Source organism: Phyllobates terribilis, unplaced genomic scaffold, assembly GCF_046119375.1.
Source record: "Phyllobates terribilis strain yellow unplaced genomic scaffold, ASM4611937v1 Scaffold_10__3_contigs__length_209671492, whole genome shotgun sequence".
Classification (NCBI taxonomy): domain Eukaryota; kingdom Metazoa; phylum Chordata; class Amphibia; order Anura; family Dendrobatidae; genus Phyllobates; species Phyllobates terribilis.
The window spans coordinates 182,207,059-182,351,237 of NW_027362770.1; the positions used below are offsets into that span (position 1 = coordinate 182,207,059).

General features: G+C 47.1%; 8 protein-coding genes and 1 long non-coding RNA gene across 9 annotated transcripts; 4 read left to right on the top strand and 5 right to left on the bottom strand.

Annotated features, from left to right (window-relative positions):
* Positions 1-34,796: 34,796 nt before the first annotated feature.
* Positions 34,797-35,723, bottom strand: LOC141164251 (histone H4). Its single transcript, XM_073649379.1, has one exon. The coding sequence runs from the start codon at positions 35,700-35,702 to the stop codon at positions 35,391-35,393; it is 312 nt and encodes a 103-aa protein (XP_073505480.1). The 5' UTR covers positions 35,703-35,723; the 3' UTR covers positions 34,797-35,390.
* A 6,570-nt stretch (positions 35,724-42,293) lies between these two features.
* LOC141164252 (histone H2B 1.1-like) lies at positions 42,294-42,674 on the bottom strand. The gene has a single exon (XM_073649380.1). The coding sequence runs from the start codon at positions 42,672-42,674 to the stop codon at positions 42,294-42,296; it is 381 nt and encodes a 126-aa protein (XP_073505481.1).
* Positions 42,675-42,966: 292 nt separating this feature from the next.
* LOC141164253 (histone H2A.J) lies at positions 42,967-43,437 on the top strand. Its single transcript, XM_073649381.1, has one exon. The coding sequence runs from the start codon at positions 43,005-43,007 to the stop codon at positions 43,407-43,409; it is 405 nt and encodes a 134-aa protein (XP_073505482.1). The 5' UTR covers positions 42,967-43,004; the 3' UTR covers positions 43,410-43,437.
* Positions 43,438-59,594: 16,157 nt separating this feature from the next.
* Positions 59,595-77,137, top strand: LOC141164254 (uncharacterized). Its single transcript, XR_012250890.1, has 4 exons — positions 59,595-59,734; positions 75,387-75,459; positions 75,924-76,134; positions 77,100-77,137. It is a non-coding gene; the product is annotated as an uncharacterized lncRNA (long non-coding RNA).
* An 8,122-nt stretch (positions 77,138-85,259) lies between these two features.
* LOC141164256 (histone H2B 1.1) lies at positions 85,260-85,810 on the bottom strand. Its single transcript, XM_073649383.1, has one exon. The coding sequence runs from the start codon at positions 85,775-85,777 to the stop codon at positions 85,397-85,399; it is 381 nt and encodes a 126-aa protein (XP_073505484.1). The 5' UTR covers positions 85,778-85,810; the 3' UTR covers positions 85,260-85,396.
* Positions 85,811-86,081: 271 nt separating this feature from the next.
* On the top strand, positions 86,082-86,691 carry LOC141164255 (histone H2A.J-like). Its single transcript, XM_073649382.1, has one exon. The coding sequence runs from the start codon at positions 86,095-86,097 to the stop codon at positions 86,497-86,499; it is 405 nt and encodes a 134-aa protein (XP_073505483.1). The 5' UTR covers positions 86,082-86,094; the 3' UTR covers positions 86,500-86,691.
* Positions 86,692-90,729: 4,038 nt separating this feature from the next.
* On the bottom strand, positions 90,730-91,171 carry LOC141164258 (histone H4). Its single transcript, XM_073649386.1, has one exon. The coding sequence runs from the start codon at positions 91,149-91,151 to the stop codon at positions 90,840-90,842; it is 312 nt and encodes a 103-aa protein (XP_073505487.1). The 5' UTR covers positions 91,152-91,171; the 3' UTR covers positions 90,730-90,839.
* Positions 91,172-92,918: 1,747 nt separating this feature from the next.
* Positions 92,919-93,313, bottom strand: LOC141164257 (histone H2B 1.1-like). Its single transcript, XM_073649385.1, has one exon. The coding sequence runs from the start codon at positions 93,297-93,299 to the stop codon at positions 92,919-92,921; it is 381 nt and encodes a 126-aa protein (XP_073505486.1). The 5' UTR covers positions 93,300-93,313.
* A 14,296-nt stretch (positions 93,314-107,609) lies between these two features.
* On the top strand, positions 107,610-108,021 carry LOC141164259 (histone H2B 1.1-like). Its single transcript, XM_073649387.1, has one exon. It carries the CDS (start codon positions 107,641-107,643, stop codon positions 108,019-108,021), a length of 381 nt encoding a protein of 126 aa, XP_073505488.1. The 5' UTR covers positions 107,610-107,640.
* The last annotated feature ends 36,158 nt before the right edge of the window (positions 108,022-144,179 follow it).

A 144,179-nucleotide genomic window follows, 5' to 3' on the forward strand; every position in this document is an offset into this window, starting at 1 on the left:
GCCTGAGAAGTTGCCCGATCTGGTGGACCTATACAACCACATCCCGGTAGGTTCCACCAACTGTACCCCGGCTTACCTAATGAGGGCAAGACCTGGTAAGTTACCTGTTGACCTGGAAATGGGAGTCCTGACGCCCGAGGACACTTCACCAGAAACGGACTGGGACACAGAGAGGCAGCAGCAGTACCGGAAAGTACAGGAGAGCGTGGAGCGAAGTCTCTGTCAGGCTAGGGAAAGACAAGAGAAGACTTACAACCAGTATGCTCCCGCTGTTCCCCTGGTACCCGGAGAGCAGGTCTTGAAGAGGAAGAGACGGCTCCACAAGTTGGACGACCAGTGGGAGAAGGACCCGTACACCGTACTGCCCTCAAGCCACGAGAACCCGAAGGTCTGTACCATCAGTAAAGACGGAGGGGAAACCACAGCCATTGTATCCCGGGACCACCTGAAGAAGTGCCCCGAACAACTGAGGAACCCTGAGGAGGAACAGGAAGACCATCGACCCGTGGAAGAAAGGGAAGATATGGTTAGTACCGTGCTCGGGGACTTCCCTCGGTCTTGGACTCAAGTCAATGGTGCAGTTGTGGTACCCGTACTCACCTTCCTCCAACCATCATCCCAAGAACCTACGGAGCAACGGGTAGAGCTGGAAGAGCAGCCGGTCCAGGAGGCAGAAGACTCCACCCAAGCGGAACAGGAGAATCCACCCTCTGCTTATAGTGAGCCTGCCGTACCCCTAGTGAGACAAAGAGCCGGTAGACAGCTGCCCAGTTTACCCTTGACAGCTCCTACACCCTGTAGTTCAGGGCCAGACAGTCAGCTCCGTAGGTCCACTAGGGCCACTAGAGGCCAGTTACCCGCACGTTGGAGGATCTAAATGTTTAAGTTGTTTTACAATGTTTACCTGTTTATTGTTGCTTGTGTGTAATTTTGTGTTTCTAGTTGTTTTTAGGAGTCTTCGGTGGATTTACCGGGAATCCTTTGTATATAGTTGGAGCGTAACCCAGGATGGACTAGAGACTGTTAAGGACTCGGGGTAGGACAGACCCCTACCTGGTTACGTCTCCCTGTGTTGGTGAAATGGACACCTTTGCTTTTCTTCAAAGACTGCACCCGGTTGCGGACATCCGTGACCATCTTATTGTGTTTCCTTATTGTATTTTATTGTTCTTTGATATACCTTGTTATATTTTTCTAAAAAGTGTTTAGTCCCGGAGTACTAAATTTCACTAGGGGGGAGTGTGACACCCCAGGGGTCTGGTTGTCACAGTGATAGAGATATTACGTCTGAGAGCAGGTGGGAGGTCCTTTGGTCAGGGATCCTGTGCATGCCACACCTCCTGCCCAGCCTTGGGAGGGGAAGAACTTCCCCTGTATAAACCCGGGGCTGAGGCAGGGTTAGTGAGTCCAGGAAGAGTAGAGACAAGAGCAGCATAGGAAGCAGCAGAGTCACAAGGAGTCAGGGGCTGGCAGCTAAAGAGCTCGCCCTGACTAAGAAGATTCTTTACCGGACCCGGAGTCCGAGGCTGTGGGGACTAACTTCTACCCAGCAGCAGAATCCGTCAGGCAGGGGATTTCAGGTCCCCTGGCCCAGAAGCCCGAAGGCCCGGTCACACGCGTGGGACCAGCACCGCCATCGTGGAGCGGAAGCCATTAGAAGGCCCCGAGTCACCGGCCATACGGGTGAGCACCACACGGTACACTCAGGGACGTGGGCTACTTACATCAGCTTCTAGCAAGGTAGCCAGAAGAGTACAGTCAGCTTGGGAGGCCTACAACTACGCCTGGCCAGGGGAGATCCCATCTGCTCAAGGACTGACCAGGCCCCGTTCGCTAGCAAGTACTCCGGGAGGGTCTATCGTTGTTACCAGTAAAGACCCTGAACGCTACCATACCGTCTCTGAGTGGTTCCTGCTACCCCCATCATCCACGTCGGCTGCCCTGAGGCCATACCCCTCCCGTTGGGGGTTATACTATCACGCTGCACCATCCTTCCACCGGCCTCAGCGGTCTGCCCTGCAGCAGCAGCCCCCTGGCTGCATTCAACGGGTGGCGTAGTCATCAACCATTTTCTACCGCTAACAGACTGCCGTCCAGTTTGACTCCCTGGGCACGGACCGGGTCACCGCCACGAGACTACAACCCTAAACAGATCCGGCTCCGGGTAAGCTCCCGCGTGCGCAACGCAGCGCGACACAGGCCCAGGGGCGCGTCACATACAGGGTGAAGAAGCTGGAGGTCAGTTGCCCCTGAAACCTGAGCTGGTTGATCGTCTGGAAACCACTGGTGAGACAGAAACGTCTCGGTACAAGTGCCTTGTAGATGTACCCGAGGATTTGAGGGAAGAATGCACCAGTGAGTCCGTGCATGAGGAATTTAAGAAGGCCGTGGGAGCCTGTAAGGTGTACTTGACCTCAGAAGCTAAACAGCTGGTGGTCCTGTCCACGACCGAAGTCACAGTGAAGAGGGTGGCTATCCTAAGTGACATGCCCTGGCCATGTATTCGCACAAAACGGTTTCTCCGGTTGAAGACGGAACAAGCCGTTAGACGACTGGAGTTGATGAGGAAAGCTCACAGGATGCGTGAAGAGGTCATCCGGGTGCCTCATGTTCTGGTGAGAAAGCTCGTCGGGAGAAATGGTCGAGCCATGTAGATGATGGTCAAGAAGTCTGGTGTGGTGAAAGTAAGCAGTCCACGTGATCGTCAGGACTGGATACCAGATGAAGACGGCATGATATCATTCTCCGTTGTAGGAACAGAAGAAAGCCTGGGATATATGTGCATGCTGTTGGAGTACCGAGTGACCTACCTGCGAGAGGTAGAACAGTTGAATCTCGCTAGACTGCGAGTGAATAGACAGCATCATCTGAGTAGCAGAAGATAGCAGCCGTCTAGAAATGATGAGACCAGACAGAGAAAGGGACCCTTAAATAACAGAACAGCTATAGCTGGAGTTAGGGACCTTTCAAGATGTCCTGAGAGAAGTGGGCGTGGTTTTAGAGGTAGTGAGACCTCCAGTAACTCGGGTTTGAGCAGCCCATACAAACGACCCAATAGAGGACGGGACAGTAAGGAGTCGAACCGGACCTTAGATACCAGGGCGCATGTGAGTCACACCGCTGTATGACTGACCGATGGGAGCGGGGGAGACCTGACAAGGTTACGACTGACCGCTGGGAGCGGGGGAGACCTGACAAGGTTACGACCCGGAAAGGTGACCTGACGAAGTCAGTGACAGTGACAAATGGTAGGTCCCTAAGGAATGGGCTAATGTCGTTGGCTAATGTTCCAGGGGCTGAGTAGCACAATTGTAAAGTACATGGTCTCTATGTGAGCTGGGGGTTATAGTGATTGTGTATGTTATGTGTTCAACCCCACAAGTTTGAACAGAGGGGGGGATATGTAATGCAGCGACTTGCTGGCATTACGGTAATGGTCCAGGATGTGTTTTACCTGACCATGTACCTTCCCCCTCAGGTGACTGGTCACATGACTGTGACATAGCACAGGTCCTGCGCGCACAGAATGTCTGTCTGATCACATGACTGTGACATCAGCAAGGTCCAGTCAGTATGGGTGTGTGTGCACAGGATGCATATATAAACTCTGCTGGATGGGAGACAGGTGTGTTCTGTGAGAGAGGCGTAAGGCCTGTTCCCGTGTGTGTGGGACACCGACCGTGTGAGGCCTATTGAGGCCGAGTGAAGCCTGGTGCCTGAAAGGTCAAGACTGGATCCTGTGTGGATGTCAGTGGCCTTTGAGGGAACGACGGCTAGAGACCCCCACCTGGGAAGCCGCAAAGCCACAGTGGTGGCGGATTATTGGTGAAGAGTCCTGAAAGGAAGAGCCTGGATCCTGTGTGGATGTCAGTGGCCTTTGAGGGAACGATGGCTGGAGACCCCTACCTGGGAATCCGCAAAGCTACAGTGGTGGCGGAGTAATGGACTGAGACAGCTAAACCCGGCAAAGGTAATACCCTGTGTTATATGGACATTAATATGGACATTGCTATGTTATTACCTTGCTGAAGGCTGTACCTGGAGCAAGTGGGCCGGTGTGTCACTTGGCTCGTGAATATTATATATATATATGTGTGTCGGCGTGCCACTGAGTTGGACCCGGTCATATGTGGTTTATGAAGCAATAAACTGCTGAGCATTGTGAAATAACGGAAAGACATTGCACGCGTGCATTGATTGTCGCAGCGAAGCGAGTATCCCCCATTATGATGACTAGTGCTGCCTTACACAGTTTTTTTATGGTAAAAAATGCCAAAAAAAGGATAATACAGAGATTTGACCTGTGGAACTGCAAAACCATAGTTATACTTTTCTGGCCTACATCAGACTCTTTTAAACAGATATATTTGTGTCTGACCAGTCAGGGAGACACTATTACTGTTTTTTTTTACGGCAAAAAATGCCAAAAAAAGGATAATACAGAGATTTGACCCGTGGAACTGCAAAACCACAGTTATATTTTTCTGGCCTACACCAGAATCTTTCAAACAGATATATTGGTGTCTGAACAGTCACAGACACTCAATTTTTTTTTTTTGGGAGGGGGGTGGGGGAATACCAAAAGGTTAATAAGACGCGTATTTGGACAGTCTGACTGAGGAAAAAAAAATACAGGATTTAGATGAAAAAAAAAGGATTTTTCCTGGCCCCTGAGACCGGGGAATAAGTCTAGCAATTTGACTAGCAGGAGCACACAGGACTGTAATGCAGCGTTTGTTGGTATAACCTCTGTGTCTCCTGTACAGCCTGCCTGCCTGATATCTGGTATGGATATTAGTCCTAAGAAGGACTGTTTGTTTGATTTTGCAGGCTATAGAGACCCTACACTACCTATTTCACAGTATAAATCTCTCCCTAGGTCAGCAGCACTCTCCCTACACTGTCTGATCCGGAGCGACTGTGTCCAAGATGGCGGCGCCCGGTTTTAAATACTCGAGGTGACGCTGTGCGGCCAGCCAATCACTGTAATGCCCACAAACAACATGGCTGCGGCATTACAGTGACTGGCTGGCAATCCCTGCATATTCATTGGCTCTGTAAAGAGCGTCAAACATGCAGGGCGGAGACCCGAGCTCCTTCCCGAGTAACCCGGAAATGCTCGGTGCTCGCCGAACATCCCAAGTAGTGAGATGCTCGGGCGAGTACCGAGCAGTGTCGAGCATGCTCGCTCAACACTAGCTATTATATACTGGCCGCGACCAATCAGCAGTATTGGCGCCAAATTTAAACACCGCTCTGCTGATTAGTCGCAACCACCGGCCGTGACCAATCAGCGATATTGGCGCCAATTTTAAACACCGCTTCGCTGATTGGTCGTGGTGGCCGGCCGCGACCAATCAGCGATATTGGCGCCATATTTAAACACCGCTCTGCTCATTGGTCGCGGTTACCGGTCACAAATAACCAGCATTATTGGCGACAAATTTAAACACCGCTCTGCTGATTAGTCGCGGCCGTGACCAATCACCTTTATTGGCGCCAAATTTAAATAACGCTCTGCTGATTGGTCGCGACCGCCGGCCGCAAACAATCAGCATTATTGCCACCAAATTTAAACCCCGCTCTGCTTGGGGCCGCGACCAATCAGCATTATTGGCGCCAAATTTAAACCCCGCTCTGCTGATTAGTCACGACCGCCGGCCGTGACCAATCTGCGATATAGGTGCCAAATTTTAACACCGCTTTGCTAATTGGTTGCGGTTGCCGGCCTCGACCAATCAGCGATTTTGGTGCCAAATTTAAATACCGCTCTGCTGATTGTGCCCGGTCGGCCGCATACCTATTCTAGAATACCCGATGCGTTAGAATCGGGCCACCATCTAGTTATATATATATATAGACTAGATGGTGGCCCGATTCTAACTCATCGGGTATTCTAGTATAGGTATGCGGCCGACCGGGCGCAAGCAGCAGAGCGGTCTTTACATTTGGCGCCAAAATCGCTGATTGCTCGAGGCCGGCAACCGCGACCAATCAGCAAAGCGGTATTAAAATTTGGCGCCTATATCGCAGATTGGTCACGGCCGGCGGTCGCGACTAATCAGCAGAGCGGGGTTTAAATTTGGCGCCAATAATGCTGATTGGTCGTGGCCAGCAAACGCGACCCATCAGCAGAGCGGGGTTTAAATTTGGCAGCAATAATGCTGATTGTTTGCGGCCGGCGGTTGCGACCAATCAGCAGAGCGGTATTTAGATTTGGCGCCAATAATGGTGATTGGTCACGGCCGCGACCAATCAGCAGAGCGGTGTTTAAATTTGTCGCCAATAATGCTGGTTATTCGTGACAGATAACAGCGACCAATGAGCAGAGCGGTGTTTAAATATGGCGCCAATATCGCTGATTGGTCGCGATGGCCCGTCCGCGACCAATCAGCGAAGCAGTGTTTAAATTTGGCGCCAATATCGCTGATTGGTCGCGGTCTCCGACCGCGACTAATCAGCAGAGCAGGGTTTACATTTGGCGCCAAAATCGCTGATTGGTCACGCCCGGCGGTCGCGAACAATCAGCAGAGCAGGGTTTAAATTTTGCGCCAATACTGCTGATTGTTCGCGGCCTGCGACCGCGACCAATTAGCAGAGCATTGTTTAAATTTGGCGCCAATCTCGCTGATTGGTCGCGGCTGGCGTCCGCGACCAATCAGCAGAGCGTTGTTAAAATTTGGCGCCAATCTCGCTGATTGGTCGCGGCTGGCGTCCGCGACCAATCAGCAGAGCGTTGTTTAAATTTTGCGCAAAAATCGCTGATTGGTCGCGGCTGCCGGTAGCGACCAATCAGCAGAGCGGTGTTTCAATTTGCAACCAAAATCGCTGATTGGTCGGGGCCGGCCACCGCGACCAATCAGCAGAGCGGGGTTTAAATTTGCCGCCCATATCGATGATTGGTCGGGGCCGGCGGCCGCAACCAATCAGTGTCGTATTAGTGAGGACCGGGGAGCGGCGCTGCCTGTGCGGGTACTTCCGCTGCGAGCAGCTGGGAGATGAGCGGCTGCTCGCAGCAGAAGCATCCGCTCCTCTTTCCTCCGTTCACACTTGCCATCGGGAGATCATAGCGCTGTTTAAATTAGGCGCCAATCTCGCTGATTGGTCGCGGTCGGCTGGCGGCCGCAACCAATCAGCAGAGCGTTGTTTAAATTTGGCGCCAATCTCGCTGATTGGTCGCGGTCGGCTGTCATCCGCGACCAATCAGCAGAGCTTTGTTTAAATTTGGCGCCAATCTCGCTGATTGGTCGCGGACGGCAACCGCGACCAATCAGTAGAGCGCTGTTTAAATTTGGCGCCAATCTCGCTGATTGGTCGCGGCTGGAGTCCGCGACCAATCAGCAGAGCGTTGTTTAAATTTGGCGCCAAGCTCGCTGATTGGTCGCAGCTGGCGTCCGCGACCAATCAGCACAGCAGTGTTTAAATGTGGCGGCAAGATCGGTGATTGGTCGCGGCCGCTATTTAAATGTAGCGCCCAAAATGCTGATTGGTCGCGGGCGGAGAGCTCTCCGGTCCTCCCTTGACACGCTAGCCGCTGATGTCCGCACAGTATCCGCATGGTGTTAAAAAGGTACGGACATTTGTGTTAAAAATCTCTGATTGGTCGCTGGCGCTGCCCGCAACCAATCACCGATTTGGGCGGCAAATTTAAATATCGGCCGCGACCAATCACCGATTTTGGCGCCACATTTAAATAGCGGTGATTGGTCGCGGGCAGCGTCCGCGACCAATCAGCACAGTAGTGTTTAACTTTTGCGGCAAGATCAGTGATTGGTCGCGGGCCAAGACCGCGACCAATCACCGATTTTGGTGCGACATTTAAATAGCGTCCGCGACCAATCAGCACAGCGGTGTTTAAATGTGGCGCCAAGATCGGTGATTGGTCGCGTCCGATATTTAAATGTGGCGGCAAAATCGGTGATTGGTCGCGGGCAGCGCCAGCGACCAATCAGCGATTTTTAACACAAATGTCCGGACCTTTGTAACACCATGCGGATACTGTGGGGACATCAGCGGCTAGCGTGTCAAGGAAGGACCGGGGAGCGGCGCTGCGGGTCGGGATACTTCTGCTGCGAGCGCCCGCTCATGTCCCGGGTTCTCGCAGAGGAGGTATCCGCACAGGCAGCGCCGCTGACATCCATGCACCTAGTGTGTGAAGGGAGGACCGGGGAGCGGCGCTGACATCCAATTGGTCGCGGCCACTATTTAAATGTGCCGCACAAATCGGTGATTGGTCGCGGTCTTGGCCCGCGACCAATCACTGATCTTGCCGCAAAAGTTAAACACTACTGTGCTGATTGGTCGCGGACGCTATTTAAATGTGGCGCCAAAATCGGTGATTGGTCGCGCCCGGCGTCGGCGACCAATCAGCACAGCGGTGTTTAAATGTAGAGCCAAGATCGGTGATTGGTCGCGGCCGATAATTAAAGGTGGCGCCCAAATCGGTGATTGGTCGCGGGCAGCGTCCGCGACCAATCAGCACAGCGGTGTTTAACTTTTGCGGTAAGATCAGTGATTGGTCGGGTCCGAAGACCGCGACCAATCATCGAATCGTCTTGGTGTGGACCGGGGAGCGCCGCTGCCTGTGCGGGTACTTCCGCTGCGAGAACCCGGGACATGAGCGGGCGCTCGCAGCAGAAGTATCCCGATCCGCAGCGCCGCTCCCCGGTCCTCCCTTCCACATGGAGGTCAGCGACGCCGGCGGTCCTTCTGCTGCTACCGGCCGGGAGATGAGCGCCTTGCGCCGCTCATCTCCCGGCTGTATCTCCGTCCCACAGATGGGTCCGGCGGTCGAGGTCCTTCTGATGGTACCGGCCGGGAGGTGAGCGTCTCGCGCCGCTCATCTCCCGGCTGCATCTCCGTTCCGCAGATGGGTCCGGCGGTCGAGGTCGTTCTGCTGGTACCGGCCGGGAGATGAGCGCCTCGCGCCGGTCATCTTCCGGCTGCATCACCGCTGAGCTCCGTCGAGCAGATGAGCCGCTAACGGCCGCCATCTTTTTTCAGAAATCCCGCGGCGCTGATTGGCCGCTGCCAGACGAGACGAGACGATTATATATATACTGTATATAGATGTATTCTCTCCTGCTTTCCAAGATGGAGTTTCAGCCAGTATATGTGTGTGAGATAAAGAGTCTTAGGAATGTCTTTGTCTAACGGACATAGAGAAAGCATAGTGTAAGGTGGCTAATGGTTGCGTAGTGGATGGGAGGTATGTATCACAGAGATGGCTGGTTTCTGTGATGTAACCCGGAGTATTGCCTGCACTAAGAGGACTAATTGGTGCACCTGGGAGCCAGGGTATGGGATGCCAGGAGAGAATGGGCGGGTCGAGCAACACACATACCTCACCTCTGGGTGTGGTTAACAGCCTATAAAATCGAGGCTGTTGTTTGGCACATGGTCTGTATGCTTGAAGTGAGGAGTAGAGATGAGCGGTGTTCGACTAGAACTGTTCGCCAATCTCAAATTCGAGCTGTTTTGGGCGGTGTTCGAGTTGTTCGACGAACCCGAACGATTTGCAAAAAATTCGGCTGTTCAAGGTTATGTTCGATAACTGTTCGTGCACCAAAAGCGTGTCCTGCATGCCTGGCGCTATTTAGAGCACCAATCATGCAGGGATTGTCTGCCACTCACTGTAATGCCACAGCCATGGTGGTTGTGGCATTACAGTGATTGCCCAAATCGATGGGAACAGTGCTCACAGTGAAACATGAAAAGCCGGCAATTCAGCAGCGGCATACACCTGTACCCGACAATTTAGAACCGAAAGAATAGAGCTTCACACATAGATTAGATAGATATAAACATGTCAGCCACATATATACGAAGTACAGTGAAAGTGCTGCTTACTGTACTTGTCATTTAGCGTAAAGGATTTATCAAAAAAAATAATAGTGTTTTCATGCACCGTCTCTTTAAGAAAGCCGGCCGGCAATTCAGCATCTGTACCCGACAATTTATAACAGACAGAATAGAGCTTCACACATAGATTAGATAGATAGAAACATGTCAGCCACATATATACGAAGTACAGTGACAGTGTTGCTTACTGTACTTGTCATTTAGCGTAAAGGATTTATCAAAAAAAATAATAGTGTTTTCATGCACTGTCTCTTTAAAAAAGCCGGCCGGCAATTCAGCAGCGGTACCCGACAATTTATAACAGACAGAATAGAGCTTCACACATAGATTAGATAGATAGAAACATGTCAGTCACATATATATGAAGTACAGTGATAGTGTTGGTTACTGTACTTGTCATTTAGTATTAAAATAAAGGATTTATTATTAAAAAAATTGGCGTGGGGTTCCCCTTAATTTTAGGCTCTAGCGGAGGTTAAGCAGACGGCTGGGGCAGATGTTTGAAGCCTGGGAAGGGGGTAATACCCACGGAGCTTCCCAGGCTACTAATATCAGCCCCCAGCTGAATACATAGCCTTTACTAGCTATTAAAATGGGGGACCCCCCAAAAAAAATGACGTGGGGTCCCCCCTAATTTAATAGCTAGCAAAGGCTAGGCAGACAGCTGGGGGCTGATATTAATAGCCCAGGAAGGGAGCCATGAATATTGGCCCCCTCACAGGCTAGAAACACCAGCCGTCAGCCGCCCCAGAAATGGCGCATTCATAGGATGCGCCAATTCTGGCACTTAGCCTCGCTCTTCCACGCTGCCCTGGTGCGGTGGCAGGGGGTAATAGGGTTGGGGTTGATGTCAGCTTATAATGCCAGCTGACATCAAGCCCAGGTTAGTAATGGAGAGGCGTCTATAAGACACCCCCATTACTAACCCCATAGTCAAAGTTAAAAAAAACACAAACACCCAGAATAAAGTCCTTTAATTGAAATAAAGACACAATCCTTTATTGTTCTAAATTAAACCATACTTACCGTCACGCCCATTCCAGCTGAAGCCAACGATCTCCTGCAATAAAAGAAAAATAATAAAGCAACCTCATCCTTACCTTTCCATGGTTCCCACGACAGCTTCAGCTCTGCTACATCGAGATGACAGGCTGGACCGCAGCAGACCGCTGCCATCCAGCCTGTCATCCCGCAGACACTGAGAAGCGCAGGCTTGCTTGCGCTGCTCAGCGTCTCTCTGTGACGACATCCAGATGAGCCGAGTTCATGTCCAATGAACTCGGCTCACCTCATGCACGTCACTGACAGCGTGGGAAAATTCTCACGCTGAAGCGGTGAGTGCAGGAGAATTCTCCCACGCTGTCAGTGACGTGCATAAGGTGAGCTCATGTCCAATGAAGTCAGCTCACCTCCTGCACGTCACTGACAGCGTGGGAGAATTCTCCTGCACTCAGCGCTTCAGTGTGAGAATTCTCCCACGCTGAAGCGCTGAGTGCAGGAGAATTTTCCCACGCTGTCAGTGACGTGCATAAGGTGAGCCGAGTTCATTGGACATTAACTCGGCTCATCTGGATGCCCTCACAGAGAGACACTGTGGAGCGCAAGCAAGCCTGCGCTTCTCAGTGTCTGCGGGATGACAGGCTGGATGGCAGCGTTCTTTCAATTAAAGGACTTTATTCTGGGTGTTTGTGTTTTTTTTAACTTTGACTATGGGGTTAGTAATGGGGGTGTCTTATAGATGCCTCTCCATTACTAACCTGGGCTTGATGTCAGCTGGCATTATAAGCTGACATCAACCCCAACCCTATTACCCCCTGCCACCGCACCAGGGCAGCGTGGAAGAGCGAGGCTAAGTGCCAGAATTGGCGCATCCTATGAATGCGCCATTTCTGGGGCGGCTGACGGCTGGTGTTTCTAGCCTGGGAGGGGGCCAATATTCATGGCTCCCTTCCTGGGCTATTAATATCAGCCCCCAGCTGTCTGCCTAGCCTTTGCTAGCTATTAAATTAGGGGGGACCCCATGTCATTTTTTTTGGGGGGTCCCCCATTTTAATAGCTAGTAAAGGCTATGTATTCAGCTGGGGGCTGATATTAGTAGCCTGGGAAGCTCCGTGGGTATTACCCCCTTCCCAGGCTTCAAACATCTGCCCCAGCCGTCTGCTTAACCTCCGCTAGAGCCTAAAATTAAGGGGAACCCCACGCCAATTTTTTTAATAATAAATCCTTTATTTTAATACTAAATGACAAGTACAGTAACCAACACTATCACTGTACTTCATATATATGTGACTGACATGTTTCTATCTATCTAATCTATGTGTGATGCTCTATCTTTCTGTTCTAAATTGTCGGGTACCGCTGCTGAATTGCCGGCCGGCTTTTTTAAAGAGACAGTGCATGAAAACACTATTATTTTTTTAAATAAATCCTTTACACTAAATGACAAGTACAGTAAGCAACACTATCACTGTACTTATTATATATGTGACTGACATGTTTCTATCTATCTAATCTATGTGTGAAGCTCTATTCTTTCTGTTCTAAATTGTCGGGTACAGATGCTGAATTGCCGGCTGGCTTTTTTAAAGAGACGGTGCATGAAAACACTAATATTTTTTTTAATAAATCCTTTACACTAAATGACAAGTGCAGTAACCAACACTGTCACTGTGCTTCTTATATGTGTGACTGACATGTTTCTGTCTATGTGTGATGCTCTATTCCTTCTTGTCTAAATTGTCGGGTACCGGTGTATGTCGCTGCTGAATTTGCCGGCCGGCTTTTTTAAAGAGAGTGTCTTCTGAGCAGTTTGTCAGCTTTTGGACACCTTTGCAGGTGTTTTCTATGTGTTTCTATGTGTTTTTGTTTGCCTGCCATTGGTTTTAACGGTGTTCGACGGTGTTCTAAGGTGTTCGACAAACAGTTCGACGAACAGTTCCTCGAACATCCCGGTGTTCGACGAACCGAACCGAACCCGAACACTACGGGGGTGGCTCAACACTAGTGAGGAGGCCTCCTGTGTATGTTTTGCCTCCAGACCAAGCCAGGACACCGGATGCTACACCAGCCTGTGTTACCACAGCGCTGGCCATCCAGAGACTTTGATAGAAGGACTGTTATCTTTGTTTTGCCTGCACTAAAGGCTGTTTTGTTTGCATTTTCCTTTTGAACGGTTTATGAAGCAAACATTACTGACATTTAAAAGAACATGCCTCCTGTTTGCATCAAACCGCGCCTGAGTGAGTACCATCAGTACAATTGGTGTTAGACGTGCGGCAGCGTTCCCAGCAGAGACGTGTGATTGCTACAGGAAGGACTACATGTCCTGGGTCAAGTCTGTCACAAGCTAGCAAGCATCGTCAGACAAAATGGAGGACCTGCTGAAGCACCTCGTCCAGTCGCAGCAGCAGCAGCAGGAGACCAACAGGCTGTTGTTACAGCATTTCCAGCAGCATCAGCAGGAACAACGTCAGCAGATGCAGCTTCTGGCAGCCGTCATCCAGAGCAAGACGAGCGCCCCAACCCCAAGTCCGGCTAATAACACCCACGTCCGGAAGGCGGTACGAAAATGGGCTTTGCAGAAAATGACCCCGGGGGATGACGTTGAGGTCTTCCTGACCGTGTTTGAAAGGGTCGCCGAGAGGGAGAAACTTCCGCCAGAGCAGTGAGCAGAGGTACTGGCACCATACTTGACGGGAGAGCCCCAGAAGGCGTACTATGATTTAGCTTTGCAGGACGCCAATGAGTATAGCTAGCTAAAAACTGAGATTCTCGCATGCTTGGAGGTGACAATGTCTGTCAGGTCACAGCGGGTTCATCGCTGGGCATATCACCGGGACAAACTACTTCACTCCCAAATTTTTGACCTGTTGCACCTGGTCCAGAAGTGGCTGCAGCCAGAGTCCTCTACGCCTTCGCAGAGAGCAGGTGGTGATGGACCGATTTGTGCACTCCCTACTGAGGCCCATACAGACTTGGGTTACCCAGGGTGATCCCCGGAATGCGGATGAACTGATAGGACTGGTCGAGAGATACCAGGGGGTTGAAGGTTCTTTGGGAAGGCAGCCCACTCCATACTGGGGGTCCCAGCAGGGGACGGAGGCCTAAAAGGGTGTGGGGCTTCCAAGGTCCAAAGGGGCGGGGGAAGTGGTGCCCAAGGTCTCTACGGGTGATGTTGTTTGCCGGAGGTGCCACGGCCCAGGACATCTAGCCACCTGTTGTACCTTGCCCTCCGAGCCGATGGACTGCAGCATAGGACGCCGTTGTTCATGCTATGCATATACGGCCTGCAGTGTGAACTGTCCACCCAGTGAGGGGCCACAAGCGTGTCCCGTGAAGGTGAACGGGCGGCAGGTAACGGCACTGCTAGACTCTGGGAGTCTGATGACCCTTGTTAGGGTTACCCTTCCTCTCCAATTGATCCCCGGGAAAAAGTCGGCGTACCGTGCATCCATGGTGATGCTAAGGACTACCCTATGGCCAGAGTGAATATTGAAATGGCCCATGGTACTGAGTCCCACGAGGTCGGCATCGTTCAGGACTTGTTGCACCCTATTATTTTGAGATCTGTGGGGGAAGGGTTCCGGGGTCAGATAGGAAACCAGTTAACCCTGATGAGGTAGCACCACACCGAGAGTCAGACAGGTTTCCCTATTGTGTCCTTGTGGGGGATGAGGAGGTGGTGTCCCCTGAGTCTGATATCCCAGAGTTAGGGGTGACCAGTGAGAATTTTGGGTCTGCCCAACATAGGGACCTAACTCTGAAGGAAGCCTTTAATAATGTCACCGTCATAAATGGGGTTGCACAGGAGCCGGGGGCTGACACAAGGTTTCCCTATTTTATGGTGAATGGGTAGTTGTTGTACCGGGTCACGAAAGTGAGGGAAGAGACGGTGGAATAGTTAATAGTGCCGGGTCCCTATAGACGGAAGGTGTTGGACATGGCCCATTCGCATATCTTGGGGTGACATCTAGGGGTGGAAAAAACGCAGGAACGGATTATGCAAAGGTTCTATTGGCCTGTGTGTCACCGGGAAATACTAACGTATTGCAGGTCCTGCCCTACGTGTCAGCTAACTGCCCCCACCTCTCACTTTCGAAGTCCCCTTGTGCCATTTCCCATTATTGAAGTGCCGTTCGAGAGAGTTACCATGGACTTGGTCGGTCCCCTGGTTAAATCTGCTCGTGGGCATCAATATATCTTAGTCACCCTGGACTATGCCACACGTTATCCGGAAGCAATTCCTGAGAAATTCCTCCACAAAGAGTTTAGCCCACGAATTGGTCCATGTTTTCTCCCGAACAGGTTTACCAAAGGAGAACCTGACCGACCAGAGAACACCTTTTATGAGTAAGGTGATGGGGGAGTTATGCAAGGTCCTGCAAATCTCCCAACTGAGAACTTCAGTGTACAATCCTCAGACAGATGGCCTTAATAAAAACCACCATGGTTTTAATAAACCATCTAATTAAAGATGGTTTAATAAAGCGCTAAAGAGTATGCTGAGGAAGGCCATAGTAAAGGATGGTAGAGACTGGGACTGTCTCTTACCGTATCTGTTATTCTCCGTCCGAAAGGTTCCACGGTCATCTACGAAGTTCTCGCCATTTGAACTTCTCTATGGCCGACATCCGCAAGGTCTCCTGGATATAACCACGTCAACCTCATCAAGGCGTGGCAAGACAGGAAGGTTGTGGACGTTGGAAGAGTCACAATAACGGAAACGCTAACGAAGGCCCAGAAACAGCAGTGTCGGGAGTAACTGCAGAAGAACCGGGATCTGTTCTCGGAATTGCCGGGCAGCACAAGGGTCATAGAATATATATATGAGTGACCGATGATGTTATAAAGAGAGATCTACCCTGATGCTCATTGTATCAGCGTGGCTCTTCTGTGCACGTATTTGGATTTTACATTTTAATTTGGAACAGGCACAAAGTCTCAGAATGTCCCAAATTATGTGGTGACGACAGATGAAAAAAAATTCAAAACTGTGTAGAACATTAGAAGCCTGTATACAGATTCCCCTGTGAGTCCATACTATAATAATGCTTCACCAGGCACGTACGGTGATATTCTCCCATAGAAGCTTTGCTAGATTACGGCATGCGGTGGAGCACAGCATGATTGTTCTTCTGTTGGATTTTGAAGAATGAATGCAAGACCAAGAATGATCCACCATGTCCTCCATTTACTTCAGTGACAACTGATGGCGGTGTATATCCATGTCATAAATGTCAGAGACATTCCCCTTCACAGTGAACATATCACTATTTTTACTACATATGTTTTGTATGGCCACATCTGTAACTGTAATATTAAAAGTTGAAAAGGAAAACATCAAAATGGCAGAATTCCTGTTATTTGGTTGCTTCATGTCCTAAAAAAATACAATTAAAAGTAATCAAAACTTCTCATGGATTTCAGCAAGATGTCAATAAAAACTAAAGCTCAGCACCGAAAAAGCTCTCACACAGGTTCATTCATATAAAAATGTGATCTGAGTTTCATCCAGCAGACACTAGATGGTGCTGTGGTTCCCGGTGACGTCACCGCTCCTGCAGCCTCTAGTCATTAATAGCAGCAGTCAGCATTGCTGGGTGCGGTGGCGCGCGCCTGTAATCCCAGCTACTTGGGAGGCTGAGGCTGGTGGATCGCTTGAGTCCAGGAGTTCTGTGCTGCCCTGTGCTATGTCAATCGGGTGTCCGCACTAAGTTCAGCATCAATATGGTGACTCTGGGGGAGCTCAGAGCTACCAGGTTGCTCTAATGAGGGGTGAACCGGCCCAGGTCGGAAACGGAGCAGGTCAAAACCCCCGTGCCGATCAGTAGTGGGACCGCGCCTGTGAATAGCCAGTGTAGAGCAGCCTGGACAACACAGCGTGACACAGACTTTATATACAAATAGCAAATAAGAATTTTATATCGGAAGATCATTATTAACCCTTAGTCACATCTGGAAAAATATTATTAGATTGCTGGTTTGAAGGTGAAAATAATTAACTATGCAAAATATTACAATTTATATATTTATATATACATCCGTGTATTTGTACTTTCTCACTATTTCCCCAGATTCTGCTTTTCTGTCTCCTGATCTCTCTGTGACACTGAGCGCTACTGACACCTACTGGCAGAACTAAGAATAATGCTTCCATCTGTTGTGCAGTACTGGGTGTTACCAGCAGTGGCCGCTCCAGCTCTAAACCTTTAATACAGGACATGAATCACTGATACTCAGCAATTCCCGTTATAATAAGGTTACGGTGAAGCCGTCATCAGAGAATGATCTTTGTGTTTTGTTTGTTTCATGTTTTTTTCCATATAACAATCTGTATTAAAAATAAAAAGTAATATTACTATTATTATTATTTATATTTAGCGCACTATTAATTCCATGGTACTATACATGAGAAGGGGTTACATACAGGATGCAAATATTAAACACGGTGAACAAACTAACAATGACAGACTGGTACAGAAAGGAGAGGGCCCTGCCCTTGGGGGCTTACAGTATACAGGATAATGGGGAAGGAGACAGTCGTGTAGGGGGTTGCGGTAGCTGTTATGAACTGCTACAAGCACTAAGGAAAGATAGGAAAACTGTCCCTACAATAGGACTAAGCTGATTCCCTACGATGCAGCGGGCAACCTGTTCCTTGTGAACAGACCCGCCTAAGTCCTCGGCTAGTCTGAACGCAGACCTATAGATATAAGGGAGGGGTCCCTACAAGAACTAAGGACTGGGATATAGATGGACACCTCCTAGCAGAAATTGTAGCAGAGCAAAGACAAACAAACAAAAAGTACTAGTGGTCCAAGGACCAAGCAAACTACAGAGTTAGGTACAAGGCACCTGGCTAACTTAAGAGTAAATGAAACACTGAAGTCCAGCAAGGCCAGAAGGGCGGAGCTGGATTTTATAGGTAGAAAGTCATGTGACCAACAAAATAGAAAAAAGACTAACAGGAGGGTTCTAACAGTAGCTCCGGTGGTGGTGAGGTGGCAGCCGGGCCGCCTTCAGGTCATTATTGCACTTACTGCTTTATGGGGTTCGGTGAACAGCAGTAAAGAGCAAGGGCCCGGGCCAAGTTCGGGGCCCCCCTCTTGTGTTTCTACTCACCGGGCCCTGGGGTATCGCGTGCTGGCGTGTCGCCGTATATCTCGGCGCAGGGAGTTTCTTCCTTGGAGCTCTCACGGCTGAATGGCCGTGCAGCTTCGAAGAGAGTCCCTCCGCCTCTTCTGTGAAGCGCTGGAGTCGGCGCGTACACGATGACGTCATCACATACCTGCCGGCATCGAGCACCAGGATGCCAGTCCGGAAGCGGAGCTGCAGGAATCGTATGAGAGGTAAGTATGAAAACTTTTTTTTATAATAGAATTAACTAAATGATCTTGGACTGGGCAGAGCATATGATGAACTGGGACTGGGGAGTGGGCAGAGCATATGATAAACTGGGACTGGGGAGTGGGCAGAACATATGACGAACTGGGACTGGGGAGTGGGCAGAGCATATGATGAACTGGGACTGAGGAGTGGGCAGAGCATATGATGAAGTGGGACTGGGGAGTCGGCAGAGCATATGATAAACTGGGACTGGGCAGAGCATATGACGAACTGGGACTGGGGAGTGGGCAGAGCATATGACGAACTGGGACTGGGGAGTGGGCAGAGCATATGATGAACTGGGACTGGGGAGTGGGCAGAGCATATGATGAACTGGGACTGGGGAGTGGGCAGAGCACATGATGAACTGGGACTGGGGAGTGGCCAGAGCATATGATGAACTGGCACTGGCAGAGCAGATGATGAACTGGGACTAGGGGGTGGGCAGAGCATATGACGAACTGGGACTGGGGAGTGGGCAGAGCATATGATAAACTGGGACTGGGGAGTGGGCAGAACATATGACGAACTGGGACTGGGGAGTGGGCAGAGCATATGATGAACTGGGACTGAGGAGTGGGCAGAGCATATGATGAACTGGGACTGGGGAGTCGGCAGAGCATATGATAAACTGGGACTGGGCAGAGCATATGACGAACTGGGACTGGGGAGTGGGCAGAGCATATGATGAACTGGAACTGGGGAGTGGGCAGAGCATATGATGAACTGGGGCTGGGTAGTCGGCAGAGCACATGATGAAGTGTGAGTCGGGGGTGGGGAGAGTACTTGAAAATGATGAATTAGGAGTGAGGGGAGCACACGAAGAATAGGGGTGGGGAGAGCAACTGATGAATTGGGAGTGGGGAGAGCAAATTAATTGGGAGTGGGGATAGGGAGAGCAAATAATGAATTGAGGGTGGGGTAGCGCAAATAATGAATTGAGGGTGGGGGACAACAAATTATGAATTGGGATGGGTAAAAGTAAATGATGATGCAGTGGGAGTGGGAGAGAGTGAGGACATGACAAAATGAATTATAATAGGGCCTGGCCAGAAAAGTCTACCTTGTCCTGGTGGCGGCTTAAAAAATCTTTTGGCCAAAACAAAAGTTGCTGGTTATGTGATATGGTGTTTGATAGGAACTGTTAATGTGTGATTGGTGAGGACGAGGTGCAGAAGTGGAGTTTTTCCAAGAGTGGGCGGTGTGACTGTGACAGGTTTGAGGGATGGAGGTGGAGCTGGGGTGGAGGCGGAGTCTCAAGGGGGCCTGAAAATTTTGCCAGTATGGGGCCCTGAAATTCCTATTGGCAGCCCTGCATTGCAGGCAGGGCAGGCGGCAGCACTCGGTGCACTCGGGCAAGTGCCGGGGCCCTGGACCATTAGAGGGGCCCACTCACTGTCGCGGCTCGGCGAAGCTTCCCCTGCATCTGTGCAGGACCACCAGCACTGCTTGAATGCCGGCATTTCACCAGACATGGCCCCGCGCAGTGCGCTGTGCGGCTGTGTCTGGTAGTAATGACACGACAGGGGCGACACTGCATCTTTAATTGTGCTGGTGTGTCGCCCCTGCGACATCATTACTAGCAGACACAGCCACACAGCGCACTGCCATGTCTGGTGAAGTGCCGGCAATCAAGCAGCGCCGGCGGTCCTGCACAGATGCCGGGGAAGCGGCATGTGATGTCTGTGATGGCCCTGCACAGCCACATACCAGAGGAGCTGGACGGGACACAGGCAGGGGCAGGTGAGTTAGGCTTGTTGCCAGCTTCTCCAATCCCCATATTAAAAATATTTCTAATGTGTGTGTGTGCGCATGTATGATTTAAATATCTGTGTATGTCAGTGTGTATGACTGTGTGTATATACTTATGTCCGTATTATATGTGTTTTTAAGAATTTGTGTTGAAATGTGTATGCATCTGTGTATGTGCGTGTCTGCGTATTGCATGTGTGCATATCTGTGTAACATGTGCATGTGTGTACAGTGGGGGAAATAAGTATTTGTTCTCTTGCTGCTTTTGTAAGTTTGCCTACTGACAAAGACATGAAAAGTCTAATATCCAAAAAAAATCAAGAAAATCACATTGTATAAATTAGATAATCTTTTTTGCATATTACAGTGAGAAATAAGTATTTGATCCCCTACAAACCAATATGAGTTCTGGCTCCTGCAGACCAGTTAGACGCTCCTAATCAACTCGTTACCTGCATTAAAGACAGCTGTCTTACATAGTCACCTGTATAAAAGACTCCTGTCCACAGACTCAATTAATCAGTCAGACTCTAACCTCTACAACATGGGCAAGACCAAAGACAAGGTCATAGGCCTGCACAAAGCTGGAATGGGATACAAAACCATAAGTAAGACGCAGGGTGAGAAGGAGACAACTGTTGGTGCAATAGTAAGAAAATCGGAGAAATACAAAATGACTGTCAATCGACATCGATCTGGGGCACCATGAAAAATCTCACCTCGTGGAGTATCCTTGATTATGAGGAAGGTAAGAGATCAGCCTAAAACTACACGGGGGGAACTTGTTAATGATCTCAAGGCAGCTTGGACCACAGTCACCAAGAAAACCATTGGTAAACACACTACGCCTTAAAAGATTAAAATCCTGCAGTGCCCGCAAGGTCCCCCTGCTCAAGAAGGTACATGTGCAGGCCTTTTTATTTATTTATTTACAGCAGGGTTTTTGTTCATTTAGCTTCTTGTAGGTTTTTCTGATTCATGGCCATTGTGAAACATGCATTTATGTGCTGCATGTATACCAACTTAAATCAAGCTCAAATTTTGTGTTTTGTCTTTGTATTTTTTGCATTCTGTGCAATCCTGGGTGTGGCATCCCTTCCTAGAGCTGGATAATACATTTAAAGCTTCCCTAGGCTGGTGTTCACAGTTTGGGACTCAGTCCTTTGTCTGCCCTTATTCACACATTGAGGTCAACTTTGACACATGGTAAGGTTTTTAATATTAGACAGTGTAGGACCATCCGGAACGGGTTCGCCTTGTCGATCGTGGGATGGCTTATATAGTATTTTTGATCAAAAACCGTGTTACTAAGAACCCTATTTTATTTAAATTTACTTGGTTTTTATTTATTTACAGCAGGGTTTTTGTTCATTTTGCTTCTTGTAGGTTTTTACATGTGCAGGCCCGTCTGAAGTTTGCCAATGAACACCTGGATGATTCTGTGAGTTATTGGGAGAAGGTGCTGTGGTCAGATGAGACAAAAATTGAGCTCTTTGGGATTAACTCAACTCGCCATGTTTGGGGGAAGAAGAAGGATGAGTACAACCCTAAGAACATCATCCCAACCGTGAAGCATGGTGGGGGAAACATTATACTTTGGGGGTGCTTTTCTGCAAAGGGGACATGGCGACTGCACCGTACTGAAGGGAAGATGGATTGGGTCATGTATCGCGAGATTTTGACCAACAACCTCCTTCCCTCAGGAAGAGCATTGAAGATGGGTAGTGGCTGGGTCTTCCAGCAAGACAATGACCCAAAACATACAGCCAAGGCAACAAAGGAGTGGCTCAAAAAGAAGCACAGTATGGCCATGGAGTGGCTTAGCCAGTCTCCAGACCTTAATCCCATAGAAAACTTATGGAGGGAGTTGAAGCTCAGAGTTGCCAAGCGACAGCCTCAAAATCTTAATGATTTAGAGATGATCTGCAAAGAGGAGTGGACCAAAATTCCTCCTGACATGTGCGCAAACCTCATCATCAACTACAAAAAACATCTGACTGCTGTGCTTGCCAACAAGGGTTTTGCCACCAAGTATTAAAGAAGTTGTACAGTACTTTAGATTACCGCCCCCCCAATGTATCCCCCCGGGGCCCCTAAGTCTTTTTGTAATCACCTTACGTTGCTGATAATGCCTGAGAGCGGCGCTATCGGTGGCCGCTCACAGGCATCACGTGACCCCGCGCTGACGTCACGAGAAGTGAGGCGTGACTCTGCGCTGGGGTCCCCGCGGTGGCTGCTGGGTTGTGGGCGGGGTTACCCCCGCGTCACACCCAGCATCCACCGCACGCTTTCCCAATGAATGGGAAGAGGCAGAGAGCGCAAGGTGTGATGCGGGGGGGTAACCCCACCCACAGCCTGGCATCCACCTGGAACGCAGAAGACAAAGACCCCCGGCTGCTGTCAGCACTTGTCGTGACATCAGAGGATGTCAGAGCTGGCTGCAGCCAGGGGTCACGTGATGGCTGTGAGCGGCCAGGAATAGTACCGCTCACAGGCATTATCAGCAACGTAAGGTAATTACAAAAAGTCTTAGGGGCCCCGGGGGGATATATTGGGGGGTAATATAAAGTATTGGACAACCCCTTTAAGTGTTGTTTGCCAGAGGGATCAAATACTTAATTTTTTTGCATTTTGCAATGAGAAATATCTAATTTATACAATGTGATTTTCTTGATTTTTTTGGGATATTCTCTCAATGTTAAAATTAACCTACCCTTAAATTAGAGACTGTTCATGTCTTTGTCAGTGGGCAAACTTACAAAAACAGCAAGGGATCAAATACTTATTTCCCCCACTGTATGTGTGCATGTCTGCATACTGTGTGCATGTGCATGTCTGCCTACTGTGCGTGTGTGTGCATGTCTGCATATGTGAAGGATGAGGGGACAGCCTGGGCCCTGTGTTGTATACCTATATCTCTCGTCGTAAAAAGTGCATCATGAATGGTGGTATGTGTTGAAGGGGCCCACTGAGACTCTTTCGCCTGGGGCCCACAAAATCCTGGAGCCGGCCCTGGACAAGCTGTAAGCCTTCCTGAAGAGATGGGTTTTCAAGTTCCGTCTGAAGGGTCTGAGTGTGGCAGATAGTGATGTGTTGGGGCACAGAATTCCAGATGATGGGGGACACTCGGGAGACGTCTTGGAGGCGATTGGGTGAGGAACGTATGAGTGTGGAGGAGGGTTGGAGGTCTTGGGAGCAGTGGGGTAACTAGAGTCTGATGGGCCCCGGTGCAAGATTTGGACTCCCCCTCTCCACCCTGATTATATATATACTAGATGGTGGCCCGATTCGAACGGATCGGGTATTCTAGAATAGGTATGCGGCCGACGGGGCGCAATTAGCAGACGGGCGTTTAAATTTGGCGCCCAAATCACTGATTGGTCGCGTTAGGCAACCGTGACCAATCAGCAAAGCGGTGTTTAAATTTGGCGCCAATACTGCTGATTGGTCGCGGTCGGCGGCCGCGACCAATCAGCAGAGCGATACAGAGCGGTGTTTAAATTTGGCGCCAAAATCGCTGATTGGTCGAGGCCGCCGGCCGTGACCAAGCAGCGATTTTGGCGCAAAATTTAAACAACGCTCTGCTGATTGGTCGCGGCCGTCAGACGTGACTAATCAGCGACTTTGGGGCCAAATTTAAACCCCACTCTGCTGATTGGTCGCGGTCGCTGGCCGCGACCAATTAGCAGAGCGGTGTTTAAGTTTGGCGCCAAAATCGCTGATTGGTCGCGGCCGCCGCCCGCGACCAATCAACGAACCGTGTTAGTGAGGAATGGAGAGCTTGTTTAAATTTGGCACCAAAATCGCTGATTAGTCGCGACCGCGACCAATCAGCAAAGAGGTGTTTAAATTTGGCGACAATACTGCTGATTGGTCGCGGCCGGCGAACGCGACCAATCAGCAGAGCGGGGTTTAAATTTGGCGCCAAAATCGCTGATTGGTCGTGGCTGACGGCCGCGACCAATCAGCAGAGCGGTGTTTAAATTTGGCGCCAAAATCGCTGATTAGTCGCGGCTGACGGCCGCGACCAATCAGCAGAGCGTTGTTTAAATTTTGCGCCAATACGGCTGATTGGTCTCGGCCAGCGACAAGTTACAGTGGCCGGCGCTTGTTACTGCACATCTGCCTCCCATTCAATTGAATAGGAGGTGGATCTGCAGTACCCCTTGGCGGCCACTACAGCTTGACGGCCAAGCATTGCAGGTAAGGACTCCCAGCCTGCGGTAGCCGCCGGCACCGATAACAGCTGATCGGCGGGGGTGCCGCATGCGGGACCCCGGCTGATCATTCATTGATGCCCTATCCTAGGGCATCAATGTCAAAGTAGTGGACAAATTCTTTAAATACCTTTCATGGAGAAAGCCTGAATTTCCCCTATACGTCTTGCTGTTGTGATTGCTACTAGGAAGACAGTGTTGAGAAATATGGAACTTAACTCTGCTTGGTCTAAAGGTTCATTTGGGCTTTTGCTTAAGACGTTCAAGACCAGACTAAGATCCCATGGCGGTACGGAGCACCTGATTGTGGGTTTAAGCCGGTAGATACCCTTTACGGACTTTAATCAAGGAATGATTGGCCAAGGGATAATCAAAGAACGCTCCTAAGGCCACGGCCCCACTATCAGTATTTGGTCAGAATTTTTTCTGAGGAGTGGGAGCCAAAACCAGGTGAGGAACAATCAGAGAAGAGGTATAATAGAAACAAGTCACCAATTCTGCATTTATCACCCAGTCCTGGTTTTGTCTCCCACTCCTGAGAAAAAATGTTGACCAAATACTGATAGTGGGGCCGTGGCCTTAGAATCACTGTAGAATTTTTCTCCTGGATCTCCTTAATTCTTCCGGAATCAGATAGAATGATGGGAATGCATATGCTATGTCCATATTCCAGGTCTGAGATAAGGCGTCTATCCCGGTCAGATTGTCTCTGTGTTTAATGAAAAGAACTCCCTTGTTTTTGCATTTTTTTTTCTGGAGGCAAACAAATCTATTCCAGGGACGACCCAGCGCTGCGTTAACATGTGTAAAACCTCCATGTTCAAAGTCCATTCTGATGGTTGAATCATCTCCCTGCTTAGAAAGTCTGCCACCTGATTCTTTGATCCTTTCAGGTGAACCGCTGAGACTGACCAGACCTTGTTTTCTGCGTAACAAAATATTTCTTCGGATATGGACTGGAGATGATGTTGTTTCGGTTCTCCCTAATGAAGAAGGAAATAGACAGTAGTGGAGTTGTCTGAAAATATTCTAACGTGTTGGTTTTTGAGACTTGTATCTGTAGTGATGTTTACACATGGCGTGATGATCCAAGGCTTCCTTTTCTGCAGGTTTTTTAGAACCAAGTTAGAGATTCCTTCACCTCCCCTTAGGGGAATGCACACCGGGAGATTTCAAGCAGCTCCCTGCCCGTGCGTGGTTCCAGACCCGGCAGCAGGAAGCCGAGAGCCTCCTGTAGAGGGATGCGGCTACCCCAGGAGCCCACTAAAGGTATCAGCTTTTGGCTCTCCACTAGAGGAGGGAAGATATGGAACTCCTTGATGCTCCATACTCTTCCAAGTAAGAGCGTCCTCTCCTGTGTCTGTCCCTTAAATGGACAGGAAAAACACTGGTTGGTGGTTGTGGGGAGGGGCTATTTAATCTCTTCTGTGTTCCTGGCACTATCAAGTATAAGAAGGACTACCCCCTGATGGTGTTGTCATGAGGGAAGACCTTGGAAAAAAAGATTTCACTGACTCTGAAAAGTCACAAATTGTTAACAATCTTACAGAGGGTGCAGCACTCCTGAGATTAGCAAGATATTGGGGTGATCACAGAACTGGCAAAAGTTTTGACACCGAATGAGTTATTATACCGAAGGAGAGAGAACTTTGATCAAGAAGTTGATTGGAGAAGGGAAACATAAAGAAGTGCAGAAAATAATTGACTGCTTAGCTAAAAATATTTCCAATGTTTTAAAATGGCAAATAAAACCCAAAACACGTGGTAGGAAAAGAAATACTACTGTCACAGCTCTGTTGTTGGACATCAAGGGGCCGGAGGCGCCTTCCCTATCCCTAAAGCTAGGGGCACCCTAGCTATCCCTGCTCCCATGATTACTTCTAATAGTGAAGAAGCCAGGGCCACGTGCCTTGCTGAGCTCCTAAACCAGCCCTTGTTTGTCCCCTCACCCACCCAGGGAAGTGGGAAGTTGTGTAAGAATACACAAACCAGACTAACAAGTGAAGACATACAGGGATAAATGAAAATGCCAATCATACAAATATGCACTCACAAACAACAGAGTGGAACATTGGGAAGTAAGGAAGGAAAAACCAAATAGGAGAGGATGAGGATATACAAACAGACAAATCACCAAGCAACAGTCTTTAGAACAACCTCCTCAAACAACCAACACCTCCAACTCCAGAACCAGGCAGTATGAAACTAACACTGGTAACCCCTGCTTCCAGAGGCAAATATATATATATATATATATAGCAGAGGGGAGTGGCCAATACTCAGTAAGGGTAATTTTTTCCAGACCAAGTAGAGGGAAAAAATTATGGAATCACCCTGTAAATTTTAATTTCCAATACTAACACCTGCATCAAATTAGATCTGCTCGTTAGTCTGCATCTAAAAAGGAGTCCTCACACCTTGGAGAGCTGTTGCACCAAGTGGACTGACATGAATCATGGCTCCAACGCGAGAGATGTCAATTGAAACAAAGGAGAGGATTATCAAACTCTTAAAAGAAGGTAAATCATCACGCAATGTTGCAAAAGATGTTGGTTGTTCACAGTCAGCTGTGTCTAAAATCTGGACCAAATACAAACAACATGGAAAGGTGGTTAAAGGCAAACATACTTGTAGACCAAGGAAGACATCAAAGCGTCAAGACCGGAAACTTAAAGCAATATGTCTCCAAAACAGGAAATGCACAACAAAACAAATGAAGAACAAATGGGGGGAAACTGGAGTCAATGTCTGTGACCGAACTGTAAGAAACCGCCTAAAGGAAATGGGATTTACATACAGAAAATCTAAACAAAAGCCATCATTAACACCTAAACAGAAAAAAACAAGGTTACAATGGGCTAAGGAAAAGCAATCGTGGACTGTGGATGACTGGATGAAAGTCATATTCAGTGATGAATCGCGAATCTGCATCGGGCAAGGTGATGATGCTGGAACTTTTGTTTGGTGCCGTTCCAATGAGATTTATAAAGATGACGGCATGAAGAGAACATGCAAATTTCCACAGTCATTGATGATATGGGGCTGCAGGTCAGGTAAAGGCACTGGGGAGATGGCTGTCATTACATCTTCAATAAATGCCCAAGTTTACATTGATATTTTGGACAGTTTTCTTATCCCATCAATTGAAAGGATGTTTGGGGATGACGACATCATTTTGCAAGATGATAATGCATCCTGCCATAGAGCAAAAACTGTGAAAACATTCCTTGAAAGAAGACACATAAGGTCAATGTCATGGCCTGCAAATAGTCCGGATCTTAATCCAATTGAAAATCTTTGATGGTAGTTGAAGAAAATGGTCCATGACAAGGCTCCAACCTACAAAGCTGATCTGGCAACAGCAATCAGAGAAAGTTGGAGCCAGATTGATGAAGAGTACTGTTTGTCACTCATTAAGTCCATGCCTCAGAGACTGCAAGCTGTTATTAAAGCCAGAGGTGGTGCAACAAAATACTAGTGATGTATTGGAGTGTTCTTTTGTTTTTGTCTTTCATGATTCCACAATTTTTCCTCAGAATTGAGTGATTCCATAATTTTTTCCCTCTGCTTGGTCTGAAAAAAATTACCCTTACTGAGTACCACATTTTTTATCTTGATTTCTTTTAGTGTTTCTTAAAGCCATAAAGTTGTCATTTGAAATGAGTTTAGTTTTGTGCCATGTCTGTGATCTGCTTTTTTTCAACATTAAACAACTGAATGAACATCCTCCGAGCCCGGTAATTCCTGGCAAAAGTTATGGGGTTGTATAAGAGGTCCGAGAGCTGCAGCTCTGGCCGCCCTGAAGAAGGCTCTGGAATCCGGAGGATACACTGTAGAGAAGAATAACAGCGGCCTGAAGCTGGCCACAAAGGCTCAGGTCACCCAAGCTGAAGGGCAGCAACTCCCCCGAATCCTTCAAGCTGAACAAGAAACAAGGCGGCCGAAAAGAAGCCTCTGTCTGGGCTAAGTCTTAGAAACAAGCAACCAAGCAAGTAGACAAGTATCTGAAGAAGGCCAAGAAGGTTCCAACCTTGGCCTAGGAGAGCATGGAAAAAAAGGCAAAGAAAGCCACCATAAAACCAAATGCTGCTCCGAAGCCCAAGAAGGTGAAGACCAGTCCGGCTAAGAAGGCGGCTAAAGACAAGAAGCCTTAGCTAAGAAATAAACTGTAGCTGCCCCGACCTTCTCCCATAAAGGCTCTTTTCAGTCAGAGCCACACTTTGTCCCGGCAGAGCTGTGTGATCAGTGTCCGAGTGTCCCCCGCTGCTTCCGTCAGCAGCACCATTATAGCAGTGTACGGGGATATGGAAGCACAATGACATCGGAGGCCGCAACTGCAGAAGTCTCATGTAGACATGATGTGACCCTTTCATGCGTTAGCGCAGCCTGTAACCAGTGTGAACTGCGGACACCCAGCAGCACTTCATGGAGGAGTGAACCATGAGATTACTATGAGTTGTGCGGAGCTCACTTTGCTTAATGATTGGTCACAGACATCAGGGGCTGAAATAGCCAATGGAGTGTAGGGGCGTGCTTCACATGAACCAATGAGGACGAGCACACGAGTATAAATACCCTGCTCTTGTTGTTCCTCTCATTACATCTGTGTATGTCTCTACAGAGCTATGGCCAGAACTAAGCAGACCGCCCATAAATCCACTGGAGGGAAAGCTCGCCGCAAGAAGCTGACTTAAGTGGTCCGAAAGTTCCTTGAAAGTTCCTTCTGGTTGGATGGATAATTAATTCTCAACCGGTATGAGAAGGATAACCTCTGATATAGGCCTAATGAAATATTTGGGGTCACCTTGCTTCGTGACTGTCACTTCCACTTTGTGCACCTTGCCATCTTCACTTGGAAAGGTTTTTGATATACAGGTGCATCTCACTAAATTAGAATATCATCAAAAAGTTAATTTATTTCAGTTCTTCAATACAAAAAGTGAAACTCCTATATTATATAGAGTCGTTACAAACAGAGTGATCTATTTCAAGTTTTTATTTCTGTTAATGTTGATGATTATGGCTTACAGCCAATGAAAACACAAAAGTCATTATCTCATTAAATGAGAATAATTAACAAAAACCACCTGGAAATGCTTCCTAAGCGTTTAAAAAAGTCCCTTAGTCTGTTTCAGTAGGCTCCATAATCATGGGGAAGACTACTGAATCGATAGAGTCAATGACTGCCTTCTGGACATCTAAGTAAACATTCACTCTCCGGGAGATCCGCCGCTACCAGAAGTCCACCGAGCTGCTGATCCGTAAGCTTCCCTTCCAGCGCCTGGTGAGGGAGATCGCCCAGGACTTCAAGACCGATCTGCGCTTCCAGAGCTCAGCCGTCATGGCCCTGCAGGAGGCCAGCGAGGCTTATCTGGTGGGACTCTTCGAAGACACCAACCTGTGCGCCATCCATGCCAAGAGGGTCACCATCATGCCTAAAGACATCCAGCTAGCCCGCAGGATCCGTGGGGAGAGGGCTTATATCTGCCCTGGGCACCAAAGACAACACAAAGGCTCTTCTCAGAGCCACCAAATGTTCCCACTAAGGAGCCAATTCCTAAACTCCAGATCCTTATGCTGCCTGGCTCCAGTGTTCTGCTGGTAATAGGTGGAGATGGGCCATCAGCTCCTTCAGTTATATATGTTTCATTCCTAGATTTTAAACTAAATTGTGATTTACAACCATCATGCGCCTCCATTGGTTTCAGGAGTGATAATGGTTAATTGAACATCAATACAAATCAGAGAGAGTGCAGAGATGTCATTGTCTTGTATGAGACATTTTTCAGGGGATGCAGCTGCCCAGGGACTTGTTACATCCAGAGCTCCCCACTCCGTGATGGCCGGTAATGGTCACCGGTTTTGAGGCCACGTGGCACATGGATGAAGGGGTTACTGCCGATCACTAATCCTTTGCTGATTGTGGGTGGAGCCATAGACCTGGTTAGTGCTGATTGGCTGCCAATGAATATGAAATCCCCGCACAACGGCTGATGGTTTCTCTCGCTCTTTGTTCTCCGTGTAACACGTGGTGTCAGGGCGGCGGCTCTTGGGCTGTGAGTGAATATTTGATATAATATAGTCAGCGCTATGTGTAGAGTATATAATACTATTTTGAGGGTTAACCCTAGAACGCATGACCATAAAAATCTACACTTTCACATACCTGGGGCCTTTTAGGCCCGTGTGCAAATAATAAATAAATGAACAACTGGAAATGACAAACAACTATATACCTGAGGAATACCTAGAGTTTCAAAATTCTAACTAAAGTAATCTTGCAGAAAATAGAAAACAATTAACAGGGTGGGCCTGCGAGGCCCCAGGTATGCGTTCTAGGGTTAACCACATCATATTGCTGTATAGAACTCTATATGGAGGAATATAGTAATAGCAAAACGTTTTATATGGGTTGTTAATGCACTACATGGAATGAGGCATACAGCATTATTTGGTGGTGTACAGAACATTTTTGGGGAGAATACAGCTGTTTATAGAGGATATACAGCTCGAGTTACCATCACTATATGGGGGTTACACACCACTATCTGTAGAAGTACGGCAGTATACAGCACTATATGGATGTTGGGTATATAGTGCTATGCGGATGGAGGATAATGAGTTTACAGAACTATATAAGGTGCAAGCAGCACAGGAGTTTAGAGCAAAAGAGCACTATATGGAGGGTATATAGTTATACAAGTGGAATATATCGCACTATACGGAGGTATACCAAAACAGTAATTGTATATCTAACATATTAGGTGTTCTGCGCTCTGATTTTATTGGAAGTTATCAGACTTCTTTGTTCACAATGGATTACATCGGGTCCATCAGTGAAAATTATTAATTATTTATATAGCGCCTTTGATTCCATGGTGCTGTACATGAGAAGGGGTTACATACAAAATACAGATCACTTACAGTAACAATGATAGACTGGTACAGAGGGAGGAGGACCCTGCCCTTGCGGGCTTAAATTCTACAGGATGGTGGAAAAAGAGGAAGGAGACAGTAGGTTGGGGGGTTGTAGTAGCTCCGGTGTTGTATAGGAGGTAGCGCGGTCATGGCCGGCTGTAACCTTTCTCAAAGAGATGGGTTTTCAAGTTTCGTCTGAAGGATCCGAGTGTGCTGGATAGTCGGACGTGTTGGGGGCACAGAATTCCAGAGAATGGGGGGATATTCGGGAGAAGTCTTGGAGGCGATTGGGTGTGAAACGAATAAGTGTGGAGAGAAGGAGGTCTTGGGAGGACCGGAAACTACGTGAGGGAAAACATCGGGAGATTAGTTCAGAGATTTACGGAGGAGAAAGGTTATGGACGGCTTTGTAGGTCAGTGTTAGTAGTTTGAATTGGATACGCTGGAGAAATGGGAGCCAGTGAAGGGATTTGCAGATGGGAGAAGTGGGGGGAGTAACAAGGAGAGATTTGAATTAGTCGGGCAGCAGAGTTAAGAAGGTATTGGAGAGGTGCCAGAGTGTTAGCAGGTAGGTGACAGAGGAGGATGTTGCAGTAGTCCAGGTGGGAGATGATGAGGGCATGCACAAGCATTTTAGTAGATTGAGGGTTGAGGAAAAGACGGATTCTGGCAATATTTTTGAGCTGGAGGTGACAACAGGTGGAAAGAGCTTGGATGTGCGGCTTGAAGGACAGGGCAGAGTCGAGGGTTAATCCGAGGCAGCGGATGTCCGGTACAGGGGAAAGTGTGATGTTATTTATTGTGATAGATCGATCAGGTAGGGAAGCTACATGAGATGGAGGAAAGATGATGAGTTCAGTTTTGTCCACATTGAGCTTGAGGAAGCGAGAGGAGAAGGAGGATATGGCTGATACACTCTGGGACTCTGGACAGCAGAGAGGTGACGATGGGGCCATAGAGGTAGATCTGAGTGTCATCAGCATATAGGTGATACTGGAAGCCATGTGTATTGATAAATTGTCCTAGGCCAAAGCCTTGAGAGACTCCAACAGAGAGAGGGTGGGATGAGGAGGTAGCATGGGAGACGTTAAATGTGCGGTTGGAAAGGTATGAGGAGATCCAGGATAGGGAAAGGTCTTTGACGCCAAAGGAAGAGAGGATCTGTTGTAGGAGGCAGTGGTCAACTGTGTCAAAGGCAAAGGACAGGTCTAGAAGGAGTATAGAGAATTTTCTGTTAGCTTTGGCTGTAAGTAGGTCGTTCGTAATTTTGGTCAAAGCAGTTTCAGTTGAATGATGGGAAAATGATTAAGAACCAGGGAGCATCAGGTTAGAGACACGTAATGTCTCACCAACTAATCACGTTCCTGTGATCGTATTCTCTCATGTACAGGTGTGCTTGGCCAGCTCTCCGGGCAGCAGCAGGCGCACAGCGGTCTGGATCTCCTGGGAGGTGATGGTGGAGCGCTTGTTGCTGTGAACCAGGCGGGAGGCTTCCCCTGCAATGCGCTCAAAGATGTCATTGATGAAGGAGTTCATGAAGCCCACGGCCTTGGAGATGTCGAGGTGGACCTGCTTTAGAACCTTGTACACATATAAATTACAGTTTGCCAAAAAACACATTGACTGGACTAAAGAGAAGTGGCGCAACATTCTATGGACAGATGAGAGCAAGATTGTCTTGTACTGGGTCTAAAGGCCGTAGACAGTTTGAGAGATGACACAAACACTAAATTCAAGCCACGGTACACTGTGAAGACTGTAAAACATGGAGATGCAACCAGACTGGTTTGGGGATGTTTCTCATACTGTAGAGTTGGGCCCATTTATCGCATACCAGGCACCATGTACCAGTTTGAATATATCAAAATACTGGAAGAGATCATGTTGCTTTATGCTGAATGGGAAATGCCCTTGAAATGGGAGTTTCAGCAGGACAACGACCTCATGCATACCAGAAAGCGGGCAACATCCTGGTTCCACACCAACAAGATTGATGTCATGTTATGCTGTTTTTGATACAAAACCGAAGAATGCAAAAGAACTGTGGACTGTAGTGCAGTCAGCCTGGGTCAGATGTTAGTGACTCCATGCCACACAGATGTAAAGCCGTTATCAGAAATAAAGGCTATACAACTAAATAGAAGATCAGTTATTAACAGAAAAGTGAAGTCTGGAAACAAATGTAAAATATTTGAGTTTGTAAATGAGAAGGCAGGCATTATTATCATTTTCAGTTTAAAAATTGACATCTTGTTCAAGTTTCCATTTGGAATTGAGGGTATAGCTCTCAATGCCTCTGTATATGGAAAGAAATGCTACGAGGATTCAGTTTTTTCACAATTGTTTTAAACACACTGTGTATACAGTTATCTGCAAAATAGCAATGGAAATTTCTGCTTATTAACACAGGTTTATACAGACAGGTAAACTAAGGAATTGCAAGTATTCAGGGTGGTCCTGACAGCACAATGGAGATGGCCTGCAGCCATGCAGAGGACAGAACTTGTTCTTCAAGGTTGGGGGAGACATGGAGAATAATCTATGCACATGGTTAATTCAGGGAACAAGATGGAAGATTTGAAAGACAATAGTTTCCTTGGTAATGCCGCTCATCTAGTGCTGTATACCCATCTGCTTCTCACCCCCATACTGTATACCTCCAGTAGAGCCTGTATAATCCTCATATGCTGCTCTGCCCCAAACACTGCAGGACACCTCCACATACTGCTGTATACGGCCACATGATGGGCTTTACCCTCAAAATACTACTGTATACCCCAAAAAGTATCATATACCACCACATAGTGCTGAATAAATCACATCAGATATATAGTTACATAGTTAGTAAAGCCGAATAAAGACTTGCGTCCATCAAGTTCGACCTGTTAGTTCTGTAGTTGCTAAAGTTGATCCAGAGGAGGGCAAAAACCCCAAATGATTTAGCCAATCTTCACCTGAGGAAAAATTCCCTCCCGACTCTGAAACCAGCAGTCAGAATAAATCCCTGTATCAACCTACTATTTTATTCTATTTTTAAGTATATGCTGAAATCTGCCTGGTATCTAGAAATGCATCCAGTCCCCGCTTGAACTGGTGTAGTGAATCCGACATTACCGTCTTCTCACTCAGTGAATTCCATATTCTCACTGCTCTTACCGTAAAGAACCCCTTCCTATGCTGGTGCTGGAACCTTTTCTCTTCCAGTCTTAGTGAATGCCCTCTTGTTACCGTAATATCCCTCCTTTTGAACAAATCCCGGGCAAGGTCTCTATACTGTCCCCTAACATATTTGTACACATTTATTATGTCCCCCCTCAACCTTCTCTTTTCCAGGCTGAATAGTCCTAGTTTTGCCAACCTCTCTGGGTATTGCAGTCCCTCCATTCCCCTTATTAATTTTGTTGCCCTCCTTTGTACCTTTTCAAGCTCATTTATATCCTTTCTATATATTGGGGCCCATAACTGAGCACAGTATTCCAAGTGTGGTCTGACCAGTGCTTTGTACAGTGGAAGAACAATGTTCTCCTCCTTTGCAGCTATACCTCTTCTGATACATCCCATTACCCTGTTTGCCCTTACAGCAGCGGCCTGACTTTGGGCACTCCAATTTAGTTTGCTATCAATCAAGATGCCCAAGTCCTTCTCCATCTCTGAATTCCCCAATGATTTCCCATTCAGTGAGTACTGGTGACTTCCATTTTTCCTTCCCATATGTATGACCTTACATTTCTCCTCGTTAAACCTCATTTGCCATTTAATGCTCCACCTACCCAGCTTATCCAAATCCCTCTGTAGGTCTTCACTATCCTCTTTTGTATTAATTGTTTTACATAACTTTGTGTCATCTGCAAATATTGATATTTTACTATTTATCCCGTTGACTATGTCGTTAATAAAGATATTAAATAACATTGGGCCTAGTACAGACCCCATATGTAGTCACAGCTCCCAGCCCGACAAGAGCCGCCATCCTGACACCACATGTTACACCGAGAACACAGAGCAGAAGAGATCAGCCTCAGTGCAGGAATCACACACTCAGTGCTCAGCCAATCAGCGCTCAGCAGGGCTATGGCTCCGCCCACAGGCAGCTCCTCAGTGTTAACCCATTAGCGCCTGCGATGTCTCCAGCCGCCCCTGGAGCAGCAGCCTGCAGTCACCCCAGCACAGGGGGTCTCCAGCCCCTCGCCCTCCCCAGCAGCAGGAGCTCCTCCTCAGAAGATGTGGGCGGCTCTGAGAAGAGCCTTTGTGTTGTTATTAACCCCCGAAGCCGTAGAGAGTGCGGCCCTGGCGCTTGAGCGCGTACACCACGTCCATGGCGGTGACGGTCTTCCTCTTGGCGTGCTCGGTGTAGGTGACGGCGTCACGGATCACGTTCTCCAGGAAGACTTTCAGGACGCCGCGAGTCTCCTCATAGATGAGGCCGGAGATGCGTTTGACTCCTCCTCTGCGGGCGAGACGGCGGATGGCAGGCTTGGTGATGCCCTGGATGTTATCACGGAGAACCTTCCTGTGCCGCTTGGCACCGCCCTTCCCCAGACCTTTCCCTCCTTTGCCGCGACCAGACATCTTCCAAGCAGTCAGCAGAAAGCTATGACTGACAGTGCGCAGTCCTCCTTTATATAGAGCGTGAGAGGACCAGAAAGAGGACTGCAGAGGTGACGCGCTTCCAGGGCGGGGATGGAAAGAAATTTGCATTATCAGCTCCGCCCCTTCCTCTGATTGGCCGAGCACAGAGCTGTTAGTGATTTTGAATTTCCCGCTCATTGTCCTGGTATTTTCCTGCTTCTACTGTGATGGTGGAAATAGTCACAGCCCTGATTCCTCTCTGGTGACATCCTGCTCGGAGGAATTACACTGTGACACCTGGAAATAACTCACTGTGAGGTCTATAGAGTTATATACTCTCCTCCATCCAGCGATGTATAAGCTCCATATCCTGCTGTATCCCCCTATATAGCGCTGTATAAACTCCATATACAGTTTCCCCATATAGTGCTGTATACCTTTAATATACGGCTGTATTCCTCCATGAAGCGCTTTATACCCTCCATATTGTGCTCATTTATCTCAGCGGCAGGTTCTGCTGCAATAAACAAGTGATCGGCTTCTCAGTGACAGATTCAGATCTAGAAATCGATCAATCTTTAGGAGCTTATTGACCAGGTGCCTTCACCAGTCTGCAGAGCAAAAGGTGTGTAACATCAGAGGAGGATCAGCGAGAAAGTGCTGGAAACGTGCCGAGCACTGAAAGAGTTAACAGCCCATCTCCATCTATTGGCAGCAGAACAATGGAAACAGAGGGCACTAGGACCCAGTGTTCTAGGAGAGAACAGGATTCCACGAGTGAGGAGTGAACTATAGAAACAGCAATAACCCACAAGGGGCACAATGATCCCATCAAGGTAAATCACTAGCACCAGGGATCCGATATATAAAAAGTAACTTTTAATAGAGAATTTTATAACTGCAGCTAAACCAACAGATAGATATCTAAACAGATACAAAACATATAGTGCAAAAGTCAACCAGTGCAATAATAAAAATGGTACTGTCACCACTTGTAGAGTTGTGAAGAGGCCGTCCATATAATCAGGAGGGGCATGGATACGAGGGCTCCCTAATTTCCCTGTAGTGCCCCGAGCAGGTCTCCCGTCCGGACAAGGACAGAACCAAAGTGCGGTCTATCCCGCTAGTGATGTCTCGGGTTTGTATGGAGACATTACAAGCAGGATAGACCACATTTGGGTAAAGTCCTTGTCAGGACACGACAGGGTTTATATGGACAGCCTCTTCAGAAGACTACAACTGGTGAGACTGTAATATGGTTTATTATTGACTTTTGCACTTTATATGCAGGTTTTGTGTCTGTTTAGATTATTGTTGGTTTAGCTGCAGTGTTAAAATAATCGGTTAAAAGTGACTTTTTAATTCTATATCAGACCCCTGCTGCTAGTGAAGGGTGAGCGAGTATCTATGGCTGCCAGCACCTGCTCCTCTATTATCAGACATATCCCAATGTTCCACATCCCACTATAACTCATCCTCCCCATCTATCATCCTCTAATCCCTTCCTGCCCTCTATGGCTGGAAGTATTGACCCAAAATGGCCCTCCTGCTAATGACGCGCCCCCTGGGACATATTCCTTTTTGAGGGGAATACCCGGCACCGGATCAGATGGGGGGTTGTAGTCTCCGAGCGGCTGTGACCCGGTCCCGTGCCCAGGGCGTCAAGCTCAGTGTTATGTGGCAGCTTTACAGATGTTACTAAAGTTCTTTTGTTTCGACTACGCCACCCGTTGTAATGCGGTCACTGTGGCCGCCGCTGCAGCAGGGTCCGCTGAGGCTGATGGTGGATGTGCAGCTTGGTGGGATAACCCCCAACGGGAGGGGTATAGCCTCAGAGGGGACAGGCGCAGAGGATGGGGGTTGTGGTGGTGCGGTGCAGCCGGCAATGAAGACAGACTCGGGTTGTGCAGTTAAGGGGAGTTTACTTACTGCGGATGTTTCGGTCACTCCAGCTGTTAGTGACCACCCGAGCCATGCTGCGTCCACCAGGTCCTGGATCCGGCCAACCCCCAAACAAGTCCGGAGCGTGGCCCTGAGCTCTCCCTCTGTCCTTTCTTCAGCCGTCCCCACCAGTGATCCACCTAGGTCCAGCTCCCTCGGGCCTTCTGTTGGGCAACCCTTGGCCTTAGGTTCCCTGACCCTCCATGTGGTATGCCTTCAGGGTGGATGTAGTGGGTGGCCGTGGCAGATGCTGCCCACAGCCTCCGGTCTCTGGCTAGGGATGTTTTTGCCCCCACCAGCTTGGGTTCCAGTACCCTTGTGCTGACTCCTCACCCGGTGCTCTAATTTGGGTTCTTGGGTCCCTTCAGTCTTCCCCCTCTGGGTCTTTCTCTTTCTTTCTCCTCTCTCTCTCTCCAGGGCTGCTGTTTCCTTCTCTCTCCTCTCCAACTGACTTGTTCTCAGCGTCTGACCCTGATCTTAGTTGGTGCCCTCCTTATATATCCCTCTATGTGTGAGCTCAGGTGACCAGCACCCAATGAGCTCCTATCACTACCCAGACTGCTCCCCCTATCTGCCCCTACACTACATGGGATGTACCACCCCCCTCCCACTCCAGCCAGGAACAGGCTCGGTTGTACCTGCACATTTCTAAGTGGGAGTACCGTCGGCCTGCTCCTCTGGAATGGGATGTATGTAGTGCATGCAGTCTATCTGAGCTCAGTTCCACACTCCTTCCTTACCCGGGAGTGGAATATCACACCTCTGGGTTGAGGTGCAATACCCCTGTAGCAGCCGAATCCTCAGGGTGCTACATTCCCCCCTGGTAAATCACAGCACGTCCTCGGGCTGTAAGACATCAAACACCAAAACATACAAAATTTTTATATGAACATATAAAACATATAAACATTATATATAACTTTTCATATAAAACATTCTCGTAGACTTCTCTGGTTTCAGGTTCCTCCTCCGGACACTGTGCAACGTGTGTCCGGGAAAAGTGCGACAGTCTTTCTAGAAAAATGGTTTCTCCTATAAAACCGGTAGGGGGCGCTTTAGGAAGCGCAACTATATACAGGGGAATTTGGCCGTTCTCAGTCCCCGGCCAAGTAAAGGGAAAGGGATGGCTGCTCACAGTCCTCAGCCTGGTTTGGGTAGGGGACACACGGGTTAAACTGTTCACTGGTCCCAACGGGGACTAAACTTTAAAGCAGCCACGGTTACTTGGGTACCCCGACAGGTAACTATATACAGTCCTTTGTACTATCTCAGTCATAGTACCTTCTAGCCTTGAACCCGTCCGGGTCTTCTGGCTCCTCCTCCCTACACCGCAACTCCTCCTCTGTCAGGCGATGCACGTGGAGGGCGTAAGGTCCCTTGGCACACTTGTGCCGGGTGAACGTTACCTCGTCACCGACGTAGAGGTCACGGCCTTTGTGACCCTCTGGCAGGTGGGACTCGACGTCCCGTCGGGTAACGAAGACGTCACCCATGGTGTTCCGGTCCTTTATGAAGCCCCACCCATGCTGCGCATTAAACTTTATTACCGTCCCGATGGTACGGGGACGATTTGCTGCATAGGGGTCCCTTCTGGTCCGACTCTTTTGCTCCGCGCTGCGGGTCTGGGCCCATTGCTCTCTGACCCGCCTCTCCTCTCGTTCTCTCTGAAACTCTGCCAGCTGTTGACGGCAACACTCTGTGCGTTCAGCTGCAGCTGCCCGAGTCTCTCCGGTGAACCCCATCAAATCTTCTCCCGTGGGGTCCCACACGAATTGGGCTTCTTCTAGTGGAGGCGAGACCCGAGTCACGGGCTTTGGAGCCGGGATCAGGGGCTCACACAGGGGACCTAACTTCTTTTGTCGCTCCAGTTCCAAGAATTCTTCGGGCCAGATGAAAGGCCGCCCGTCCGGCCACGCCAGCTGGCTGAAGGGGTCCTCTCCCAGATATGGCACCCTTGGTGTTTCGGGTGCGGGCGCGATGGTGGGGGCGCCCAGGTTACCCAGGCCTTGCGGCCAGGCCGGGGGCATCTGGAAGGTAAATGGAACTGTTAACACGGCGGCGCCCTGGGCTACCTGGCCTTGCGACCAGGCCGGAGGCTCCGCGGAGGTAGATGGCTCTGCTGGGGATGCGGCGCCCGGAAACGCTAGGCCCTGCGACCAGGCCGGAGGCTCCTCCTCTTCCTTCGCCACGCTCCGGGTCACGACGCGTGACGTCACCGGGGTCGCGACGGCGGCTTCCGGTCGGGGCCTAGTCGGTGGCGGTGTCATGGCGGTCTCGGGTACGGCCGGGGGACCTTCGGGCTCTGCGACGGGGAGCTGGGGCAGATAAGCGGTCTTCCGGTATGGGGTATAGGCGTCCCCCTTACCTGCTGCCATGCGTCTCGCTCCCTCTTCTGCGCCGTCTCCGGCCTTGGGTCCTCCCGCGTCATCCGCAGAGGCAGTCGGTGTCTTCTTCCAAGGGAGCGGGTTCCGTGGACGGGTTCCAGCTTGCTGGGCCATCTCCCGGCCCCACTCCGCCAGGATCTCCCTCTGCACTCGGGCCATCCTTCCCGCGAGGCCCTCCAGGGCACTCCGCGCGCACTCCCGATCTCGGGGAAGCTGCGCCAGGATCTCCGCTAAGCCTAGCGGGGTTGTTGACTCCAGCAGGCTCCTGACCATCGGGTCGGTGCTGCTCTGCTCTCCTCTTTCTTCTTTTTGCAGGCTCCTGGCCAGCGGGCCGGTGCTGCGCTGCTGCCGCTCCATTCCCGGGTCTATTCTTCCTCTCCTCGACTCCGGGTGCTCTCGCTCTGGACACCTTGCCTCCGGGTGCGCTCGTTCTAGACTGCTCCAAGCGACACCCATCTTTTCTCTTCCCTTTCGTCTCCTCCCACTTCGAGGGCGGTCCCGGGGCAACTCGGTAACTGTCAGCTCCAGGGGGAGTTCTTTCACGCTGACAGACACCTCCAGCATCACAGTCTCTGTTGGTGGGGGCGGTTTCCACTTTTGGCGCCATTTTCTGTCCCGGCCCACGATGGGAGGTGGCCTCTTGCCCTCCTTTGGCACGCCCATAATGGCATCCGCTGCTCTTCCAAGGCGGGAAATCTGCGGTTTTGGCGGGAAGCGTCGCCCAGTGGCGGGAAACTCTGCAGATGGCGGGAACAAGCTGGAAATGGCGGACAATCGGCGGGAAACGACTGGTGATGGAGTCCGATGGCGTGGACCCTCCGGAACCGGCGGGAGACTTCTTTCTGAGGTAAACTTGCACTTTTCTTCAGGCACGCAGTACCCGGGTGTTGCGGGCACGTAATCCTGCCGACTACGCCAAAGTTGACGCGCCCCCTGGGACATATTCCTTTTTGAGGGGAATACCCGGCACCGGATCAGATGGGGGGTTGTAGTCTCCGAGCGGCTGTGACCCGGTCCCGTGCCCAGGGCGTCAAGCTCAGTGTTATGTGGCAGCTTTACAGATGTTACTAAAGTTCTTTTGTGTCGACTACGCCACCCATTGTAATGCGGTCACTGTGGCCGCCGCTGCAGCAGGGTCCGCTGAGGCTGATGGTGGATGTGCAGCTTGGTGGGATAACCCCCAACGGGAGGGGTATAGCCTCAGAGGGGACAGGCGCAGAGGATGGGGGTTGTGGTGGTGCGGTGCAGCCGGCAATGAAGACAGACTCGGGTTGTGCAGTTAAGGGGAGTTTACTTACTGCGGATGTTTCGGTCACTCCAGCTGTTAGTGACCACCCGAGCCGTGCTGCGTCCACCAGGTCCTGGATCCGGCCAACCCCCAAACAAGTCCGGAGCGTGGCCCTGAGCTCTCCCTCTGTCCTTTCTTCAGCCGTCCCCACCAGTGATCCACCTAGGTCCAGCTCCCTCGGGCCTTCTGTTGGGCAACCCTTGGCCTTAGGTTCCCTGACCCTCCATGTGGTATGCCTTCAGGGTGGATGTAGTGGGTGGCCGTGGCAGATGCTGCCCACAGCCTCCGGTCTCTGGCTAGGGATGTTTTTGCCCCCACCAGCTTGGGTTCCGGTACCCTTGTGCTGACTCCTCACCCGGTGCTCTAATTTGGGTTCTTGGGTCCCTTCAGTCTTCCCCCTCTGGGTCTCTCTTTCTTTCTCCTCTCTCTCTCTCCAGGGCTGCTGTTTCCTTCTCTCTCCTCTCCAACTGACTTGTTCTCAGCGTCTGACCCTGATCTTAGTTGGTGCCCTCCTTATATATCCCTCTATGTGTGAGCTCAGGTGACCAGCACCCAATGAGCTCCTATCACTACCCAGACTGCTCCCCCTATCTGCCCCTACACTACATGGGATGTACCACCCCCCTCCCACTCCAGCCAGGAACAGGCTCGGTTGTACCTGCACATTTCTAAGTGGGAGTACCGTCGGCCTGCTCCTCTGGAATGGGATGTATGTAGTGCATGCAGTCTATCTGAGCTCAGTTCCACACTCCTTCCTTACCCGGGAGTGGAATATCACACCTCTGGGTTGAGGTGCAATACCCCTGTAGCAGCCGAATCCTCAGGGTGCTACACTAACACACGAGGTACCAGTCAGTGCAGCCTCATGTTCTCCAGGGAGAGGAGCAAGACACTGACAAGCAGCCACAGCTCTGATGTAGACGGGGTGGGTGGCTCTTAGAAGAGCCTTTGGGTTGTGGGTGTAGAGCTTGGAGCAGATCACTTGGCGCTGGTGTACTTGGTGACGGCCTTGGTGCCCTCGGACACGGCATGCTTGGCCAGCTCTCCGGGCAGCAGCAGGCGCACAGCGGTCTGGATCTCCCGGGAGGTGATGGTGGAGCGCTTGTTGTAGTGAGCCAGGCGGGAGGCTTCCCCTGCAATGCGCTCAAAGATGTCATTGACAAAGGAGTTCATGATGCCCATGGCCTTGGAGGAGATGCCGGTGTCAGGGTGGACCTGCTTCAGCACCTTGTACACATAGATGGCATAGCTCTCCTTCCTGCTCTTCCTCCGCTTCTTGCCGTCCTTCTTCTGAGTCTTGGTCACAGCTTTCTTGGAGCCCTTCTTGGCTGCTGGTGCAGACTTGGCATGTTCAGGCATGATGATAGCAGAATGTTCTCTTCACTGAAGAAAGAGAATAATCCTGCTCCTCCCAGAGCGGCCATATTTATAGAACGGCCATGCAAATGAGCAATGCTGTCAGGTTGCTGTTCCATTGGATGAGAAAGTCATGTGACCAATGTAAACGTAATGATCTCCACCTACTGCAGCTGATTGGTGTTTCCACAAGTCTTGTTTCTATAGGTGACTTCAGATCCAGCCAATGGCAGGAGAGGAGGGCGGGGCAGCAGCAGCTTATAAAAGGCGCAGGAGCCATCACACTTCTCACACAAGAGAGTTCTCTGTCTGCTGATAACTGTGAGCGCAGTGATGTCTGGACGCGGCAAACAAGGAGGGAAGGTCCGTGCTAAAGCCAAGACCCGCTCATCCCGGGCAGGACTGCAGTTCCCGGTCGGTCGTGTGCACAGGCTTCTCCGCAAGGGTAACTATGCTGAGAGGGTGGGCGCTGGCGCTCCGGTCTATCTGGCTGCTGTGCTGGAGTATCTGACCGCTGAGATCCTGGAATTGGCCGGCAATGCCGCCCGGGACAACAAGAAGACCCGCATCATCCCCCGCCACCTGCAGCTGGCCGTGCGCAATGACGAGGAGCTGAACAGGCTGCTGGGTGGGGTGACCATCGCCCAGGGGGGCGTCCTGCCCAACATCCAGGCCGTGCTGCTTCCCAAGAAGACCGAGAGCAGCAAGGTGAGCAGCAAGTCAGGCAAGAGCAAGTGAGCGCCGCTGATCCTGTATCATCCACACAACCCAAAGGCTCTTCTAAGAGCCACCCACACCGTCACCACAAGAGCTGGCGCCGCTGATCTCGGGGGTGATGTTCTGTATGTACAGATCTGTGTAACATCGGAGCATACGGGGGATATAGCTGCACCAGGCAGTGGGTATAATCCTGACACTACTGGGTTGGCACAGTGGCACTAATGGTCTATGACCTGGCACTATCTGCTCCATCCTCAGCCGCCTGTAGTGTTGTGTACCCCTGTATAGTGCTACATACCGCCATATAGTACTGAAAACCCTCCATATAGTACTGTACTGATGTGTATACTATGAGTGCTGTATTCAGTGTCTAATACCCCTATATAGCGCTATATATCCTCGGAAGTGTTGTATATAATTTTATGATGCTGTATATGCTCAGAATTGTCTACAGCCATATTGTGCTCTATATTCCTATATAGCGCTAAATACCTTTCTATAGAGCTACAATTTACCGTATAGAGCAGTATACACAATATACAGTCTATAACGCCTCATACACTCAGTATAGCGCTGCATTCCTTTCTATGATTGTTTATGCCCAAATAGTGTCATATAGTCTCCATGTAGAGCTTTATTCGACCACACACCGTTATATAATACCTCCATATAGCGCTGTATACGGCCAAACGATGTTATTACCCTCCATATAGCGCTGTATACGGCCACATGATGTTATTACCCTCCATATAGCGCTGTATACGGCCACATGTTATTACCCTCCATATAGCGCTGTATACGGCCACACGATGTTATTACCCTCCATATAGCGCTGTATACGGCCACACGATGTTATTACCCTCCATATAGCGCTGTATACGGCCACATGATGTTATTACCCTCCATATAGCGCTGTATACGGCCACATGTTATTACCCTCCATATAGCGCTGTATACGGCCACATGATGTTATTGCCCTCCATATAGCGCTGTATACGGCCACATGATGTTATTACCTTCCATATAGCGCTGTATACGGCCACATGATGTTATCACCCTCCATATAGCGCTGTATACGGCGACATGATGTTATTACCCTCCATATAGCGCTGTATACGGCCACACGATGTTATCACCCTCCGTATAGCGCTGTATACGGCCACACGATGTTATCACCCTCCGTATAGCGCTGTATACGGCCACACGATGTTATCACCCTCCGTATAGCGCTGTATACGGCCACACGATGTTATCACCCTCCGTATAGCGCTGTATACGGCCACACGATGTTATTACCCTCCATATAGCACTGTATACGGCCACACGATGTTATTACCCTCCATATAGCTCTGTATACGACCACATGATGTTATTACCCTCCATATAGCGCTGTATACGGCCACATGATGTTATTACCCTCCATATAGCGCTGTATACGGCCACACGATGTTATTACCTTCCGTATAGAGCTGTATACGGCCACACGATGTTATCACCCTCCGTATAGCGCTGTATACGGCCACACGATGTTATTACCCTCCATATAGCGCTGTATACGGCCACACGATGTTATTACCCTCCATATAGCGCTGTATACGGCCACACGATGTTATTACCCTCCATATAGCGCTGTATACGGCCACACGATGTTATTACCCTCCATATAGCGCTGTATACGGCCACACGATGTTATTACCCTCCATATAGCTCTGTATACGACCACATGATGTTATTACCCTCCATATAGCGCTGTATACGGCCACATGATGTTATTACCCTCCATATAGCGCTGTATACGGCCACACGATGTTATTACCCTCCATATAGCTCTGTATACGACCACATGATGTTATTACCCTCCATATAGCGCTGTATACGGCCACATGATGTTATTACCCTCCATATAGCGCTGTATACGGCCACACGATGTTATTACCTTCCATATAGAGCTGTATACGGCCACACGATGTTATTACCCTCCATATAGCGCTGTATACGGCCACACGATGTTATTACCCTCCATATAGCTCTGTATACGACCACACGATGTTATTACCCTCCATATAGCGCTGTATACGGCCACATGATGTTATTACCCTCCATATAGCGCTGTATATGGCCACATGATGTTATTACCCTCCATATAGCGCTGTATACGGCCACACGATGTTATTACCCTCCATATAGCGCTGTATACGGCCACATGATGTTATTACCCTCCATATAACGCTGTATACGGCCACACGATGTTATTACCCTCCATATAGCTCTGTATACGACCACATGATGTTATTACCCTCCATATAGCGCTCTATACGGCCACATGATGTTATTACCCTCCATATAGCGCTGTATATGGCCACATGATGTTATTACCCTCCATATAGCGCTGTATACAGCCACACGATGTTATTACCCTCCATATAGCGCTGTATACGGCCACATGATGTTATTACCCTCCATATAGCGCTGTATACGGCCACATGATGTTATCACCCTCCATATACGGCCACATGATGTTATTACCCTCCATATAGCGCTGTATACGGCCACATGATGTTATTACCCTCCATATAGCGCTGTATACGGCCACATGATGTTATTACCCTCCATATAGCGCTGTATACGGCCACATGATGTTATTACCCTCCATATAGCGCTGTATACGGCCACACGATGTTATTACCCTCCATATAGCGCTGTATACGGCCACATGATGTTATTACCCTCCATATAGCGCTGTATACGGCCACATGATGTTATCACCCTCCATATACGGCCACATGATGTTATTACCCTCCATATAACGCTGTATACGGCCACATGATGTTATTACCCTCCATATAGCGCTGTATACGGCCACACGATGTTATTACCCTCCATATAGCGCTGTATACGGCCACATGATGTTATTACCCTCCATATAGCGCTGTATACGGCCACATGATGTTATTACCCTCCATATAACGCTGTATACGGCCACATGATGTTATTACCCTCCATATAGCGCTGTATACGGCCACACGATGTTATTACCCTCCATATCACGCTGTATACGGCCACACGATGTTATTACCCTCCATATAGCGCTGTATACGGCCACACGATGTTATTACCCTCCATATAGCGCTGTATACGGCCACACGATGTTATTACCCTCCATATAGCGCTGTATACGGCCACATGATGTTATTACCCTCCATATAGCGCTGTACACGGCCACATGATGTTATTACCCTCCATATAGCGCTGTATACGGCCACATGATGTTATTACCCTCCATATAGCGCTGTATACGGCCACATGATGTTATTACCCTCCATATAGCGCTGTATACGGCCACATGATGTTATTACCCTCTATATAGCGCTGTATATGGCCACATGATGTTATTACCCTCTATATAGCGCTGTATAAGGCCACATGATGTTATTACCCTCCATATAGCGCTGTATACGGCCACACGATGTTATTACCCTCCATATAGCGCTGTATACGGCCACACGATGTTATTACCCTCCATATAGCGCTGTATACGGCCACATGATGTTATTACCCTCCATATAGCGCTGTATACGGCCACATGATGTTATTACCCTCCATATAGCGCTGTATACGGCCACATGATGTTATTACCCTCTATATAGCGCTGTATACAGCCACATGATGTTATTACCCTCCATATAGCGCTGTATACGGCCACATGATGTTATTACCCTCCATATAGCGCTGTATACGGCCACACGATGTTATTACCCTCCATATAGCGCTGTATACGGCCACACGATGTTATTACCCTCCATATAGCGCTGTATACGGCCACATGATGTTATTACCCTCCATATAGCGCTGTATACGGCCACATGATGTTATTACCCTCCATATAGCGCTGTATACGGCCACATGATGTTATTACCCTCCATATAGCGCTGTATACGGCCACATGATGTTATTACCCTCCATATAGCGCTCTGCACCACGTGTTACACTGAGGAGAACAAAGAGCGGGAGGAACTATCAGCCGTTGTGCGGGGATTTCATATTCAGCGCTCAGCCAATCAGCGCTCAGTAGGACTATGGCTCCGCCCACAGGCAGCACAGAATCAGCTCCTCCCCGCAGACACTGGGTGTTAACCCTTTAGTGGCCGATGTTCCCAGTCCCCGCAGAGCAGACTGCAGCCATCCGGGCACAGGGCGGTCAGCAGCCCCTCCCCCAGCAGCAGGAGCTGCGGCTTCTCCTCAGATCTGGGCGGAGCACAGAACTGTTGGGGAGGTTGAATTTCCCGCCCTTTTTCCTGTCATTTTCTCGCTTTTATCGCGAGGATGTTACATCCGGTCACAGAGCTGACTCCTCCCCGGTGACTGCTGCTCGGGTCACTGACAGGTCTATAGTGCTGTATACCCCCATGTAGTGCTGCTCGGGTCTCTGACAGGTCTATAGTGCTGTATACCTCCACATACAGCTGTATACTCCCATATAGTGCTATATACCTCCATATCCTGCTGTATACCCTCATATAGCGATATATACCCTCCATATAATGCTGTATACCCCTATATAGTGCTATATACCCTCTATATTCTGCTGTATACCCCATATAGTGCTATATACCCTATATAACCTGCTGTATACCCCTATATAGTGCTATATACCCTCTATATTCTGCTGTATACCCCTATATAGTGCTGTATACCCCTGTATAGTGCTATATACCCTCTATATCCTGCTGTATACTCCCATATAGTGCTATATACCCTCTATATCCTGCTGTATACCCCTATATAGTGCTATATACCCTCTATATCCTGCTGTATACCCCTATATAGTGCTATATACCCTCTATATCCTGCTGTATATCCCTATAAAGTGATACACTGCTCAAATAAAGGGAACACTTAAACAACAGAATATAACTCCAAGTAAATCAAACTTCTGTGAAATCAAACTGTCCACTTAGGAAGCAACACTGATTGACAATCAATTTCACATGCTGTTGTGCAAATGGAATAGACAATAGATGGAAATAATTGGCAATTATCAAGACACCCTCAATAAAGGAGTGGCTCTGCAGGTGGGGACCACAGACCACATCTCACTACCAATGCTTTCTGGCTGATGTTTTGGTCACTTTTGAATGCTGGTTGTGCTTTCACACTCACGGTAGCATGAGACGGACTCTACAACCCACAGAAGTTGCTCAGGTAGTGCAGCTCATCCAGGATGGCACAGGGGCGGACACAGACTGTAGTGGGCCCCTGTGCAATAATTTTTTTGCCCCCCCTGCCCTTCATAGGGCAACAAAGTTATGTAAACATAACCCCCCATGTGCATCTCTCACCCCCCCCCATGTGCAGCTCTCATTCCCCCGTGCATCTCACCCCCCACCCCGTGCATCTCTGATCCCCCCACTCCTAGTTAATTAATTGTATTTTAAAAAAATAAAACTTGTCATACTTACCCCCGTGCGATCCCTGCAGAATCCTGACGCTCGTCCACGTCGCTGCCACCAGGTTCTCCTGACTTCCGGCCATGTGACGGCGCCGTCACATGACCGGAAGTCAGGGGAATCATGAAGGCGCTGCCACAGCAGCGCTGCACTGCTACACGGAGGAAAGCAGCTCTGAGATGTCCCGGCGCTTACATAGTTTACATAGTTTATAAGGCCGAAAAAAGACAAGCGTCCATCCAGTTCAGCCTATTTCTTGTGCACTGCAGCTATTCCGCAGCGTTGATCCAGGGGAAGGCAAAAAAAACCCATGCGGTATAGGCCAATTTACATCATTGAGGAAAAATTCACTTCCCGACTCCAATCTGGCAGTCAGATTAAATCCCTGGATTAATTAACTGTCACTAAGCATAAGATGTAATTTTATTGTTCTCAAGAAAGGCGTCCAGGCCTCTCTTGAATTCATTAAGTGAGTTGGACATCACCACTTTCTCTCCCAGAGAGTTCCAGAGTCTCACGGCTCTGACCGTAAAGAATCCCCTTCTATGCTGGTGCAGGAACCTCCTTTCCTCCAGACGCATAGTGTGCCCCCTCGTCTTTGTCACCATCCTTGGTATAAACAGGTCATGGGAGAGATCTCTGTACTGCCCCCTGATGTATTTATACATGTTTATGAGGTCTCCCCTAAGCCTTCTCTTTTCCAACGTAAATAGGCCTAATTTTGACAACCTCTCTGGGTATTCTAGTCCCTCCATTCCCTTTATTACCTTAGTCGCCCTCCTTTGTACCCTCTCTAGCTCCAATATGTCTTTCCTGAGCACCGGAGCCCAGAACTGTGCACAATATTCTAAGTGCGGCCTTACCAGCGCTAGCGCTCAGCATGGGGCCGGGGGCCCAGGGCCGGCTCCAGGTTTTTGTGGGCCCCGGGCGAAAGAGTCTCAGTGGGCCCCTTTAACACATACCACGATTCATGATGCACAGATACTGAAGAGAAATCTACTATACACTGCGTTCCAAATTTTTATGCAAATAATATTTTCTCAGATTTTCCCAAATTACCTATATGATTTGCAGTCATTGTAATTTTCCAGTCAAATAACTATTAGAGTACAATTGAAAGGTTTTTGTACAGACTGCCTATGATAACAGTATATTTTTAAAAAAATAAAAAACTCAAACTGCACTCAAAATGCATGTTCCAAATTATTATGCACAGCAGAGTTTTCAACCTTTTCATTTTAATAAAGAACAAAAAAATGGTATTTTTTGAAATTATAAGCATTAGCAGGTTATTACAAACTGAAATCAAACAGTTTTCAACTCAAAACTTTATTCTAGGTGATGTTACATTTGCACATAGGACCACTTGTTCGAAAGGAGCTTCTGAACTCTCTCGTCCATTGAATTTGTCAGGTTTTGGAGGGTTTCTGCTTCAATTGTTTTGCATGAGGACAGAATACCCTCCCAGAGCTGTTGCTTAGATGTGAACGGCCCCCCGCCATCATAGACACTCCTTTTGATGATGCTCCAGAGATTCTCAATGGGGTTGAGGTCAGGGGAGCATGGGGCCACACCATAAGTTTGTCCCCTTTTATGCCCGTAGCAGCCAGAGATGCAGATGTGTTATGTGCAGCATGAGACGGGGCATTTTCATGCATGAAATGATCTCGATGGTCCAGATGGATGGAGTGGAGGATGGCTGGTTGATGGACACCCCATGCAAACACGGCTACTTCGCTAACAAGGAGGAGGTGGAGTAATGTTTTGGGCTGGAATCATGGGGAGAGAGATTGTCAGCCCTTTTAGGATCCCTGAAGGGGTAAAGATGAACTCCATAATGTATGTTGAGTTTCTCAAACAGCACTTCCTTCCATGGTTCAAGAAGAAGAACCGTGCATTCCGCAGCAAGATCATTTTCATGCATGATAATGCCCCGTCTCATGCTGCACATAACACATCTGCATCTCTGGCTGCTATGGGCATAAAAGGGGACAAACTTATGGTGTGACCCCCATGCTCCCCTGACCTCAACCCCATTGAGAACCTCTGGAGCATCATCAAAAGGAGTGTCTATGATGGCGGGAGGCAGTTCACATCTAAGCAACAGCTCTGGGAGGGTATTCTGTCCTCATGCAAAACAATTGAAGCAGAAACCCTCCAAAACCTGACAAATTCAATGGACGAGAGAGTTCAGAAGCTCCTTTCAAACAAGCGGTCCTATGTGCAAATGTAACATCACCTAGAATAAAGTTTTGAGTTGAAAACTGTTTGATTTCAGTTTCTAATAACCTGCTAATGCTTATAATTTCAAAAATGACCATTTTTTTGTTCTTTATTAAAATGAAAAGGTTGAAAACTCTGCTGTGCATAATAATTTGGAACATGCATTTTGAGTGCAGTTTGAGTTTTTTATTTTTTTAAAAATATACTGTTATCATAGGCAGTTTGTACAAAAACCTTTCAATTGTACTCTAATAGTTATTTGACTGGAAAATTACAATGACTACAATTCATATAGGTAATTTGGGAAAATCTGAGAAAATATTATTTGCCCTTATAATTTGGAACACAGTGTATAATTGTCTTATCCCGTCTGTCTGTCTGTCTGTCTGTCTGTCTGTCCTGGAAATCACGCGTCGCTCATTGGTTCGGCAGCGGCCAATCAGCGCCGCGGGATTTCTGAAAAAAGATGGCGGCCGTTAGCGGCTCATCTGCGGGACGGAGCTCAGCGGCGATGCAGCCGGGAGATGACCGGCGCAAGGTCAACCGCGACCAGTCAGCGAATATGGCGCCAAATTTAGACCCCGCTCTGCTGATTGGTCGCGGTTGCCGGCCGCGACTAATCAGCATTGTTGGTGCCAAATTGCCGGCCGCGACTAATCAGCATTATTGCCGCCAAATTTAAACACCACTCTGCTGATTGGTCACGTTCGCTGGCCGCGACCAATCAGCATTATTGGCGCAAAATTTAAACCCCGCTCTGCTGATTAGTCGCGCCCGCCGGCCGTGACCAATCAGCGATATAGTCGCCAAATTTCAACACTGCTTTGCTGATTGGTCGCGGTTGCCGGCCGCGACCAATCAGCGATTTTGGCGCCAAATTTAAACACCGCTCTGCTGATTGCGCCCTGTCGGCCGCATACATATTCTAGAATACCCGATGCATTAGAATCGGGCCACCATCTAGTATATATATAGTGCAATGCAAAGATTTCACTTCTTACATTACATGAGTGATACCTATTGTAAATTCCACAATAGCTCAGAAACCAGCGAATCGCTCCACACAGTATACTAGCCCCCATAAAATGCTCCTTACAGGAGACTGGCCCCCATAAAATGCTTCATACAGAATACTGGCCCCCATAAAATGCTCCATACAGGATACTGGTCCCCATATAACGCTCCATACAGGATACTGGTCCCCATATAACGCTCCATACAGGATACTGGTCCTCATATAACGCTCCATACAGGATACTGGTCCCCATATAGCGCTCCATGCAGGATACTGGCCCCCATATAGCACTCCATACAGAATATTGGCTCCCATATAACACTCCATACAGGATACTGGCCCCCATATAATGTTCCATACAGAATACTGGCCCCCATATAACGCTCCATACAGAATACTGGCCCCCTTATAACGCTACATTCAAGATACTGGCCCCCATATAATGCTCCATACAGAATACTGGCCCCCATATAATGCTCCATACAGAATACTGGCCCCCATAAAATGCTCCATACAGAATACTGGCCCCCATATAATGCTCCATACGGAATTCTGGCACCCATATAACACTCCATTCAGGATACTAGCCCCTATATAACGCTCCATACAGAATACTGGCCCCCATATAACGCTCCATGCAGGATACTGGCCCACATATAACGCTCCATGCAGGATACTGGCCCCCATATAACGCTCCATACAGAATACTGGCCCCCATATAACGCTCCATGCAGGCTGTTCCCCACACATAATGACACATGCAGGCTGTTCCCCCCCATATAGGATGTCACCCCCCCTTATAATGCCCCAAGCATGATGACACCCCTTCCTTATAATGCCCCATGCAGGATGTCACACACACACCCTCCCTTATAATGCCCCATGCAGGATGTCACACCCCCCTCCCTTATAATGCCCCATGCAGGATGTCACCCCCCCTCCCTTATAATGCCCCATGCAGGATGTCACACACCCTTTCTCCCTTATAATGCCCCATGCAGGATGTCACCCCCCCCTCCCTTATAATGCCCCATGCAGGATGTCACACCCCCCCCTCCCTTATAATGCCCCATGCAGGATGTCACACCCCCCCTCCCTTATAATGCCCCATGCAGGATGTCACCCCCCCCTCCCTTATAATGCCCCATGCAGGATGTCACAAACCCCCACCTCACCCCCTCCCTTATACTGCCAGAGGCTTCCATACAATAAAAAAAAAAATCAAATACTCACCTCACGTCTCACCTGCTGCCGCTGCTCCGGACTCCAGCGTCGCCGGCCTCATCCCGCTCTGCGCTGTGACTGCTCAGGAGAGAGCGCGGTGTAAAGACGTCACCGCACCCTCTGACCTGAGACGTCACAGTCCAGCAGCCGCGGAGGATGCAGGAGCTGCTGTGGAGGCACGGGGAGGGGTAAGTATTGTGCCAGGGCCCTGAGCAAGCAGGGGCGGAGCGGGCGCTGACACCGCTCTCCTCCGTCCACGGGTTCCATAGCGCGCGGGGTGCCCGACGGTGAGGCACCGCCCCGCTTGCTCAGGGCCCCGGCATTTGCCCGGGTGCGCCAGGTGCTGACGCCGGCCCTGCGGGGGCCCCATGAGGAGACGCACAAGAGGGGGGCCCCAATGGGGCCCTGACCGGCCGGGCCCCATACTGGAGTCAGGACAGTCATGCCCTGATGGCGGCCCTGCTGGAGGCTGGAGGGGCCCCCTCTCCCTCGGGGCCTCCGTTCAATGAACGGGCTGCACGGGCGGTAGGTTCGCCCCTGGGATGGCATATCAATGCGAGCTGTGGCAAGAAGGTTTGCGGTGTCTGACGGCGTAGTGTCCAGAGGCTGGAGGCACTACCAGGAGACAGGCCAGTACACCAGGAGACGTGGAGGGGGCCGTAGGAGGGCTACAACCCAGCAGCAGGACCGCTACCTCCGCCTTTGTGCAAGGAGGAACAGGAGGAGCACTGCCAGAGCCCTGCAAAATGACCTCCAGCAGGCCACAAATGTGCATGTGTCTGCACAAACGGTTAGAAACCGAGTCCATGAGGGTGGTATGAGGGCCCGATGACCACAGATTGGGGTTGTGCTCACAGCCCAACACCGTGCAGGACGCTTGGCATTTGCCACAGAACACCAGGATTGGCAAAGTCGCCACTGGCGCCCTGTGCTCTTCACAGATGAAAGCAGGTTCACACTGAGCACATGTGACAGACGTGACAGAGTCTGGAGACGCTGTGGAGAGTGATCTGCTGCCTGCAACATCCTTCAGCAAGACCGGTTTGGCAGTGAGTCAGTAATGGTGTGGGGTGGCATTTCTTTGGAGGGCCGCACAGCCCTTCATGTGCTCGCCAGAGGTAGCCTGATGGCCATAAGGTACCGAGATGAGATTCTCAGCCCCCTTGTAAGACCATATGCTGGTGCGGTTGGCCCTGGATTCCTCCTAATGCAGGACAATGCCAGACCTCATGTGGCTGGAGTGTGTCAGCAGTTCCTGCAAGATGAAGGCATTGAAGCTATGGACTGGCCCGCCCGTTCCCCAGACCTGAATCCGATTGAGCACATCTGGGACATCATGTCTCGCTCCATCCACCAACGTCACGTTGCACCACAGACTGTCCAGGAGTTGGCGGATGCTTTAGTCCAGGTCTGGGAGGAGATCCCACAGGAGACCATCCGCAACCTCATCAGGAGCATGCCCAGGCGTTGTAGGGAGGTCATACAGGCACGTGGAGGCCACATGCAATACTCAGCCTCATCAGGAGCATGCCCAGGCGTTGTAGGGAGGTCATACAGGCACGTGGAGGCCACACACAATACTCAGCCTCATCAGGAGCATGCCCAGGCGTTGTAGGGAGGTCATACAGGCACGTGGAGGCCACACACAATACTCAGCCTCATCAGGAGCATGCCCAGGCGTTGTAGGGAGGTCATACAGGCACGTGGAGGCCACACACAATACTGAGCCTCATTTTGACTTGTTTTAAGGACATTACATCAAAGTTGGATCAGCCTGTAATGTGTTTTTCCACTTTAGTTTTGGGGGTGACTCCAAATCCAGGCCTCCATTGGTTAATAAATGTGATTTCCATTGATGATTTTTGGGTGATTTTGTTGTCAGCACATTCAGCTTTGTACAGAACAAAGTATTCAATGAGAATATTTCATTCATTCAGATCTGGGATGTGTTATTTGAGTGTTCCCTTTATTTTTTTGAGCAGTGTATATATCCTCCATCTCCTGCAGCATACCCCCATATATAGTGCTGTATACCCTCCATGTCCTGCTATATACCCCCATATACATAGTACTGTGTACCCTGAATATATCACTGTATTGCTCCATATAGTGCTGTTTAAATCCCTATAGTGCTTTATACCCGCCATATTGTGCTTTGCTCATTTATCTTGGCAGCTGTTCCCACTTCGATAAACAAGTGATTGTCTTCTCCATTAATGCAGATGTGAGATTCAGACCTAGGAATAGATCAGTCTTTGTGAGCTCATCATCGATCAGCTGCCTCCACTGGTCTGGGGAGCGACGGGTGTGTAACATCAGAGGAATATAAGCAAGAAATAATAAAAAAAACACACTACTAATATTACCATAAGTGTCATTATATACAGGAGCTCTGTAGATAGTATACAGTGTCAGTGTACAGATAATACAAGGATCACCAGTGACATTATACACAGGAGCTCTGTATATATTGTCAGTATACAGGTAATACAGGGATCACCAGTGACATTATACACAGGAGCTCTGTATATAATGTCAGTGTAGAGGTAATACAGGGATCACCAGTGACATTATACACAGGAGCTCTATATATAGTGGTCTGGGCAAAGTGCGGCACAACCGAGACAGCCATTGCCTGCTTGTCGCACTGCACACTCCCCTGCCTGTCTGTCACCGCTATGTGCATCCTCAGGATGCAGACAGCAGTGACTGCATTGGTGGAAGATGGCGCCGCTGGCCCCTTCTTCCACCAATCACCAAGTGAGACAGCTGATGCGATGACATCATGTCATTGCGTAAGCTCAGCCGAGCAGTGCACTGCGGACCGGAGACGGGAGCAGAGAATGACACAGCAACGGGAGCGTGGTGAGTATCTGGTGTTTTTTTTCATGGCTTTGGGGGTCAGTTGCAGGACATGGGGAGGCCATGGGGGTCAGTTGCAGGCCATGGGGGGTCAGTTGCTGCACATGGGGGTCAGTTGCAGGACATGGGGAGGCCATGAGGGTCAGTTACTGTACATGGGGGTCTCCTGCTGGACATGGGGAGGTGGCCATGGGGTTCTCCTGCTGGACATGGAGAGGTGGCCATGGGGGTCTCCTGCTGGACAAGGGGAGGTGGCCATGGGGGTCTCCTGCTGGACACCTGGAGGTGGCCATGGGGGTCAGTTTCTGGACACGGGGAGGTGGCCATGGGGGGTCTCCTGCTGGACATGGGGAGATGGCCATGGGGGTCTCCTGCTGGACATGGGGAGGTGGCCATGATGGTCTCCTGCTTGACATGGGGAGATGGCTATGGGGGTCCCCTGCTGGACATGGGAAGGTGGCCATTGGGTCTCCTGCTGGACATGGGAAGGTGGCCATGGGGGGTCTCTTGCTGGACATGGGGAGGCTGTGTGGAGCCTCTTACGGTATATAGGGGGCTGTGTGTGTACTCAAACGGTATATAGGTGATGTCAGCATACTTAATTCTGCTCAATATTAAGTGATACAATTAATAAAGTAATTATAATTAATATCTTACTATTAATATTGAGCAGTTAATATCAGCCTACTGGTTCGGCCTTCCAAAACAGTCACGGTCTCTCATATGGCCTCTCTGGAAAATTAATTGCCTACCCCTGGTGTACAGGGATCACCTGTGACATTATACACAGGAGCTCTGTATATAGTGTATAATGTACAGGTAATATAGTGATCACTGGTGACATTATACACAAGAGCACTATATATACTGTACTGGGATCACAAGTGACATTATACATAGGAACTCTGCATATAGCGGCAGTTTACCGGTAATTCAAGGATCAACAGCGACATTATACACAGGAGCCCTGTATATAGTGTACAGGTAATACAGTGATCACTAGTGACATTATGCACAGGCACTCTGTAAATAGTGTACAGGTAATACAGGGATCACCATTTGCATTATACATAGACGCTCTGTATATAGTGTACAGGTAATACAGTGATCACTAGTGACATTATACACAGGATCTCTGTATATAGTGTACAGGTAATACAGGGATCACCAGAGACATTATACACAGACGCTCTGTATATAGTGTACAGGTAATACAGTGATCACTAGTGACATTATACACAGGAGCTCTGTGTACCGAGCCCCTCCTCTTTGCTTCTGCTCACTGGGCCTCATGCACCAGTAAGGACAGTAATGCGCTGATGGCAGCCCTGCACTTGAACACTGCCTCAGCGTTTCATTTTATTATATTTTTTATTGGATTAATATAGAAAAAATATCAATCACACCAGTTTTTTAAACCATTTACCAATCCCCGTAAATAATCTGATCGCTGTGTTGTGTTGTTGGTCGTTAGAATTACAGAGACACCAAATATGTCTGTTATTTGCTGATTTGTGATGTTTATTACTTTTTAATAAAGCAAATTAAAACTGACATTATTGTAATTGTTTTTCATTATGTTTCAGTAATTAACAAGATCACACCATTATGGCTTAATAATCCTAATAAATTTAAACTACCACTAACTAATGATCTGAGCACAAAGTAGGAATCCGTTTACGCATAAGGATCATATGGCAGGATCAGATAAGTTATGTTAACTTAAAGATCTAATTCCCCTTCCAACCACTAGAGGTCGCTATAGGGATTCCCAATATTATTCTACTAAGCTGCCTGCTCAGTTAGAAATGACTGCGCTGAAGTCTCAGAGAGAGAGAAGAATTTGGGAATACAAACTGATAACAACCTTTGACACATTCAAAACAGGATTAAATGTATCACATGGATTCATGAGCTTTTATACAAAACAAATGGGCATTTGGGGATATCATATATTCATGTGTTGTTATACAAATTTAAAGGACAATTGGGGATATCACATCTCCAAGAGACTCCATTTTGAGGACAATGAACTTTTGACATGTATGCGAACTCTCTTGCTTTGATTTATCGCTTTCCACAGCTCACTTAAGTATTTTCAGATCTCCACAGGTTGCTAACCATATACCAATAATACAATTTGTTCCGCCTATCTTAGAATCTTGCTTTAACTTTCCCAGCTCCTCTCCCCCTCCCTAGCCTGACTCTGCTTTACGTCACCTGTCGTATTTATGACAGCACATAGCACTGATTTTTTTTCCTTTTTTTTTTTTTTTCTTTCTTTTGCCTATGTACATATGTATGTGTTTTCAGATTTGGTGTCATTATAAGCCTGAAGAAGAGACCTGAGTTGTCTCGAAGGCTTGCTATGTTTACCATCTTTTCAGTTAGCCATTAAAAGGTATCAACCACTGAGGACTCTCAGATTCCAATATTGTTCTATCTACTGGCTAACACGGTATAAATATTCTTTACCTTATGCGCTGAAGTTATCACTGAATGAAGAACTAAATGCAAGCGGCGTCTCACGTGTTAGTGGAGCCGCTGTCCTTGTGGATAGGAGCGTGTGCAGCGGTGTATTAGCACAGCTCCTACCGTGGATAACTCTGCACACAGTCAGATATCACCAGAGGGGATTATACAGGCTGTCATTGAAGCGCAATGTTAGTATGCGGCAGACCACATGAATGTTTCACAGGAGACGCTGCACTCATTGATTTACAGTGTGCATGGCGGTATTTATTCATTGCGTCTGTCGTTATTCAGATTATACGGGTAAATACAAGTTATGTCAGTGTGTGTCTGCCAAAGGGCTGTCGAGGATGAAGTTCATTCCATATCTATATTCTTGACCTAACTCAGTTTAGGCTGGCTATCCCTAAAACCTGAGACCTGTTTTCGGCTTTATCTAAGGGCCCAGCCTCCACACTCATACGTTCCTCACACAATCGCCTCCAAGACTTCTCCCGAGTGTCCCCCATCCTCTGGAATTCTGTGCCCCCACACATCACTATCTGCCACACTTAGACCCTTCAGACGGAACTTGAAATCCCACCTCGTCAGGACGGCTACAGCCTGCAATGACCCCGCTGCCACCTCACCACCACCGGAGCTGCCGCAACCCCCTACCCGACTGTCTCCTCCTCATTATCCTGTATACTGTAACCCCCCAAGGGCAGGGTCCTCTCCTTTCTGTACCAGTCTGTCATTGTTAGTTTGTTGACCGTGTTTAATACTTGCATCCTGTATGTAACCCCTTCTCATGTACCGCACCATGAAATTACTGGTGCTGCAAGCATAAATGATAATATTACTTTTTATATTTAATACAGATTGCCTCTGCTGGTAACACCCAGTACTGCACAGTAGATGGAAGCATTTTCTTAGTTATGCCAGTAGGTGTCAGTAGCGCTCAGTGTCACAGAGAGATTAGGAGACAGAAAAGCTGAATCTGGGGAAATAGTGAGAACCAGTGGCGTACCGCCAATGGCGGCAGACCACACCACTGCTATGGGGCCCGTGGCCGGAGGGGGCGGTGAGGGCCCCAAGCAGCGTGGGAACGAGGAGGATAGGTAAGAGGTTGCGGCGGCAGAGGAGCGGGTTGCGGCAGTGCAGGAGCGGGGCACACGCTGTAGCCTCTGCTGCAGCTATCACGTGTCCCCGCTGCTAAAGGGACATGAATATTCCCTCTTCTCCACTCCCATGGGCGTGGAGAAGACGGAATATTCATTCTCTTTAGTAGCGGGCACGGAGGAGAGCTGAGCCGCATCTCCTGCTGTCAGTGCAGAGGAGTGAATGTGCCGGCAGCAGCTCACCTCTGTGTCTGAGAGCGCCCGCTGCTCAGATGCCGACATGAGCTGCTGCAGACAGGACTCAGCGCTGGAGCAGGGGTGAGGAAGGAAGGTGAGTATAAGTGTTTATTGTTTTATGTGTGCAGTGATTGGGGGGGGTGAGGAAGCCACACATACCAGGAATGGGGGATTGAGGAGGCCACACGTACCAGGAATGGGGGATTGAGGAGGCCACACGTACCAGGAATGGGGGATTGAGGAGGCCACACGTACCAGGAATGGGGGATTGAGGAGGCCACACGTACCAGGAATGGGGGATTGAGGAGGCCACACGTACCAGGAATGGGGGGATTGAGGAGGCCACACGTACCAGGAATGGGGGATTGAGGAGGCCACACGTACCAGGAATGGGGGATTGAGGAGGCCACACTTACCAGGAATGGGGGATTGAGGAGGCCACACTTACCAGGAATGGGGGATTGAGGAGGCCACACGTACCAGGAATGGGGGGATTGAGGAGGCCACACGTACCAGGAATGAGGGGATTGAGGAGGCCACACGTACCAGGAATGGGGGGATTGAGGAGGCCACACGTACCAGGAATGGGGGATTGAGGAGGCCACACTTACCAGGAATGGGGGATTGAGGAGGCCACACTTACCAGGAATGGGGGATTGTGGAGGCCACACTTACCAGGAATGGGGGATTGAGGAGGCCACACGTACCAGGAATGGGGGATTGAGGAGGCCACACGTACCAGGAATGGGGGATTGAGGAGGCCACACGTACCAGGAATGGGGGATTGAGGAGGCCACACGTACCAGGAATGGGGGATTGAGGAGGCCACACGTACCAGGAATGGGGGATTGAGGAGGCCACACTTACCAGGAATGGGGGATTGTGGAGGCCACACGTACCAGGAATGGGGGATTGTGGAGGCCACACGTACCAGGAATGGGGGATTGAGGAGGCCACACGTACCAGGAATGGGGGATTGAGGAGGCCACACGTACCAGGAATGGGGGATTGTGGAGGCCACACGTACCAGGAATGGGGGATTGTGGAGGCCACACGTACAAGGATTGGGGGATTGAGGAGGCCACACGTACCAGGATTGTGGGATCGAGGAGGCAACACGTACCAGGATTGGGGGATCGAGGAGGCCACACGTACCAGGATTGGGGGATCGAGGAGGCCACACGTACCAGGATTGGGGGATCGAGGAGGCCACACGTGCCGGGGATTGGGGGATTGAGGAGGCCACACGTGCTGGGGATTGAGGAGGCCACACATGCCGGGGAGGATTGGGGGATTGAGGAGGCCACACGTGCCGGGGATTGAGGAGGCCACACATGCCGGGGATTGAGGAGGCCACACATGCCAGGGATTGGGGGACTGTGGGATTGAGGAGGCCACACATGGCAGGGATTGGGGGATTGTGGGATTGAGGAGGCCACACATGCCAGGGATTGGGGGATTGTGGGATTGAGGAGGCCACACATGCCAGGGATTGGGGGATTGTGGGATTGAGGAGGCCACACATGCCAGGGATTGGGGGATTGTGGGATTGAGGGGGCCACACATACCAGGGATTGGGGGATTGAAGAGGTTACACATACCAGGGATTGTGGGGGCCACACATACCAGGGATTGGGGGATTGAGGGGGCCACACATACGAGGATGGGGAAATTTACCAGTAGCTGCTGCATTTCCCACCATAGGCTTATACTCAAGTCAATAGGTTTTCCCATTTTTATTTTGTAAAATTAGGGGCCTCGGCTTATATTCGGGTCGGCTTATTTAATATATACTGTATTTTAAAATCAGTGAGTACGTGGTGCCCATAATACTGCAGGACTGTGGCGTGCATTATACTATATGGGGGCTGCATTTTACCCTATGAGGTGTGTAATATACTGTATGGAGGACTATGGGGAGTGCATTATATTCTATGGAGGACCATGGGAAGTTCATCATATTATATGGAGGATTATGGGGGCGCATTATACTATATGGAAGATTATTGGTGGTGCATTATACTATATGGAAGGCTATGTGGGGCCATTATAATATTTTGAGGGCTATGTTGGGGGCCATTATACTGTATGAAAGCAATTATACAGTGTGAAGGTTTGTGTGGGTCATTATACTGTTTGGAGGGCTGTGTGGGGGCCATTATACTGTTTGGAGGGCTGTGTGGGGGCCATGAGAGTGTATGGAAGGCTCTGTGGGGTTCACAGTTGGGGGATTATACTGTGTTAGGGTCACCATACTTTGCCGTGGGAGTTGAAGTGGGGTACAATAGGGTCATTATACTGTGCATGTGGAGGAATGCACCATAGGGGTATCATACTGTTTGGGGGGCACTTTTGTTGGCATCATACTTTATGGGGGCAATGAAGGAGGAATCTACGACTTCAGAAGGAGGAAAATTACTACGTAAAGGCTGGAAAGTTATGAGATCTGCTCTTCTGTGACACAGACAAATATTTATTTTTTGTAGGGGGGGGGGGGGACCAATTAGAGCTTCTGCTATGGGGCCCCATGACTTCTATGTACGCCCCTGGTGAGAACGTACAAACCCGCTCGCATATTAACCCCTTAATAACATTTGGCGTACTAATACGCGTCTGTGCCCTGGGACTTAAGAGCCAGACCCGTATTAGTACGTCATGGCGATCGCGCGCGCACACAGGCTGTGCGGGCGCGATCGCCGCCGGGTGTCAGCTGATTGTCACAGCTGACACCCGGTACTATGTGCAGGGAGCGGTCCTGCACCGCTCCCAGCACATTAACCCCCGCTATGCTGCGATCGAAGTCGATCGAAATCGATCGCGGCATTGCGGGGGCAAGGGGAGGTGATCGGCGATACTCACCTCCTCTTCCGGCTTCCAGCGCAGACTGCAGCGGCTTCCCGGGTGTTGCCATGACGACCCGATGTCGTCATGACAACATCCGGGTCACCAGAGAGCAGGAAGATTGCTTGGACATGCGCAGTGCATCTCCAAGCAATCTTAACACTGTGCACTTCTGACAGCCTGCATGGCATAGGGATGGTGCTCCATTCCTATGCCATGCAGGCGATCAGAAAAAAAAAAGTGAAAGTCCCAGAGTGGGACAAAGTAATAAGGTGTACAAACTGTCTGAAAGTGGAAAAAAAAAAAAAATGTGCAAAAATATTATAAAAAAATAAAAAAAAATAATACACCAAAAATAAAAATATAATGTACCCATCAATAAATATTATTATAAAAAAAAACAATAAAAGTACACATATTTGGTATCGCCGCGTCCGGAACAGCTTGACCTATAAAACTGTCCCACTAGTTAACCCCATCAGTGAACACGGTAAAAAAAAAAAAAAAAAAAAAAATCCCAGCAAAAAACAATGCTTTATCACCATACCGCCAAACAAAAAGTGGAATAACACGCGATCAAAAAGACGCATATAAATAAAAATGATACCGCTGAAAACGTCATCTCGTCCCACAAAAAACAAGCCGCCATACAGCTCCATCAGCCGAAAAATAAAAAAGTTTCAGCTCTCAGAATAAAGCGATGCTAAAAAATATTTTTTTCTATAAAATAGCTTTTATTGTGTATAAGCGCCAAAACATAGAAAAATTATACAAATGTGGTACCGCTGTAAACGTACTGACCCGAAGAATAAAGATACCTCATCAATTTTACCACATGCGGAACAGAATAAAAAAAAGAAAACAATTCCTGAATTGTTGGTTTTTGTTTATTCTGCCTCCCAAAAATCGAATAGAAAGCGATCAAAAAACGTCACGTGTCTGAAAATGGCACCAATAACAACGTCAAGTCATCCCGCAAAAAACGAGCCGTCACATGACTGTCTGCCAAAATCTGGAAAAATTATAGCTCTCAAAATATGGCGATGCAAAAACTAGATTTTACAAAAAATGCGTCTTTTAGTGTGTGACAGCTGTCAGTCATAAAAACCCCATATGATTCTGGCATTGCTGTAATCACACCGACCCGAAGAATAAAGTCGTCTAATCACTTATACTGCACAAGGAAAAATAAACTCTTGGGTTAGGATTGGGCTAGGGTTAGGGCTGGGTTTGGGGCTAGGGTTGTGCTGGGGCTAGGGTTGTGCTAGGGCTAGGGTTGTGCTAGGGCTAGGGCTGGGGTTGGGATTTTTTTCAAAAGTAAGAAAAAAAGATGACGATATGGTGACTAGTGTTGAGAGCAAGTGCTCGCTACTTGAGTTTGCATCGGGTGCTCTGGTATGCATTGAGTATCGTGGGTATTTGAGTGACATGCTCGAGTCTCTGCCCCATATGCTTCGCGGCCAAAAAACTTTACGGGGATTGCCTGCCATGCATGAGCGATCCCCGCATGTTTTTTTTTGGGTGCCTAATAACCGTGAAACATGCGGAGCAGGGACTCGAGCATGTCACTCGAGCACACGCTGTACATGGTGCATACCTGAGTACCCGATGCAAACTCAAGTAGCGAGCACCTGCGCTCAAGAATAATGACAACTTATTCAATATGATGACCTAATGTAAACAAATTCTGTGCCGTACCTCTGGGTTCAAAATGTTCACTATACACCTTAATAAAATCCTTGAGGGGTATAGTTTCCAAAATGGGGACACTTGTGGGGGAGCTCCACTGTTTAGGCACATCACGGGCTCTCCAAACGCGACATGGTGTCCGCTAACAAATTGAATGGAAAATCTGCTCAAATTGTTAGCGGACGCCATGTTGCGTTTGGAGAGCCCCTGTGTGCCCAAACATTGGAGCTGCCCCACAAGTGACCCCATTTTGGAAACTAGACCCCCCAAGGCACCTATCTAGATGCATAGTAAGCACTTGGAACCCCCAGGTGCTTCACAAATTGATTCATAAAAATGAAAAAGTGAAAAAAAAAACACTTTTTCATTTTTATGAATCAATTTGTGAAGCACCTGGGGTTCCAAGTGCTCACTATGCATCTAGAAAGGTGCCTTGGGGGGTCTAGTTTCCAAAATGGGGTCACTTGTGGGGGAGCTCCAATGTTTGGGCACACAGGGACTCTCTAAATGCAACATGGTATCCGCTAACAAATTGAATGGAAAATCGGCTCAAATTGTTAGCGGACACCACATTGCGTTTGGAGAGCCCCTCTGTGCCCAAACTTTGGAGCTCCCCCACAAGTGACCCCATTTTGGAAACTAGACCCCCCAAGGCACCTTTCTAGATGCATAGTGAGCACTTGGAACCCCCAGGTGCTTCACAAATTGATTCGTAAAAAATGAAAAAGTGAAAAAAAAAACACTTTTTCATTTTTACGAATCAATTTGTGAAGCACCTAGGGGTTCCAAGTGCTCACTATGCATCTAGATAGGTGCCTTGGGGGGTCTAGTTTCCAAAATGGGGTCACTTGTGGGGGAGCTCCAAAGTTTGGGCACACAGGGACTCTCCAAATGCAACATCATATCCGCTAACAAATTGTCGGCTCAAATTGTTAGCGGATATCATGTTGCATTTGGAGAGTCCCTGTGTGCCCAAACATTGGAGCTCCCCCACAAGTGACCCCATTTTGGAAACTAGACCCCCCAAGGCACCTTTCTAGATGCATAGTGAGCACTTGGAACCCCAGGTGCTTCACAAATTGATTCATAAAAATGAAAAAGTGTTTTTTTTTTCACTTTTTCATTATTACGAATCAATTTGTGAAGCACCTGGGGGTTCCAAGAGCTCACTATGCATCTAGAAAGGTGCCTTGGGGGGTCTAGTTTCCAAAATGGGGTAACTTGTGGGGGAGCTCCAAAGTTTGGGCACAGAGGGGCTCTCCAAACGCAATGTGGTGTCCGCTAACAATTTGAGCCGATTTTCCATTCAATTTGTTAGCGGATACCATGTTGCATTTAGAGAGTCCCTGTGTGCCCAAACATTGGAGCTCCCCCACAAGTGACCCCATTTTGGAAACTAGACCCCCCAAGGCACCTATCTAGATGCATAGTGAGCACTTGGAACCCCTAGGTGCTTAACAAATTGATTCGTAAAAATGAAAAAGTGTTTTTTTTTTCACTTTTTCATTTTTACGAATCAATTTGTGAAGCACCTGGGGGTTCCAAGTGCTCACTATGCATCTAGAAAGGTGCCTTGGGGGGTCTAGTTTCCAAAATGGGGTCACTTGTGGGGGAGGTCCAAAGTTTGGGCACACAGGGGCTCTCCAAACAGAACATGGTGTCCGCTAATTATTCAAGCAAATTTTACAATCAAAAAGTCAAATGGCGCTCCTTCCCTTCCGAGCCCTGCCGTGCGCCCAAACAGTGTTTCTTCCCCAAATATTGGGTATCTGCGTGCCCAGGGGAAATTGCACAACAAATTTTGGGGTCCATTTTTTCTTGTTACCCCTGTGAAAATAAAAAAAATTGGGTCTAAAGTAACATTTTTGTGAAAAAAGTTAAATGTTCATTTTTTTCTTCCACATTCAAAAAATTCCTGTGAAGCACCTGAAGGGTTAATAAAGTTCTTGAATGTGGTTTTGAGCACCTTGAGGGGTGCAGTTTTTAGAATGGTGTCACTTTTGGGCATTTTCTGTCATAAAGACCTCTCAAAGTGACTTCAAATGTGATGTGGTCCCTAAAAAAATGGTTTTATAAATTTTGTTGGAAAAATGAGAAATCGCTGGTCAACTTTTAACCCTTATAGCTCCCTAACAAAAAAAAAATTTTGGTTCCAAAATTGTGCTGATGTAAAGTAGACATGTGGGAAATGTTATTTATTAACTCTTTTGTGTGACATATCGCTCTGATTTCAGGGCTTAAAAATAGTGTTGAGCCACCCCCATAGTGTTCGGGTTCGGTTCGGTTCGTCGAACACCGGGATGTTCGAGGAACTGTTCGTCGAACTGTTCGTCGAACACCTTAGAACACCGTCGAACACCGTTAAAACCAATGGCAGGCAAACAAAAACACATAGAAACACATAGAAAACACCTGCAAAGGTGTCCAAAAGCTGACAAACTGCTCAGAAGACACTCTCTTTAAAAAAGCCGGCCGGCAAATTCAGCAGCGGCATACACCGGTACCCGACAATTTAGACAAGAAGGAATAGAGCATCACACATAGATTAGATAGATAGAAACATGTCAGTCACACATATAAGAAGCACAGTGACAGTGTTGGTTACTGCACTTGTCATTTAGTGTAAAGGATTTATTAAAAAAAATATTAGTGTTTTCATGCACCGTCTCTTTAAAAAAGCCGGCTGGCAATTCAGCATCTGTACCCGACAATTTAGAACAGAAAGAATAGAGCTTCACACATAGATTAGATAGATAGAAACATGTCAGTCACATATATAATAAGTACAGTGAGAGTGTTGCTTACTGTACTTGTCATTTAGTGTAAAGGATTTATTTAAAAAAATAATAGTGTTTTCATGCACTGTCTCTTTAAAAAAGCCGGCCGGCAATTCAGCATCTGTACCCGACAATTTAGAACAGAAAGATAGAGCATCACACATAGATTAGATAGATAGAAACATGTCAGTCACATATATATGAAGTACAGTGATAGTGTTGGTTACTGTACTTGTCATTTAGTATTAAAATAAAGGATTTATTATTAAAAAAATTGGCGTGGGGTTCCCCTTAATTTTAGGCTCTAGCGGAGGTTAAGCAGACGGCTGGGGCAGATGTTTGAAGCCTGGGAAGGGGGTAATACCCACGGAGCTTCCCAGGCTACTAATATCAGCCCCCAGCTGAATACATAGCCTTTACTAGCTATTAAAATGGGGGACCCCCCCAAAAAAATGACGTGGGGTCCCCCCTAATTTAATAGCTAGCAAAGGCTAGGCAGACAGCTGGGGGCTGATATTAATAGCCCAGGAAGGGAGCCATGAATATTGGCCCCCTCCCAGGCTAGAAACACCAGCCGTCAGCCGCCCCAGAAATGGCGCATTCATAGGATGCGCCAATTCTGGCACTTAGCCTCGCTCTTCCACGCTGCCCTGGTGCGGTGGCAGGGGGTAATAGGGTTGGGGTTGATGTCAGCTTATAATGCCAGCTGACATCAAGCCCAGGTTAGTAATGGAGAGGCGTCTATAAGACACCCCCATTACTAACCCCATAGTCAAAGTTAAAAAAAACACAAACACCCAGAATAAAGTCCTTTAATTGAAATAAAGACACAATCCTTTATTGTTCTAAATTAAACCATACTTACCATCACGCCCATTCCAGCTGAAGCCAACGATCTCCTGCAATAAAAGAAAAATAATAAAGCAACCTCATCCTTACCTTTCCATGGTTCCCACGACAGCTTCAACTCTGCTACATCGAGATGACAGGCTGGACCGCAGCAGAACGCTGCCATCCAGCCTGTCATCCCGCAGACACTGAGAAGCGCAGGCTTGCTTGCGCTGCTCAGCGTCTCTCTGTGACGACATCCAGATGAGCCGAGTTCATGTCCAATGAACTCGGCTCACCTCATGCACGTCACTGACAGCGTGGGAAAATTCTCACGCTGAAGCGCTGATTGCAGGAGAATTTTCCCACGCTGTCAGTGACGTGCAGGAGGTGAGCTGAGCTCATTGGACATGAGCTCACCTCATGCACATCACTGACAGCGTGGGAGAATTCTCCTGCACTCAGCACTTCAGCGTGAGAATTTTCCCACGCTGTCAGTGACGTGCATGAGGTGAGCCGAGTTCATTGTACATGACCTCGGCTCATCTGGATGCCGTCACAGCGAGACAGTGAGGAGCGCAAGCATGCCTGCGCTTCTCAGTGTCTGCGGGATGACAGACTGGATGGCAGCGTTCTGCTGCGGTCCAGCCAGTCATCTCGATGTAGCAGAGCTGAAGCTGTCGTGGGAACCATGGAAAGGTAAGGATGAGGTTGGTTTATTATTTTTCTTTTATTGCAGGAGATCGTTGGCTTCAGCTGGAATGGGTGTGATGGTAAGTATGGTTTAATTTAGAACAATAAAGAATTGTGTCTTTATTTCAATTAAAGGACTTTATTCTGGGTGTTGTGTCTTTTTTAAATACTTTACTAGAAATTCATGGCAGTCATGTCTAATACTGGCGTGACCCCATGAATTTTGGGCTTGGGGCCAGCTGATAATACCAAGCTGGCCCTAACCCCTTTATTACCCAGTGAGCCACCGCACCAGGGCCCTGGATGAGTTGGGTACAGCGCCAGAAGATGGCGCTTCTATGAACGCGCCATTTTCCGGGGTGGCTGCGGACTGCAATTTGTAGCGGGGGGGGCCCAGAAAGCTTGGGCCTCCCTGCGCTGCAGATTCCAGCCCCCAGCTGCCTAGTTGTACCTGGCTGGACACAAATATAGTGCGAAGCCCCACTTCAATTTTTTTTAATTATTTCATGAAATTCATGAAATAATTAAGAAAAAAAGGGCTTCCCTATATTGTTGTGTCCGGCCAGGTACAAATAGGCAGCTGGTGGATGGGGGCAGCCCGTTCCTGCCTGCTGTACCTGGCTGGACACAAATATAGTGCGAAGCCCCACTTCAATTTTTTTAAATTATTTCAGGAAATTCATGAAATAATTAAAAAAAAATTGACGTGGGGCTTCGCACTATATTTGTGTCCAGCCAGGTACAGCAGGCAGGAACGGGCTGCCCCCAACCACCAGCTGCCTATTTGTACCTGGCCGGACACAACAATATAGGGAAGCCCTTTTTTTCTTAATTATTTCATGAAATAATTTAAAGAAAATTGACGTGGGGCTTCGCCCTGTTTTTGTGTCCAGCCAGGTACAACTAGGCAGCTGGGGGCTGGAATCCGCAGCGCAGGGAGGCCCAAGCTTTCTGGGCCACCCCCGCTGCAAATTGCAGTCCGCAGCCACCCCGGAAAATGGCGCGTTCATAGAAGCGCCATCTTCTGGCGCTGTACCCAACTCATCCAGGGCCCTGATGCGGTGGCTCACTGGGTAATAAAGGGGTTAGGGCCAGCTTGGCATTATCAGCTGGCCCTAAGCCCGAAATTCATGGGGTCACGCCAATATTAGACATGACCACCATGAATTTCTAGTAAAGTATTTAAAAAAAACACAACACCCAGAAAAAAGTCCTTTAATTGAAATAAACACACAATTCTTTATTGTTCTAAATTAAACCATACTTACCATCACGCCCATTCCAGCTGAAGCCAACGATCTCCTGAAATAAAAGAAAAATAATAAAGCAACATCATCCTTACATTTCCATGGTTCCCATGACAGCTTCAGCTCTGCTACATCGAGATGACAGGCTGGACCGCAGCAGAACGCTGCCATCCAGCCTGTCATCCCGCAGACACTGAGAAGCGCAGGCTTGCTTGCGCTCCACAGTGTCTCTCTGTGAGGGCATCCAGATGAGCCGAGTTAATGTCCAATGAACTCGGCTCACCTCATGCACGTCACTGACAGCGTGGGAAAATTCTCCTGCACTCAACGCTTCAGCGTGGGAGAATTCTCACGCTGAAGCGCTGAGTGCAGGAGAATTCTCCCACGCTGTCAGTGACGTGCAGGAGGTGAGCTGAGTTCATTGGACATGAGCTCACCTTATGCACGTCACTGACAGCGTGGGAAAATTCTCCTGCACTCAGCGATTCAGCGTGGGAGAATTCTCACGCTGAAGCGCTGAGTGCAGGAGAATTCTCCCACGCTGTCAGTGACGTGCAGGAGGTGAGCTGAGTTCATTGGACATGAGCTCACCTTATGCACGTCACTGACAGCGTGGGAGAATTCTCCTGCACTCACCGCTTCAGCGTGAGAATTTTCCCACGCTGTCAGTGACGTGCATGAGGTGAGCCGAGTTCATTGGACATGAACTCGGCTCATCTGGATGTCGTCACAGAGAGACGCTGAGCCACGCAAGCAAGCCTGCGCTTCTCAGTGTCTGCGGGATGAGAGGCTGGATGGCAGCGTTCTGCTGCGGTCCAGCCTGTCATCTCGATGTAGCAGAGCTGAAGCTGTCGTGGGAACCATGGAAAGGTAAGGATGATGTTGCTTTGTTATTTTTCTTTTATTGCAGGAGATCGTTGGCTTCAGCTGGAATGGGCGTGACGGTAAGTATGGTTTAATTTAGAACAATAAAGAATTGTGTCTTTATTTCAATTAAAGGACTTTATTCTGGGTGTTTGTGTTTTTTTTTTAACTTTGACTATGGGGTTAGTAATGGGGGTGTCTTATAGACGCCTCTCCATTACTAACCTGGGCTTGATGTCAGCTGGCATTATAAGCTGACATCAACCCCAACCCTATTACCCCCTGCCACCGCACCAGGGCAGCCTGGAAGAGCGAGGCTAAGTGCCAGAATTGGCGCATCCTATGAATGCGCCATTTCTGGGGCGGCTGACGGCTGGTGTTTCTAGCCTGGGAGGGGGCCAATATTCATGGCTCCCTTCCTGGGCTATTAATATCAGCCCCCAGCTGTCTGCCTAGCCTTTGCTAGCTATTAAATTAGGGGGGACCCCACGTCATTTTTTTTGGGGGGTCCCCCATTTTAATAGCTAGTAAAGGCTATGTATTCAGCTGGGGGCTGATATTAGTAGCCTGGGAAGCTCCGTGGGTATTACCCCCTTCCCAGGCTTCAAACATCTGCCCCAGCCGTCTGCTTAACCTCCGCTAGAGCCTAAAATTAAGGGGAACCCCATGCCAATTTTTTTAATAATAAATCCTTTATTTTAATACTAAATGACAAGTACAGTAACCAACACTATCACTGTACTTCATATATATGTGACTGACATGTTTCTATCTATCTAATCTATGTGTGATGCTCTATTCTTTCTGTTATAAATTGTCGGGTACAGATGCTGAATTGCCGGCCGGCTTTCTTAAAGAGACGGTGCATGAAAACACTATTATTTTTTTTAATAAATCCTTTACACTAAATGACAAGTACAGTAAGCAACACTGTCACTGTACTTCATATATATGTGACTGACATGTTTCTATCTATCTAATCTATGTGTGATTCTCTATTCTTTCTATTCTAAATTGTCGGGTACAGATGCTGAATTGCCGGCCGGCTTTTTTAAAGAGACGGTGCATGAAAACACTATTATTTTTTTTGATAAATCCTTTACGCTAAATGACAAGTACAGTAAGCAACACTGTCACTGTGCTTCGTATATATGTGGCTGACATGTTTATATCTATCTAATCTATGTGTGAAGCTCTATTCTTTCGGTTCTAAATTGTCGGGTACCGGTGTATGCCGCTGCTGAATTGCCGGCTTTTCATGTTTCACTGTTGGCACTGTTCCCATCGATTTGGGCAATCACTGTAATGCCACAACCACCATGGCTGTGGCATTACAGTGAGTGGCAGACAATCCCTGCATGATTGGTGCTCTAAATAGCACCAGACATGCAGGACACGCTTTTGGTGCACGAACAGTTATCGAACATAACCTCGAACAGCCGAATTTTTTGCAAATCGTTCTGGTTCGTCGAACAACTCGAACACCGCCCAAAACAGCTCGAATTTGAGATTGGCGAACAGTTCTAGTCGAACACCGCTCATCTCTACTTAAAAATTCAAATTTTGAAAATCGCAAAATTTTCGCCAAATTTCCGTTTTTTTCACAAATAAACGCAAGTGATATCGAAGAAATTTTTCCACAATCATGAAGTACAATATGTCACGAAAAAACAATCTCAGAATCAGGGGGATCCGTTGAAGCGTTCCAGAGTAATTACCTCATAAAGTGACAGTGGTCAGAATTGTAAAAATTGGCCCGGTCATTAACGTGCAAACCACCCGCGGGGCTTAAGGGGTTAACCCCCTCGCGACCTTGGGATTTTCCGTTTTTGCATTTTCGTTTTTTGCTCCCCTTGTTCCCAGAGCCATAGCGTTTGTATTTTTTGGTCAATATGGCCGTGCGAGGGCTTATTTTTTGCGGGACGAGCTGTACTTTTAAACGCCATTACTGGTTTTACCATATCTTGTACGGGAAAACGGGAAAAAAATCCAAGTGCGGTGAAATTGCAAAATAAATGCAATTCCACAGTTTTTTTTTTTCTTTCCACGTTCACTGGATGCTAAAACTGACCTGTCATTATTATTCTCCATGTCATTACGAGTCCGTAGACACCAAACATGTATAGGTTCTTTTTTATTTAAATGGTGAAAAAAAAATCCAAAGTTTGCTAAAAAAAAAATGGCACCATTTTCCGAGACCCGTAGCGTCTCCATTTTTCGGGATCTGGGGCCGGGTGAGGGCTTATTTTTTGCGCGCCATGCTGACGTTTTTATTAATACCATTTTGGGGTAGATACGATGTTTTGATCGTCCGTTATTGCATTTTATTGCAATTTTGCGGTGAACAAAAAAACGTAATTCTGGTGTTTGGAATTTTTTTCTCGTTACGTCGTTTACCGATCGGATTAATTCTTTTTTTATATTGATAGATCAGGCGATTCTGAGCGCGCCGATACCAAATATGTGTATGTGGGGTTTATTTTTTATTATTTTATTTTGAATGGAGCAAAAGGGGGGTGATTTAAACTTTTATATTCTTTTTACATTTTTTAAAAACATTTTTTTTTTCAACTTTTTGCATGCTTCAATAGTCTCCATAGGAGACTAGAAGCAGCAATTACCTGATCGCCTCTGCTACATAGAGGCGATGAGCAGATCACCTCTATTTAGCAGAAATGCTCCTGTGCTATGAGCGCCAACCACTAGGTGGTGCTCATAGTAATCTTTACATGACAACCACTGGAGTCTGCTGCAGACCCAGAGTTGTCATGACCACCTATCGGTGACCCGCGATCATGTGACGGGGTCACCGATGGGCGGGGCTAATGCCGCGCTTCCGGCGCAGCGATGTTAGATGCCGCTGTCAGAGATTGACAGCGGCATTTAACATTTTAACCCTAGAACGCATACCTGAGGCCTCGCAGGCCCGCCCTGTTAATTGTTTTCTATTTTCTGCAAGATTTCTTTAGTTCGAATTTTGAAACTCTAGGTATTCCTCAGGTATATAGTTGTTTGTCATTTCCAGTTGGTCATTTATTTATTATTTGCACACGGGCCTAAAAGGCCCCAGGTATGTGAAAGTGTAGATTTTTATGGTCATGCGTTCTAGGGTTAACAGCTGCGGGTGGATCGCGATTCCACCTGCGGCTGTTGCGGGCACATGTCAGCTGTAATAATCAGCTGACATGTGTCTGGTTCAGTGCAGGCTCACCGCCGGAGCCGTCACTGAATCGGGGGTGATGGCCTGGGGCGTACTAATACGCCCTGGGCCAGTAAGGGGTTAAATATATACATTTTTGTGTTTTGCATTATCTTCACCTTCAAACCAACAATGTAATGATATTTGTTCCAGATGTGACTGAGGGTTAATAATGATCTCCCGATATAAAATTCTTATTTGCTATTTGTATATAAAGTCTGTGTCACGCTGTGTTGTCCAGGCTGCTCTACACTGGCTATTCACAGGCGCGGTCCCACTACTGATCGGCACGGGGGTTTTGACCTGCTCCGTTTCCGACCTGGGCCGGTTCACCCCTCATTAGGGCAACCTGGTAGCTCCGAGCTCCCCCAGAGTCACCATATTGATGCTGAACTTAGTGCGGACACCTGATCGACATAGCACAGGGCAGCGCAGAACTCCTGGACTCAAGCGATCCACCAGCCTCAGCCTCCCAAGTAGCTGGGATTACAGGCGCGCGCCACCGCACCCGGCAATGCTGAGTGCTGCTATTAATGACTAGAGGCTGCAGGAGCGGTGACGTCACCGGGAACCACAGCGCCATCTAGTGTCTGCTGGATGAAACTGCTATACACTCAGTTATAGATGTGTCAGTGAACACCTGCAAGTATGTGTTAGAGGTGTTGGAGGCTTCTGACAAATCACAGACACAAATGTGATCAGAGCCTTATTTTTGCAGTTTGGTTCCGGTACCAGATCCATGTTCTAGGCTTGGTTATGTTACTGCTGTTTACAATTCACAGGTTACAAATCCGCAGCAAATCGGACACGTATTTACAATAGGATCTATGGATCTCTGCTACTACTGTGCCGTGCGCCCTGTATACCCCAACTGAGCGCAGGACTCCTGGGGGCACAGTCCACATCATGACGGGGAGGTTTTTCCATTTTTGTAGCTTCATTTTAATTCCCTTCTTCTAAGAGAAATTAGCATATAAAGTGGATATAAAACGTAACTTTTTTTGGTATTTGCTGATGCCATTTTTTCTGACCATTGTCAGTTTATGATCCCATACAGGGACACGGGCAATTTTCTCAGTTTTATGTGTTCTATGTATTTATTATGTGTACTGTCAATATTTTGTATTGAGGATTGCCAGTTTTTATCTTTTGATAGTAAAAGTTAAGTTTTATATCCACCTTATATGCTAATTTGTCTTGACTTGTGGATTTGGCAAGGTAGGGATTTTGTACATATCCCCTCCCTTACTTCATTCTTGCTCTATTCCTTCTTCTAGGAGCCAAAACTGTGTAATTTTCCTATCACCATATCCGTGTGAGGACTTGTTTTTTGAGACACCAGCTGTAGTTGTAAGTGACACCATTAATTTTACCATATAATAAATGTACTGAAAAAGGGGGGGGGTGGATCCAAAGGGACGACCTACATTGTTATTTGGGTTTTATTTTTTAAGGTGTTCGCTGTGCAGTAAAGATGATCTGGCAACATAATTCTACCGTTCCACAAGACTGTGGTAGTGATTGACCGAACTTCCAAGATATTTTTACATTTTAATAATTAAGAAAATTCAGAATTTTGTGAAAATGAAAATTCATTTTGTGTCGCTACTTTCTGAGACAGATCACATTTTTATATTAATGAACCTGTGTGAGAGGTTTTTTGTGCACTGAGCTGCAGTTTTTATTGATATTTTGGTGAAATCCATGAGAAGTTATGATTGCCTTTAATTGTATTTTTTTAGGACATGAAGAAACCAAATAACAGGAATTCTGCCATTTTATTTTTTTCCTTTTCGGCTTTTTTAATATTACAGTTACAGATGTGGCGATACAAAACATATGTAGAAAACATGCTGATAGGTTCACTGTGAAGGGGAATTTCTCAGACATTTATGACATGGATATGCACGGCCAGGAGCAGACATACCGCCGGTGCAGCGGAGATGGCGTGGGACCCTTTCTGGGCTGTAATAATGAGGGCAATCTGGCCTGTTACTCGGAGCCCGAGGCTCTGGAGATGGAGAGGTAAGTGTTTATTTTTTTCCCAGTACACAGAAAGAAGACAATGTGGGGGAGAGAACACTCTGATGGATGTGGGGGAGAGCACACTCTGATGGGTGTGGGGGAGAGGACACTATAATGGATGTGGGGGAGAGGAAACTATGATGGATGTGGGGCAGAGGAAACTATGATGGATGTGGGGCAGAGGACTATGATGGATGTGGGGCAGAGGACACTATGATGGAGTGGGCAGAGGACACTATGATGGATGTGGGGTAGAGGACATTATTGTGACATGCAGAAGTAGTGCTGTTGCTTCAAAAGGATCCAACAACTATTAGAAGTAACAAGCACAGGAGACAGGAAGTGTTGTGCTCCAAATGCATCCAGCAACTAGAGGGTTACACGTTAACACAGTCACAGGAGACAGGGAGTGTTTTAGCAAAGCCCCAGGGGGATTGTTGGGAAGTTGTTTACTGTCTGGCTGAAGCCGAAGAGAAAGTGGGTGTGTGATCTGTATCTCAAGGGAACTGAATTAAAGTCAGGAGGGAAGCTAAACACAGGTTAGATAAACTCCCTGAGCTAACAGTGTGGAGTATTATTGGGCAGGAAGATAAGGACTGGAAGGAATCATGTCATAGGGATCTTCTCCCTCATCAAACCCTCCCCCCTTCATCTCCATGCAGGATAAAGAATGCTGTGTATTATTGAAGGAAAAGCCGGTGGTTGTGTATGCATAGAAGTGCGCTGCGAAAAGATCTAATCTGTGCTGAATTATGCTACTGAAGAGACTGACATTACTGTGCCTGTTTTATTAAACATTATTATTATTATTTATTTTTGTTTTATTATTGATTTTCCTTAAAAGACTTTGTAGAAAAAAATAACTGTTAAAGCCTAGTGAGAGACATCTGATTGAAGACGTGCGAAAAACTCCAGCTGAAGAGATGCTGATTGTTTTAATTGTGTTTATTGTTTATTCCTTACAGGTGTCCTACAAGAAAAAGGTTGTATGAATAGGTTATTAGTGATGAGCGAGCACTAAAATGCTCGGGTACTCGTCGTTCGGGTCGAGCAAATTGGAATGCTTGAGTGCTAGGACCGAGTAACGAGACCAATGTAAGTCTATGGGAAACTAGCATTTTTCCGGCGGTCTGCAGAGGGCCTAAAAATTGCCCAAATCGATGGGAAGAGTGCTCAAATGACCTGGGATCAGCAGGGGGAAGACCCCTGGAAGCATTTCGGACACCCAGATCACTGCTGTCAACAATGTTGTCAGAGGTATTACGCCACTTTTACGGACTCACAATAAAACATATACAGCAAAAAATGGCAGAATTAAAATATAACTTTTAATGGGATAATTAAAATCTAAAATAGTATCTAGATACACACAAACAAACAAATAGGGATGTTATTCACCCAGTGGGGTGGACTAGTTCAGAAAATACAACAGGAGATATATGTTCCTTAATTTACTACAATAATGTTTACTCCTTAATAGTAGAGAGAGACTATCATATGCAAACAGTGGAAATTCATAAGTAGAAAGAAAAGGAACAATCTCACCGGTCCTGCAGCACGAATTTCTCCACAGAATAGCACAGGGTTAATCCAGCGGTCATCCACCTCTGACCCTATAATGCCCTGTTCTCATATGCTGTCCCTAGGACCCCAAAGCTCCCGCCCTGACAAGGGCAGTCCACAGCTGACCCTAAAGATCTGATCAGCCCTACATGGACCCTACAGAACTTTCCCAACGCGTTTCCTCACCATCAAGTGATTCATCAGGGGAGTAACAGAAAAATTATTATCAATGGTCTAGGGTATGGTAACCCTCCATGCAGGTATATAGAAAAGGCAGTGGCAAAATGGCCACAGGTTGATTGCCTTAAGTATGTTCAGGTACAATTAATCCAAATAATTCCCATGTGTGTACCTTGAGACACATCTGGTCTCATTGGATAACACCGTAAATAGCAGCGAACTTTAGCCAATTAAAGCTCGTATATGCAAATGCCCCCTGCAGGAGCTAAACCCACCCACACATACATGCCCCAGCGATCCACAAACGCCCCATAAAGGGCAGACAGCGATCCCCTACCCCCCAAGGCAGGATCCCCCCGAGGAGACACATCTAAGACCCCCACATAGAAAAATCCATTATAAGACCCCCTGAAAACGAGACAATCTAACACTTCCCATGCAGTATGCTCCATTCCCACGCCGTGGAACGCTGTTTGCGCTCCACGTATGTCACTTCCGGTCATGTGATCCACACCGCGGCGTCACTTCCAGTTTCTTGGAATGCAAGCCTGCGCTCCACCGCCGTCATTTCCGGTTTCGTGGAACGCAAGCCTGCACTCCACCGCCCCATAGCCATCTCACAGACCCAAAATCAGTGGTCTCAGCAAGCATAGCACAATGACCGACCACAAAGAGCATCCCCACTATGTCATAATGCCTGCACAATGCCCCTAAAGAGGGAATGTGCAAATGACAAAAAAAAAAGGGGGGGGGGGGGGAACGCCTCGTATACATAAGATCTATAAGACACACCCCCTATATATATATATATATATATATATATATATATATACCTCATAAGCTTAAAGCCACACAACCTCCAGTGGGAGGATAAAAATGCAAAGAGTGAGGATATGTACAGGGGTTTATAAACGATCTTGGATAGCATGAGATAAGAGGGCATAATCAGTACATTATAAACGAATAAGTGGTGAAAAGGGGGGGAGGGGAAAAGGAAGAAGGGAACGGGAGGGGGACAAAAAAGCTCAACTCACAGGGAGAATATATAAGTAGATTTTCATATAGGGATTCAGAGCCATATCCCTGTTCACTCTATCTCATACACATATGAAAGAGAAAAGGTTTATTTATACATTGATGTCCAAGCAGGTTCAAAAGAAGGTTATGTTATGTTTCTCTTATAGAAAAGGTGAGAACGATAGTTTTTCATTTAGCCCAGAGGGGGACATGGTGTCCAGAGCGAAAATCCAACGACATTCTCGTTGAGCTAAGATTTTCTTTCTGTCACCTCCCCTGATACCACATAATATTCTGCCTATTCCAATAAATTTAATTTCATCAGTATTGCACTTATGGTGTAACCTAAAGTGTTTTGGGATGGTTTTTAATACAGAGACATCCTCAGCCGTGCTCGCGGCTTTAATGTCTCTGATGTGCTCCCTCACTCGTATGTGGAACTGTCGGGACGTGAGTCCTACATAATGGAGGTTGCAAGTACAAGTGGCACGATAAATAACATAACTCGTACTACAAGAGATGTAATGAGTGATCCGATAGTCCCTACCCCCATCAGAAGATGAAAAACAGGCAGCTCTAGTGATGCTTCTGCATGCCATGCAGGATCCACATGGAAAACAGCCCCATCTCTGCACACCAGCACCGAACGGGTTCGGAGGATTTGCCACATAGTGGCTCCTTACTAAGATGTCTCTCAAATTCCGACTTTTCCTTGCGGTAAGTAATGGATGGTCAGGAAGGATTCTCCTCAAAGTAGGTTCTGTAGAGAGAATCGGCCAGTGTTTTTGTAATATTTGTCGCATTCTCGGCCATTGATTGTTGAAAGTTGAGATAAATCTCAAAGGGGGATCTTTCTTGGAGTTTTTACTTTTATTCACCAATAACAAGTCTCGAGGTGTTTTTTTGGCACAATGGTATCCCTGTTTTACAGCTCTCATACTGTATCCGCGTTCAAAGAATCGGTTTGACAGGTCCCGAGCCTGAGCCTCAAAGATCTCCTCTGAGGAGCAGATACGCTTCACTCTAAGAAATTGACCTGTTGGTACTGAACGGATTGTATGTACAGTATGTGCCGATGTTGCATGGAGGAGGGAATTTACTGATGTTTCCTTCCGGTACACATCCGTCTGGAGCGCACCATTATTTTGCACTCTTGTTTTCACATCCAAGAAGTCAATCTCTTTCCTCGAGTGTTTGTGAGTGAGTTTGATGTTTCTTTTGTTCTTATTGAGTTCACAGATGAAGTCATGAAGCCCAGGCTCCGACCCCTGCCAAATGATAAATAGATCGTCTATATATCTGTACCAGCACTGCGCATGGGAGGAGGCACCCGCGCCGTCAATGACAACCTCCCTCTCCCAATATCCCAGAAAGAGGTTGGCATACGACGGCGCACACGCCGCCCCCATCGCAGTGCCTCGTCTCTGTAAGAAGAAGCGGTCTTTGAATGTAAAAAAATTATGAGTTAAAATAAATTGTAGGAGTTCCAAAACAAGGTGCCATAGTGCAGAGTCTAGGTTACTCGTACTAAGGAAGAATTCTACTGCCTCCAATCCATCCGAATGATCAATGCTGGTGTACAGAGATTCGACATCCGCAGTAACCAGGGTCATATCTGAATCCAAGTACAGACCATCGATTTTTCTAAGGACGTCCGTAGTGTCCCTGACATAGGAGGGCAAGTTTTCGACCAAAGGATGTAAGTAGTGTTCAATAAATTTGCACACAGGGTCACAAAGCCCTCCTATGCCAGAGACAATCGGACGTCCCAGGGGTTCGAGAGCATTCTCATGTACTTTGGGTAGTAAATAGAATGTAGGGACTACCGGACACTGTACCACCAACCCATCAAATATTTTTTTGGGGATGATCCCCTGTGCAAATGCTCATTCCAGAATATCAATTAGAGTTTGAGAGAAGTCACTCAAGGGATTATGGGTAAGAGGGGTATATGCCTCACGGTCCCTCAGCTGTCTAAAGGCCTCCTTCTCGTACCTCCGAGCCGGCCAGACCACCACATTGCCCCCCTTATCTGCTGGTTTTATGACCACATCCTTCATGCCCCTCAATTCCTTGAGGGCTTTATGTTGGACCCCCGTCAAATTATCATTTCTCCTCCAATTGGGAATCCTTTTAAAATCCTCATTAACAAGTTTGTTAAATATTTCTATCTGGGGGCACAGGGAGAAGGGGGGTCGTGGTCGATCTAGGCAACACCGAGGACGGGAAGGCACCTGTAGCAGCAGGGATACTCTCTTGTGCCAACTCCTCCAATGCCGCTAATGCTTCCTCCTCTTGTAAGGTATTCAGGTCCTGTCCACTCACCGGGCGAGTATGAAGTTTTCGTAAAGTTACTTTTCTTAGAAAGAGTTGTAAGTCTTTTATTGCTAAAAAAGAATCAAAGTTGTTATCAGGGACAAAAGTAAGACCTAAGCTAAGTACTTCCCGTTGTGCATCGGTTAATACGTGTTCAGAAAGGTTGATTACCTCTAAACTATTGCTTTGTTTGGGCTTCTTTTCCTTGGAATGGGGTGGTGTTAGTTTGCGTTTATTCTGGCTTTTGCCCTTATTAGATCCTTGCCTTCCCTGACCAATCCGCTCTTTATAAGTATTGCCAAACTGACCGCTTGTAGAGGGATCCTCATCCATTGAGGATAAGGATGAGAAAGAGTGTGTCCGGGGTCTGGGGGTCGCATTGTTCGACCTCTGTTTGTTCCTCCATCTATAAACATGGTTCTCAGCGTAATCCAAGAGATCCCTTTGATATTTTTTAGACTTAGAATTCACAATCTCTTTTTCCCATATCACAAAGTCCCCCTCCTGATCTTTATTAACCTTCAACAATGCTTCAGAGTCAAGTTTTTCTGTCAAAGTCACCTGGATTGAGTTGATTTCACTTTCAATCATTTCCAGGGTGGTCATATTGGATTTGATTAATAATTCCATGTACCCCCTGGAGCAGTTAGATAGGTTTTCCCACTCCTTCTTAAACCCCTCATCTTCAATTGTAAATGAAGGAAAAACCTGCACGCGAAGGCCTCGGGGAATCAGTCCCTTAATATATCTCTCTAGGAAAGCTTTGTTCCACCATATCCATGTTTTCTTATTATAAAGTTGTTTTAACTTAGTAATCAAGTCCTCAGTCTCTCCAGTTTTTAAAACCACACATGATTCCTCACCAAATACCTCATCTAGTTTGGTAAGCCACGTTTTCTCACGTGCCTTATAGTCCATGCGTTCAGGTTGAATAGCTGTGAAAATACACAGTATAGTCAATATATGCATAATACCTACGCAACGGGTGATTAACTCACATGTTATCCCATACATGGGGAAAGAGGGGATTTTACCACATCATAATGTATATAAACCTATAAGAGAAATGGTGCACCCCAAAAATGCAACTCAGTGCTAGAGAATGAATTAAAAGATATATATATATTTTTTTTTTGTCATTGGATTTTTGCTCTGGACACCATGTCCCCCTCTGGGCTAAATGAAAAACTATCGTTCTCACCTTTTCTATAAGAGCTAATCCGTGTTTTTGTCCCTCTCTCTCCAAATGGTTTTAAATTTGTATGTTGTTCTTTTAACTGATTTTTATATACTCTTTTCACATTCCATAGTTGGATACAAGATTATCTTTGATGTCTCTATTTATATACCCTACCTATTGATGGACGTGACCCTCAACTCTATAAGCCATTATGGGATCCTGTGAGAAATGGAGCGCATATGGAGATAAACACAGTCCTAGATTTGGGAACGCAGAAGAAATATAGGATTGTCTTCCTTGGGACCACATATGCCAACGCATATTGCATTTGAGTGATGTCCCATTTAATGAAATTTACTTGTTCCCATACGGATTGTGACTGTCCCGTTTGTTGTCTCTCTATGCTCCTCTCTTGGTCCCCCGGTCCCAATACTCTCCACAACCCACTAATTGGACAATGATTTAAGATGAGAGAGTGGTGAGTTCTGCCCTTCATTTTTGCCCATAAGGAAAATGGCCACCTGGATGTGCGCACGTGCTGTGGGTCCCTGCAGCACCATCATCACCGAAGGCATCCATACGATGCGACGCGGGAAATGACATCACAGGAAACACTTTCCTGACCCGCGCCGTCATCGCGATGGCTGGAACTGACCTATGGACGCCGGGATTTCGCTCGCGTGCGCCATCACCAATGGCTGTTATGGACATTTTGATTGAGGATATAAATGGACATGAGACCTCATACATACCACACCGCCCCCCGAGGAAGCCCACCACGCGAAACGCGCGTCGGGGCGCGATCACAGCGGGATACATATGGGTAAGCCTGACTCATGTTAAGTGGCGAGCGCACATATATGTGTATACTGTTTACTAGGTTGCTATTTGAATTGTGCGCATGGCACTGGTACTGTCCTATGAGTCCATGCATGTTTGTGGCTTAAACCAGGAATACTGCCGTTTTGGCATCTATTAATACAAAGGACCCTTATGCACCCTTATATATAGAGCCCCTATGCCCCTCTGTGATCTTTCTTTCATGTATCTCTCACCTCATACCCATTGATCTTTCTTTTATATTTTTGTAGTGATTTTGGTTTTTAAATATACCTAAATAAAATATATATCTTTTAATTCTTTCTCTAGCACTGAGTTGCATTTTTGGGGTGCACCATTTCTGTTATAGGTTTATATATGTTATTCTGTAATGTGTTTTATTGTCTGTACAAGTCCCCTCTAAAATGTAAAATGCTGTGGAATATGTTGGCGCTATATAAATAAAAATTACTGTATTCATCCATGTAGTGCCATAAACCCCCATATAGTGCTGTATAAATCTATATGGTGCTTTATACCCACCATCTTGTCCTTTGTTCATTTATCTCAGCAACCGATCCTGCTGTGAAAAACAAGTGATTGGCTTCTCCATTAATAACAATGTGAGATTCAGACCAAGAAATAGATCAGTCTTTGAAAGTTCATTGATCAGGTTTCTCCACTGGTCTGGGGAGCAAAGGGTGTGTAACATCAGAGGAAGTGCAGATCTGAACATTGAGAAACATGAAAATGCAGCTAAGCACTGAAAGAGTTAACAGCCCATCCTCCCCCATTACCAGGAGAACACTGGAGGCAGAGGGCACTAGGACCCAGTGCTCAGAGAATGGGTTCATTAAGTGAGAGGTGACCAGCAGGAGTCCTTCATAACATGCTAATGTTAATCTAGGTGACACCTTTAATACTTTTAAGACGTGGAGCCCCAAACTGGATCCCATATTATAAAGGCTACCCCTCTATAAATATCTAGAGGCCACAAATACATTGGGATCAAATGATCTCTTTATACATCCTCAAATCGTATTTGCTTTTGTTGCTGCTGCCTGATATTGATTGCTCAACTTGTAACCAGAACTCCCAAGTCCTTCTTTTCTGTAGACTGGAACTTTACTCTCCTTCACAAGGTCATTAATGAAGAGATTAAAGATAATTATTCCAAACCTCTTTTTGGCCCCTACTGCTCCCAGTCCAGATCCTTGTGGTCCCCACCTAACAGATTATTAGATGAATCACCTGATGTAGAGGTAAAAGCTTTGCATCAGACAGAATTCACACTTTGTAAAGAGGAGCAGCAGAAAAAGGTGGTGATCCAGTGATCTGCCTTATCTGACCTCTTTATTGTGGGGTCAGGGTGTTTCAGGAGAAGGGATGAGTTCCTGAAGCACTTTTCATTTATGGTGCAGGGGTTTGTGGGGACTGTAAATGATCAATAGGGTGGTCTCCAATGTAGGGGCTGCGGGATCTGAGTATCTGGTATATATGGGGGTATACGGAGCACTATATGGGGAGTATACAGCACCACATAATGATTTACAGCAGTATATGGAGGATCTATAGCACTATATAAAGGGTATACAACATTATATGGATGGTATATAGCATTATAAGGGGGTATACAGCTGGATATGTAGGGTATACTTCACTATCAGAACCATTTGTGACCAACATCCTCATGATAGAAAGTGGAAAAAGGACAGTAAAAAGGGCGGGAAATTCAAAATCCCCAACAGTTCTGTGCTTCGCCCACATCTGCTCCCAGTACAGATCCTTGAGGTCCCCACTTCTGGCAATATCATACTTAGAAAATCTACCATTTAAAACATGTTTCCTGTCCCTTAACCAGTTCTTCACCCATCTGCATACTGGACCGAGTCCCGGCTTCTGGCTGTTGTGTGGTTCAGCGTCAGACGCCTTTGCAAAGTCCAGATATATCACATCGGACGCATGACTAACAACCAAAATAGCACTTACCTTCTCAGAAGTCTAACATGTAGGTTAGGCATAACTTCTCTTTCATGGATCCATCCTGGTGGTCAACTATATTTTCTGCAATACGTTTTTGCAAAGAATTTCTTGCAGGACACAGACAAGTAGCCACAGCTCTGATGTAGACGAGGTGGGTGGCTCTTAGAAGAGCCTTTGGGTTGGTGGAGCAGAGCTTGGAGCAGATCACTTGGCGCTGGTGTACTTGGTGACGGCCTTGGTGCCCTCGGACACGGCGTGCTTGGCCAGCTCTCCGGGCAGCAGCAGGCGCACAGCGGTCTGGATCTCCCGGGAGGTGATGGTGGAGCGCTTGTTGTAGTGAGCCAGGCGGGAGGCTTCCCCTGCAATGCGCTCAAAGATGTCATTGACAAAGGAGTTCATGATGCCCATAGCCTTGGAGGAGATGCCGGTGTCAGGGTGGACCTGCTTCAGCACCTTGTACACATAGATGGCATAGCTCTCCTTCCTGGTCTTTCTCCGCTTCTTGCCATCCTTCTTCTGAGTCTTGGTCACAGCTTTCTTGGAGCCCTTCTTGGGCGCTGGAGCAGACTTGGCAGGTTCAGGCATGATGATAGCAGAATGTTCACTTCACTGGAGAGAGAGAATAATGATCCTGCTCCTCCCAGAGCGGCCATATTTATAGCCTGGCCATGCAAATGAGCAATGCTGTCAGATCGCTGTTCTATTGGGTGAGAAAGTCATGTGACCAATATATTTAATGATCTCCGCCCACTGCAGCTGATTGGTGTTTCCACAAATCTTGTTTGCATTGTTGACTTGAGATCCAGCCAATGGAGGGGTAGCAGCAGGTTATAAAAGGCGCAGAAGACTTCATACTCAACCATACAAGAGTTCTTTGTTTGCTGATAACTGTGAGCGTAGTGATGTCTGGACGCAGCAAACAAGGAGGGAAGGTCCGTGCTAAAGCCAAGACCCGCTCATCCCGGGCAGGACTGCAGTTCCCGGTTGGTCGTGTGCACAGGCTTCTCCGCAAGGGTAACTATGCTGAGAGGGTGGGCGCCGGCGCTCCGGTCTATCTGGCTGCTGTGCTGGAGTATCTGACCGCTGAGATCCTGGAATTGGCCGGCAATGCCGCCCGGGACAACAAGAAGACCCGCATCATCCCCCGCCACCTGCAGCTGGCCGTGCGCAATGACGAGGAGCTGAACAGGCTGCTGGGTGGGGTGACCATTGCCCAGGGGGGCGTCCTGCCCAACATCCAGGCCGTGCTGCTGCCCAAGAAGACCGAGAGCAGCAAGGTGAGCAGCAAGTCAGGCAAGAGCAAGTGAGCGCCGCTGATCCTGTATCATCCACACAACCCAAAGGCTCTTCTAAGAGCCATCCACACCGTCACCACAAGAGCTGGCGCCGCTGATCTCAGGAATTATCTGTTCTATAGCAGAGATTATTTATATAGCACCGTTAATTCCATAGTGTTGTACTGTACATGAGGAGGGGTTACTTACAGAATGTAAACTAACAATGATAGATTGGAACAGAGGGAAGAGGACCCTGCCTTTGTAGGCTTATATTCTACAGGATGATGGGGAAGGAGACTGTAGGTTGAAGGGGGGGGGGGGGGTTGCAGTGGCAGCGGGGTCATTGCAGGTTGTAAAATTTCTTGCAGAGATGGGTTTTCATGTTACGTTTGAAGGATCCGAATGTGGATAATCGGACATGTTGGAGCAAAGAATTCCAGAGGATGGGGGATAATCTGGAGAAGTCTTGGCGGCAATTGGGTGAGGAACAAATAAGTGTGGAGGAGAGGAGACTGAAGATATCGGTAGATTAGTTCGGAGATGTACGGAGGAGAAAGGTTATGGATGGCTTTGTTTTAGATCGATGAATTGGGAGCCAATGAAGGGATTTGTAAAGGGGGGACGAGCGAGATGAACTAGTGAGGCAGCAGAGTTAAGGACGGACTGGAGAGGTGCGAGAGTGTTCGCAGGTAGGCCACAGAGGAAGATGTTGCAGTAGTCGAGGCGGGAGATGATGAGGGCATGCACAATCATTTTAATAGATTGAGGGTTGAGGAAAGGACGGATTCTGGAAATATTTTTGAGCTGGAGGTGGTAAGTTTGTATGTGGGTTTTGAAGGACTGAGCAGAGTCAATGGTTACTCCAAGGCAGTGAATTTCCGGCACAGGGGAATATATGATGTCATTTATTGTGATGGGGTAGAGTGGATACGTGAGACGGAGGAAAGATTGAGTACAGATTTGTCCACATTGAGCTTGAGGAAGCGAGAGGAGAAAAAGGAGGATATGGCTGATACTCCGGGATTCTGGACAGCAGAGAGGTACAGGCGCATCTCGTAAAATGTGAATATCATCAAAAAGTTAATTTATTTCAGTTCTTCAATACAAAAAGTGAAACTCATATTATATAGATTCATTACAAACAGAGTGATCTGTTTCAAGTGTTTATTTCGGTTAATGTTGATGATTATGGCTTACAGCCAATGAAAACAGAAAAATCATTCTCAGTAAATTAGAATGCTTGAAAAATGATTTTAAAATCCGAAATGTTGTCCTACTGAAATGTATGTTCAGTAAATGCACAATATTTGGCAGGTGCTCCTTTAGCATCAATTACTGCATCAATGCGGCGATGTGGCATGGAGGTGATCAGCCTGTGGCTGCTGAGGTGTTATGGAAGCCCAGGTTGCTTTGATAGCAGCCTTCAGCTCGTCTGCATTGTTGGGTCTGGTGTCTCATCTTTCTCTTGACAATACCCTATAGATTATCTATGGCGTTAAGGTCGGGCGAGTTTGCGGGCCAATCAAGCACAGTGATACTGTTTGCTTGATGATATTCTAAATTTGTGAGATGCACCTGTAGATCTGAGTTTCATCAGCATTCAGATGGTACTGAAAGCCATGGGACTTAAAGTTGTCCCAGGCCAAGGGTAAAGATGCATGAGTAAGAGACGATGTGTAGTAGGAGGCAGTGGTCAACTGTATTGAAGGCAAAGGACAGGTCAAGAAGGAGGAGTATAGAATTGTCTGTTGGCTTTGGCTGTAAATCGTTAGTAATTTTGGTCTGGACATTTTCAGTGGAATGGTGGGAACGGAAGCCAGATTGTAGGTTGTCGAATAGTGAGTTACATGAGAGATTAGAGGAAAGTTCAGCGTGAACATGCTGCTCAAGGAGATTGAAAGCGAATAGGAGCAACGATATGGGGCGATAGCCCCCCTCCGTTATAGAGTTCATCTGGAGGCTCATGGAGCAAACAGTGTCAGAGTCTTAATATCTGCGATATGCTGTGAAAAGGGAGAAGAGAGGGAAAGAATAGGGAAAGGATGTGAATAAAAATTAACTTTTATTAATTATTAAATCAAATATTCATTTCTTAATAACAATTGTACATACATCCAGTTGAGGATGTATATTGGATCACAGTTAATGAATTAGTATGTATTATTGGTGACCATGATCCACTAAAGTCCAGATAGAAAACAGATAAAGGGGATGTAATCTATTGTAGATTCCTAACCAGTGTCCCTATTTTAATTAACGGTTGGGTTTATATATTAACTAGACGGTGGCCCGATTCTAACGCATCGGGTATTCTAGAATATGTATGCGGCCGACCGGGCGAAATCAGCAGAGCGGTATTTAAATTTGGCGCAAAAATCGCTGATTGGTCGTCCGCGACCAATCAGCACAGCAGTGTTTAAATATGTCGGTAAGATCGCTGATTGGTTGCCTGCAGTGTCCGCGACCAATCAGCACAGCAGTGTTTAAATGTGGCGCCAAGATCGCTGATTGGTCGTGGGCTAACGGCCGCCATCTTTTTTCTGAAATCCCGCGTCGCTGATTTGCCGCTGGCGGACCAATGAGCGAGGCGGGATTTCCTGGACAGACAGACAGAAAGACAGACGGGATAAGACGATTATATATATAGAGTAGATGGTGGCCCGATTCAAATGCATCGGGTATTCTAGAATATGTATGCGGCCGACAGGGCGCAATCAGCAGAGCGGTATTTAAATTTGGCGCCAAAATCGCTGATTGGTCGAGGCCGGCAACCGTGACCAATCACCAAAGCGGTGTTAAAATTTGGCGCCTATATCGCAGATTGGTCACGGCCGACGGCCGCGACCAATCAGCAGAGCTGTGTTTAAATTTGGCGCCAATAATGCTGATTGGTCACCGCCGGTCGTTGCGACTAATCAGCAGAGCGGGGTTTAAATTTTGCGCCAATACTGCTGATTGGTCGCGGCTGGCGACCGCGACCAATCAGCAGAGCGTTGTTAAAATTTGGCGCTAATGTTGCTGATCACTGATCTTGCTGCAAAAGTTAAACACTGCTGTGCTGATTGGTCGCGGACGCTGCCCGCGACCAATCACCAATTTGGGCGACATTTAAATAGCGGCTGCGACCAATCACCGATCTTGCAGACACATTTAAACACCGCTGTGCTGATTGGTCGCGGCTGCTATTTAAATGTGGCGCCCAAATCGGTGATTGGTCACGGGCAGCGTCCGCGACCAATCAGCACAGCGGTGTTTAAATGTGGCGCCAAGATTGGTGATTGGTTGCGGGCGATATTTAAATGTGGCGCCCAAATGGGTGATTGGTCGCGGACAGCGAGCTGCTGCGAGCAGTCGCTCATGTCCCGGCTTCTCGCAGCGGAAGTAGCCGCACAGGCAGCGCCGCTCCCCGGTCATCACCAATACGATTTGCTGATTGGTCGGGTGCGGAGACCGGTGCAAAATTTAAACACCGCTGTGCTGATTGATCGCGGCCGCTGCCCGCGACCAATCACCGATTTGGGCGCCACATTAAATAGCGCCCGCGATCAATCACCGATGTTGACGCCACATTTAAACACTGCTGTGCTGATTGGTCGCGGCCAGCAATCCGTGAGCTTGGCGCCAAATTTAAACAACGCTCTGCTGATTGGTCGCGAACGCCAGCGGTGACCAATCAGCGATTTTGGCGCTAAATTTAAACATCGCTCTGCTGATGGTTGTTTTTAGCACTATTATTTTGCAGATAACTATACACAATGTAAATTTCTGCTTATTTAGACTCACAGGTTTATATAGACAGGAAACAAAGGAATTGCAAGTATTCAGGGTGGTCCTGACATGCACAATGGATATGACCTGGAGTCTTGTATTTAAGGTGGGAGGGGTTCAAGTACTTGGGTAATTCAGGGAACAAGATGGAATATACAGAAAACAAGTTCCCTTCATGATACCATTCATCTAGTGCGATAGATGCCCATAAGCTTTCCACGCCCATACTGTACTGTACACCCTCCACAGTGCGGAGTAACCAGATATTTAGTCACCCTGCAAGAGCTGATCACCCGGTGACAGCCGCCATCCTGACACCACATGTTACACAGAGCAGAAGAGATCAGCCTCAGAGCAGGAATCACACTCCGTGCTCAGCCAATCAGCGCTCAGCAGGGCTATGGCTCCGCCCACAGGCAGCTCCTCAGTGTTAACCCATTAGCGCCTGCGATGTCTCCAGCCGCCCCTGGAGCAGCAGCCTGCAGTCACCCCAGCACAGGGGGTCTCCAGCCCCTCGCCCTCCCCAGCAGCAGGAGCTCCTCCTCAGAAGATGTGGGCGGCTCTGAGAAGAGCCTTTGTGTTGTTAGAGCAGAACAGAAGCATTAACCCCCGAAGCCGTAGAGAGTGCGGCCCTGGCGCTTGAGCGCGTACACCACGTCCATGGCGGTGACGGTCTTCCTCTTGGCGTGCTCGGTGTAGGTGACGGCGTCACGGATCACGTTCTCCAGGAAGACTTTCAGGACGCCGCGAGTCTCCTCATAGATGAGGCCGGAGATGCGTTTGACTCCTCCTCTGCGGGCGAGACGGCGGATGGCAGGCTTGGTGATGCCCTGGATGTTATCACGGAGAACCTTCCTGTGCCGCTTGGCACCGCCCTTCCCCAGACCTTTCCCTCCTTTGCCGCGACCAGACATCTTCCAAGCAGTCAGCAGAAAGCTATGACTGACAGCGCGCAGTCCTCCTTTATATAGAGCGTGAGGGGACCAGAAAGAGGACTGCAGAGGTGACGCGCTTCCAGGGCGGGGATGAAAAGGAATTTGCATTATCAGCTCCGCCCCTTCCTCTGATTGGCCGAGCACAGAGCTGTTAGTGATTTTGAATTTCCCGCTCATTGTCCTGGTATTTTCCTGCTTCTACTGTGATGGTGGAAATAGTCACAGCCCTGATTCCTCTCTGGTGACATCCTGCTCGGAGGAATTACACTGTGACACCTGGAAATAACTCACTGTGAGGTCTATAGAGTTATATACTCTCCTCCATCCAGCGATGTATAAGCTCCATATCCTGCTGTATACCCCTATATAGCGCTGTATAAACTCCATATACAGTTTCCCCATATAGTGCTGTATACCTTTAATATACGGCTATATATCCCCCATATCCTGCTGTATACCCCTATATACCCTCCATATAGTGCTGTATACCTTTAATATACGGCTGTATTCCTCCATGAAGCGCTTTATACCCTCCATATTGTGCTCATTTATCTCAGCGGCAGGTTCTGCTGCAATAAACAAGTGATCGGCTTCTCAGTGACAGATTCAGATCTAGAAATCGATCAATCTTTAGGAGCTTATTGACCAGGTGCCTTCACCAGTCTGCGGAGCAAAAGGTGTGTAACATCAGAGGAGGATCAGCGAGAAAGTGCTGGAAACGTGCCGAGCACTGAAAGAGTTAACAGCCCATCTCCATCTATTGGCAGCAGAACAATGGAAACAGAGGGCACTAGGACCCAGTATTCTGGGAGAGAACAGGATTCCACGAGTGAGGGGTGAACTATAGAAACAGCAATAACCCACAAGGGGCACAATGATCCCATCAAGGTAAATCACTAGCACCAGGGATCCGATATATAAAAAGTAACTTTTAATAGAGAATTTTATAACTGCAGCTAAACCAACAGATAGATATCTAAACAGATACAAAACATATAGTGCAAAAGTCAACCAGTGCAATAATAAAAATGGTACTGTCACCACTTGTAGAGTTGTGAAGAGGCCGTCCATATAATCAGGAGGGGCATGGATACGAGGGCTCCCTAATTTCCCTGTAGTGCCCCGAGCAGGTCTCCCGTCCGGACAAGGACAGAACCAAAGTGCGGTCTATCCCGCTAGTGATGTCTCGGGTTTGTATGGAGACATTACAAGCAGGATAGACCACATTTGGGTAAAGTCCTTGTCAGGACACGACAGGGTTTATATGGACAGCCTCTTCAGAAGACTACAACTGGTGAGACTGTAATATGGTTTATTATTGACTTTTGCACTTTATATGCAGGTTTTGTGTCTGTTTAGATTATTGTTGGTTTAGCTGCAGTGTTAAAATAATCTGTTAAAAGTGACTTTTTAATTCTATATCAGACCCCTGCTGCTAGTGAAGGGTGAGCGAGTATCTATGGCTGCCGGCACCTGCTCCTCTATTATCAGACTTATCCCAATGTTCCACATCCCAATATAACTCATCCTCCCCATCTATTATCCTCTAAACCCTTCCTGCCCTCTATGGCTGGAAGTATTGACCCAAAATGGCCCTCCTGCTAACACACGAGGTACCAGTCAGTGCAGCCTCATGTTCCCCAGGGAGAGGAGCAAGACACGGACAAGCAGCCACAGCTCTGATGTAGACGGGGTGGGTGGCTCTTAGAAGAGCCTTTGGGTTGTGGGTACAGAGCTTGGAGCAGATCACTTGGCGCTGGTGTACTTGGTGACGGCCTTGGTGCCCTCGGACACGGCGTGCTTGGCCAGCTCTCCGGGCAGCAGCAGGCGCACAGCGGTCTGGATCTCCCAGGAGGTGATGGTGGAGCGCTTGTTGTAGTGAGCCAGGCAGGAGGCTTCCCCTGCAATGCGCTCAAAGATGTCATTGACAAAGGAGTTCATGATGCCCATGGCCTTGGAGGAGATGCCGGTGTCAGGGTGGACCTGCTTCAGCACCTTGTACACATAGATGGCATAGCTCTCCTTCCTGCTCTTCCTCCGCTTCTTGCCGTCCTTCTTCTGAGTCTTGGTCACAGCTTTCTTGGAGCCCTTCTTGGCTGCTGGTGCAGACTTGGCAGGTTCAGGCATGATGATAGCAGAATGTTCTCTTCACTGGAGAAAGAGAATAATGATCCTGCTCCTCCCAGAGCGGCCGTATTTATAGACCGGACATGCAAATGAGCAATGCTGTCAGATCGCTGTTCTATTGGGTGAGAATGTCATATGACCAATGGACATTCAATTATGTCTGTCCAGCCTCTGTTTGAAGACGTCCATTGAAGGGGAACTCACCACCTCTCGTGGCCGCCTGTTCCACTCATTAATCACCCTAACTGTCAAAAAGTTTTTTCTAATATCTAATCTGTGTCTCCTCCCATTTAGTTTCATCCCATTGCTTCTAGTCTTTCCTTGTGCAAATGAGAATAAAGATGATCCTTCTACAATGTGACAGCCCTTGACATATTTGTAGACAGCTATTAAGTCTCCTCTCAGTCTTCTTTTTTGCAAGCTAAACATTCCCAAATCCTGCAACCGTTCCTCATAGGACATGGTTTGCAGACCAGTCACCATTCTGGTCGCTCTTCTCTGAACTTGCTCCAGTTTGTCTATGTCTTTTTTAAAATGTGGTGCCCAAAACTGTACACAGTATTCCAGATGAGGTCTGACCAAAGAGGAGTAAAGACCGATAATGACTTCACGTGATCTAGACTGTATGCTTCTGTTAATACATCCCAGAATTGTATTTGCCTTTTTTGCTGCTGCATCACACTGTTGACTCATGTTCAGTCTATGATCTATTAGTATACCTAAGTCTTTTTCACATGTACTGTTGCTTAGTCCTATTCCTCCCATTCTGTATATGCTTTTTTCATTTTTATTGCCCAGATGTAGTACTTTGCATTTTTCCCTGTTAAAAACCATTCTGTTGGTTGCTGCCCACTGCTCCAGTTTATTTAGTTCTTTTTGAATCCTCTCTCTCTCTTCTCTAGTATTAGCTATCCCTCCTAGCTTTGTGTCATCAGCAAATTTAATCAGTTTACCCTCAATTCCTTCATCTAAATCATTGATAAAGATGTTGAACAATACGGGTCCCAGGACGGAGCCCTGTGGTACCCCACTTGAGACATTCATCCAGCTGGATGTGAAGCCATTTACAACCACCCTTTGAGTCCGATCACTAAGCCAGTTATGAATCCACCTAACAGTTGCCTGGTCCATTGCATACTTGGTCATTTTTTCAATAAGGATGGTGTGAGATACTTTGTCAAATGATTTGCTGAAGTCAAGATATACTATATCTACAGCATTTCCCTGATCCACCCAGTCAGTGATTCTGTCATAGAAGGAAATTAAGTTAGTCTGACATGACTTGTTAGTTACAAACCCATGCTGACTCTGGTTAATCACTTCATTCTTATCCATGTACTTACATACATGTTGTTTAATAATTTGTTCAAAGATCTTTCCTGGTATAGAAGTCAGACTCACCGGCCTATAGTTCCCTGGGTCCACCTTCTTCCCCTTTTTGAAGATAGGAACAACATTTGCTTTTCTCCAGTCTTCTGGGACTTCTCCTGTTCTCCAAGAATTTTCAAAGATTATGGAGAGTGGTTCTAAAATTTCTTCTACGATCTCCTTCAGTACTCTGGGGTGTAATTCATCTGGACCTGGAGACTTGAACTCATTTATGTTAGCTAAATATTCCCTCACAATCTTTCTGTTTACAGATAACTTGGATTCCTCTATTCCTTTAAAAGGACAGTGAAGATCAGTTGATGTTACATTTTTTTCTGAGAGAAAACAGATGCAAAATAGGAATTAAAAAGTTCGGCCTTCTCAACATCCTCTCTTACCATTTCTCCATTTTCATCCTGTAAAAATCCTATAGCATCTTTGACTTTTCTTTTACTTTTGACATACCCCCAAAATCCTTTTTTATTGCTTTTGACATCTCTTGCAAGCCTTAATTCATTGTCAGCTTTAGCTATCCTGATACGTTCCCTACAGGATCTGCAGACTGCATTATAATCTTCTTTAGATATGCCTCCCTCTTTCCATTTAATAAACATTTCTTTCTTTCTTTTTAGCATGTGTTTAAGTTCTGTGTTCATCCATCCTGGTTTCCTTAAATGCTTCCCATTCTTCCTACTTTTCGGGATTGTTAACGATTGTGCTTTGAGAATCTCATTTTTAAAAATTTCCCATCCTTCCTGGACATTTTTGTCCTTAAGGACATCCAGCCATTGGATCCCTCCTATTCTCTTTCTGAGTCTCTTAAAATCTGCCTTTCTAAAATCTAACCTTGAAGTTTGAGTCTTCACATGTCTTCCTCCTCTAGTTATCCAAAATTCTATAATAGCATGATCGCTGCCTCCTAGGGTCCCAGCCACCTTTACCTCCTCAACCATTTCCTCCCTGTTACTCAGGGTCCGGTTTCCCATCCTCCAGCCTCAAATCTCCATTTAACGGCATGGAATTTGAAAGGGCACTGTTCCAGCAAAGGTTTTTCCACAAATTTAGTAAACACTCTCCTATGTAGCAGAAAGCCCGTTACCACCCGCATTTATGCTAGAACTTGGAGAAAGTTCCTGTCCTTTGCAGAGTTCAGACTAGAGGATGGGATCCCTATTGGGAAGATACTAGAATTTCTACAGCTGGGTCTAGAACAGGGCCTAACCACTAGTACGTTGAAGGTACAAGTTTCGGCTTTAGGAGCCTTATTTTCTTTGGATATATAGCAGCTAATTATTGGGTAGCACGGTTTATAAAAGCCTCTTTCAGGTGTAGACCTATTATTAAATCCAGACCCTCTCCCTGGGATTTAAACCTGTTCTTAAATGCCTTGACTAACACCCCCTTCGAACCTCTAGATTCAGCCACCCATAAAATTATTCTTCTTAAAACAGCCCAAACTTCGGCCAGAAGAGTAACTGACATACAGGCTTTTTCTATGTCCCCACCATTTACTCAAATTATGGATGATAGAATTGTACTAAAACCTGACCCGGCTTTTCTTCCAAAAGTAGTCTCACGTTTTCATAGAACTCAAGAGGTAAATCTTCCAACTTTTTGTTTCCCCCCTAAAAACCAGAAAGAGGAGAAACTACATACATTAGATGTTAGAAGGTGCGTGCTTAAATATCTGGAGGTTTCCCAGAGTTTTAGGAAAGATAGTTCCCTATTTATATGCCATCAGGGGGCTACGAAGGGTTGTAAAGCTTCAAAATCTACAATTGCGAGGTGGATTAGAGAATCCATCACCCTCGCCTACTCCTCGGGAGATAAGGAAGTACCGGAAGGGTTGAGGGCACACTTCACCAGAGCAGTAGCAACTTCCTGGGCTGAGAAGACAGGGGTTTCCATTGAAGACATATGTAAGGCTGCCACCTGGTCTTCTCCCTCCACCTACTATAGGCATTATAGGTTAGATTTGGGCAACTCCTCTGATCTCACCTTTGGGAGAAGGGTGCTTCGGGCTGTGGACCCTCCCTAATCTCCTTCGTCTCTGTAATTCTCTCATGGTGCTGTCATGGGAGTACGAATAAAGCCTTAGTAACTTACAGGTAACTGGATTTTTCGGAGCCCATGACAGCACCCTTATATTGCCTCCCTACACTGGTGTTTTGCACCCCCATAAGGTTGTTTCCTTCTTTTTACACCCACGGGGGAAGTTAGTTAAAGTCGTTGGCTTAAATTGAATGTTGTGTTTTATCTTGTTGTAATTAACCATGGCGGTCCTCTCATGCTCTGTTAACTTAAACTGAGGCGGGAGAGAGGTGCCGCCCTTTTTAACCTGTAGGTTTCCTGTCCTTGATGGGCGGATCCTCTCTCTCATGGTGCTGTCATGGGCTCCGAAAAATCCCGTTACCGGTAAGTAACTAAGGCTTTTTGTCTCATCTATTCATAGCACATTCTCCCAGGAGCTTTGTGGCTTGTCAACATGTAGTTTGGCAAATTCCAGTCTGGCTTTTTTATGATTTTTTTTCAACAATGGTGATCTCCTTGGTCATCTCCCATGAAGTCCTCTTTGGATCAAACAACAACGGATGGTGCTATCTGACACTGATGTTCCTTGAGCTTGAAGTTCACATTTAATCTCTTTAGAATTTATCCTGAGCTCTTTTGTTACCATTCGTATTATCCGTCTCTTTGATTTGTCATCAATTTTCCTCCTGCGGCCACGTCCAGGGAGGTTGGCAACAGTCCCATGGATCTTACATTTCTGAATAATATGTGCAACTGTAGTCACAGGAACATCAAGCTGCTTGGAGATGGTCTTATAACATTTACATTTAACATGCTTGTCTAGAATTTTCTTTATAATCTCCTGAGACAACTCTTTCTTTTGCTTCCTCTGGTCCATGTTGAGTGTGGTACACACCATGTCACCAAACAGCACAGTGAGTATCTGTAGCCCTGTATACAGGCCCACTGACTGATAACAAGATTGTAGACACCTGTGATGCTAATTAGTGGACACAACTTGATTTAACATGTCCCTTTTGTCACATTATTTTCAGGGGTCCCATCATTTCTGCCCAGGCCTATTTCATGAGTTTAATTTTTTTTAAAATTCTGTGGAAGCAGGGTTGAAAAGCAATGACTGACTTTCATTTGTTCATTTTCAAAGATTTTTAATTTATTATTACTTTTGTCAGATTCAAGTTATTTCTATGACCATTGTGGGTTTTTCTTTCATTAAACGAGGAGTACCAACAATTTTGACCATGTGTGTATGTCTCGTTCACGCAGACTGCTCACAGTTGCACCAGCAACATGGGGCCTGTTAAATGATGGCTCCTGGGACACTTTGGAGAAATTACCCTAACTCTGATGCCACCATCAAATCAATGTAATGCCAAATTAAAGTAACTAAATCTAAGTGTTAGTATATCTGAAATCAAGACTAGAGAAGTCCGGCAAGCATGCATTAAGCCACCCCACATCATAATCACAGGGTAGGATTGGTGTGATGTTCTCTCATGAAGGCCTCTTCATGGCACAGCTCATATGGTTATCAGACTTATCATAGGCTATCATTGCATCCAAGAGAAAAGAGGGACTCATCGCAAAAGAGGATAGATGTCCAATGCCGCCTGGATCTGCGCCATGATAGTCTTTGAGAGAAGTGGGGTAAGGTCAATGAAGCACCTTTAGGTGGATGTCTGGGTCTTAACCCAATGTCGTGAAAATATTTTCATGCGTTAGGCTTGGGGTGTGATCTCCAATTTCATTTGCAGCCCCGAATAGATCACCATGCACCATCCTTATAATTTGACAATCCATCCGTGCAGAGATTCGCCTCCTTTCAACCCTTGCTGTCATTCCAGTCCATCATTGATATCTCAACCAATGGAACATGCAACATTAAACAGAGAGGACATCTCAGTCTATGCAAGTAGCGACCAAAAGTGATAAACCAAGGTGCCTCAGTTCATGGATTGTGTCCCTCTCAGTTTGCGACAAATGGCACATCAATGAACAGGAACTATTGCAGAATCATCCCAAAAGACTTGGTATAAAGTTTGAGCTTTTATGTAGCTAAAAAAAATGGCCTTTATTTTGGCTTTTATGCTCCTCTCACACGCCACAGATTGGAGCTCGGTGTTTGAACATTTGATCACTTGCAGATCTTAGCTACACCTGCTACTTCTTCATTTTGTATAACCTTACAGCTTGTCCTTCTTGGTGTTGCAATTCCAATGTTGAGGAGTGTATATAAATATATATTTCCATTGGTAGTATTTTTGCCTAATTTTCTTTGAAATAGTTTGTACTTTCGCTATGTATGAAGCTTGGATCAAATGCCAATGTCTAATCAGTGAGCTTCAGTTTTGTACCAGCAAAATTATTATTTTGGGTTGCTTACATAGTGCCTTCATTTTCTGCAGTGCTTTACATACATTATCATTGCTGTCCCCAATGGGGCTCACAATCTCAATTCCCTACAGTATGTGTTTGAAGCCTGGGAGGAAACACATGCAAACACTGGGAGAATATACAAACTCCTTACAGACGTGGTCATTGGTGGCATTTGAACCCAGGACCCCAGCGCTGCAAAGCTGCGATGCTAACCACTGAGTCACCATGCTGCCCTTGGTTCTGTTACCTATCTAGCATACCCACTAGAACATGCTGCTATCCAAAATGAGAAGCAATACTGGCTTTGATGAGTTTCCTTATCCTTTCTGGAGTTGGCATTCTTGGAGGTATCTTTTTCTAGAAAACCTTGGACCTCACCTCCTGCTCCCTCTTCGGCCGCCTACAATCTGGTTTCTGACCGCACCATTCTACTGAAACTGCACTGACTAAAGACACCAACGACCTACTAACAGCCAAATCCAAGCGACTCTACTCTGTCCTCCTGGACCTGTCATCTGCCTTCGACAAAGTGGACCATTCCCTCTTACTCTAGACTCTCTTCTCATCTGTCGGCATCACAGACTTGGTCCTATCCTGGATCTCCTCATACCTAGCAGATTGGACATTCAGTGTCTCACACTCACACACCACCTCCTCATCTCGCCCCCTATCTGTCGGTGTCCCCCAAGGTTCAGTTCTAGGACCCCTACTCTTCTCCATCTACACCTTAGGCCTGGGACAGCTCATAGAGTCTCATGGCTTTCATTATCACCTCTATGCCGACGACACACAGATCTACCTCTCTGCACCCGATCTCTCCTCCCTACTAACCAAAATCCCACAATGTCTGTCCGCTATTTCATCCTTCTTCTCTGCTAGATTTCTAAAACTTAACATGGACAAAACAGAATTCATCATCTTTCCGCCATCTCACTCAACCCTCCCAACTAACCTATCTATCAACGTCAATGGCTGTTCAGTCTCCCCAGTCCCTCAAGCTCGCTGCCTTGGGGTAACCCTGGACTCTAAACTCTCCTTCAAACCACATATCCAAGCCCTTGCCATTTCCTGCCGACTCCAACTCAAAAATATCTCCCGGATCCGCACATTCCTCAACCACGAATCTGCAAAAACACTAGTGCCTTCCCTCATCATCTCCTGCCTTGACTACTGCAACCTCCTGCTCTGTGGCCTCCCTACGAACAATCTTGCACCCCTTTAATCTATCCTAAACTCTGTTACCCAAATAATCCACCTGTCCCCCTGCTATTCCCCGGCCTCTCCTCTCTGTGCTCAAAGGCTCCAGTTCAAAACCCTAACAATGGCATGCAAAGTCATTCACAACCTGTCTCCTCCATATATCTCTGACCTAGTCTCCCGGTACATACCCGCACACAACCGCCGATCCTCACAAGATGTCCTTCTCTACTCCCCTCTTATCTCCTCCTCCCACAATCGCATACAAGATTTCTCCCATGCATCCCCCCTACTCTGGAACTCTCTACCCCAACATATCAGACTCTCGCCGACCGTGGAAACCTTCAAAAGGAACCTGAAGACCCACCTCTTCCGACAAGCCTACAACCTGCATTAACCATCGCTCCACCATACCACTCCACGACCAGCTCTACCCTCACTTACTGTATCCTCACCCATCCCTTGTAGATTGTGAGCCCTCGCGGGCAGGGTCCTCGCTCCTCCTGTACCAGTCGCCGTCACGTTTTGTTCAAGATTACTGTAAATGTTTTTGTTATGTATACCCCTTTTTCACATGTAAAGCGCCATGGAATAAATGACGCAATAATAATAAATAATTTATATTCAACACTCTAAAGATATACGTCATCAAGAGAACTGTAGCAGCTTCCTCTAAAGAACATATTCTACTATTATAATATCAATCATCAGTTTTAAAATAGACAATCTCTTAAGTACGGGTTGGAGTTGCATGTCTTGGGCAACCAATCATCAGGATGCCATTTTGTTATTTTTTTTTTACATTTTTAGATGACATCAAATTTATTATTATCAAAAAAAATTTACTTTGTGTTGTAAAGAGACTAGAAAATGAGGAATGATGAAATGTGTAAAATGTTTTGGCGTAACTTATTACTGTACTTATACAACAGAAATATGACAAATTTGGTGCAATCCAAAAACACGCTTTATAAAGAAAAGAATTGGGACATGTATTAATCACCGAATCCAGTCCCTTACCGTCTGCCTATATTTACATGTGTGACAGAATTTGTAAAGAGCTGATACTTGGCTAAGAAAAGTGTGTGGGAAGGTTCCCGGACACTCTATGGCTGCATTTTTAATGTGGACTGGCTCTGTACCATCCCTGGCCACATTAACCTGTCCACATGTTTTTGGTTGGGTGGTCCTTCCCAGTAAGTGCATTCGGGAGGGCACGGATAAAGTTCTGAGACCCGTGCTTGTGGAAGGCGGAGACTACACCGGGAGAAATAATGGCGGATGAGGACCGAGTATGGACACCCGGCCGTCGCCTTCATGAGACTAAAAGGTCACATTTCAAGTACAAGCAGCTGTGAAAAATTTGGCAGTATAGTATGGCAGCCTGTGGGTGGGTGGCTGGCTGCATACTTGCGCTTGCATTCCAAGGAATTGGGTAGGGACAACTGAAAGCTTCGCTGGAACAAGGACATGGACGGTGATTTTTGCAAGTCTGCAATGACAGGTGCATGGTGGGAGGCATCTTCGCATGCGCCAAGGATCACTTATGATAGGCACACTTTTAGGCAGTGACCTGGGAGTCAGAGATTCTTCCAGGGGTCATCCCCATGCTGTTCCTATGTCTTTTCAGCTCTGTATGCATGTGTCACACAACACATGGCCAGATAAGGTTGTGAAATGTTAAAATGACATTTCCCAGTGAATGAATTTGTCTTGGTTGAAAGCAATGCAAAAGTGCAAAAACGCATCAAAAACGCTACGTGTGAACATAGCCCAAGGTGTGGAGGTGCATTTTTATTTTTGTTCATTTATTTTGCCTTATATACAAGTCATTACCTTGGAAAGGGTGTTCCTTAACATATTTCCCAGAAAAATCCATTTTGGTTTAATTTTTGCATGTTTTATTGTGAGTCCGTAAAAGTGGCGTAATACCTCTGACAACATTGTTGACAGCAGTGATCTGGGTGTCCGAAATGCTTCCAGGGGTCTTCCCCCTGCTGATCCCAGGTCATTTGAGCACTCTTCCCATCAATTTGGGCAATTTTTAGGCCCTCTGCAGACCGCCGGAAAAATGCTAGTTTCCCATAGACTTACATTGGTCTCGTTACTCGGTCCTAGCACTCAAGCATTCCAATTTGCTCGACCCGAACGACGAGTACCCGAGCATTTTAGTGCTCGCTCATCACTAATAACAACCTATTCTTACAACCTTTTACTTGTAGGACGCCTGTAAGGAATAAACAATATTAAAACAATCAGCATCTCTTCAGCTGGAGTTTTTCGCACGTCTTCAATCAGATGTCTCTCACTAGGCTTTAACAGTTCTTTTTTTCTACAAAGTCTTTTAAGGAAAATCAATAATAAAACAAAAATAAATAATAATAATGTTTAACAAAACAGGCACAGTAATGTCAGTCTCTTCAGTAGCATAATTCAGCACAGATTAGATCTTTTCGCAGCACACTTCAATGCATACACAACCACCGGCTTTTCCTTCACAAGCACTCAATAATACACAGCATTCTTTATCCTGCATGGAGATGGAGGTGGGAGGGTTTGATGAGGGAGAAGATCCCTATGACATGATTCCTTCCAGTCCTTATCTTCCTGCCCGATAATACTCCACACTGTTAGCTCAGGGAGTTTATCTAACCTGTGTTTAGCTTCCCTCCTGACTTGAATTCGAATTCAGTTCCCTTGAAATACAGATCACACACCCACTTTCTCTTCGGTTCCAGCCAGACAGTAAACAACTTCCCAACAATCCCCCTGGGGCTTTGCTAAAACACTCCCTGTCTCCTGTGACTGTGTTAACGTGTAGCCCTCTAGTTGCTGGATGCATTTGGAGCACAACACTTCCTGTCTCCTGTGCTTGTTAATTCTAATAGTTGTTGGATGCTTTTGAAGCAACAGCACTACTTCTGCATGTCACAATAGTGTCCTCTACCCCACTCCATCATAGTGTCCTCTGCCCCACATCCATCATAGTGTCCTCTGCCCCACATCCATCATAGTGTCCTCTGCCCCACACCCATCAGAGTGTCCTCTCCCCCACATCCATCAGAGTGTTCTCTCCCCCATATTGTCTTCTTTCTGTGTACTGGGAAAAAAATAAACACTTACCTCTCCGTCTCCAGAGCCTCGGGCTCCGAGCAACAGGCCAGATTTCCCTCATTATTACAGCCCTGAAAGGGTCCCCCTCCATCTCCGCTGCACCGGCGGTATGTCTGCTCCTGGCCGTGCATATCCATGTCATAAATGTCTGAGAAATTCCCCTTCACTGTGAACCTATCAGCATGTTTTCTACATATGTTTTGTATCGCCACATCTGTAACTGTAATGTTAAAAAAGCTGAAAAGGAAAAAAATAAAATGGCAGAATTTCTGTTTTTTGTTTCCTGGACTTCCTAAAAAAAATACTATTAAAGGCAATCATAACTTCTCATGGATTTCACCAAAATATCAATAAAAACTGCAGCTCAGTGCACAAAAAACCTCTCACACAGGTTCATTAATATAAAAATGTGACCTGTCTCAGAAAGTAGCGACACAAAATGAATTTTTATTTTCACAAAATTCTGAATTTTCTTAATTACTAAAATATAAAAATATCTTGGAAGTTCGGTCAAACACTACCACAGTCTTATGTTGCCAGATCATCTTTACCGCACAACGAACACCTTAAAAAATAAAACCCAAATAACAATGTAGGTCGTCCCTTTGGATCCCCCCCCCCCTTTTTCAGTACATTTATTATATGGTAAAATTAATGGTGTCGCTTAAAACTACAGCTGGTGTCTCAAAAAACAAGTCCTCACACGGATATGGTGATAGAAAAATTACACAGTTTTGGCTCCTAGAAGAAGGAATAGAGAAAACGAAGTAAGGGAGGGGATATGTACAAAATCCCTACCTTGCCAAATCCACAGGTCAAGACAAATTAGCATATAAGGTGGATATAAAACTTAACTTTTACTATCAAAAGATAAAAACTGACAATCCTCAATATGAAATATTGACAGTACACATAATAAATACATAGAACCCATAAAACTGAGAAAATTGCCCGTGTCCCTGTATGGGATCATAAACTGACAATGGTCAGAAAAAATGGCGTCAGCAAATACTAAAAAAAGTTACGTTTTATATCCACTTTATATGCTAATTTCTCTTAGAAGAAGGGAATTAAAATGAAACTACAAAAATGTAAAAACCTCCCCGTCATGATGTGGACTGTGCCCCCCAGGAGTCCTGCGCTCAGTTGGGGTATACAGGGAGCACGGCACAGTAGTGGCAGAGATCCATAGATCCTATTGTAAATACGTGTCCGATTTGCTGCGGTGAACCTGAGATTTATAAACAGCAGTAACATAACCAAGCCTAGAACATGGATCTGGTAGTGGAACCAAACTGCAAAAATAAGACTCTGATCACATTTGTATCTGTGATTTGTCAGAAGCCTCCAACACCTCCAACACATACATGAAGGTGTCCACTGACACATGTAACTGAGTGTATAGCAGCTTCATCCAGCAGACACTAGATGGCGCTGTGATTTCCGGTGACGTCACCGCTCCTGCAGCCTCTAGTCATTAATAGCAGCGCTCAGCATTGCCGGGTGCGGTGGCGCGTGCCTGTAATCCCAGCTACTTGGGAGGCTGAGGCTGGTGGATCGCTTCAGTCCAGGAGTTCTGCGCTGCCCTGTGCTATGTCGATCGGGTGTCCGCACTAAGTTCAGCATCAATATGGTGACTCTGGGGGAGCTCAGAGCTACCAGGTTGCTCTAATGAGGGGTGAACCGGCCCAGGTCGGAAACGGAGCAGGTCAAAACCCCCATGCTGATCAGTAGTGGGACCGCGCCTGTGAATAGCCAGTGTAGAGCAACCTGGACAACACAGCGTGACACAGACTTTATATACAAATAGCAAATTAGAATTTTATATCGGGAGATCATTATTAACCCTCAGTTACATCTGGAACAAATATTATTAGATTGTTGGTTTGAAGATGAAAATAATGCAAAACTATGGAAAATACATATATTTATATATACATCCGTGTATTTGTACTTTCTCACTATTTCCCCAGATTCTGCTTTTCAGTCTCCTGATCTCTCTGTGACACTGAGCGCTACTGACACCTACTGGCAGAACTAAGAAAATGCTTCCATCTGTTGTGCAGTACTGGGTGTTACCAGCAGAGGCCGCTCCAGCTCTAAATCTTCAGGACAGAACATGAATCACTGATACTCAGCAATTCCCGTTATAATAAGATTACGGTGAAGCCGTCACCAGACAATGATCTATGTATAAATCAGGTTTTTCTTTGTTCAATGTTTTTTTTCCATATAACAATCTGTATTAAAAATAAAAAGTAATATTACTATTATTATTTATGTTTAGAGCACCAGTAATTCCATGGTGCTGTACATGAGAAGGGGTTACATACAGGATGCAAGTATTAAACACGGTGAACAAACTAACAATGACAGACTGGTACAGAAAGGAGAGGACCCTGCCCTTGGGGGCTTACAGTATACAGGATAGTGGGGAAGGAGACAGTCGGGTAGGGGGTTGCGGCAGCTCCGGTGGTGGTGAGGTGGCAGCGGGGTCATTGCAGGCTGTAGCCGTCCTGAAGAGGTGGGATTTCAAGTTCCGTCTGAAGGGTCTGAGTGTGGCAGATAGTGATGTGTGGGGGGGGCACAGAATTCCAGAGGATGGGGGACACTCGGGAGAAGTCTTGGAGGCAATTGGGTGAGGAACGTATGAGTGTGGAGGCTGGGCCCTTAGATAAAGCCGACATATACTGGCGAAACATGTCTCAGGTTTTAGGGATAGCCAGCCTAAACTGAGTTAGGTCAAGTATATAGATATGGAAGGAACTTCTTCCTCGACAGCCCTTTGGCAGACACACACTGTCGTTATTCAGATCATACAGGCAAATGCAAGTTATGTTTGACGCAATGAATAAATACCGCCGTGCACACTGTAAATCAATGAGTGCAGCGTCTCCTGTGAAACATTCATGTGGTCTGCCGCATACTGACATTGCGCTTCAATGACAGCCTGTATAATCCCCTCTGGTGATATCTGACTGTGTGCAGCGTTATCCACGGTAGGAGCTGTGCTAATACACCGCTGCACCCGCTCCTATCCACAAGGACAGCGGCTCCACTAACACGTGAGACGCCGCTTGCATTTAGTTCTTCATACAGTGATTACTTCAGCACAGTCATTTCTAACAGAGCAGGCAGCTAAATAGAATAATATAGGGAATCCCTATAGCGACCTCTAGTGGTTGGAAGGGGAATTACATCTTTAAGTTAACATAAGTGCTCTGATCCTTATGCATAAACGGATTCCTACTTTGTGCTCAGATCATTACAGGTAGAGGTAGTTTAAATTTATTAGGATTATTAACCCATAATGGTGTGTTCTGGTTAATTACTGAAATATAATGAAAAACAATTACAATAATGTCAGTTTTAATTTGCGTTATTAAAAAGTAATAAACATCACAAATCAGCAAATAACAGACATATTTGGTGTCTCTGTAATCCTAACGATCAACAACACAACACAGTGATCAGATTATTTACGGGGATTGGTAAATGGGTTTAAAAAACTGGCGTGATTGATATTTTTTCTATATTAAACCCATAAAAAATGTAATAAAATGTAACGCTGAGGCCGTGTTCAAGCGCAGGGCTGCCATCAGCACATTACTGCCCTTACTAGTGTATGGGGCCCAGTGAGCAGAAACAAAGAGGAGGTACTCGGACCACAGAGCTCCTGTGCATAATATGGAGGGTAATAACATGTGGCCGTATACAGCGCTATATGGAGGGTAATAACATCATGTGGTCGTATACAGCGCTATATGGAGGGTAATAACATCATGTGGCCGTATACAGCGCTATATGGAGGATAATATCATGTGGCCGTTTACAGCGCTATATGGAGGTATTATAGAGTGCCCGGGATGAGCGGGTCTTGGCTTTAGCACAGACCTTCCCTCCTTGTTTGCCGCATCCAGACATCACTGTGCTCACAGTTATCAGCAGATAGAGAAGTCTCTTGTGTGGGAAGTGTGAAGCCTCCTGCGCCTTTTATAACCTGCTGCTGCCCCGCCCTCCTCTCCTACCATTGGCTGGATCTGAAGTCACCTATAGAAACAATACTTGTACAAACATCAATGAGCTGCAGTGGGCGGAGATAATTGAATGAGCATTAATCTCATGATGTTCTCACCCAATAGTACAGTGATCTGACAGCATTGCTCATTTGCATGGCCGGTCTATAAATACGGCCGCTCTGGGAGGAGCAGGATCATTATTCTCTCTCCAGTGAAGAGAACATTCTGCTGTCATCATGCCTGAACCTGCCAAGTCTGCACCAGCAGCCAAGAAGGGCTCCAAGAAAGCTGTGACCAAGACTCAGAAGAAGGATGGCAAGAAGCGGAGGAAGAGCAGGAAGGAGAGCTATGCCATCTATGTGTACAAGGTGCTGAAGCAGGTCCACCCTGACACCGGCATCTCCTCCAAGGCCATGGGCATCATGAACTCCTTTGTCAATGACATCTTTGAGCGCATTGCAGGGGAAGCCTCCCGCCTGGCTCACTACAACAAGCGCTCCACCATCACCTCCCGGGAGATCCAGACCGCTGTGCGCCTGCTGCTGCCCGGAGAGCTGGCCAAGCACGCCGTGTCCGAGGGCACCAAGGCCGTCACCAAGTACACCAGCGCCAAGTGATCTGCTCCAAGCTCTGTACCCACAACCCAAAGGCTCTTCTAAGAGCCACCCACCCCGTCTACATCAGAGCTGTGGCTGCTTGTCCGTGTCTTGCTCCTCTCCCTGGGGAACATGAGGCTGCACTGACTGGTACCTCGTGTGTTAGCAGGAGGGCCATTTTGGGTCAATACTTCCAGCCATAGAGGGCAGGAAGGGTTTAGAGGATGATAGATGGGGAGGATGAGTTATATTGGGATGTGGAACATTGGGATAAGTCTGATAATAGAGGAGCAGGTGCTGGCAGCCATAGATACTCGCTCACCCTTCACTAGCAGCAGGGGTCTGATATAGAATTAAAAAGTCACTTTTAACAGATTATTTTAACACTGCAGCTAAACCAACAATAATCTAAACAGACACAAAACCTGCATATAAAGTGCAAAAGTCAATAATAAACCATAGTACAGTCTCACCAGTTGTAGTCCTCTGAAGAGGCTGTCCATATAAACCCTGTCGTGTCCTGACAAGGACTTTACCCAAATGTGGTCTATCCTGCTTGTAATGTCTCCATACAAACCCGAGACATCACTAGCGGGATAGACCGCACTTTGGTTCTGTCCTTGTCCGGACGGGAGACCTGCTCGGGGCACTACAGGGAAATTAGGGAGCCCTCGTATCCATGCCCCTCCTGATTATATGGACGGCCTCTTCACAACTCTACAAGTGGTGACAGTACCATTTTTATTATTGCACTGGTTGACTTTTGCACTATATGTTTTGTATCTGTTTAGATATCTATCTGTTGGTTTAGCTGCAGTTATAAAATTCTCTATTAAAAGTTACTTTTTATATATCGGATCCCTGGTGCTAGTGATTTACCTTGATGGGATCATTGTGCCCCTTGTGGGTTATTGCTGTTTCTATAGTTCACCCCTCACTCGTGGAATCCTGTTCTCTCCCAGAACACTGGGTCCTAGTGCCCTCTGTTTCCATTGTTCTGCTGCCAATAGATGGAGATGGGCTGTTAACTCTTTCAGTGCTCGGCACGTTTCCAGCACTTTCTCGCTGATCCTCCTCTGATGTTACACACCTTTTGCTCCGCAGACTGGTGAAGGCACCTGGTCAATAAGCTCCTAAAGATTGATCGATTTTTAGGTCTGAATCTCACATTGTGATTAATGGAGAAGCCGATCACTTGTTTATCGCAGCAGGAGCTGAAACAGATAAATGTGCAAAGAACAATATGGAGGGTATACAGGAGTATATGGAGGGTATACAGCTCTATATGGAGGAATACAGGAGTATATAGAGGGTATACAACAGGGTATGGAGTGTACACTGCACTATATGGAGGGTATATAGGGGTATACAGCAGGATATGGGGGATATATAGCAGTATATGGAGGGTATACAGCACTATATGGGGAACTGTATATGGAGTTTATACAGCGCTCTATAGGGGTATACAGCAGGATATGGAGCTTATACATCACTGGATGGAGGAGAGTATATAACTCTATAGACCTCACAGTGAGTTATTTCCAGGTGTCACAGTGTAATTCCTCCGAGCAGGATGTCACCAGAGAGGAATCAGGGCTGTGACTATTTCCACCATCACAGTAGAAGCAGGAAAATACCAGGACAATGAGCGGGAAATTCAAAATCACTAACAGCTCTGTGCTCGGCCAATCAGAGGAAGGGGCGGAGCTGATAATGCAAATTCCTTTCCATCCCCGCCCTGGAAGCGCGTCACCTCTGCAGTCCTCTTTCTGGTCCCCTCACGCTCTATATAAAGGAGGACTGCGCGCTGTCAGTCATAGCTTTCTGCTGACTGCTTGGAAGATGTCTGGTCGCGGCAAAGGAGGGAAAGGTCTGGGGAAGGGCGGTGCCAAGCGGCACAGGAAGGTTCTCCGTGATAACATCCAGGGCATCACCAAGCCTGCCATCCGCCGTCTCGCCGTCTCAGCATAAGGCAACATGATCTCTTCCAGTATTTTGATATATTCAAACTGGTACATGATGCCTGGTATGCGATAAATGGGCCCAACGCCACAGTATGAGAAACATCCCCAAACCAGTCTGGTTACATCTCCATGTTTTACAGTCTTCACAGTGTACCGTGGATTGAATTTAGAGTTTGTGTCATCTCTCAAACTGTCTACGGCCTTTAGACCCAGTACAAGACAATCTTGCTCTCATCTGTCCATAGAATGTTGCGCCACTTCTCTTTAGTCCAGTCAATGTGTTTTTTGGCAAACTGTAATCTATATGTGTACAAGGTGCTGAAGCAGGTCCACCCCGACATCTCCTCCAAGGCCATGGGCTTCATGAACTCCTTCATCAATGACATCTTTGAGCGCATTGCAGGGGAAGCCTCCCGCCTGGCTCACTCCAACAAGCGCTCCACCATCACCCCCCGAGAGATCCAGACCGCTGTGCGCCTGCTGCTGCCCGGAGAGCTGGCCAAGCACGCCGTGTCCAAGGGCACAAAGAGCCACCAACCACATCTACCCCAGAGCTATGGCTGTTTGTGTCCCGCCGAGTAGCGTAGCTACTGGGGGGTGGAAGAGGGTGCGGCAGCCCCGGGCCCCCGCCCTCTGAAGGGTCCACCCGGAGCTACGCTATGTTTAACTCTATCAGCCTGCGCCGATACAGTTAAACTCTGCGGCAGAGCAAGGAGACATGATCTGCATTATACTGAATGGGGTGCATAATACTTAATGAATTAGACTACATAGGGTTGCATTATACTATATCGGCTATGGGGTGCATTATGCTGTATGGGCTATAGGATGCAATTATACAGTATGAAGGTTTGTGTGGGGTCCATCCTGCTGTATGGAGAGGTGGTGGGGGTCACAGTTGGCATCACTACACTTTTACAGGGCAGTTGAGGGGTGGGGTACAGTAGGGCCATATATTTTACAAATGCAATGAAAGGGGAATCTAAGGCTCCAGTAGGAGCAAAATTAGAGGGCGCAGTAATGGGGACACATATGGCAGCAGCCTATCAGTATTGGGGTAGCAGCAGGATAAGGCGTTTGTGCTGGTTGGGGATAATTGTGCCTGAAATGTGAGAAGTCATATGTATCTTTGTTGTAATCTTTGCAGCCGAGTCTTGGCTGGAAGAAGTTGCCATGTCGTTCTGGGCCAGATGGAAAAGACGGGAAAAGTGAATGACTCTACCAGAAAGAAGGTCATCTGTAAGTCACCATCTATAACTGTACTGTGATCTTACATGTTCTACAGGACTGGTATCTACCACTATATGGTCACTATATCATGGTAATATCATTGTTGGTCTTTGAATAGAGATTTCTTTTAGTAACAGCGCTGTCGTCTGCTGAGGTTCTCCTATATCCACTATTGGTATTTGGTCAGTATTCAGTCAGTATTTTTTCTCAGGAGTGGGAGACAAAACCAGAAGAGGAACAATCAGATTAAAGATATGATAGAAACAAGTCACCAATTCTGCATTTATCATCCACTCCTGGTTTTGGCTCCCACTCCTGAGAAAAAATACTGACCAAATACTGATAGTGGGGCCGTGGCCTTAGGGTGAGCCACCATAGCTGTAATCAGGATTACCTGGAGGGGCCCACTCGGAAGTTTCGCCCCTCCTGACCCAAACCCCTAGCTACGAGGGCATTACTGGCCTTGCTGGTGTATGGGGCCTGGTGAGCAGAAGAAAAGAGTGGAGGCCAAGGACCCCGCTCTTTTGCCTCTGCTCACCGGACCCCAGGGAATAAAAATTAGTGTTGTGCCACCCCCGTAGTGTTCGGGTTCGGTTCGTCTAACACCGGAATGTTCGAGGAACTGTTCGTCGAACTGTTCGTCGAACACCGTTAAAACCAATGGCAGGCAAACAAAAACACATAGAAACACATAGAAAACACCTTCAAAGGTGTCCTAAAGCTGACAAACTGCTCAGAAGACGCTTTCTTTAAAAAAGCCGGCCGGCAATTCAGCAGCGGCATACACCGGTACCCGACAATTTAGACAAGAAGGAATAGAGCCTCACACATAGATTAGATAGATAGAAACATGTCAGTCACATATATATGAAGTACAGTGACAGTGTTGCTTACTGTACTTGTCATTTAGTGTAAAGGATTTATTAAAAAATATAATAGTGTTTTCATGCACTGTCTCTTTAAAAAAGCCGGCCGGCAATTCAGCATCTGTACCCGACAATTTATAACAGACAGAATAGAGCTTCACACATAGATTAGATAGATAGAAACATGTCAGTCACATATATATGAAGTACAGTGATAGTGTTGGTTACTGTACTTGTCATTTAGTATTAAAATAAAGGATTTATTATTAAAAAAATTGGCGTGGGGTTCCCCTTAATTTTAGTCTCTAGCGGAGGTTAAGCAGACGGCTGGGGCAGATGTTTGAAGCCTGGGAAGGGGGTAATACCCACGGAGCTTCCCAGGCTACTAATATCAGCCCCCAACTGAATACATAGCCTTTACTAGCTATTAAAATGGGGGACCCCCCCAAAAGAATGACGTGGGGTCCCCCCTAATTTAATAGCTAGCAAAGGCTAGGCAGACAGCTGGGGGCTGATATTAATAGCCCAGGAAGAGAGCCATAAATATTGGCCCCCTCCCAGGCTAGAAACACCAGCCGTCAGCCGCCCCAGAAATGGCGCATTCATAGGATGCGCCAATTCTGGCACTTAGCCTCGCTCTTCCACGCTGCCCTGTAGCGGTGGCAGGGGGTAATAGGGCTGGGGTTGATGTCAGCTTATAATGCCAGCTGACATCAAGCCCAGGTTAGTAATGGAGAGGCGTCTATAAGACACCCCCATTACTAACCCCATAGTCAAAGTTAAAAGAAAACACAAACACCCAGAATAAAGTCCTTTAATTGAAATAAAGACACAATCCTTTATTGTTCTAAATTAAACCATACTTACCATCACGCCCATTCCAGCTGAAGCCAACGATCTCCTGCAATAAAAGAAAAATAATAAAGCAACCTCATCCTTACCTTTCCATGGTTCCCACGACAGCTTCAGCTCTGCTACATCGAGATGACAGGCTGGACCGCAGCAGAACGCTGCCATCCAGCCTGTCATCCCGCAGACACTGAGAAGCGCAGGCATGCTTGCGCTCTGCAGTGTCTGGCTGTGACGGCATAAAGATGAGACGAGTTCATGTCCAATGAACTCGGCGCACCTCATGCACGTCACTGACAGCGTGGGAAAATTCTCACGCTGAAGCGCTGAGTGCAGGAGAATTCTCCCACGCTGTCAGTGACGTGCATAAGGTGAGCTCATGTCCAATGAACTCAGCTCACCTCCTGCACGTCACTGACAGCGTGGGAGAATTCTCCTGCACTCAGCGCTTCAGCGTGAGAATTCTCCCACGCTGAAGCGCTGAGTGCAGGAGAATTTTCCCACGCTGTCAGTGACGTGCATGAGGTGAGCCGAGTTCATTGGACATTAACTCGGCTCATCTGGATGCCCTCACAGAGAGACACTGTGGAGCGCAAGCAAGCCTGCGCTTCTCAGTGTCTGCGGGATGACAGGCTGGATGGCAGCGTTCTGCTGCGGTCCAGCCTGTCATCTCGATGTAGCAGAGCTGAAGCTGTCATGGGAACCATGGAAAGGTAAGGATGATGTTGCTTTATTATTTTTCTTTTATTTCAGGAGATCGTTGGCTTCAGCTGGAATGGGCGTGATGGTAAGTATGGTTTAATTTAGAACAATAAAGAATTGTGTGTTTATTTCAATTAAAGGACTTTTTTCTGGGTGTTGTGTTTTTTTTAAATACTTTACTAGAAATTCATGGTGGTCATGTCTAATATTGGCGTGACCCCATGAATTTTGGGCTTAGGGCCAGCTGATAATGCCAAGCTGGCCCTAACCCCTTTATTACCCAGTGAGCCACCGCATCAGGGCCCTGGATGAGTTGGGTACAGCGCCAGAAGATGGCGCTTCTATGAACGCGCCATTTTCCGGGGTGGCTGCGGACTGCAATTTGCAGCGGGGGTGGCCCAGAAAGCTTGGGTCTCCCTGCGCTGCAGATTCCAGCCCCCAGCTGCCTAGTTGTACCTGGCTGGACACAAAAACAGGGCGAAGCCCCACGTCAATTTTCTTTAAATTATTTCATGAAATAATTAAGAAAAAAAGGGCTTCCCTATATTGTTGTGTCCGGCCAGGTACAAATAGGCAGCTGGTGGTTGGGGGCAGCCCGTTCCTGCCTGCTGCACCTGACTGGACACAAATATAGTGCGAAGCCCCACGTCAATTTTTTTTTAATTATTTCATGAATTTCATGAAATAATTTAAAAAAAAATACGTGGGGCTTCGCCCTATTTTTGTGTCCAGCCAGGTACAACTAGGCAGCTGGGGGCTGGAATCTGCAGCGCAGGGAGGCCCAAGCTTTCTGGGTCCCCCCCGCTGCAAATTGCAGTCCGCAGCCACCCCGGAAAATGGCGCGTTCATAGAAGCGCCATCTTCTGGCGCTGTACCCAACTCATCCAGGGCCCTGGTGCGGTGGCTCACTGGGTAATAAAGGGGTTAGGGCCAGCTTGGTATTATCAGCTGGCCCCAAGCCCAAAATTCATGGGGTCACGCCAGTATTAGACATGACCACCATGAATTTCTAGTAAAGTATTTAAAAAAAACACAACACCCAGAATAAAGTCCTTTAATTGAAATAAACACACAATTCTTTATTGTTCTAAATTAAACTATACTTACCATCACGCCCATTCCAGCTGAGGCCAACGATCTCCTGCAATAAAAGAAAAATAATAAACCAACCTCATCCTTACCTTTCCATGGTTCCCACGACAGCTTCAGCTCTGCTACATCGAGATGACAGGCTGGACCGCAGCAGAACGCTGCCATCCAGCCTGTCATCCCACAGACACTGAGAAGAGCAGGCATGCTTGCGCTCCTCAGTGTCTCGCTGTGACGGCATCCAGATGAGCCGAGGTCATGTCCAATGAACTCGGCTCACCTCATGCACGTCACTGACAGCGTGGGAAAATTCTCACGCTGAAGTGCTGAGTGCAGGAGAATTCTCCCACGCTGTCAGTGACGTGCATAAGGTGAGCTCATGTCCAATGAACTCAGCTCACCTCATGCACCTCACTGACAGCGTGGGAAAATTCTCCTGGACTCAGCGCTTCAGCGTGAGAATTCTCCCACGCTGTAAGTGACGTGCATGAGGTGAGCCGAGTTCATTGGACATGACCTCGGCTCATCTTTATGCCGTCACAGAGAGACAATGTGGAGCGCAAGCATGCCTGCGCTTCTCAGTGTCTGCGGGATGACAGGCTGGATGGCAGCGTTCTGCTGCGGTCCAGCCTGTCATCTCGATGTAGCAGAGCTGGACCCGTCCTGGGAACCATGGAGAGGTAAGGATGAGGTTGCTTTATTATTTTTCTTTTATTGCAGGAGATCGTTGGCTTCAGCTGGAATGGGCGTGACGGTAAGTATGGTTTAATTTAGAACAATAAAGAATTGTGTCTTTATTTCAATTAAAGGACTTTATTCTGGGTGTTTGTGTTTTTTTTAACTTTGACTATGGGGTTAGTAATGGGGGTGTCTTATAGACGCCTCTCCATTACTAACCTGGGCTTGATGTCAGCTGGCATTATAAGCTGACATCAACCCCAGCCCTATTACCCCCTGCCACCGCTACAGGGCAGCGTGGAAGAGCGAGGCTAAGTGCCAGAATTGGCGCATCCTATGAATGCGCCATTTCTGGGGCGGCTGACGGCTGGTGTTTCTAGCCTGGGAGGGGGCCAATATTCATGGCTCCCTTCCTGGGCTATTAATATCAGCCCCCAGCTGTCTGCCTAGCCTTTGCTAGCTATTAAATTAGGGGGGACCCCACGTCATTTTTTTGGGGGGGTCCCCCATTTTAATAGCTAGTAAAGGCTATGTATTCAGTTGGGGGCTGATATTAGTAGGATTTAATAATAAATCCTTTATTTTAATACTAAATGACAAGTACAGTAACCAACACTATCACTGTACTTCATATATATGTGACTGACATGTTTCTATCTATCTAATCTATGTGTGATTCTCTATTCCTTCTATTCTAAATTGTTGGGTACAGATGCTGAATTGCCGGCCGGCTTTTTTAAAGAGACGGTGCATGAAAACACTATTATTTTTTTTGATAAATCCTTTACGCTAAATGACAAGTACAGTAAGCAGCACTTTCACTGTACTTCGTATATATGTGGCTGACATGTTTCTATCTATCTAATCTATGTGTGAAGCTCTATTCTTTCGGTTCTAAATTGTCGGGTACCGGTGTATGCCGCTGCTGAATTGCCGGCTTTTCATGTTTCACTGTTGGCACTGTTCCCATCGATTTGGGCAATCACTGTAATGCCACAACCACCATGGCTGTGGCATTACAGTGAGTGGCAGACAATCCCTGCATGATTGGTGCTCTAAATAGCACCAGACATGCAGGACACGCTTTTGGTGCATGAACAGTTATCGAACATAACCTCGAACAGCCGAATTTTTTGCAAATCGTTCGGGTTCGTCGAACAACTCGAACACCGCCCAAAACAGCTCGAATTTGAGATTGGCGAACAGTTCTAGTCGAACACCGCTCATCTCTAATAATAATGCATTGTGCGCCGGTGGTGCACATCTCTGCTCTGGAAGCTTTCCTGGAGCTCTGCAGCCGTTAAAACAGAACGGGCGCACAGCTCCGGGGGACCTCCCTCCGCCACTTCTGTGATGCGCTGGTGACGGCGCCTAAATGATGAAGTCATCGCGTAGCCGACGGCATGTACACGTGCCAGGCTACCAGTCCAAAAGTGGAGCTGCAAGGGATCGTATGAGAGGTAAGTATGGCATTTTTTTTAAATACAATTAACTAAATTGTAACAGCAAATAATGATGCATTGTGGGTGAGGGATGGGGAACAGTAAATAATGATGTATTGAGGTGGGGAGCACAAATAATGATGAATTGGGGGTGGAGGAAAGCAAATGTTGAATTGAGGGTGGGGGATGTGGACAGTAAATGATGAAATAAGGTTGGGGTACAGGGGAAAGCAAATGATGTATTGAAGGGGGGGGGACAGGTGACAGCAAATGACGTATTGAAGGTAGGGGACGGGGGACAGAAAATGATGAATTAAGGGTGGAGGACGGGCAGGGCTGCCACCAGGAATTTCAGAGCCCAATACTGGCAACATTTTCGAGCACCCTTGAGCTCCATTCAGGCTACACCACCGCTCCGCCTCCAACCCAGGGGCGGCTCCAGGTTCTTGTGGGCCCCTTTAACACATACCACGATTCATGGTGCACAGATACCGCAGAGAAATATATATATCTAACAGTCTATTCAGTGGGACTATCAGCTGTGTATCCACCTGACTTCTGCACAACACAACTGATGGTCCCCAACCCCATTTATAAGGCAAGAAATCCCACTTATTAAACCTGACAGGGCACACCTGTGAAGTGAAGACCATTTCTGGTGACTACCTCTTGAAGCTCATCAAGAGAATGCCAAGAGTGTGCAAAGCAGTCATCAAAGCAAAAGGTGGCTACTTTGAAGAACCTAGAATATAACACATATTTTCAGTTGTTTCACACTTTTTTGTTAAGTATATAATTCCACATGTGGTAATTCATAGTTTTGATGCCTTCAGTGTGAATGTACAATTTTCATAGTCAAGAAAATACAGAAAAATCTTTAAATGAGGTGTGTCCAAACTTTTGGTCTGTACTGTAGTAAAAGGCCAAAGTTTTCACTTCTCACATTACATGAGCGATATCTATTGTAAATTCCACAATAGTTCAGAAACCGGCGAATCGCTCCACACAGAAAACAGGCCCCCATAAAATGCTCCGCAATGCCTCATGCAGGCTGTTCCCCCCACATAATGCCCCATGAAGGATGTCACCCCCCTCCCTTATAATGCCCCATGCAGGATGTCACCCCCCTACCTTATAATGCCCCATGCAGGATGTCACTTGCCCCCCCCTTTATATAATGCCCCATGCAGGATCAGAAAGTCACCCCTCCCTTATAATGCCCCATGCCTCCATACATTAAAAAAAAAAATCAAATACTTACCTCACTTCTTATCTTCTGCTGCTGCTCTGGACTCCAGTGTCGCCGGCGTCTTCCCGCTCTGCGCTGTGAATGCTCAGGAGAGGGCACGGTGGAAAGACGTCACCTCGCCCTCTGACCTGAGACGTCACAGTCAGAGGACGCGGAAGACACCGGAGCTGCTGCGGAGGCACAGGGAGGGGTAAGTATTGTGCCGGCTGCCGGGGGCCCTGTGCAAGCGGAGGGGAGCGGGCGCTGACCCTGCTCTCCTCCGCTCACGGGTCCGAAAGCGTGGCGGGTTGCCCAATGGCGAGTGGGCCCCCCCGCCTGTTCAGGACCCTGGCACTTGCCCGGGTGCTGGCGCCGGGCCTGCTCCAATCCTCAAACCTTCCACAGCCCCTCTGCCCACTCTTGGAAAAACTCCACTTCTGCACCACATCCTCACCATTCACACATTAACAGTTCCAATCAAACACCATATCAAACACATAGCCATCAGCTTTTGTTTTGGCCAAAAGATTTTTTAACCCGCGACCACGACAAGGTAGACTCTTTTGGCAGGGCCCTACTCTGCTCTAGCCTATTAAAAATTAGTTAAAATATTCAATACTCTTTTTAGGTATATTTTTATTTTTCTTTAAGGGAATGTGTCACATATATTTTTAAAAATTACCAATACTACCATATACAAGGAACAAATACCACCACACCGTGACCCAACCAAATATTACCACCACATAGTAACCGAATAATACCACATGCAAGAAAATACTGCCACACAATGACCAGATCACATATTTACACCACATAGTGACCGAATAATATCAAATACAGGTGACAAATACCACCACATCATGACCAGACCACATATTACAACCACATAGTGACCGAATAATACCACATACAAGAAAATACTGCCACACAATGACCAGATCACATATTACCACGTCATAGTGACCTAATAATACTACATACAGGCAACAAATACCACCACACCATGACAAAACCACATATTACCACCACATAATGACTGAATACTACAATAGTGAACATTAATAAAAAAAAACGATATTAATCTATATATATAATCGTCTTATCCCATCTGTCTGTCCAGGAAATCCCGCGTCGCTCATTGGTCCGGCGGCGGCCAATCAGCGACGAGGGATTTCAGAAAAAAGATGGCGGCCGTTAGCGGCTCATCTGCTGGACGGAGGTCAGCGGCGATGCTGCGGGGAGATGAGCGACGCTAGCAGCAGAACTACCCCGACCGGCGCCGCTGACCTCCTTGTGGCTAACGTCGGAAATTCAGCGCCTTGGCCCGCTGATCTCCCGACAGCAAGTGTGAACGGAGGACCAGGTAGCGGTGCCGCCGGTCGGGATGCTTCTGCTGCGAGCAGCCGCTCATGTCCCGGCTTCTCGCAGCAGAAGGAGCCGCACATGCAGCGCTGCTCCCGGGTCCACACTAAGACGATGCTGATTGGTCGCGGCCGGCCACCGCAACCATTCAGCAGAGCGGCGTTTAAATTTGCCGCCTATATCGCTGATTGGTTGCGGTGGTCGGCCGCGACCAATCAGCAGAGCGGCGTTTACATTTTCCACCCATCTCGCTGATTGGTCAGCGATATGGGCGGCAAATTTAAACGCCGCTCTGCTGATTGGTTGCGGTGGCCGGCCGACCGCGACCAATCAGCGGTATGGGCGGCAAATTTAAACGCCGCTCTGCTGATTGGTCGCGACTGCTGGCCGACCGCGACCAATCAGCGAGATTGGCGCCAAATTTAAACAACTTTCTGCTCATTGCGCCCGGTCGGCCGCATACATATTCTAGAATACCCGATGCGTTCTAATCGGGCCACCATCTAGTATTACAATAAGTGCCATTATACACACAAGCTCTATATATAGTGTCAATGTACAGATAATACAGTGATCACTGGTGATATTATACACAGGAGCTCTGTATATAGTGACAGTGTAGAGGTAATACAGGGATCAACAGTGACATTATACACAGGAGCTCTGTATATAGAGTATAGTGTACAGGTAATACAGTGATCATCAGTGACATTATACACAGTATCTCTGTACATAGTGTAAGTGTACAGGTAATACAGTGATCACTGGTGACATTTTACACAGAAGCTCTATCGACTGTATACTATATACAGTGCAAGTGTACCTACTGTATCCTCACCCATCCCTTGTAGACTGTGAGGCGTCGTGGGCAGGGTCCTCTCTATTCCTGTACCAGTCGATGACATGCATTATTCAAGATTATTGTACTTGCTTTTTATTATGCATACCCCATTTTCACATGTAAAGCACCATGGGATAAATGGCACTAAAATAATAAATCATAATATAGTGTACAGGTAATACAATGATGACGGGTGACATTATGCACAGTAACTCTGTGTATAGTGTACAGGTAATAGTGATCACCAATGACAGTATACACAGGAGCTCTGTACATAGTATACAGTCTATAGTGTAAGTGTACAGGTAACACATTGACTCACAAGTGATGTCTTTAGTTGAAGTCCTTAATCTTCATTTTTCCTCTTCATTCAGCGCAGCCCGCCATCACTTCTTCCAGACAGGACTCATCTCTACAGAAAATAACACACAGTTATCTAGAGCACCGCTTCCAGAGAACATTCCCCACTCCCCCCCAACTTCTACACTATGCAGCTGAGTACAGACATGCACCCACCATCTACTATATAATTGTCTTATCCCGTCTGTCTGTCTGTCTAGGAAATCCCGCGTCGCTCATTGGTCCGGCAGCGGCCAATCAGCGTCGCGGGATTTCAGAAAAAAGATGGCGGCCGTTAGCGGCTCATCTGCGGGACGGAGCTCAGTGGCGTTGCAGCCGGGAGATGAGCGCCGCGAGGCGCTCATCTCCCAGCCGGTACCAGCAGAAGGACCCCGACCGCCGGAACCATCTGCGGGACGGAGATGCAGCCGGGAGATGAGCGGCGCGAGGCGCTCATGTCCCGGCCGGCAGCAGCGGAAGGACCGCCGGCGTCGCTGACATCCATGCGGAAGGGAGGACCGGGGCTGCGGGTCGGGATACTTCTGCTGCGAGCGCCCGCTTATGTCCCGGGTTCTCGCAGCAGAAGTAGCCGCACAGGCAGCGCCGCTCCCCGGTCCTCACCAAGACGATTCGATGATTGGTCGCGGTCTTCGGACACGACCAATCACAGATCTTAGCGCAAAAGTTAAATACCGCTGTGCTGATTGGTCTCGGATGCAGCCCGCGACCAATCACCGATTTGGGCGCCAAATTTAAATATCGGCCGCGACCAATCAGTACAGTAGTGGTTAACTTTAGCCGCAAGATCAGTGATTGGTCGCGGGCCAAGACCGCGACCAATCGCCGATTTGTGCGGCACATTTAAATAGCGGCCGCGACCAATTGGATGTCAGCGCCGCTCCCCGGTCCTCCCTTCACACCCTAGCCGCATGGATGTCAGCGGCGCTGCCTGTGCGGCTACTTCCGCTGCGAGAACCCGGGACATGAGCTGGCGCTCGCAGCAGAAGTATCCCGACCCGCAGCGCCGCTCCCCGGTCCTCCCTTCACACCCTAGCCGCTGATGTCCCCACAGTATCCGCATGGTGTTACAAAGGTCCGGACATTTGTGTTAAAAATCGCTGATTGGTCGCTGGCGCTGCCCGCGACCAATCACCGATTTGGGCGCCAAATTTAAATATCGCCCACGACCAATCACCGATCTTGGCTCCACATTTAAACACCGCTGTACTGATTGGTCGCAGACGCTATTTAAATGTGGCGCCAAAATCGGTGATTGGTCGCGCCCAGCGTCGGCGACCAATCAGCACAGCGGTGTTTAAATGTGGAGCCAAGATCGGTGATCAAGCATAAAAATTCTCTCCCTAAAAACTGCCTTCCTGGTCTCCATAACGACAGCAAGACGGAAAGGGGAGATACAAGCATTTTCTATCAAAGATCCATACCTAAGGATCCTAGATGACTGCATTAACCTTAGGCTAGATCCAGATTGATGCCAAAAGTAGTAACAACTTTCCACATGAGCCAGGAGATAGTCCTACCCTCTTTTTTCCAACACCATAAAAATAGTCAAGAACCGACTTTTCACTCCCTAGACGTCAGAAGAGTAATCCTCTAATACCTGGAAACAACAAAGGACTGGCGAATAGATCCCAATCTGTTCATACAGTTTGCAGGTAAAAACGGGGAAAAAGATGTCAAAAGCAACACTGGCAAAGTGGGTTAGTCAGTGATCAGCCTGGCCTATTCTTCCAAAGGAAGATCTCCTTCGGATAACACAAGAGCCCATTCTGCTAGAGCGGTGGCCACATCATGGGCCGAACGAGCAGGGGCCTCAGTGGACCAAATCTGCAGAGATGCAACATGGACAAATCTTAACACCTTTTGCAGACACTATAAACTGGACATTTTATCAGGCCAAAAAATGGCCTTCAGAAGAAAGGTCCTCCAGGCAGTAGTTTCGCCCTGAATGTATACTCTGGTGTTCTCCTGATGGTGCTGTCAGGAGGGACGTCCTGGAAAGTAGGCATTAGTCCTACCGGGAATAGGTTTTTCATGCAAATCATGCATTGGGGCCTGACAGACTGTAGTTACCCCACTGCTCCCAAGACCTCCTCCTCTCCTCCACACTCATACGTTCCTCACCCAATTGCCTCCAACACTTCTCCCGAGTGTCCCCCATCATCTGGAATTCTGTGCCCCAACACATCACTATCTCTTCAGGAAGGCTTACAGCCTGCAATGTCCCACCATCGAAGCTATCGCAACCCCCTACACTACGGTCTCCTCCTCATTATCCTGTATACTGTAACCCCACAAGGGCAGGGCCCTCTCCTTCCTGTACCAGTCTGTCATTGTGAGTTTGTTCACCGTGCTTAATATTTGCATCCTCTATGTAACCCCTTCTCATGTACAGACCATGGAATTACTGGTCCTCTAAACATAAATATTCATAGTAATAAAACTTTTTATTTTTAATACAGATTCTTATATAGAGAAAAAACATGAAACAAAAAAAACACAAAGATCATTCTCTGATGACGGCTTCACCGTAACCTTATTATAACGGGAATTGCTGAGTATCAATGATTCATGTTCTCTCCTAAAGGTTTAGTGCCGGAGCGGCCTCTGCTGGTAACACCCAGTACTGCACAGTAGATGGAGGCATTTTCTTAGTTCTGCCAGTAGGTGTCAGTAGCGCTCAGTGTCAGAGAAACCAGGAGAAGGAAAAGCAGAATCTGGGGAAATAGTAAGAAAGTACAAATACATGGATCTATATATATAATTGTCTTATCCCGTCCGTCTGTCTGTCTGTCTGTCCAGGAAATCCAGGGTCGCTCATTGGTCCGGCCGCTGTCTGTCCAGGAAATCCTGCGTCGCTCATTGGTCCGGCTGCGGCCAATCAGAGACGCGGGATTTGAGAAAAAAGATGGCGGGCGTTAGCGGCTCTTCTGCCGGACGGAGGTCAGCAGCGCTAGCAGCAGAACTACCCTAACCGGCGGCGCCGCTGACCTCCATGCGGCTAACGTCGAGAGATCAGCGGCTAGGACCGCTGATCTCCCGACGACAAGTGTGAACGGAGGACCAGCGCCGCCGGTCAGGATGCTTCTGCTGCGATACTTTTTGGGGTATACAGTAGTATTTTGAGGGTAAAGCCCATCATGTGGCCGTATACAGCAGTATGTGGAGGTATCCTGCAGTGTTTGGGGCAGAGCAGCATATGAGGATTATACAGGCTCTACTGGAGGTATACAGTATGGGGGTGAGAAGCAGATGGGTATACAGCACTAGATGAACGGTATTACCAAGGAAACTATTGTCTTTCAAATCTTCCATCTTGTTCCCTGAATTAACCATGTGCATAGATTATTCTCCATGTCTCCCCCAACCTTGAAGAACAAGTTCTGTCCTCTGCATGGCTGCAGGCCATCTCCATTGTGCTGTCAGGACCACCCTGAATACTTGCAATTCCTTTGTTTCCTGTCTATATAAACCTGTGTTAATAAGCAGAAATTTCCATTGCTATTATTTTGCAGATAACTGTATACAGTGTGTTTAAAACAATTGTGAAAAAGCTGAATCCTCGTAGCATTTCTTTCCATATACAGAGGCATTGGGAGCTATACCCTCAATTCCAAATGGAAACATGAACAAGATGTCAATTTTTAAAATGATAATAATGCCTGCCTTCTCATTTACAAACTTAGATTTTACATTTGTTTCCAGACTTCACTTTTCTGTTAATAACTGATCTTCTATTTAGTTGTATAGCCTTTATTTCTGATAACGGCTTTACATCTGTGTGGCATGGAGTCACTAACATCTGACCCAGGCTGACTGCACTACATTCCACAGTTCTTTTGCATTCTTAGGTTTTGTATCAAAAACAGCATAACATGACATCAATCTTGTTGGTGTGGAACCAGGATGTTGCCCGCTTTCTGGTGTGCATGAGGTCGTTGTCCTGCTGAAACTCCCATTTCAAGGGCATTTCCCATTCAGCATAAAGCAACATGATCTCTTCCAGTATTTTGATATATTCAAACTGGTACATGATGCCTGGTATGCGATAAATGGGCCCAACGCCACAGTATGAGAAACATCCCCAAACCAGTCTGGTTGCATCTCCATGTTTTACAGTCTTCACAGTGTACCGTGGCTTGAATTTAGAGTTTGTGTCATCTCTCAAACTGTCTACGGCCTTTAGACCCAGTACAAGACAATCTTGCTCTCATCTGTCCATAGAATGTTGCGCCACTTCTCTTTAGTCCAGTCAATGTGTTTTTTGGCAAACTGTAATTTATATGTGTACAAGGTGCTGAAGCAGGTCCACCCCGACATCTCCTCCAAGGCCATGGGCTTCATGAACTCCTTCATCAATGACATCTTTGAGCGCATTGCAGGGGAAGCCTCCCGCCTGGCTCACTCCAACAAGCGCTCCACCATCACCCCCCGAGAGATCCAGACCGCTGTGCGCCTGCTGCTGCCCGGAGAGCTGGCCAAGCACGCCGTGTCCAAGGGCACAAAGAGCCACCAACCACATCTACCCCAGAGCTATGGCTGTTTGTGTCCCGCCGAGTAGCGTAGCTACTGGGGGGTGGAAGAGGGTGCGGCAGCCCCGGGCCCCCGCCCTCTGAAGGGTCCACCCGGAGCTACGCTATGTTTAACTCTATCAGCCTGCGCCGATACAGTTAAACTCTGCGGCAGAGCAAGGAGACATGATCTGCATTATATTGAATGGGGTGCATTATACTATATGGGGATGCATTATATTGAATGGGGTGCATAATACTTAATGAATTAGACTACATAGGGTTGCATTATACTATATCGGCTATGGGGTGCATTATGCTGTATGGGCTATAGGATGCAATTATACAGTATGAAGGTTTGTGTGGGGTCCATCCTGCTGTAGAGGTGGTGGGGGTCACAGTTGGCATCACTACACTTTTACAGGGCAGTTGAGGGGTGGGGTACAGTAGGGCCATATATTTTACAAATGCAATGAAAGGGGAATCTAAGGCTCCAGTAGGAGCAAAATTAGAGGGCGCAGTAATGGGGACACATATGGCAGCAGCCTATCAGCATTGGGGTAGCAGCAGGATAAGGCGTTTGTGCTGGTTGGGGATAATTGTGCCTGAAATGTGAGAAGTCATATGTATCTTTGTTGTAATCTTTGCAGCCGAGTCTTGGCTGGAAGAAGTTGCCATGTCGGTCTGGGCCAGATGGAAAAGACGGGAAAAGTGAATGACTCTACCAGAAAGAAGGTCATCTGTAAGTCACCATCTACAACTGTACTGTGATCTTACATGTTCTACAGGACTGGTATCTACCACTATATGGTCACTATATCATGGTAATATCATTGTTGGTCTTTGAATAGAGATTTCTTTTAGTAACAGCGCTGTCGTCTGCTGAGGTTCTCCTATATCCACTATTGGTATTTGGTCAGTATTCAGTCAGTATTTTTTCTCAGGAGTGGGAGACAAAACCAGAAGAGGAACAATCAGATTAAAGATATAATAGAAACAAGTCACCAATTCTGCATTTATCATCCACTCCTGGTTTTGGCTCCCACTCCTGAGAAAAAATACTGACCAAATACTGATAGTGGGGCCGTGGCCTTAGGGTGCGCCACCATAGCTGTAATCAGGATTACCTGGAGGGGCCCACTCGGAAGTTTCGCCCCTCCTGACCCAAACCCCTAGCTACGAGGGCATTACTGGCCTTGCTGGTGTATGGGGCCTGGTGAGCAGAAGAAAAGAGTGGAGGCCAAGGACCCCGCTCTTTTGCCTCTGCTCACCGGACCCCAGGGTATAAAAATTAGTGTTGAGCCACCCCCGTAGTGTTCGGGTTCGGTTCGGTTCGTCGAACACCGGAATGTTCGAGGAACTGTTCGTCGAACTGTTCGTCGAACACCGTTAAAACCAATGGCAGGCAAACAAAAACACATAGAAACACATAGAAAACACCTTCAAAGGTGTCCTAAAGCTGACAAACTGCTCAGAAGACGCTTTCTTTAAAAAAGCCGGCCGGCAATTCAGCAGCGGCATACACCGGTACCCGACAATTTAGACAAGAAGGAATAGAGCCTCACACATAGATTAGATAGATAGAAACATGTCAGTCACATATATATGAAGTACAGTGACAGTGTTGCTTACTGTACTTGTCATTTAGTGTAAAGGATTTATTAAAAAATATAATAGTGTTTTCATGCACTGTCTCTTTAAAAAAGCCGGCCGGCAATTCAACATCTGTACCCGACAATTTATAACAGACAGAATAGAGCTTCACACATAGATTAGATAGATAGAAACATGTCAGTCACATATATATGAAGTACAGTGATAGTGTTGGTTACTGTACTTGTCATTTAGTATTAAAATAAAGGATTTATTATTAAAAAAATTGGCGTGGGGTTCCCCTTAATTTTAGTCTCTAGCGGAGGTTAAGCAGACGGCTGGGGCAGATGTTTGAAGCCTGGGAAGGGGGTAATACCCACGGAGCTTCCCAGGCTACTAATATCAGCCCCCAACTGAATACATAGCCTTTACTAGCTATTAAAATGGGGGACCCCCCCAAAAAAATGACGTGGGGTCCCCCCTAATTTAATAGCTAGCAAAGGCTAGGCAGACAGCTGGGGGCTGATATTAATAGCCCAGGAAGGGAGCCATGAATATTGGCCCCCTCCCAGGCTAGAAACACCAGCCGTCAGCCGCCCCAGAAATGGCGCATTCATAGGATGCGCCAATTCTGGCACTTAGCCTCGCTCTTCCACGCTGCCCTGTAGCGGTGGCAGGGGGTAATAGGGCTGGGGTTGATGTCAGCTTATAATGCCAGCTGACATCAAGCCCAGGTTAGTAATGGAGAGGCGTCTATAAGACACCCCCATTACTAACCCCATAGTCAAAGTTAAAAGAAAACACAAACACCCAGAATAAAGTCCTTTAATTGAAATAAAGACACAATCCTTTATTGTTCTAAATTAAACCATACTTACCATCACGCCCATTCCAGCTGAAGCCAACGATCTCCTGCAATAAAAGAAAAATAATAAAGCAACATCATCCTTACCTTTCCATGGTTCCCACGACAGCTTCAGCTCTGCTACATCGAGATGACAGGCTGGACCGCAGCAGAACGCTGCCATCCAGCCTGTCATCCCGCAGACACTGAGAAGCGCAGGCATGCTTGCGCTCTGCAGTGTCTGGCTGTGACGGCATAAAGATGAGACGAGTTCATGTCCAATGAACTCGGCGCACCTCATGCACGTCACTGACAGCGTGGGAAAATTCTCACGCTGAAGCGCTGAGTGCAGGAGAATTCTCCCACGCTGTCAGTGACGTGCATAAGGTGAGCTCATGTCCAATGAACTCAGCTCACCTCCTGCACGTCACTGACAGCGTGGGAGAATTCTCCTGCACTCAGCGCTTCAGCGTGAGAATTCTCCCACGCTGAAGCGCTGAGTGCAGGAGAATTTTCCCACGCTGTCAGTGACGTGCATGAGGTGAGCCGAGTTCATTGGACATTAACTTGGCTCATCTGGATGCCCTCACAGAGAGACACTGTGGAGCGCAAGCAAGCCTGCGCTTCTCAGTGTCTGCGGGATGACAGGCTGGATGGCAGCGTTCTGCTGCCATCCAGCCTGTCATCCCACAGACACTGAGAAGAGCAGGCATGCTTGCGCTCCTCAGTGTCTCGCTGTGACGGCATCCAGATGAGCCGAGGTCATGTCCAATGAACTCGGCTCACCTCATGCACGTCACTGACAGCGTGGGAAAATTCTCACGCTGAAGTGCTGAGTGCAGGAGAATTCTCCCACGCTGTCAGTGACGTGCATAAGGTGAGCTCATGTCCAATGAACTCAGCTCACCTCATGCACCTCACTGACAGCGTGGGAAAATTCTCCTGGACTCAGCGCTTCAGCGTGAGAATTCTCCCACGCTGTAAGTGACGTGCATGAGGTGAGCCGAGTTCATTGGACATGACCTCGGCTCATCTTTATGCCGTCACAGAGAGACAATGTGGAGCGCAAGCATGCCTGCGCTTCTCAGTGTCTGCGGGATGACAGGCTGGATGGCAGCGTTCTGCTGCGGTCCAGCCTGTCATCTCGATGTAGCAGAGCTGGACCCGTCCTGGGAACCATGGAGAGGTAAGGATGAGGTTGCTTTATTATTTTTCTTTTATTGCAGGAGATCGTTGGCTTCAGCTGGAATGGGCGTGACGGTAAGTATGGTTTAATTTAGAACAATAAAGAATTGTGTCTTTATTTCAATTAAAGGACTTTATTCTGGGTGTTTGTGTTTTTTTTAACTTTGACTATGGGGTTAGTAATGGGGGTGTCTTATAGACGCCTCTCCATTACTAACCTGGGCTTGATGTCAGCTGGCATTATAAGCTGACATCAACCCCAGCCCTATTACCCCCTGCCACCGCTACAGGGCAGCGTGGAAGAGCGAGGCTAAGTGCCAGAATTGGCGCATCCTATGAATGCGCCATTTCTGGGGCGGCTGACGGCTGGTGTTTCTAGCCTGGGAGGGGGCCAATATTCATGGCTCCCTTCCTGGGCTATTAATATCAGCCCCCAGCTGTCTGCCTAGCCTTTGCTAGCTATTAAATTAGGGGGGACCCCACGTCATTTTTTTGGGGGGGTCCCCCATTTTAATAGCTAGTAAAGGCTATGTATTCAGTTGGGGGCTGATATTAGTAGCCTGGGAAGCTCCGTGGGTATTACCCCCTTCCCAGGCTTCAAACATCTGCCCCAGCTGTCTGCTTAACCTCCGCTAGAGCCTAAAATTAAGGGGAACCCCACGCCAATTTTTTTAATAATAAATCCTTTATTTTAATACTAAATGACAAGTACAGTAACCAACACTATCACTGTACTTCATATATATGTGACTGACATGTTTCTATCTATCTAATCTATGTGTGATTCTCTATTCCTTCTATTCTAAATTGTCGGGTACCGCTGCTGAATTGCCGGCCGGCTTTTTTAAAGAGACAGTGCATGAAAACACTATTATTTTTTTTGATAAATCCTTTACGCTAAATGACAAGTACAGTAAGCAACACTTTCACTGTACTTCGTATATATGTGGCTGACATGTTTATATCTATCTAATCTATGTGTGAAGCTCTATTCTTTCGGTTCTAAATTGTTGGGTACCGGTGTATGCCGCTGCTGAATTGCCGGCTTTTCGTGTTTCACTGTGAGCACTGTTCCCATCGATTTGGGCAATCACTGTAATGCCACAACCACCATGGCTGTGGCATTACAGTGAGTGGCAGACAATCCCTGCATGATTGGTGCTCTAAATAGCACCAGACATGCAGGACACGCTTTTGGTGCATGAACAGTTATCGAACATAACCTCGAACAGCCGAATTTTTTGCAAATCGTTCGGGTTCGTCGAACAACTCGAACACCGCCCAAAACAGCTCGAATTTGAGATTGGCGAACAGTTCTAGTCGAACACCGCTCATCTCTAATAATAATGCATTGTGCGCCGGTGGTGCACATCTCTGCTCTGGAAGCTTTCCTGGAGCTCTGCAGCCGTTAAAACAGAACGGGCGCACAGCTCCGGGGGACCTCCCTCCGCCACTTCTGTGATGCGCTGGTGACGGCGCCTAAATGATGAAGTCATCGCGTAGCCGACGGCATGTACACGTGCCAGGCTACCAGTCCAAAAGTGGAGCTGCAAGGGATCGTATGAGAGGTAAGTATGGCATTTTTTTTAAATACAATTAACTAAATTGTAACAGCAAATAATGATGCATTGTGGGTGAGGGATGGGGAACAGTAAATAATGATGTATTGAGGTGGGGAGCACAAATAATGATGAATTGGGGGTGGAGGAAAGCAAATGTTGAATTGAGGGTGGGGGATGTGGACAGTAAATGATGAAATAAGGTTGGGGTACAGGGGAAAGCAAATGATGTATTGAAGGGGGGGGGACAGGTGACAGCAAATGACGTATTGAAGGTAGGGGACGGGGGACAGAAAATGATGAATTAAGGGTGGAGGACGGGCAGGGCTGCCACCAGGAATTTCAGAGCCCAATACTGGCAACATTTTCGAGCACCCTTGAGCTCCATTCAGGCTACACCGCCGCTCCGCCTCCAACCCAGGGGCGGCTCCAGGTTCTTGTGGGCCCCTTTAACACATACCACGATTCATGGTGCACAGATACCGCAGAGAAATATATATATCTAACAGTCTATTCAGTGGGACTATCAGCTGTGTATCCACCTGACTTCTGCACAACACAACTGATGGTCCCCAACCCCATTTATAAGGCAAGAAATCCCACTTATTAAACCTGACAGGGCACACCTGTGAAGTGAAGACCATTTCTGGTGACTACCTCTTGAAGCTCATCAAGAGAATGCCAAGAGTGTGCAAAGCAGTCATCAAAGCAAAAGGTGGCTACTTTGAAGAACCTAGAATATAACACATATTTTCAGTTGTTTCACACTTTTTTGTTAAGTATATAATTCCACATGTGGTAATTCATAGTTTTGATGCCTTCAGTGTGAATGTACAATTTTCATAGTCAAGAAAATACAGAAAAATCTTTAAATGAGGTGTGTCCAAACTTTTGGTCTGTACTGTAGTAAAAGGCCAAAGTTTTCACTTCTCACATTACATGAGCGATATCTATTGTAAATTCCACAATAGTTCAGAAACCGGCGAATCGCTCCACACAGAAAACAGGCCCCCATAAAATGCTCCGCAATGCCTCATGCAGGCTGTTCCCCCCACATAATGCCCCATGAAGGATGTCACCCCCCTCCCTTATAATGCCCCATGCAGGATGTCACCCCCCTACCTTATAATGCCCCATGCAGGATGTCACTTGCCCCCCCCTTTATATAATGCCCCATGCAGGATCAGAAAGTCACCCCTCCCTTATAATGCCCCATGCCTCCATACATTAAAAAAAAAAATCAAATACTTACCTCACTTCTTATCTTCTGCTGCTGCTCTGGACTCCAGTGTCGCCGGCGTCTTCCCGCTCTGCGCTGTGAATGCTCAGGAGAGGGCACGGTGGAAAGACGTCACCTCGCCCTCTGACCTGAGACGTCACAGTCAGAGGACGCGGAAGACACCGGAGCTGCTGCGGAGGCACAGGGAGGGGTAAGTATTGTGCCGGCTGCCGGGGGCCCTGTGCAAGCGGAGGGGAGCGGGCGCTGACCCTGCTCTCCTCCGCTCACGGGTCCGAAAGCGTGGCGGGTTGCCCAATGGCGAGTGGGCCCCCCCGCCTGTTCAGGACCCTGGCACTTGCCCGGGTGCTGGCGCCGGGCCTGCTCCAATCCTCAAACCTTCCACAGCCCCTCTGCCCACTCTTGGAAAAACTCAACTTCTGCACCACATCCTCACCATTCACACATTAACAGTTCCAATCAAACACCATATCAAACACATAGCCATCAGCTTTTGTTTTGGCCAAAAGATTTTTTAACCCGCGACCACGACAAGGTAGACTCTTTTGGCAGGGCCCTACTCTATTAAAAATTAGTTAAAATATTCAATACTCTTTTTAGGTATATTTTTATTTTTCTTTAAGGGAATGTGTCACATATATTTTTAAAAATTACCAATAATACCATATACAAGGAACAAATACCACCACACCATGACCCAACCAAATATTACCACCACATAGTAACCGAATAATACCACATGCAAGAAAATACTGCCACACAATGACCAGATCACATATTTACACCACATAGTGACCGAATAATATCAAATACAGGTGACAAATACCACCACATCATGACCAGACCACATATTACAACCACATAGTGACCGAATAATACCACATACAAGAAAATACTGCCACACAATGACCAGATCACATATTACCACGTCATAGTGACCTAATAATACTACATACAGGCAACAAATACCACCACACCATGACAAAACCACATATTACCACCACATAATGACTGAATACTACAATAGTGAACATTAATAAAAAAAAACGATATTAATCTATATATATAATCGTCTTATCCCATCTGTCTGTCCAGGAAATCCCGCGTCGCTCATTGGTCCGGCGGCGGCCAATCAGCGACGAGGGATTTCAGAAAAAAGATGGCGGCCGTTAGCGGCTCATCTGCTGGACGGAGGTCAGCGGCGATGCTGCGGGGAGATGAGCGACGCTAGCAGCAGAACTACCCCGACCGGCGCCGCTGACCTCCTTGTGGCTAACGTCGGAAATTCAGCGCCTTGGCCCGCTGATCTCCCGACAGCAAGTGTGAACGGAGGACCAGGTAGCGGTGCCGCCAGTCGGGATGCTTCTGCTGCGAGCAGCCGCTCATGTCCCGGCTTCTCGCAGCAGAAGGAGCCGCACATGCAGCGCTGCTCCCGGGTCCACACTAAGACGATGCTGATTGGTCGCGGCCGGCCACCGCAACCATTCAGCAGAGCGGCGTTTAAATTTGCCGCCTATATCGCTGATTGGTTGCGGTGGCCGGCCGCGACCAATCAGCAGAGCGGCGTTTACATTTTCCACCCATCTCGCTGATTGGTCAGCGATATGGGCGGCAAATTTAAACGCCGCTCTGCTGATTGGTTGCGGTGGCCGGCCGACCGCGACCAATCAGCGGTATGGGCGGCAAATTTAAACGCCGCTCTGCTGATTGGTCGCGACTGCTGGCCGACCGCGACCAATCAGCGAGATTGGCGCCAAATTTAAACAACTTTCTGCTCATTGCGCCCAGTCGGCCGCATACATATTCTAGAATACCCGATGCGTTCTAATCGGGCCACCAACTAGTATTACAATAAGTGCCATTATACACACAAGCTCTATATATAGTGTCAATGTACAGATAATACAGTGATCACTGGTGATATTATACACAGGAGCTCTGTATATAGTGACAGTGTAGAGGTAATACAGGGATCAACAGTGACATTATACACAGGAGCTCTGTATATAGAGTATAGTGTACAGGTAATACAGTGATCATCAGTGACATTATACACAGTATCTCTGTACATAGTGTAAGTGTACAGGTAATACAGTGATCACTGGTGACATTTTACACAGAAGCTCTATCGACTGTATACTATATACAGTGCAAGTGTACCTACTGTATCCTCACCCATCCCTTGTAGACTGTGAGGCGTCGTGGGCAGGGTCCTCTCTATTCCTGTACCAGTCGATGACATGCATTATTCAAGATTATTGTACTTGCTTTTTATTATGCATACCCCATTTTCACATGTAAAGCACCATGGGATAAATGGCACTAAAATAATAAATCATAATATAGTGTACAGGTAATACAATGATGACGGGTGACATTATGCACAGTAACTCTGTGTATAGTGTACAGGTAATAGTGATCACCAATGACAGTATACACAGGAGCTCTGTACATAGTATACAGTCTATAGTGTAAGTGTACAGGTAACACATTGACTCACAAGTGATGTCTTTAGTTGAAGTCCTTAATCTTCATTTTTCCTCTTCATTCAGCGCAGCCCGCCATCACTTCTTCCAGACAGGACTCATCTCTACAGAAAATAACACACAGTTATCTAGAGCACCGCTTCCAGAGAACATTCCCCACTCCCCCCCAACTTCTACACTATGCAGCTGAGTACAGACATGCACCCACCATCTACTATATAATTGTCTTATCCCGTCTGTCTGTCTGTCTAGGAAATCCCGCGTCGCTCATTGGTCCGGCAGCGGCCAATCAGCGTCGCGGGATTTCAGAAAAAAGATGGCGGCCGTTAGCGGCTCATCTGCGGGACGGAGCTCAGTGGCGTTGCAGCCGGGAGATGAGCGCCGCGAGGCGCTCATCTCCCAGCCGGTACCAGCAGAAGGACCCCGACCGCCGGAACCATCTGCGGGACGGAGATGCAGCCGGGAGATGAGCGGCGCGAGGCGCTCATGTCCCAGCCGGCAGCAGCGGAAGGACCGCCGGCGTCGCTGACATCCATGCGGAAGGGAGGACCGGGGCTGCGGGTCGGGATACTTCTGCTGCGAGCGCCCGCTTATGTCCCGGGTTCTCGCAGCAGAAGTAGCCGCACAGGCAGCGCCGCTCCCCGGTCCTCACCAAGACGATTCGATGATTGGTCGCGGTCTTCGGACACGACCAATCACTGATCTTAGCGCAAAAGTTAAATACCGCTGTGCTGATTGGTCTCGGATGCAGCCCGCGACCAATCACCGATTTGGGCGCCAAATTTAAATATCGGCCGCGACCAATCAGTACAGTAGTGGTTAACTTTAGCCGCAAGATCAGTGATTGGTCGCGGGCCAAGACCGCGACCAATCGCCGATTTGTGCGGCACATTTAAATAGCGGCCGCGACCAATTGGATGTCAGCGCCGCTCCCCGGTCATCCCTTCACACCCTAGCCGCATGGATGTCAGCGGCGCTGCCTGTGCGGCTACTTCCGCTGCGAGAACCCGGGACATGAGCTGGCGCTCGCAGCAGAAGTATCCCGACCCGCAGCGCCGCTCCCCGGTCCTCCCTTCACACCCTAGCCGCTGATGTCCCCACAGTATCCGCATGGTGTTACAAAGGTCCAGACATTTGTGTTAAAAATCGCTGATTGGTCGCTGGCGCTGCCCGCGACCAATCACCGATTTGGGCGCCAAATTTAAATATCGCCCACGACCAATCACCGATCTTGGCTCCACATTTAAACACCGCTGTACTGATTGGTCGCAGACGCTATTTAAATGTGGCGCCAAAATCGGTGATTGGTCGCGCCCAGCGTCGGCGACCAAGCAGCACAGCGGTGTTTAAATGTGGAGCCAAGATCGGTGATTGGTCGCGGCCGATATTTAAATTTGGCGCCCAAATCGGTGATTGGTCGCGGGCAGCGCCAGCGAACAATCAGCGATTTTTAACACAAATGTCCGGACCTTTGTAACACCATGCGGATACTGTGGGGACATCAGCGGCTAGGGTGTGAAGGGAGGACCGGGGAGCGGCGCTGCGGGTCGGGATACTTCTGCTGCGAGCGCCCGCTCATGTCCCGGGTTCTCGCAGCGGAAGTAGCCGCACAGGCAGCGGCGCTCCCCGGTCCTCACTAATACGATTCCGCTCCCCGCTCCTCACCAATACGATTCGCTGATTAAAAGTGCAAACTGCAACCTTGAATGCCTTCATGGTCTATCCATAAGCAGGTCATCCAGGGATTGAGAGATTCATTAATGCCACAAGTAGGATGAGACTTACAGTTAAAGCCTATGTCCCACCATGGAATTTAATTATCATCCTAAATGTCTTATTCAAACAAGCATACGAGCCTCTCGAAAATTCAAGCATAAAAATTCTCTCCCTAAAAACTGCCTTCCTGGTCTCCATAACGACAGCAAGACGGAAAGGGGAGATACAAGCATTTTCTATCAAAGATCCATACCTAAGGATCCTAGATGACTGCATTAACCTTAGGCTAGATCCAGATTGATGCCAAAAGTAGTAACAACTTTCCACATGAGCCAGGAGATAGTCTAACCCTCTTTTTTCCAACACCATAAAAATAGTCAAGAACTGACTTTTCACTCCCTAGACGTCAGAAGAGTAATCCTCTAATACCTGGAAACAACAAAGGACTGGCGAATAGATCCCAATCTGTTCATACAGTTTGCAGGTAAAAACGGGGAAAAAGATGTCAAAAGCAACACTGGCAAAGTGGGTTAGTCAGTGATCAGCCTGGCCTATTCTTCCAAAGGAAGATCTCCTTCGGATAACACAAGAGCCCATTCTGCTAGAGCGGTGGCCACATCATGGGCCGAACGAGCAGGGGCCTCAGTGGACCAAATCTGCAGAGATGCAACATGGACAAATCTTAACACCTTTTGCAGACACTATAAACTGGACATTTTATCAGGCCAAAAAATGGCCTTCAGAAGAAAGGTCCTCCAGGCAGTAGTTTCGCCCTGAATGTATACTCTGGTGTTCTCCTGATGGTGCTGTCAGGAGGGACGTCCTGGAAAGTAGGCATTAGTCCTACCGGGAATAGGTTTTTCATGCAAATCATGCATTGGGGCCTGACAGACTGTAGTTACCCCACTGCTCCCAAGACCTCCTCCTCTCCTCCACACTCATACGTTCCTCACCCAATTGCCTCCAACACTTCTCCCGAGTGTCCCCCATCATCTGGAATTCTGTGCCCCAACACATCACTATCTCTTCAGGAAGGCTACAGCCTGCAATGTCCACCATTGAAGCTATCGCAACCCCCTACACTACGGTCTCCTCCTCATTATCCTGTATACTGTAACCCCACAAGGGCAGGGTCCTCTCCTTTCTGTGCCAGTCTGTCATTGTGAGTTTGTTCACCGTGCTTAATATTTGCATCCTCTATGTAACCCCTTCTCATGTACAGACCATGGAATTACTGGTCCTCTAAACATAAATATTCATAGTAATAAAACTTTTTATTTTTAATACAGATTCTTATATGGAGAAAAAACATGAAACAAAAAAAACACAAAGATCATTCTCTGATGACGGCTTCACCGTAACCTTATTATAACGGGAATTGCTGAGTATCAATGATTCATGTTCTCTCCTAAAGGTTTAGTGCCGGAGCGGCCTCTGCTGGTAACACCCAGTACTGCACAGTAGATGGAGGCATTTTCTTAGTTCTGCCAGTAGGTGTCAGTAGCGCTCAGTGTCAGAGAAACCAGGAGAAGGAAAAGCAGAATCTGGGGAAATAGTAAGAAAGTACAAATACATGGATCTATATATATAATTGTCTTATCCCGTCCGTCTGTCTGTCTGTCTGTCCAGGAAATCCAGGGTCGCTCATTGGTCCGGCCGCTGTCTGTCCAGGAAATCCTGCGTCGCTCATTGGTCCGGCTGCGGCCAATCAGAGACGCGGGATTTGAGAAAAAAGATGGCGGGCGTTAGCGGCTCTTCTGCCGGACGGAGGTCAGCAGCGCTAGCAGCAGAACTACCCTAACCGGCGGCGCCGCTGACCTCCATGCGGCTAACGTCGAGAGATCAGCGGCTAGGACCGCTGATCTCCCGACGACAAGTGTGAACGGAGGACCAGCGCCGCCGGTCAGGATGCTTCTGCTGCGAGCAGCCGCTCATCTCCCAGCTGCTCGCAGCGAAAGTACCCGCACAGGCAGCGCCGCTCCCCGGTCCTCGCTAATGCGACGCTGACTGGTCGCAGCCGCCGGGCGCGACCAATCAGCGATTTTGGCGCCAAATTTAAGCAACGTTCTGCTGATTGCACCCGATCGGCCACATACATATTCTAGAATACCCGATGCGTTAGAATCAGGCCACCATCTAGTGTATATATAAATATATAAATTTTCATATTTTGCCTAATTCATTCTTTTATCTATCTTAAATCTAAATTCTTTAATCTAATAATATTTGTTCCAGATGTAACTGAGAGTTAATAATGATCTCCCGATATAAAATTATCATTTGCTATTTGTATATAAAGTCTGTGTCACGCTGTGTTGTCCAGGCTGCTCTACACTGGCTATTCACAGGCGCGGTCCCACTACTGATCGGCACGGGGGTTTTGACCTGCTCTGTTTCAGACCTGGGCTGGTTCACCCCTCATTAGAGCAACCTGGTAGCTCCAAGCTCCCCCAGAGTCACCATATTGATGCTGAGCTTAGTGCGGACACCTGATTGACATAGCACAGGGCAGCGCAGAACTCCTGGACTCAAGCGATCCACCAGCCTCAGCCTCCCAAGTAGCTGGGATTACAGGCACGCGCCACCGCACCCGGCAATGCTGACTGCTGCTATTAATGACTAGAGGCTGCAGGAGCGGTGACGTCACCGGGAACCACAGCGCCATCTAGTGTCTGCTGGATGAAACTGCTATACACTCAGTTACATGTGTGTCAGTGGACACCTGCATGTATGTGTTAGGTGTATACATACTAACAGGTATAAACTATTTGTGTGTATAACTACGATGTTAGTTTTGTGCTGCACACATCAGCGCTCTGCTCGCTGTCTGATGGACGCTGCTCACTAGAATGGGAATTAGATCTTTAATATAATAAGTGCTCTGACCCGGATATATGATCCTTATGAATAAACAGATTCCTACTTTGTACTCAGATCATTACACTTAGTGGTAGTTTACATTTATTAGGATTATTAACCCATATTGTATGGTCTGGTTAATAATATTTTAATCTAGTTTGCTGGCTACTCATTCAAGTTATGGGTCATATAGCCATTGTATATTTCAGGGACATTGGCTATTATATATACAGATTGACAACAATTTACTTTCATCTATAGTACCAATACTGAGAATTTTGTGCAATAAATATGGCAATTCAAGTACGCCATTGAGTTTATATAATAGATAACTTCAGCAACCTATTTTGTTAATTTTATTATTTAATTAATAAAAGTTATAATTTAATTTACATCTTTTTTTCCCCTTTTCCTTCCCTCACTATATATGGGGCTTATATATACCAAGATGGGGCCAGAATGATGGACATATATACCAGGATGGAGGAGGTATACATAATCAGGGTGTGACAGCGCCATCAGGAGGTCGTCCTTCATATCCTTGATAGGTACAAGAACACACAAGAGGTTTCCTGTCCCTATCAAGGACAGACGCAGAGGAGGAGAACTTACAGTTTCCAGTCGAGCAGAAGCTCCTGATATCGGGCACAGGAGGATCGGGATGGGGTCCTCGCATCTCTCCCCTTCCTCCTGCTGTGGGTCCAGAGGCCGGCACCCCGCTAATCGAGGGGTCCCTCAGCCTGTCCAGTTGAGCTATGGCTCCTGAGGTGTACCGCTTCCCCCTTAGGGGGTTCTCGGTTCGCACTGCTCCGTCCCTGCGAGTCTCCTGTGCGCACTGAAGATTGAATGCAGGAGCACTTCCGATTACAGAGGTGATGACGCACAGACCTCCAGTACCCGGCGTGCGTTCCGCCGCACTTCGGTAATTTAAAAAAAAGGACGCCATATCCTAATTAAAGGGGAAACACCTTTTGACGATTCAGATAGAAGACAGGTGAGATAATACCATTTAAGGTGTTTTCAGAGGGGAGCTGAGGTTACCAGTACATCTAGACTGCCAGCTATGGAAGGACAAACCACTGCTAAAGAGAATGAATATTCACTCTTCTCCATGCCCATGGGAGTGGAGAAGACTGAAAATTTATTCTAATAGCGGGCACACAGGATCGGGGAGCTGCAGCACGAAGCTGGGGGCTGCGATTGACAGTGTGCGCTATTAACGAGAATGAATATTCACTCTTCTCTCTTATGGGTGTGGAAAGGAGTGAATATTCATTTTATTTAGCTGCGGGCACACATGGTAGCTGCAGCTGCCGACTACTACCTGTGCCCACTGCTCCACCGGCACAACCTGCCCCACCACCCTCCACAGCTGGGAGAACAGCTGAACCGTGACGAGATGCGGGACTGAGACCTAAAATATCAGAGGGAGTTATTCAAAAAGTAATTGCGCAGGAAAGAAAGCTTGTTGCATACAAACCGTGTATTCCAGAGTGCACAATTAAAAGAAGGATATGAAGGAGTACAACTGATGTCAATAAGGTTAGCAGAGTTACAATGTGAGGTGGGTGGTAAATGCTCCACACTGGAGCTGAAGATACCGAAGATTACATGAAGGGGGGAGAGATTTACTGTGGGGGTGTATATAATCTGGAGGGGGAAAGATTTACTGTGGGGGTGTATATAATCTGGAGGGGGAAAGATTTACTGTGGGGGTGTATATAATCTGGAGGGGGAAAGATTTACTGTGGGGATGTATATAATCTGGAGGGGGAAAGATTTACTGTGGGAGTGTATATACTCTGGGGAGGAGAGATTTACTGTGGGGGTGTATATAATCTGGAGGGGGAAAGATTTACTGTGGGGGTGTATATGCTCTTGGGGGGACAGATTTACTGTGGGGGTGTATATACTCTGGGGGGGGGGGACAGATTTACTGTGGGGTGTATATACTCTGGGGGAGAGATTTAATGTGGGGGTGTATACAGTGGTGGGCAAAAGTATTGGCACCCCTGCAATTCTGTCAGATAATACTCAGTTTCTTCCTGAAAATGATTGTAATCACAAATTCTTTGGTCTTATTCTCTTCATTTAATTTGTCTTCAATGAAAAAAACACAAAAAGAATTGTCCTAAAGCCAAGAATTTGTGATTGCAATCATTTTCAGGAAGAAATTGAGTGTTATCTGACAGAATTGCAGGGGTGCCAATACTTTTGCCCACCACTGTATACACCCCATATAGTGTTATATATACTCCATATACTGCTGTATACCTCCATATCGTGTTATATATACTCCATATACTGCTGTATACCTCCATATAGTGTTATATATACTCCATATACTGCTGTATACCCCATATAGTGTTATATATACTCCATATACTGCTGTATACCTCCATATAGTGTTGTATATACCCCATATACTGCTGTATACCTCCATATAGTGTTATATATACCACATATACTGCAGTATACTCCATATAGTGTTATATATACTCCATATACTGCTGTATACCCCATATAGTGTTATATATACCCCATATACTGCTGTATACCCCATATAGTGTTATATATACCCCATATACTGCTGTATACCCCATATAGTTATATATACACCATATACTGCTGTATAACCCATATAGTGTTATATTTACTCCATATACTGCTGTATACCTCCATATAGTGTTATATATACTCCATATACTGCTGTATATACCCCATATAGTGTTATATATACTCCATATACTGCTGTATACCTCCATATAGTGTTATATATACCCCATATACTGCTGTATATACCCAATATAGTGTTATATGTACCCCATATACTGCTGTATATACCCCATATAGTGTTATATATACCCCATATACTGCTGTATACCCCATATAGTGTTATATATACTCCATATACTGCTGTATATACCCCATATACTGTTATATATACCCCATATACTGCTGTATATACCTCCATATAGTGTTATATATACCCCATATACTGCTGTATACCTCCATATAGTGTTATATATACCCCATATACTGCTGTATATACCTCCATATAGTGTTATATATACCCCATATACTGCTGTATACCTCCATATAGTGTTATATATACCCCATATACTGCTGTATACCTCCATATAGTGTTATATATACCCCATATACTGCTGTATACCTCCATATAGTGTTATATATACCCCATATACTGCTGTATACCTCCATATAGTGTTATATATACTCCATATACTGCTGTATATCCCCCATATAGTGTTCTATATACTCCATATACTGCTGTATACCCCATATAGTGTTATATATACCCCATATACTGCTGTATACCCCATATAGTGTTATATATACCCCATATACTGCTGTATACCCCATATAGTTATATATACCCCATATACTGCTGTATACCCCATATAGTGTTATATATACTCCATATACTGCTGTATACCTCCATATAGTGTAATATATCCCCCATATACTGCTGTATACCTCCATATAGTGTTATATATACCCCATATACTGCTGTATACCTCCATATAGTGTTATATATACCCCATATACTGCTGTATACCTCCATATAGTGTTATATATACTCCATATACTGCTGTATATCCCCCATATAGTGTTCTATATACTCCATATACTGCTGTATACCCCATATAGTGTTATATATACCCCAAATACTGCTGTATACCCCATATAGTGTTATATATACCCCATATACTGCTGTATACCCCATATAGTTATATATACCCCATATACTGCTGTATACCCCATATAGTGTTATATATACTCCATATACTGCTGTATAGCTCCATATAGTGTTTTATATACCCCATATACTGCTGTATATACCCAATATAGTGTTATATGTACCCCATATACGGCTGTATATACCCCATATAGTGTTATATATACCCCATATACTGCTGTATACCCCATATAGTGTTATATATACTCCATATACTGCTGTATATACCCCATATACTGTTATATATACCCCATATACTGCTGTATATACCTCCATATAGTGTTATATATACCACATATACTGCTGTATACCTCCATATAGTGTTATATATACCCCATATACTGCTGTATATACCTCCATATAGTGTTATATATACCCCATATACTGCTGTATACCTCCATATAGTGTTATATATACCCCATATACTGCTGTATACCTCCATATAGTGTTATATATACCCCATATACTGCTGTATACCTCCATATAGTGTTATATATACCCCATATACTGCTGTATATACCCCATATAGTGTTATATATACCCCATATACTGCTGTATACCCCATATAGTGTTATATATCCCCCATATACTGCTGTATACCCCATATAGTGTTATATATACTCCATAAACTGCTGTATATCCCCCTTATAGTGTTATATATACTCCATATACTGCTGTTTATACCTCCATATAGTGTTATATATACCCCATATACTGCTGTATACCCCATATAGTGTTATATATACTCCATATACTGCTGTATACCTCCATATAGTGTTATATATACTCCATATACTGCTGTATATACCCCATATAGTGTTATATATACCCCATATACTGCTGTATATACCTCCATATAGAGTTATATATACTCCATATACTGCTGTATATACCCCATATAGTGTTATATATACTCCATATACTGCTGTATATACCCCATATAGTGTTATATATACTCCATATACTGCTGTATACCCCATATAGTGTTATATATACTCCATATACTGCTGTATATACCCCATATAGTGTTATATATACTCCATATACTGCAGTATACCTCCATATAGTGTTGTATATACCCCATATACTGCTGTATACCTCCATATAGTGTTATATATACCCCATATACTGCTGTATACCCCATATAGTGTTATATATACCCCATATACTGCTGTATACCTCCATATAGTGTTATATATACCCCATATACTGCTGTATACCCCATATAGTGTTATATATAGTCCATATACTGCTGTATACCTCCATATAGTGTTATATATACCCCATATACTGCTGTATACCCCATATAGTGTTATATATACTCCATATACTGCTGTATATACCCCATATAGTGTTATATATACCCCATTTACTGCTGTATATCCACCATATAGTGTTATATATACCCCATATACTGCTGTATATACCCCATATAGTGTTATATATACTCCATATACTGCTGTATACCCCATATAGTGTTATATATACTCCATATACTGCTGTATACCCCATATAGTGTTATATATACTCCATATACTGCTGTATACCTCCATATAGTGTTACATATACCCCATATACTGCTGTATACCCCATATAGTGTTATATATACCCCATATACTGCTGTATATACCCCATATAGTGTTATATATACTCCATATACTGCAGTATACCTCCATATAGTGTTATATATACCCCATATACTGCTGTATACCTCCATATAGTGTTATATATACCCCATATACTGCTGTATATACCTCCATATAGTGTTATATATACCCCATATACTGCTGTATACCTCCATATAGTGTTATATATACC

What these genes read in the sequence shown, in the direction of transcription:
- LOC141164251 (XM_073649379.1), bottom strand. Translation starts at nt 35,702, where the DNA reads ATGTCTGGTCGCGGCAAAGGAGGGAAAGGTCTGGGGAAGGGCGGTGCC.
- LOC141164252 (XM_073649380.1), bottom strand. Translation starts at nt 42,674, where the DNA reads ATGCCTGAACATGCCAAGTCTGCACCAGCAGCCAAGAAGGGCTCCAAG.
- LOC141164253 (XM_073649381.1), top strand. Translation starts at nt 43,005, where the DNA reads ATGTCTGGACGCGGCAAACAAGGAGGGAAGGTCCGTGCTAAAGCCAAG.
- LOC141164256 (XM_073649383.1), bottom strand. Translation starts at nt 85,777, where the DNA reads ATGCCTGAACCTGCCAAGTCTGCTCCAGCGCCCAAGAAGGGCTCCAAG.
- LOC141164255 (XM_073649382.1), top strand. Translation starts at nt 86,095, where the DNA reads ATGTCTGGACGCAGCAAACAAGGAGGGAAGGTCCGTGCTAAAGCCAAG.
- LOC141164258 (XM_073649386.1), bottom strand. Translation starts at nt 91,151, where the DNA reads ATGTCTGGTCGCGGCAAAGGAGGGAAAGGTCTGGGGAAGGGCGGTGCC.
- LOC141164257 (XM_073649385.1), bottom strand. Translation starts at nt 93,299, where the DNA reads ATGCCTGAACCTGCCAAGTCTGCACCAGCAGCCAAGAAGGGCTCCAAG.
- LOC141164259 (XM_073649387.1), top strand. Translation starts at nt 107,641, where the DNA reads ATGCCTGAACCTGCCAAGTCTGCACCAGCAGCCAAGAAGGGCTCCAAG.